General features: G+C 34.5%; 2 protein-coding genes and 1 long non-coding RNA gene across 7 annotated transcripts; 2 read left to right on the top strand and 1 right to left on the bottom strand.

The window, feature by feature from the left end:
* The first annotated feature begins 4,699 nt into the window (after positions 1-4,699).
* Positions 4,700-9,060, top strand: LOC139893231 (putative F-box/LRR-repeat protein At3g59170). Of its 3 annotated transcripts, none has more exons than XM_071876385.1 (4): positions 4,700-4,800; positions 5,607-6,645; positions 7,501-7,701; positions 8,104-9,060. In XM_071876385.1, the coding sequence occupies exons 2-4, from the start codon at positions 5,731-5,733 to the stop codon at positions 8,851-8,853; spliced, it is 1,866 nt and encodes a 621-aa protein (XP_071732486.1). In that variant the 5' UTR covers positions 4,700-4,800; positions 5,607-5,730; the 3' UTR covers positions 8,854-9,060. The 3 variants fall into 3 exon arrangements, with proteins under 3 accessions (XP_071732486.1, XP_071732488.1, XP_071732487.1); XM_071876387.1 differs by having other exon boundaries at positions 4,733-4,757; XM_071876386.1 differs by lacking the exon at positions 4,700-4,800 and adding an exon at positions 4,849-5,105.
* Positions 9,061-71,021: 61,961 nt separating this feature from the next.
* On the bottom strand, positions 71,022-73,132 carry LOC139893230 (uncharacterized). Of its 2 annotated transcripts, none has more exons than XR_011774412.1 (4): positions 72,863-73,132; positions 71,842-72,309; positions 71,455-71,569; positions 71,022-71,368 (listed from the first exon to the last, which is right to left on the bottom strand). It is a non-coding gene; the product is annotated as an uncharacterized lncRNA (long non-coding RNA). The 2 variants fall into 2 exon arrangements; XR_011774413.1 differs by having other exon boundaries at positions 71,842-72,264.
* Positions 73,133-73,961: 829 nt separating this feature from the next.
* Positions 73,962-120,959, top strand: LOC139893229 (uncharacterized). 2 transcript variants are annotated; one of them, XM_071876383.1, is made up of 5 exons: positions 73,962-74,079; positions 119,076-119,146; positions 119,404-119,568; positions 119,940-120,098; positions 120,287-120,959. In XM_071876383.1, the coding sequence occupies exons 3-5, from the start codon at positions 119,434-119,436 to the stop codon at positions 120,848-120,850; spliced, it is 858 nt and encodes a 285-aa protein (XP_071732484.1). In that variant the 5' UTR covers positions 73,962-74,079; positions 119,076-119,146; positions 119,404-119,433; the 3' UTR covers positions 120,851-120,959. The 2 variants fall into 2 exon arrangements, with proteins under 2 accessions (XP_071732484.1, XP_071732485.1); XM_071876384.1 differs by lacking the exon at positions 73,962-74,079 and adding an exon at positions 118,653-118,998.
* The last annotated feature ends 23,220 nt before the right edge of the window (positions 120,960-144,179 follow it).

Below are 144,179 nucleotides of genomic sequence, written 5' to 3'. Positions count from 1 at the left end.
GTCCCACCACAAGTGCGTATATTTTTATTTTGAGATGTCCTATTTCAAGTATCCATTTTGTATTTCAACCAATCATAAGAAGTTACATTCTAAAGAAAGAATTTTTGATTTGTAGAGAATGAAGTTGGTGGGATTTTCTAAAATTGTGTAAAAAAGTATATGATACTAAGAACACTGGGTGTCCGTAGTCCTTCGACCAAGGTCCATTTCGGTGTCTAAAATGGACCTCGAAATTGACTGATGGGGACATGGGTGGAGGTGTCCTCAGTGTCCATTTCAGTGTCCATTTATTATGTCTTTAATTTATTTTTAATACTTATATATTACATAAACAATTATTTATAAATAAAAATAACAAAATATATAAAATAAACAAATTTCATTAACTTAAAACACAATACAATTAAAAAAAAAAAAACCTTAAAAAACTAGCACTTGATTAAAATGAATAGATAGATTAGCCCATATTTTTTTTTATTGTTTTAGCCCTTAATAAAAATTTTAGCCCAAATATAAAATAAAAATCTACCCATTTATCAAAATCTAGACTTCATCTTCTACATTTAGCAGACCATCGTAGCTCCAATTTACACCTTTAAAAAACAAAAAAAAGGAAAAAAAGTTAAATGTTCCAAAACAGTGGCTATAAATTCAAAAATCAAGAGGGCAACGGCTGGATTCCCCCACCGTTAGTGGCTCGACGTTGTAGACCGACGACGGTGGCGACGGCGAGCCGGTGTCGACCGACGGTCGATCCCGGCGTCGCTTGGTGATTGACGGCTAGAATGGATGTCGGGCATCGAGAATACGTACCAAACCATTGAGAAACATAACCAAATCATTGAAGCATATAAAATGCATATAACAAATAATTACAACGAAAGCGTACCACAAATATTTGCTCGTAGCATACGTATCCGATATAATTAAAGATAAACTACAAACATATTTAACAGAATAAATGAACTACATTCATTCTCCCAACATCCTCTTCTAATTTTTATCACAATTACTATTTTACTTGTCATAAAAGTCTAATTTTATTGAGACATATATTTCGCATACATATGTAACGTACTTAATCTCGTAAAGAGAAATTATAGTTGAATAATAATAAAGTTTGCTAAAGAAATAAATATTTATATTTTTAATAATAATTATTAGTAATAACAAATAACTCTAGAATTTTTTTTAAAAATTAAAATACTATTATTATATGAATATTGTACAATATGCTTCAAAGTTTGTACATGTGTTCATGAAGTGTTTTATAAAATATTGTACAATTTGTTTTAAATATATAGTGATTGGAGTGTTTTATCATAAAATAGTGCCCGATGCTTTAAATATTGTACATATAATAATAGGGGTGTTTTTCCATTAGGTTGTACATAATGTATCAAATATTGTACATATGACTATGATGTGTTTTATCATTATGTTGTACATAATGCTTCAAATGTTGTACATATGATTATATGAGTTTTTTACCATAATGTTGTACATAATGTTTTCAATATTGTACAATTAACATGTTAATATTTTCATTAAATAAATAATTAATTATTTTAATGACATCATCATGGGTAGCTTATAATTTAGCTTATAATTTTTTTTTTATTTTTTTAAATTTTTTAAACTTGTGTATTCATCATTTATAACATTATCAGAGATTTATTAGATAGTATAGATATATAAATATTGGGTGAAGATCATGTGAGAACTTTTTTTTTTTGGGTGAGAACAATGAGAACCTCGAAGTCAAGTAAAAAACATGCATGGTCGAGCATTTTTGGCCATAGTCGAATAAAAAAATTTAGATGTATAGAAATCAATATTTTTTCTACATTCATTTTCTACAAACCATTTTTGTTCGAATTCTACTGTTCTACAAACATTTATTGTTCGAATTTGGCTATTTTTGTTAGAATTCAATTTTTTTTATTTCAAATTTAGCCCGATTTATGGTTTAGGTTTTAGACGTTAGTGTTCGGGTTTAATCCCTAAACCCAAAAACCAAAACTCTAAACTGCCCATATAAAAAACTCAATTTAAACCCTAAAATCTAAACTCTAAACCCTAAACTTAATTTGAAAAAAATTCATGTAGAACAACTTATTGTACAGTCTTGCTTTACAAAAACTTATAGAACAAAAAATGTTCGACTATATCCAATTTTACTCGATCGTGCCCAGAAATGCTCGACGATTGACTTCTAATTGTTATCTCCCGAAAAAGTTCTTTTTTTACGGCGAAAAAGTTGAATCGTATTAAATGAAAAGTTCTTCATCAAAACAATGAAGATGCAATACAAGTTACATTGACGAAGTCAAGCTCGATCGAAAAGAAAGTACAAATTGAAAAGAAGCATAGCTTAAAAACATAGTAAATGTGGATTGTGATCCCATACATACGAGTGGACACCGTTGCAAAGTTTAAGATTTGTAGTCTAAAGGAAGGTCTTTAACTTGATACTAGTGAAATGACCCGTGGAATCACGGGTTTGTTTAAACGAAATATTTTAATGATAGGTATTAAGTGAACGTAAATGCTAAAATTATTTAGTTTTATGACCTGTGGAACCACATAGTCTGACTAAGAAAATCTTCAGCTGGACATTTCATCAAACACCTAAAATGCATATTTAACAATTTACATCAAATCATAAGAGGTAATATTGGTTGTCATTTTATTTTAAAAGTGTAACTCAAAATATAATTGTAGAATTGGTTTCCTTCTGCTCAACTTTTATACCCTCTCGTACTAAATTCAAAATAATTAATTAAAATTATTTAATTTTAATAATTAAAATAATTATTAATAAGATTTAATAGTAACAATTAATTAATAAGATTTAATTCTAATTCAAAATTATTTAGATTAATGACATTACCCACCATGTTTAGATTTTTTTCTTTTTCTTTTTAGTTTTTTCCTAACAAATGAATTAGCCTAATAATGACATCATCATTTTAGCAATATAATAGAAACTATAGATTACGGATTAAGACTGAACGGCGCGTGAATTTTTCATTGAATATAAAATTATTTTTTGCTAATCAAATTGTCCAAATGGTTGCGGTCAGATCAATTTTCAAAATTTAGATGCTCCCGAAAAAGTTCTCTTGCACTATAAGACCACATATATTGGTGATTGTGACGTGGAGTGGGTAAGGTGCACTTTTTGGAAAAAAAACTGTGACTAGGCCATGACATTTTGTGGGGGAGTTGTAATTTGTCATGGTAAAGATGTGACATGGCATTTCTAATTTTTTTTTTTTTTTTTTTTTTGTATTTTATTATTTAGTTTAGTAAATTTTAATATATAAAAACAAGTTAATTAAAATAAAAAACAACATAAATTTAAAAAAAAAAAACATACATTAAAAAAGCGTCTAAGAATAAATAAAAAAAACGTACAAAAAAAAAAAACGTCCATCATTCGTTATTCAAACATAAAAATACATAAAAAAAAAACTACTCGTCCTTGTCGGTGTTGTTGTTGTCATCTTCCTCGTTCTCTTCGTCGGAAGAAATCTGCACGATTTCTTTAAATTTAGTACGAACCCAGTTTTGTAGCTTTTTAACGGTCTTTTTATCATTCTTTTTCAACCCGTGCATATCCGTTTTAAGAATTGCAATCCCTTGCACAGCTTGTTGTAAGTAAGCCGCATTTCGAAAAGCCTCGAGTGATGTACTTTATTCCTCCTCTTTTTTTCCGAAAATTTGGAGGACTTGGAAGAATTTGTTGAACGTGATGCCGTGCCCGCATCGGATGAAACGGATCGTCTCGCGGCCTTTTTTGCCTTTTCTCTACCTTGAGGCCTTTTCAAATGATCGGAACCAAACAACTCTTTTTCAATCGGCCGCGAGTCGGAAAGATCAACATTAAAACTATCATCAAAACCTTCTTCATCATCGTTATCATCATCATCATCATCATCATCATCATCGTTGAAGTTGATGGTAACCATATTGGTGTTGATATTGATTTTAAAGACCTTGCAAAGATTGTTGATGCAACTTGTGTTGTATGTTATGATGTTGAAGTTGTAATTGTTGTTGTTGCATAAGTTGTTGTTGTTGCAACTCGTTCAATCGTTGACCCGGAAAGTAATTACCAAAGTTAGTATACGATTGAGCATTAGGGTTTGTTGAAGATGCACCAAATTGGTTAGGGATAGAAGGTCCACCATATGTGTTGGGAATGGAGGAAGAACCACCATAGGTGTTGGGAATGGAGGATGAACCACCATAAGTGTTAGAGGTTGTAGTAGTAGAAGAACCCCCGTAATTGAGTAAATTCGTAAACGAATTGGGCAAATCGTTGTCGTTTTCGTTAGGGTTTGGGTTTGAGTTTGAGTTGTTGTTGTTGTTTGCCATTTGAAGAAGATTTTAGGATTAGGGTTTGTGTTTAATTTGGAAGAAAAGGGGAAGAAAATTGGAAGAGATGAAGATAAAGTGTGAATAATGAGATGAATATGGTTATAAAATAAAAAAAAATAAAAAATATACCAGCTGATTTCTACGGTCCAACGTTCGGATTTGACCAGCGAATCACACACCGCCACATCACCCAAACGCTCGTCTTCTACAACGTTTTTTCCAGACAAACCTTTACCGGCGGATTTCGGTCAGAAACGCTGTGTTCTAAATGTAAATAAATATATATCCCGAGTGAAAAACGATATCTCTTCCCCCATTTTGTACAGTTATAGCTAGCCCTAATTAGCCATTTCTTCCGACCCCTAAAAAAGGTGAACTGCTGTCGCTTTGTTCTGCACTACTGAATTGTAAACAGTGAGCTCCTTTTTCATCATCTCTTTCTCCCGATAAACCTCAAACTTATTAAACTTTAGTATCGTTAGGTTTTACAGCAATTTTATTCACATACAAATTTGTAATTATCATATTATCGATCGATATCATCTAAAAGAATCACAATTTAGATAAATTTCTCGGTTAAAGTGAGTATGTGCTCTTTACTCTCTCCGTAATGATCCTCATAATCGGTATGTGGAGAAAAGAGGAAACACGCTGTGAACGAATGAATCACTTGTACTATGACTATAAATTTGAAATTGATTAGCCTTTGATCTTTTTTTGTAAGATTATTGTTTCCTTTCTATAATATGATTTTTCTTTGTACATTTAGAATATGAGGAGTTGAAAATATGCTACTAGAACTGAGTAATGGAATTTTAGGGCTAACAATGTCTGCTCCATGAATATTTGGATGGCCTATATTGACTCTAATGACATGTACTTACTTATTAAGGAATGCGTGATTTTATATGTGAATTTTACACAAATAATCACACATGCTTAGAGCCTTAGAGACAATCTATATCATCCTAAGGGTGCATTTTGGTTAGTTTAATGAGTATCAAGTATTGAAGGGTATAAAATGAACTCACCCTATGTATAAATATACCTTAAAAACTTATTAGGGGTGAAAGTCCGACTTAGGAAAGTTGTATGTAGGGTGTGTATGAGTCTTTCTTTCTCTTTTTCCTATATATCTTTATCCTGCAACAATACTTGATGAGATTAAGTATATTATTTCATTTTTATCAGTTCACTGATGTACATCAATATAACTTCAGGCACCTTGGATTGAAGTATACTCAACAAGGTTAGAGTAAATTACAAGTTTTCTGAAAACAAAATTGAAGGGTTTTATCTACCATACGGGTTACCTTTCTGATATTATGAATTGAGAGAACAAGTATGATGGCAGAAGAAGATAGAATAAGCAACTTGCCAGATGATATTATTCATCACATTCTCTCTTTTCTTGACTTGAAATATGCTATGCAAACTAGTGCATTGTCCAAAAAATGGAAGCTTGTTTGGACTTTATTACCCCAACTTAACTTTAATAGTTATAACTTTTCTAATCCGTCTCATTTTAATGAATTTGTTAAGCATGCTCTATTACATCGCAACAATCTTCGAGAAGTTTCTGTATTGGAGCTAAGATGCCGGGGAGTAGTTACGCAATTTAGTGGCAAAAGTATTGTGAACTATGCTTGCTTGCATAATGTTAAGCGACTGACGATAGTATGGGCTGCTACAGGACTTCATGAATTCCCAGAGTTTCTTTTCAGTTGTCGGGCTCTCGAGGATCTCACCCTTAAAGTCCAGGATCGTACCTCTTGTCTTGCAAGATGCTACATATCAGAATTAGGTTGGGACTTTCCAGCTTTGGAGAAGTTGAATTTGAGAAATTTTAAATTAGATGGTGGTAAAAATAAGTGCATCAACCTTTTTTCCAAGTGCGTGAACCTAAAAGATCTCACCTTACATGAGATCGACACATGTGGTTTGGAGGAATTAAATCTTTGTGTCCTACAACTTTCTAATCTTTCAATCACATTTTGTTACCGTTACAGTTATCCAAAGGTTCCCAACCCAAAGGTTCTTAACGTGGTTGGTCATCAGCTTCAAAATCTGACTGCATCTGTTGACTCTATTCATGTACTGCATCTGACTGCAGAGGGCTTTGATTCTATTAAGAAAGTGAATCTTTCATGGCCCGAGATTAACTATGTACCGGAGAAGACACGTTTTTCCCAATTAGTCGGTGTATTCCAGAAACTTTGCAGTGCCAAAGTTCTCATCTTAGATCCGTACATCATTAAGGTATACAAATGTCTTAAGTAATTTCTTATACATGATCCTAAGAGCAACTCCAATGTAAAAAGCTTTTCTACAATGCCATTTATTTAGTTTTTATAAGAAAAGCTTTTCGGAAAAGGCTTTAAATCCAATGACAAAAAACTATTCTTTACTCTAAAAGTTTAGAAATCTCAAGCTTTAAGAAATAAAAAATTTCTGAAGCTTTTTTTAAGTTTTTCTTTTATTTATATATATATATAGAAAAGTGCTGGAGATGCTCTAAATTATCAGTTTCATTATTTGTTAACAATTATAAAAATAATAAAAAGTTAAAACCATATTCAATATTGTACATTATGTAAACGTCTTTGTTAGTTTGTTTCAATTATATGTTTTTCATAAACTGGTTTCTAAGTTTATGTTGGATATATAACACAAGCGAATTGCAAAGTTTGGTGTGGTGTAACATGGGGTTTTTATCTATCGTTACACCAAATTGTTTCACCATTTGTTGTGTCTTTGTTGGAGAAGGCCTGCACCAAATATTACACCATTTTGGTATTTTGGTGCATACAATGGTGATGCCTTTAAAGTTTAGTAGTTTAATTATGTTGGGAATAAAGATGAGGAAACCTATTTTACTTTAAATTGGTCTATTACACGATATAAATGTTTTGCAACATACTCAGATCTACCCAACCGAGTCAGTCAGCTTAACCAAGAGAACTATCTAATAGATTAGGTTGTTCCTTGATCCCAATGGGGATTGAAATAAAAATGTTTTGTTGTAGTAGTTATATTGCAAAATTATCCTTTTGTGCATCTATGAACACAGTGCTGAAAGTTTATGTTTCTTTGTAAATTATATGTACCCACAAGGTTCTTTCATCATGTGTGGATCAATTGTTGGTTGAACCTGGTCCATTCAATAACTTAAAATGTTTGAAGATGAATACGATGCTGGAAACAAGATATGTCTGCGGAGCAACAAAATGGGAAAATGTAGTTGTACCTGTTCAATTGAAAAACTACTTTCTTGACAAGTCTCCAACTGCCACTTTCATTATTGGTTATCCTCAGGTGAAATACAGTAGTTTCACTTCAACTTTTTAAAATGATGTATTTATATCTAGATCTAGATTTAGCATGAAACCTTTCTTTCCATGGACAAGAATATTATGATTTTGTTAAGCAAAGTTTTAAGGTCCATTTGCAAGTTTCTGTACACATTTACAAGTGTGAACAACTCAATAACTTACACACATTTAGCAGTCTGAACTTTTTATTATTATTATTTTAACCCACTTATAAATGTAACGTTAATGTTTTTGTACATAATTGAATATTTTGAATGAACATTGGACAATTATAAGTTGTGTTGATTTTTTTCATCGTAGCAATCTATCTATTTTGGTGATTTTAATTTACACAAACATCTATATGTCTCAGTGATTTTGTAATAGAATTTCTTTCCTATTGTAGGTGCCTCGGAAGAGGCCTAGTCAGCAGGTACATGATGATAATGATGCATTGGCTAAAAAGAAGGCCAGGTTGGATTTAGAAAAACAACAACTAGCTCATACTACTATAATAACCCAAGACAAGGAAATTTTTGATGCATATATACACATGCAAGATGAAGTTATTAGTGAGCAAGAAGCTATGTTGAAGGCGAAAATACAGATGCAAGATGAAGCTATTTCAAAACAAAAGGCAATGTTTGAGGCTCATATACATATGCTAGATCAACTTATTATAAAGCAGAAGGCAATGTTTGAGGCTCATATAAATATGCTAGATCAAGCTATTTTAAAGCAGAAGGCGCTGTTTGAGGGTAATATACAGATGGAAGGTCAGGTTATAAACGAAGCGAATGCTATGTTGGAGGCGAAAATACAGATGCTAGATGAAGGTATTAGAAAGCTAAAGACAGTGTTTGAGGCTTATATACAGATGGTAGATCAAGTTATCATGAAACAGAAGGAAATTGTTGTTACAGGGCACAAGGCGATGTTTGATGATGAAAGACAGATGCAAGATCAAGTTATCACGAAACAGGAGATGATTTTTGATGCTGAAACACAGATGCTTTTTCAGGTAATTACAAGTCAGAAGGCGATGTTAGATGCCATAATACAAATGCAACATAATGTTATTGTAGAGCAGAAGACAAAAATTCAAATGCTACATAATGCAATTGTTGAGCAGAAGGCAAGAATACGAAATACCTGAATTGCAAGTCCAAGTTGAGAGTGGGACTCCAGGTTTTGAAGTGATATCAAATCAGTTATGGATTATGAGATTACTTTTTCGTTAACATTTACGGTCAGTCAGATGTTAGTGTTTCTAAAGATATTCAGGCACCGAAACTTTCTTTCATCTTATGTAAGCTTCCTGTTGACATTGAATGCATGACTTAAGTTATGTTTATTTTAAGCTTGTGACAAAAACAGGGTATAAAGTTATCAGTAGAACAAACACGTAATGGGATAGTAGGGAGACGGTGCTTCGGATTAGCACTCTCTCTTTCCGTCGGTAAATGAGAGTGGGACCTAAAATGGGCACACTTCGACATTGAACCTTAGAGCAACATTTTGTAGTTATATTTGTCCGGTAAATGTCTTGAAACTAGGATGAGCATTTAGCAACCGGTTAGGTAAATGCCTTCACTAGTCGGTTTTATGGAAACAACCAAAAAGAGTCGAAGCAAAATGCAAAAGAAATTGCAAAGTTGAGTTGCCTTGATGCATAGTAGTAGTCGTATTCTCAAATCTTTTCTTCGTTTATAAATGTTGTACGTGTTCTTTCTAATTGGTATAGTCAAAGTGTCACATCATAAACCTGTAGCCTAGTCACAGAGGTAGTGGGTTCAAAGATCTCTTGCATGTAGTTTCAACATTAGTATACTTTGGAGAAGAGGCAGGAATATTGATACAATTTGCCTACTTTGGACATTGGCACATTGCTAGTTAGAGTTCTCATCTTTTGCTTAAGGTAAGCCCTAAAACCGGATTTTTGGCTTGCAAGTATAGTTAGTGATGAACTTAAGTTCTTGGAAATGAATAATTATGATGATAGTAAATAAATGGATGAACCTGCATGTTCCATTAAATTGGCTAAAAATGAATGCAATACTAGAAAATTCATGGCAAGTAATGAATGACTCGTAGGAAATGTCACGAATTACTTAACGTGCGTTTGGTTTTCTTGAAAACTAGACTAGGTTGGGTTGTGAGGGGGATGAGAGGGAAAATCTCCATGAAATTTGGTAAGCTTGAAAGGTACAGAAATGAAGTGGAAAAGTGATGAATGTATAAACGTACAAGGCATCTACGTCAAAAAAAAAAAAAGTGTAGTCCCGCACTTGCAATTTTTCACAAAGTTCAGGAACCAATTGATTAATTTTATCTTAATTATAATTAATAACTTTATTAAATTAAATTTGCTTATTATATTTAATGTAAATGAAATATTATGTACTCCATATATCCTATAAAAACAGTCTTGTTTGACTTTTTCTTAAATTCAAGATATGTTAACCATCTTATACATTTCTCATCACTCTCTAACACCATGGATCCGACTAAGGTTTCGATTAACGGGGGTAAAGTAGCGTATGGCTGGAAGTCATACGCTGGCGAGGAAAAAAATCATTTGATGATTTCGACGTTATTGACTTTGATTTATCAAAGTTGTACAATTTTTTCGAAGAAGAAATACCGACCATATTTTTGAATATTGTGTATTTCGACAAAGACATGAAAGAATTTATGTTACTGTTTTCGGATAACGCATGAGATGCTAAAAAATAACGAACCAAGATACGCCCATGTCGAATTTAGTTCTATCTTATACAATTAGGCCAATCAAGTCATAAGTGGGTCCCTTCCGATTCGAGTATTCTTGAATCAAGATACGTGAGTCAGAACTCGATTGGAAAAGATATTAAATTTGTTTATGTAATCGTATTAATAACTTTTATAACTTTAAATTATTGTAATTTTCTATTTATAGGTCATTTTAATTTTTTATTCGTAGGATTTTAAATTAATTGTAATCGCTTTATTGTGTAAATCGTTTTAAATGTTAAGACATTTTAATATTTTATATATTGTGTAATCGTTTTATAATTTTAGGACGTTTTACTATTTTATATGTCTTATGTTTAGTTATATAAAAAATGAAACTAATAATCCATAACTCAAAACTCAAAAGAAAAATGAAAAAGAAAATAAAAATGGTGAGACATACTCTCTACCACACTCCGTCACCTCATCATCATAGAGCACCCGGTATCGTTTATTATTTCTTCCATTTCCAGTGTGCAACGACGGGGACGGAACCAAACTCGACACCATGTTGACGTTGCAATCCTCCGTCGCAATCCCAGTGTCACATACTCGACAGTGAACTTCCAGCGTTGGAGAGGAATTAAATAAAGAAAGAAAATTAATACCTTAATGACTTTTAATTTCTTTGATCAGCTTTTTAGGATTTTTGATGCACCATTTTGGGGAAGATGATGGCGATGTTAAAGTAAATACTCACTAATTGGACTTCAGTGTCATTAAATTAAATAATTGGGCTTCAGGTATTAAAATAGTTATGGGCCATACGTATTCTTTATAGAAAAAATTACGTTGTTGGTACCTGTGGTTTGTTTCTATTATCATGACAACACCTAAACTTTGTTTTTTGCGTAGTTGTTACCTAGGTTTTATGTAAATTTCGTGGTTGGTACCTATAACTAACTGCAGTTAAATTTTAATGATTAACCCCTCACATGTGCCACGCATGTGAGGGTATATTCGTTCTTTTATACCAACCTTCCCAGCATAACCAAACCCATACTCTGTTACATTCATTTAAGCATCGTTTGGGCTAACAAGCCCAGAATCTTTATGTGGATAGGATTGCAAAAGGCAACAAATAAATAGGGCAGTTTCCCCTAAATTGAAAAGCACACCAGTCTAATTATCGGTTTTCTCGATTAACCTGAGGCTAAAATACACGTATAATACACAAATAGCAATCAAATCAGATTGATTTCTTCTAATCAAACATGTCTAAGAGGCATAAGGTACATAATTTCTGATCAGATGCTTAATAATGATCAGATACATGATCTATTTAGTATTTTTTTTTTCTTTTAATTTCCTTTAACCGATAATTATGCTTAATTAATTAATTAATTAATTAATTAATTTTTCTTTATATTATTTGGTGGGTATTGTTAGAATACAAGACAAAAAGAGAGGTTGCCTGTTTGAGTAAGTTGACTTAGGATCAGAAGGGGATTGACCTTCATCATTTCCAGAATTGTAAAAGTCACATGACAACATAGGCAACCTCAAAATGTGAAGACAAACGGCTCTCAACATAGCATATTTCCTCAAATGTACAAGGGGTTCCAAAAGTTATGTTGGATCCAACCTTTTATAGAAATAGCTGTTAGGATTTTTTGTATAAAGAGACATGTAACCAGTGTTCATAAATACAACTAAGCTAGTAAAAATGTAACCCATTAAGCTTTTGCTCTCTTTTATCTTTTTATCAACTAGATCAGTTTATTTTCAGTCCAAGATCAATAAACAATCAAACATATTCCGCTTATGAATTCTTAACATGGTATCAGAGCTTATGGTGTCGATCTTGGATCAAGACACTCGTTTTTAGCTTCAATCATATACCTCAAATCTGAGCTGACATGTCAATAGACGGTCTCAGTTAATAGTCTCAAAACCCAACCAAATTCAGGCATCAGGAAGAGCCGAAAGGGTTGCTGAATCAAAGCAATCACCTTTCAAGGCTTACTTCACTTGCCATGATCTGTGTCGACATGTCCAAAGACGGTAGCACAAATCAAACCGCCATTGTGGGAGAAGGGTTGGAATGAAATATGTAAACCCTAATTTATTCAGTGCCTGATTTTAGGGGAGAAAAGGATGGGGTGAGTGATAAAGTCATAAAACCCATGCTTTCTGGATAAAAATTAGTCAAATAGACTTTCAGGACATCGAGGTGTTAAAAAGTGGACTAGTTTCTCTGTTTCTATTAAAATAATATTGGCCATCAAATTTTTTGTGTGTCTACCTTTCCAAATCCTTTTTTGTCAGTATGTTTATCAAGGGAAAACCCAATTTAATGTCTTTGTGGGAGAATTATAACTTGGTAACCGTGAAAAGGTTAAAGAACTCATGGGATTGTTGAAGGTCCATGTGACTTAAAGTAAATTCCCAAAATAACCATAATTGATTGATACATTGGGGATATCAAGACCTTTTTTTAAAAAAATAGTGATATCAAAAAAAAAAAAAAAAAAAAAAAAAAAATACAATACAACCGAAAAAAACCCTTTTAAATACATCTAAAAGTGTAAAACTTTTTAAAAATGAGATTTGGAAGTTTTTTTTCGGTTTATAATGAAGTGAAAAATTCTCTACAAAATACAACATTTTTTTTTTTTTGGAAACTAAGTGTTTTGATTTTAACGACTTAAAAAATGGGAGACATTTAATATGCTTGTAAACCTTATAAAGCAAAACAATATTTTTTTTATTCTTTTTTATCGAATGACCCGTTTAATAAAGGAGAGTCAAAAATAGTCAAATTATTTTTCAACAAACAACGGGTCAATGGGATGTTTTTTGTTACAATTTTTCAACAATTTAATTAAAAGGCCTTTTAGGTCAAATCGATTAAATGTTCTTTTAAATAATGAAGAGTCAAATGATGTCTTAAAGGGAACTTTGGTTTGTTCAATGTTAAAATCCTTTTATCAAAAAAAAAAAAAAAGATTTCAAGTTTTTATCCGTATGGCTATAAAAATGTCCAAAAAATGCTACTAATAATAAAATGACAACAAACAGGTCAATTTTAAAAGGTAGCAAATGAATGATCAATTTATCTTTCAAGAAATAAGGAGTCAGATTCATCAAAAAGACAATTTTTTCGTCAAGATTAAAATATTTTCTTAAAAAAGATTTCAACTTTTTTTTTTTTTTTAAATTTTGAGTCAAAACCCGGATCAATACAACTTATTAAACATTGTAACTATATTGGTTTTTAAACCCCAACACACAAGTGAGGGGGAGTTTGATCATAATATCACTGTGAGTTGGTGGAAAAGAAATGTGATTACGAGTAGATTTTGTGATTATAATGTAACTAGTCCTTATTTTTATGATTGTTTCCGGTACATATCCAACACACGGGTGATGGGGAGATTGTTCTAGCGTTACCGTGTGTAACGACCCGACTTTTTTGACATATATTTATACTTTATACTTTCACGAATCTGCGTATATGTGCGCACTGAGCTAGATAATAATTCTAGGATCATTAACCATGTTAATTACTCTTGTTAATACCTAATAACTTGTTATTAAGTGCTTAATCACTTAACTTGATCCTCGAATGCTTTTGTGACCGTTAGTGTCACTAGTCGTTTAGAACGAGATATGTACTTGGTACACGTTAAGCTTTGGTCATAATTGGAGTATTATGACTACGTAAACCTAATTGTTATTTCTTAATGACAATTACTTAGTTCGTCGGTTGCTTAATTACGTTTCGTAAATTACTAATGTGCACTAGTTAATCACTTGGGCTTAACACTTTAATAGACTAGGATTACCAAGGCCCACCCTACTCAACTTAATGGGCTCATTTTCATGGGCTAGTTAATGGGTTGATTAGCCCATCTAGCTAAAGACAAACCCATTAGCATATGGTACAACTAGTACATGTACCATAGCCAACGTTCTTGTCTCCCACACCACACCACACCACTTGAAGCCAAAATGGTCCCCTCCCCACTCCCTTAAACCGTCGGCACCCAACACCCTCACCACCATCCTTATATTTCAAGCTTCATTCTCATTTTCAAACTTCATTTCACACATTTTCTCTCTAGTTGCTTCTCTCTCTAATTTCTCTCTAAAAACCTTGAAGAACTTGTAAGTTTCTTGGTTTCTCTTTGATTTCATTTCTTCTTCATCCTCACGAAATCATCATCATCATCAAGGGATCAAGCTTTTTAGCTTTTTGATTTTGTTATATCTTGTAGATTCAAACCTTGGTTGAAAATCTTCAAGAACATGGAGGATTCAAGCTCTCTAGCTTTGAATCTTCATTACTTTTGTTAGATCTAAGCTCATAGCTTAAGATCTCTTTATTTTTGTTAAAGGATCAAAACTTATGTTTATGATCTTCATGTAACTTGTAGATCTAGCTTTTTTGCTTTAAGGATCTTCAAGAACATTAGAGATCCAAGCTTTCTAGCTTAGGGTTTCATTATTTTGTTTAGATCTAAGCTTTTTAGCTTATGATCTCATTACTTTTACTAGATCTTAGCTTTCTAGCTTATGGTCTCATTAATCTTGTAAAAATCCAAGCTTTCTAGCTTAGGGTTTCTTAATACTTGAGATCTAAGTTTTTATTTGCAGACCTCACTTACTTGGAACCTTTCTATGATTTTTATGGTGATAAAAATCAAGTCTTCATCATCAAGATGCATAAACTTGTATCAAAAGGACAAAGGCTGAAGCTTTATTATGTTTATACAATAAAGAGACAACTTTGATGTTCAAAACTTATAGAAAGTTAGCTTTTACTTTTAGTTGTGTGTTGATGATTAAAACTTGGTCAAAATGATGCTAAAACATCAAGACTTGTACACTTGAGGGTTATACGCATCAAGGACGAGAACCGTGATAAGAATCAAACACCAAGAAATCCACTGGAGCACTTGAATCTGTTTTCTGGGTCTGATCTGACTCCTGGTGTAGTGACCCGAACTTTTCCATGTTTATATATTTTAAATGAAACTGTTATTTACATGATTAAGTGTTTCCAACATGTTAAGCAATCAAACTTGTTAAGACTTGATTAATTGAAATATGTTTCATATAGACAATTGACCACCCAAGTTGACCGGTGATTCACGAACGTTAAAACTTGTAAAAACTATATGATGACATATATATGATTATATATATAGTTAACATGATATTATGATAAGTAAGTATCTCATTAGGTATTTTAACAATGAGTTATATACATAAAATTGAGTTTATTGAATTAAAAAACTCGAAACGATATATATAACGATTATCATTATAACAACGTCTTACTACATACATATGAATCATATTAAGATATTGATACACTATGTTTAATCATGATAAATGATAAGTAAACATGTCATTTAAGTGTATTAACAATGAACTACATATGTAAAAACAATACTACTAACTTAATGATTTCGAAACGAGACATATATGTAACGATTATCGTTGTAACAACATTTAACTGTATTTATATCATACTAAGATATATTAATATATCATAATATCATGATAATGTAATAATTTAACATCTCATTAGATATAATAAACATTGGGTTAACAACATTTAACATGATCGTTAACTTAAAGGTTTCAAATCAACATTTACATGTAACGACTAACGATGACTTAACGACTCAGTTAAAATGTATATACATATAGTGTTTTAATATGTATTCATACACTTTTTAAAGACTTCAAGATACTTATCAAAATACTTCTACTTAACAAAAATGCTTACAATTACATCCTCGTTCAGTTTCATCAACAATTCTACTCGTATGCACCCGTATTCGTACTCATACAATACACAGCTTTTAGATGTATGTACTATTGGTATATACACTCCAATGATCAGCTCTTAGCAGCCCATGTGAGTCACCTAACACATGTGGGAACCATCATTTGGCAACTAGCATGAAATATCTCATAAAATTACAAAAATATTAGTAATCATTCATGACTTATTTACATGTAAACAAATTACACATCCTTTATATCTAATCCATATACCAACGACCAAAAACACCTACAAACACTTTCAATCTTCAATTTTCTTCATCTAATTGATCTCTCTCAAGTTCTATCTTCAAGTTCTAAGTATTCTTCATAAATTCTATAAGTTCTAGTTTCATAAAATCAAGAATACTTCCAAGTTTGCTAGCTTACTTCCAATCTTGTAAAGTGATCATTCAACCTCAAGAAATCTTTCTTATTTACAGTAAGATATCTTTCTAATACAAGTTAATACTCATATTCAAACTTTGATTCAATTTCTATAACTATAGCAATCTTATTTCGAGTAGAAATCTTACTTGAATTTGTTTTCGTGTCATGATTCCGCTTCAAGAACTTTCAAGCCATCCAAGGATCCTTTGAAGCTAGATCCATTTGTCTCTTTTGCAGTAGGTTTATCCACAAAACTTGAGGTAGTAATGATGTTCATAACATCATTCGATTCATACATATAAAGCTATCTTATTCGAAGGTTTAAACTTGAAATCACTAGAACATAGTTTAGTTAATTCTAAACTTGTTCGCAAACAAAAGTTAATCCTTCTAACTTGACTTTTAAAATCAACTAAACACATGTTCTATATCTATATTATATGCTAACTTAATGATTTAAAACCTGAAAACACGAAAAACACCGTAAAACCGGACATACGCCGTCGTAGTAACACCGCGGGCTGTTTTGGGTTTGATAATTAAAAACTATGATAAACTTTGATTTAAAAGTTATTCTTCTGGGAAAATAATTTTTCTTATGAACATAAAACTATATCCAAAAATCATGGTTAAACTCAAAGTGGAAGTGTGTTTTTCAAAATGGTCATCAAGACGTCGTTCTTTCGACTGAAATGACTACCTCTTACAAAAATGACTTGTAACTTATATTTCCGACTTTAAACCTATACTTTTTCTGTTTAGATTCATAAAATAGAGTTCAATATGAAACCATAGCAATTTGATTCACTCAAAACGGATTTAAAACGAAGAAGTTATGGGTAAAACAAGATTGGATGTTTTTTGATTGTTGTAGCTACGGGAAATATTATAACAATTCTATACAAATCATATCCTAGCTAACTTATATTGTATTATACATGTATTCTAATATATTATGTAATCTTGGGATACCATAGACACGTATGCAAATGTTTTGACATATCATATCGACCCATGTATATATATTATTTGGAACAACCATTGACACTCTATATGCAGTAATGTTGGAGTTAGCTATACAGGGTTGAGGTTGATTCCAAAATATATATATACTTTGAGTTGTGATCTAGCCTGAGACGTGTATACACTGGGTCGTGGATTGATTCAAGATAATATATATCAATTTATTTCTGTACATCTAATTGTGGACAACTAGTTGTAGGTTACTAACGAAGACAGCTGACTTAATAAACTTAAAACATTAAAATGTATTAAAAATGTTGTAAATATATTTTGAACATACTTTGATATATATGTACATATTTATTATAGGTTCGTGAATCGACCAGTGGCCAAGTCTTACTTCCCGACGAAGTAAAAATCTGTGAAAGTGAGTTATAGTCCCACTTTTAAAATCTAATATTTTGGGATGAGAATACATGCAGTTTTATAAATGTTTTACGAAATAGACACAAGTAAATGAAACTACATTATATGGGTGAATGATCGAAGCCGAATATGCCCCTTTTGCTTGGTAGCCTAAGAATTAGTAAACCGATCTACTAATTGACGCGAATCCTAAAGATAAATCTATTGGGCCTAACGAACCCCATCCAAAGTACCGGATGCTTTAGTACTTCGAATTTGTTTTTATCATGTCCGAAGGATTTTCCGGAATGATAGGGGATATTCTTATATGCATCTTGTTAATGTCGGTTACCAGGTGTTCACCGTATGAATGATTTTTATCTCTATGTATGGGATGTATATTGAAATATGAAATCTTGTGGTCTATTATTGATAATATATAGGTTAAACCTATAACTCACCAACATTTTTGTTGACGTTTTAAGCATGTTTATTCTCAGGTGATTATTAAGAGCTTCCGCTGTTGCATACTAAAATAAGGACAAGATTTGGAGTCCATGCTTGTATGATATTATGTAAAAACTGCATTCAAGAAACTTGTTTTTGATGTAATATATTCTTATTGTAAACCATTATGTAATGGTCGTGTGTAAATGGTATATTTTAAATTATCATTATTTGATAATCTACGTAATGTTTTTTTAAACCTTTATAGATAAAATAAAGGTTATGTTATTTTAAAAATGAATGCAGTCTTTGAAAAACGTCTCATATAGAGGTCAAAACCTCGCGACGAAATCAATTAATATGGAACGTTTATAATCAATAAGAACGGGACTTTTCAGTTGGTATCAGAGCGTTGGTCTTAGAGAACCAGAAATTTGCATTAGTGTGTCTTACCGAGTTTGTTAGGATGCATTAATAAGTCTGGACTTTGACCGTGTTTTTCTTCAAAAACGATTGCTTAACATTTTTGTTGGAAACTATATATTATTAACATGTAAATATTATGTGATATATTAATCTCTTAACGTGTTTGATATTGTGTGATAGATGTCTACCTCTAGTACAAATTCCATTGATTCACCTAATAATAATGAAGAGTCGAATATATTTTGGGAAGATTCACAAATTCCCAAAGAGGAACCGGAAGATGAGGAACCGGAAGAAGAGGAACCGGAAGAAGAGGAAACAGAATAGGAGGAATCGAAAGAGGAGGAACCAGAAGAAGAGGTTCTGGGGGAAGAAATATTGATACCTATAGTAAATCGATTAAATAAAAGAAAATCCTCAACCAACAGACCAAAGTTAATAATGGTCAATGGTGTTTCCGCCGAGGAAGCAAAATATTGGGAAGATTACCAATTTTCCGATGAATCGGATCCCGATGAGGATTCCGATGATGTTATAGAAATTACCTCAACCCAATTTAATAAATCGAAATAAAATAATAAGGGAAAAGGTATAAAAATAGAGAAACCCGATTCCAACCCCGATGAACTTTATATGTATCGGCAACATCCGTATTTCCTAAAATGTAACAATGACCCGGGAACCTCTAAACCACCAGGTTTTTCTAAACCATTGTGGAAAACGACGGCTCGTATTAAAGGAACACCATATATTCATAGAAAATTAGGAAAACGAACCAAGTCCGAAGAAGAAGAAACTAGTGATTCAGATTAGAGGGTTGTAATCATGTTGTGTATTATATGTATTGTAGTGTGCTTGTACTTTTATGTTCTATGTAAAAATTGCTTGTATTGTTTGTTAATTATCTTTTTACGAATCTAATCCTTGTCTATTTTACAGTATAAAAACAAAATGGACGTTAAGGGTAGACAACCGAATATTTTAGAAGACATACCAGAGGATATGATTGAGGAAATCTTGTCTAGAGTCGGTCAGAATTCATCAGCACATTTAGTTATGGCGAAATTAACTTGTCAAACATTTGAAAGACTTTCCAAAAATGCCTTAGTTTATAAAAGGCTTTCCTTTGATAGGTAGGCTATATCACATTGGGGAGACCGTAAGTTACGCCGTGTTTTCTTTAAAGCATTAAATGCGGGGAACCTAAATGCAATTTTACGCTACGGGTTAAGAACCTATTTTGACTCAACATATCCCAACATAGGATTTCGTGAATTAGAAAGAGCTTCTAACATGCAACATAAAGAAGCATGTTATGCTTACGGGTTAGTGATGTTCGCTTCTTACCAAAGTGAGAAAAAGAACATCGGATTGTAGCTTTTAAATAAGACCTTCCCACAAGTGATGGATTCAGTAGTTGGGGTGAGAAACAAGGTTTTTAGATTATTACGGGGCTGTTGGACATTACGAAACCCTCGTCCTTTTGACGACATTACAACATGCTGCCTAGCCAATGGTCATAACGGTTATTTTCCACAAGACCAAGGATGGGAAGTCGTCTTAGTAAAACCAGAATGCATGACTTGTTTCTGGACTTATGAATTACGTGTCTTTATTTCCTTAACGGGTAGGTAGTACCCGAATTTAAACTTATAAAACGCTAATATGAAGAATAAGCTTTTATAAATGAGTTCATATTATGCTACGAAATACTATTGACTACTCTTAATATTCTGTATGATTAACTCGATTCAGTTGGTTATTTTGAAGGAAATGGCATTGACTACTCAACACACCAAGAATATGAGCGAAGAGGAATTTCGTACCTTTCTTGCTGCAAACATAGCCGCAGTACAGGCTGCGCTACATACCAACAATAATTTTGAATCTAGCAATGCAGCTAACGGTGCAAGAAATTGTGTAGGATGCTCCTACAAAGAATTCACTGCCTACAAACCTTTGGAATTTGATGGAACCGAAGGACCAATTGGATTGAAATAGTGGACCGAGAAAGTCGAATCGGTGTTTGCCATAAGTAAGTGTACTGAAGAAGACAAAGTTAAGTACGCTACGCATACCTTCACAGGTACTGCGTTAACGTGGTGGAACACCTATCTTGAACAGGTAGGACAAAATGCTACTTACGCACTACCGTGGTCGGCATTCAAGCAATTGATGAACGAGCAGTACCGTCCTAGAAACGAAGTCAATAAACTCAAGGCAGAACTTAGAGAGTTACGAACACAAGGGTTCGACATTACCACATATGAACGATGATTCACAGAGTTGTACCTATTGTGTTCGGGAGCATTCTAAGATGAAGAAGAGAAGATCGACGCGTTTGTAAAAGGGTTACCAGTAAGGATTCAAGAAGATGTGAGTTCACACGAGCCCGCTTCTATACAGAAGGCAAGTCAAATGGCTCATAAACTCATAAATCAGATTGAGGGAAGAATTAAAGAGCAGGCGGCCGAAGAAGCCAACACGAAACAACTCAAGAGGAAGTGGGAGGAAAACGGTGACAAGAGTCACCAGTACAACAACAACAATTACAACCACAATCGCAACAACTATCCCAACAACCGCAACAACAATCGCAACAATAACCGCAATCCTAACAATAACTACAACAAACATCCCAACAACAACAACAACAACTACAACAACCGTTTCAACAACAATAACAATCCCAACAACAACCTCAATAACAACAACGGCAACAAAACTAAAAACAGCCATGTCATAGGTGTGAAGAAAATCAACAGGGGTTTTGCACGACATTTTGCAACAGGTGTAAAATAAATGGTCATAGCGCGACAAAGTGTGAGATCTACGAACCAAAATTTAACAGAACTAAAGGAACAAATAATGTCGAAACAAGTAATGCCGAAACAAATAGTGTCGGAGCAAGTAATACCAACACTGTTTGTTATAAATGTGGAAAACCTGGCCACATTATTAGATATTGCCCGAATCAGGGGAATACTAATGGGCAGGGCCGTGGAAGAGTTTTCAATATTAATGCGGCAGAAGCACAGGAAGACCCGGAGCTTGTTACGGGTACGTTTCTTATTGATGATAAATCTGCTAATGTTTTATTTGATTCGGGTGCGGATAGAAGCTATATGAGTAGAGAATTTTGTGCTAAATTAAGTTGCCCATTGACACCTTTGGATAGTAAATTTTTACTCGAATTAGCAAACGGTAAATTAATTTCAGCAGATAATATATGTCGGGAGAGAGAAATTAAACTGGGGGATGAAACGTTTAAAATTGATTTAATACCAGTCGAGTTAGGGAGTTTTGATGTAATAATTGGCATGGACTGGTTGAAAAAGGTGAGAGCAGAGGTCGTTTGTTACAAAAATGCGATTCGCATTATGCGTGAAAAAGGAAAACCTTTAATGGTGTACAGAGAAAAGAACAACGCGAAATTAAATCTTATTAGTAGTTTGAAGGTGCAAAAACTAATAAGAAAAGGTTGTTACGTCATTCTAGCACACATCGAGGAAGTTAAACCTGAAGAAAAGAACATCAGTGATGTTCCCGTCGCAAAAGAATTTCTCGATGTATTTTCGAAAGAATTATCGGGATTACCCCCACATCGATCCGTTGAATTTCAAATAGACCTTGTACCAGGAGCTGCACCAATAGCTCGTGCTCCATACAGACTCGCACCCAGCGAAATGAAAGAATTACAAAGTCAGTTACAGGAACTTTTAGAGCGTGGTTTCATTCGACCAAGCACATCACCATGGGGAGCTCCTGTTTTGTTTGTCAAGAAGAAAGATGGTACATTCAGGTTGTGTATCAACTACCGAGAGTTGAAAAAACTTACCATCAAGAACCGCTACCCACTACCGAGAATCGATGACTTATTTGATCAACTACAAGGCTCGTCTATTTATTCGAAGATCGATTTACGTTCTGGATATCATCAAATGCGGGTGAAGGAGGATGATATTCCAAAGACTGCTTTTAGGATGCGTTATGGTCATTACGAGTTTATGGTTATGCCGTTTGGATTGACTAACGCACCAGCTGTGTTCATGGACCTCATGAACCGAGTGTGTAAGCCATATCTTGACAAGTTTGTCATTGTTTTCATCGATGACATACTTATTTACTCGAAGAATGATCAAGAGCACGAAGAACATTTGAGAAAAGTGCTAGAGTTGCTGAGAAAAGAAAAACTATACGCTAAGTTTTCAAAGTGTGCATTTTGGTTGGAAGAAGTTTAATTCCTAGGTCACATAGTGAACAAAGAAGGTATTCAGGTGGATCCAGCAAAGATTGAAACCGTTGAAAAGTGAGAAACCCCAAAAACTCCGAAACACATACGCCAGTTTTTAGGACTAGCTGGTTACTACAGAAGATTCATCCAAGACTTTTCCAGAATAGCAAAACCCTTGACTGCATTAACGCATAAAGGGAAGAAATTTGAATGGAAGGATGAACAAGAGAAAGCATTTCAGTTATTGAAGAAAAAGTTAACTACGGCACCTATATTGTCATTACCTGAAGGGAATGATGATTTTGTGATATATTGTGACGCCTCAAAGCAAGGTCTCTGTTGTGTATTAATGCAACGAACGAAAGTAATTGCTTATGCGTCTAGACAATTGAAGATTCACGAACAGAATTATATGACGCATGATTTGGAATTAGGCGCGGTTGTTTTTGCATTAGAAACTTGGAGGCACTACTTATATGGGGTCAAAAGTATTATATATACCGACCACAAAAGTCTTCAACACATATTTAATCAGAAACAACTGAATATGAGGCAGCGTAGGTGGATTGAATTGTTGAATGATTACGACTTTGAGATTCGTTACCACCCGGGGAAGGCAAATGTGGTAGCCGACGCCTTGAGCAGAAAGGACAGAGAACCCATTCGTGTAAAATCTATAAATATAATGATTCACACTAACCTTACTACTCAAATAAAGGAGGAGCAATAAGGAGTTTTAAAAGAGGGAAACTTAAAGGATGAAATACCCAAAGGATCGGAGAAGCATCTTAATATTCGGGAAGACGGAACCCGGTATAGGGCTGAAAGAATTTGGGTACCAAAATTTGGAGATATGAGAGAAATGGTACTTAGAGAAGCTCATAAAACCAGATACTCAATACATCCTGGAATGGGGAAGATGTACAAGGATCTCAAGAAATATTTTTGGTTGCCAGGTATGAAAGATGATGTTGCTAAATATGTAGGGGAATGTTTGACGTGTTCTAAGGTCAAAGCGGAGCATCAAAAACCATCAGGTCTACTTCAACAACCCGAAATCCCGGAATGGAAATGGGAAAACATTACAATGGATTTCATCACTAAATTGCCAAGGACTGCAAGTGGTTTTGATACTATTTGGGTAATAGTCGATCGTCTCACCAAATCAGCACACTTCCTGCCAATAAGAGAAGATGACAAAATGGAGAAGTTAGCACGACTGTATTTGAAGGAAGTCGTCTCCAGACATGGAATACCAATCTCTATTATCTCTGATAGGGATGGCAGATTTATTTCAAGATTATCGCAGACATTACGGCAAGCATTAGGAACTCGTCTAGACATGAGTACTGCCTATCATCCACAAACTTATGGACAGAGCGAAAGGACGATACAAACGCTTGAAGACATGTTAGGAGTTTGTGTTATTGATTTCGTAAACAGTTGGGATCGACATCTACCGTTAGCAGAATTTTCCTACAACAACAGCTACCATTCAAGCATTGAGATGGCGCCGTTTGAAGCACTTTATGGTAAAAAGTGTAGGTCTCAGATTTGTTGAAGTGGGGGGATAGACAGATTACGGGTCCGGAGATAATACAAGAAACTACCGAGAAGATCATCCAAATTCAACAACGATTAAAAACCGTCCAAAGTTGACAAAAGAGCTACACTGACATTAAAAGAAAAGATATAGAATTTGAAATTGGCGAGATGGTCATGCTTAAAGTTTCACCTTGGAAAGGCGTTGTTTGATTTGGTAAACGAGGGAAACTAAATCCAAGGTATACTGGACCATTCAAGATTATTGAACGTGTCGGACCAGTAGCTTACCAAATTGAGTTACCCCAACAACTCGCAGCTGTACATAACACTTTTCACGTCTCGAATTTGAAGAAATATTTTGCTAAAGAAGATCTCACTATTCCGTTAGACGAAATTCAAATCAACGAAAAACTTCAATTCATTGAAGAACCCGTCGAAATAATGGATCGTGAGGTTAAAAGACTTAAGCAAAACAAGATACCAATTGTTAAGGTTCGATGGAATGCTCGTAAAGGACCCGAGTTCACCTGGGAACGAAAAGATCAGATGAAGAAGAAATACCCGCACTTATTTCAAGAAGATACGTCAACACCTCCAACTGCTTAAAATTTCGGGACGAAATTTATTTAACGGGTAGGTACTGTAGTGACCCGAACTTTTCCATGTTTATATATTTTAAATAAAATTGTTATTTACATGATTAAGTGTTTCCAACATGTTAAGCAATCAAACTTGTTAAGACTTGATTAATTGAAATATGTTTCATATAGACAATTGACCACCCAAGTTGACCGGTGATTCACGAACGTTAAAACTTGTAAAAACTATATGATGACATATATATGATTATATATATAGTTAACATGATTTTTTGATAAGTAAGTATCTCATTAGGTATTTTAACAATGAGTTATATACATAAAATTGAGTTTATTGAATTAAGAAACTCGAAACGATATATATAACGATTATCGTTATAACAACGTCTTACTAAATACATATGAATCGTATTAAGATATTGATACACTATGTTTAATCATGATAAATGATAAGTAAACATGTCATTAAGTGTATTAACAATGAACTACATATGTAAAAACAAGACTACTAACTTAATGATTTCGAAACGAGACATATTAACAACATTTAACTGTATTTATATCATACTAAGATATATTAATATATCATAATATCATGATAATGTAATAATTTAACATCTCATTAGATATAATAAACATTGGGTTAACAACATTTAACATTATCGTTAACTTAAAGGTTTCAAATCAACATTTACATGTAACGACTAACGATGACTTAACGACTCAGTTAAAATGTATATACATGTAGTGTTTTAATATGTATTCATACACTTTTGAAATACTTAAAGACACTTATCAAAATACTTCTACTTAACAAAAATTCTTACAATTACATCCTCATTCAGTTTCATCAACAATTCTACTCGTATGCACCCGTATTCGTACTCATACAATACACAGCATTTAGATGTATGTACTATTGGTATATACACTCCAATGATCAGCTCTTAGCAGCCCATGTGAGTCACCTAACACATGTGAGAACAATCATTTGGCAACTAGCATGAAATATCTCATAAAATTACAAAAATATTAGTAATCATTCATGACTTATTTACATGTAAACAAATTACACATCCTTTATATCTAATCCATATACCAACGAACAAAAACACCTACAAACACTTTCAATCTTCAATTTTCTTCATCTAATTGATCTCACTCAAGTTCTATCTTCAAGTTCTAAGTGTTCTTCATAAATTCTATAAGTTCTAGTTTCATAAAACCAAGAATACTTCCAAGTTTGCTAGCTTACTTTCAATCTTGTAAAGTGATCATCCAACCTCAAGAAATCTTTCTTATTTACAGTAAGATATCTTTCTAATACAAGGTAATACTCATATTCAAACTTTGATTCAATTTCTATAACTATAACAATCTTATTTCGAGTGGAAATCTTACTTGAATTTGTTTTCGTGTCATGATTCTGCTTCAAGAACTTTCAAGCCATCCAAGGATCCTTTGAAGCTAGATCCATTTATCTCTTTTCTAGTAGGTTTATCCACAAAACTTGAGGTAGTAATGATGTTCATAACATCATTCGATTCATACATATAAAGCTATCTTATTCGAAGGTTTAAACTTGAAATCACTAGAACATAGTTTAGTTAATTCTAAACTTGTTCGCAAACAAAAGTTAATCCTTCTAACTTGACTTTTAAAATCAACTAAACACATGTTCTATATCTATATTATATGCTAACTTAATGATTTAAAACCTGGAAACATGAAAAACACCGTAAAACCGGACATACGCCGTCGTAGTAACACCGCGGGCTGTTTTGGGTTTGATAATTAAAAACTATGATAAACTTTGATTTAAAAGTTGTTGTTCTGGAAAAATGATTTTTCTTATGAACATGAAACTATATCAAAAAATTATGGTTAAACTCAAAGTGGAAGTATGTTTTTCAAAATGGTCATCAAGACGTCGTTCTTTCGACTGAAATGACTACCTCTTACAAAAACGACTTGTAACTTATATTTCTGACTATAAACCTATACTTTTTCTGTTTAGATTCATAAAATAGAGTTCAATATAAAACTATAGCAATTTGATTCACTCAAAACGGATTTAAAACGAAGAAGTTATGGGTAAAACAAGATTAGATATTTTTTTATTGTTGTAGCTACGGGAAATATTGTAACAATTCTATACAAATCATATCCTAGCTAACTTATATTGTATTATACATGTATTCTAATATATTATGTAATCTTGGGATACTATAGACACGTATGCAAATGTTTTGACATATCATATTGACCCATGTATATATATTATTTGGAACAACCATTGACACTCTATATGCAGTAATGTTGGAGTTAGCTATACAGGGTTGAGGTTGATTCCAAAAATATATATACTTTGAGTTGTGATCTAGCCTGAGACGTGTATACACTGGTCGTGGATGGATTCACGATAATATATATCAATTTATTTATGTACATCTAATTGTAGATAACTAGTTGTAGGTTACTAACGAGGACAGATGACTTAATAAACTTAAAACATTAAAACGTATTAAAAATGTTGTAAATATATTTTGAACATACTTTGATATATATGTACATATTTATTATAGGTTCGTGAATCGACCAGTGGCGAAGTCTTACTTTCCGACGAAGTAAAAATCTGTGAAAGTGAGTTATAGTCACACTTTTAAAATCTAATATTTTGGGATGAGAATACATGCAGTTTTATAAATGTTTTACGAAATAGACACAAGTAAATGAAACTACATTATATGGGTGAATGATCGAAGCCGAATATGCCCCTTTTGCTTGGTAGCCTAAGAATTAGTAAACCGATCTACTAATTGACGCGAATCCTAAAGATAAATCTATTGGGCCTAACGAACCCCATCCAAAGTACCGGATGCTTTAGTACTTCGAATTCGTTTTTATCATGTCCGAAGGATTTCCCGGAATGATAGGGGATATTCTTATATGCATCTTGTTAATGTCGGTTACCAGGTGTTCACCGTATGAATGATTTTTATCTCTATGTATGGGATGTATATTGAAATATGAAATCTTGTGGTCTATTATTGATAATATATAGGTTAAACCTATAACTCACCAACATTTTTGTTGACATTTTAAGCATGTTTATTCTCAGGTGATTATTAAGAGCGTCCGCTGTTGCATACTAAAATAAGGACAAGATTTGGAGTCCATGCTTGTATGATATTATGTAAAAACTGCATTCAAGAAACTTATTTTTGATGTAATATATTCTTATTGTAAACCATTATGTAATGGTCGTGTGTAAAGGGTATATTTTAGATTATCATTATTTGATAATTTACGTAATGTTTTTTTAAAGCTTTATAGATAAAATAAAGATTATGGTTATTTTAAAAATGAATGCAGTCTTTGAAAAACGTCTCATATAGAGGTCAAAACCTCGTGACGAAATCAATTAATATGGAACGTTTATAATCAATATGAATGGGACATTTCACATGGAGCTTCTGGGAAATTGATTTCCAGCAAGTTCGGGATGTGTAGATGACTTTTTGTTTAAGACTCGCCTAAATACGATATACGGTTTAGGATTTATAGTCTTTCGAAGTTCACTACGCCTTCGTAACGACGTGCTGAAATTTCTGACCTACTCGCACTTTGACCGTCGCCACGGTCAAACGACATTGAGTTAGGATCTGAGCTTCGGATAGCGATAAGAGGACTCACAAACGGAGCCTTGACCACTGGTCGTGTGTCATTTCAGTTTGTGTAGAGGTCGTAGCGGCTGTTCGAATTCAGCTTTTCGTTTTGACCTCTATTATTATTGAAAACTTACTTTATCTTTTACATATGATGATAATGATGATACTTAAGACTTAACTTACTTACTTTTAAACTTTTTGGAATGATTTACTGACTTAGTAACCATTGACTTAGGTTGAGGACCTTTAAACCAACTTACTACTTGCTTACATTTTCGTATCGACTTAACCGTACATTCACGGTGAGTTATAGCTCCTTTTTTACTTTAACTATTTTTGGGACTGAGAATACATGCGCTTTTTATGTTTTACATACTAGACACTAGTACTTTAAGTTTATATATGTGTGGGTGATATAACGGCACAAATTTTCCCCTTAGCTCGGTAACGTTTAACTATTGGTTTATGAACCGGTAGACGCGAATATTAGATATGTCAACCTGAACCAAATCAGGTGTCAACCGTAAGAACGGTGGTTGCATAGCATGGTCAAAGACAGGACCTTGTGCCAAACCGAAAAATCATAAGGGTGAGCTTTACTATTGCTCCTACAAAGGATAGTAATTGCGTCCGACACGTTATAGACCATAATTAAAAGCATGTCAGGGGACATTGCCTTAACAGTTGCTTGTTCAACGCTTTCCTTTACAACAAGACGGTAGTTTATCGAAAGGTAATATACGGAGCAAGTAAACTGGACGTGTTGCTTTCCCAATACAAGGTTAGCAAGTGGGTGACACAAAACCACAAGTTTTGAGCTAAAATTTTCAAATCTGAAACCCACCAAACCCACAAAAATATTTTACAAACACCGGTGAAGGGTTATTCCGGAAAACTTATCTAGGGTAAAAGCTAGATTGAATTTTCAAAAGATCAAATATTTTCATAAAGATCCAATTTCCTTAATGGTTCTAAATTTTTATAGTCATGTGGGACTGTAAACCACATCGTTACTACCATTGTTTATACCGCCGTATAAAAATCACTGATGTACAAAGTGTGAAGAATAAAGAAGTGATTCTAGTATATTTCAAGACTATATTGCTTGAGGACAAGCAACGCTCAAGTGTGGGAATATTTGATAATGCTAAAAACGAACATATATTTCATAGCATTATTCCTCAAGAAAGACAAGCTTTTAGTTGCAATTGTTCTATTTACAAGTGATTTTTGTTTAAATAATAAAAGGTGAAGACAAAAGACAGATTCGACGAATTGAAGACGCAAACGACCAAAAAAGCTAAAAAGTACAAAATACAATCAAAGAGGTTCCAATTATTGATGAGAAACGTCTCAAAATTACAAGAGTACAAGATTCAAAACGCAAAGTACAAGATATTAAATTATACGCAAGGACGTTCAAAAATCCGGAACCGGGACCAAAGTCAACTCTCAACGCTCGACGCAACGGACTAAAAATTACAAGTCAACTATGCACATAAATATAATATAATATTTAAATAATTACTAAAATTATTTATATATTATATTTATTTACATAATCCGTCGGTAAACAAGAAAACAAAGACCTGTGAGCTGGAAAAAGGGGCCATGCGATCGCATGGCCTGGAAAGCAAAATGCCATGCGATCGCATGGTGGTAGGTGACATGCCACATCCCTATAAATTCGCGTGTTTTGATCTAATGTATCCATCCTTTTATCTATCTATCTAAACGTATATATATATATATATATATATATATATATATATATATATATATATATATATATATATATATATATATATATTTAATTTTAATTTTAATTTTAATTTTAATTTTAATTTTAATTTTAATTTTAATTTCTAATAATAAGGGTATGTTAGCGAATGTTGTAAGGGTGTAAGTCGAAATTCTGTCCGTGTAATGCTACGCTATTTTTAATCATTGTAAGTTATGTTCAACCTTTTAAATTTAATGTCTCGTAGCTAAGTTATTATTATGCTTTTTTAATCCGAAGTAATCATGATGTTGGGCTAAAAATATTTAAATTTGGGTAATTGGGCTTTGTACCATAATTGGGGTTTGAACAAAAGAACGACACTTGTGGAAATTAGACTATGGGCTATTAATGGGCTTTATATTTGTTTAACTAAATGATAGTTTGTTAATTTTAATATAAAGATTTACAATTGAACGTCCCTATAAATAACCACATACACTCGATCGGACACGATGGGCGGGATATTTATATGTACGAATAATCGTTCATTTAACCGGACACGGGAATGGATTAATAATCTATGGAATTATTAAAACAGGGGTGAAATTATGTACAAGGACACTTGGCATAATTGATAACAAAGTATTAAAACCTTGGGTTACACGCAGTCGATAACCTGGTGTAATTATTAAACAAAGTATTAAAATCTTGTTACAGTTTAAGTCCCCAATTAGTTGGAATATTTGACTTCGGGTATAAGGATAATTTGACAAGGATACTCGCACTTTATATTTATGACTGATGGACTGTTATGGACAAAAACCAGACGGACATATTGAATAATCCAGGACAAAGGACAATTAACCCATGGGCATAAAACTAAAATCAACACGTCAAACATCATGATTATGGAAGTTTAAATAAGCATAATTATTTTATTTCATATTTAATTTCCTTTATTTTATATTTAATTGCACTTTTAATTATCTTACTTTTTAATTATCGCAAGTTTATTTTATCGCACTTTTATTTATCGCAATTTCATTATCGTTATTTACTTTACGCTTTAAATTAAGTTATATTTATTTTTAATATTTTACATTAGGTTTTAACTGCGACTAAGTTTTAAAATCGACAAACCGGTCATTAAACGGTAAAAACCCCTCTTTTTAATAATAATATTACTTATATATATTTGTATTTTTTATAAATTAAAACTAATATAGCGTTAAGCTTTGTTTAAAAGATTCCCTGTGGAACGAACCGGACTTACTAAAAACTACACTGCTATACGATTAGGTACACTGCCTATAAGTGTTGTAGCAAGGTTTAAGTATATCCATTCTATAAATAAATAAATATCTTGTGTAAAATTGTATCGTATTTAATAGTATTTAGTTGTAAAAATAAAGCTATTTCATATACACCTCGCATAACATCAAGTATTTTTGGCGCCGCTGCCGGAGAACTCATATTTGCTTAAACACCGGAAGCGCAACGCTATATAAAAAAAGAAAAAGAAAAAAAAAGATTTTTATTTTTAGTTTACTTTTATAAAAAAAAATACGCTTTTGTAACAATACGTTTTAAAAATTCAAAAATATAAAAAGAAAAAGAAAAATATAAATATTTTTAAGAATTTGTTAAATATATAAGTTTTATAAAGTTTCTTTATTTTAATTTTTAAGTTTGTAAAAATATAAATTTTATTTAAATATTTTATATTTATTTAAAAAAGAAAAATCAAAACAGAAACTGAAAAAAAAAGTATTAAAAACTCTCAGGCCTGCTACGGTAGCAGCCCGTAGCCTGGCCCAAAATCCAATCTCAGGCAATCGCATGAGCCCGAAGGCAGAAACTCATGCGATCGCATGAGCTTCTCTGACACGCCACAGTTGCCCTAAAACAGCATTAAATACGGAGTAATTATTATAATTATTATTTAATTTAAAACCCTAAATAGGTTTTAATTATTTATTATTTAGTGTAGTTATTTATTTAATTTATATATTTAGTTTATATAAATTATAAAATTAATAGTTTCATAAAATAAATAATATAAACATAATATTTTTATAAAAATTGTACTTTTTACAACTTTTAGTATATTTTTATATTTTGTCTCTTTTCATTCGTTTTAGCGTAATATTTGTGTTTTTCGCTCGTACTTAGTTTTAATCCATAGTTTTTGCCATAGTTATTTTTTTATTTCTAGATTTTTAGGCTTTGCCGTAAAATCCCTTAAGTGCTTTTTCTTTAGACTAAGATTTAGGTGCTTTAGAATTTTGCGACGCCTTTTTAAGTTTTAATACCTTTTTAAGTTATTGTCATTTGTAATATAGTTTTATTTTTAAGCTTTAATATTTTTAGACGCAACTTTTAGTTTTTAGTTTTTAGTTCCTTTTTAAGTTTTGACGCGCTACTTTCTTATTTTTATTTTTCGACGCCTTTTACCTATGTATCAATTATCACTCCAATTAGTAATCACAATTTGTAATTTTAATTTTAAGTTAGTGATAATAATAAGGTTGGGTTATTCGAGTGTTTTAAAGTTTTATAAGTCGTTCTTTTTCTTTCTTATTTCTCCAATTTTAATACCGACGCGCTCTTTTTCTTTCTTATTTCTCGCCATTCTAGTTTTTAGGACTTAGAATTTTCTCTACTTCTTATCTAATATTTCTTTAAATTACGAAAATTTATTTTAAGTGGTTAAATTGATAGACATCAAAATTTTCTGGTTCGTAGTAATAGTTGGATTTGTACGTGGACCGGGTTATTGGAGCCAAACAGTACTCAATTATATTGAGATCAAACTAATCCTGCTCCTCTGCTGCATCTTTTGGCGATTCGAAACGTGGGCAAAATCAGAAAAGTCTATTAATTGGATAACTTATATAATTTTTCTTTCCTTTTAAAAACTAATAGGATATTCAGTGAATGCACCGAGCAAGACGTTCACCACATTTTGTACGTTCAACACCTGTAACTCGATCAAGACATCTAGCTAATATTGTCGCCGTTGATTTTTCTTTAGAATCGTCATCCAGTCGACCAAGTACTCCAATTCAAATTTCCGATAATCCATTTTTTGAACCCGACCTCACAATTGAGAATCCGGAGAATATTCAGGGACGATTCATAGATCCTGAACCATTAATTTTTCCTCCGGAACCACCAATCATTCAAACAGAGATTGCTGAGGAACGAACCATTAAATCAGAATCCTCTAGTGATTCAGATTCAACAAATTCAATTATGGAGAATCTGGAACCTTTAAGTATGGAAGACCGAATGAGAGCTAAACGCACTGGCCAAGGTCACGCAATTACTCATCCAGACATTAATGCGCCAGATTATGAAATCAAAGGACAAATTCTACACATGGTGACTAATCAATGCCAATTTAGTGGTGCGCCGAAGGAAGATCCAAATGAACATCTTCGTACCTTTAATAGGATATGCACTCTATTTAAAATAAGAGAAGTGGAGGATGAACAGATATATCTCATGTTATTTCCCTGGACTTTAAAGGGAGAAGCTAAAGATTGGTTGGAATCGTTACCTGAAGGGGCGATTGATACATGGGACGTTTTAGTTGAAAATTTTCTTAAACAATTCTTTCCGGCATCTAAAGCCGTAAGACTTCAAGGAGAAATTGTTACGTTCACACAGAAACCAAATGAAACTCTATATGAGGTGTGGACCAGATTTGGAAAGTTATTGAGAGGATGTCCGCAACATGGTTTAGACACCTGTCAAATAGTACAAATATTCTACCAAGGATGCGACATCACTACAAGAAAAGACATAGATATAGCAGCTGGTGGTTCCATTATGAAGAAAACAGAAAATGATGCTTACAAAATTATTGATAACACTGCTTCCCACTCACATGAGTGGCACCAAGAAAAAGATATCGTTAGATCATCTAAAGCAGCTAGAGCCGATTCTAGCCATGACTTAGATTCCATTTCTGCAAAGATAGATGCTGTCGAGAGACGAATGGAAAAGATGACTAAAGATTTTCACTCAATACGAATTAGTTGTGAGCAGTGTGGAGGACCACATTTGACAAAAGATTGTCTCAGTATTGAACTAACAATGGAACAAAGAGAGAATATTTCATATATAAACCAAAGACCTGGAAATAATTATCAGAATAATTATCAACCGCCAAGACCGATTTACAATCAAAACCAGAATTATAATCGAAATGTTCCATACAACAACCAACAAGGTCCTAGCAATCAACAAGTATCCAATAATACTTACAATCAGCAAAGACCTAATTTTCAAAACAAACCACCACAAACCGATGATAAAAAGTCGAATTTAGAAGATATGATGACGAAGCTAGTTGAATCTCAAACACAGTTTTTCACATCTCATAAACAAACTAATGAACAAAATGCTCAAGCATTTAGAAATCAACAAGCTTCTATTCAAAATTTGGAACAAGAAGTAAGTAACCTAGCAAGGTGAATAGGTGAAAGAAAACCGGGAAGTTTACCTAGTGATACAAATGCTAACCCCGAAATAAAACAGCTAAAGCCATTACCACGAGAAGTGGTATTACACTTAAACCACCTGAAATACCTGTATTTTCTAATGAAGCTATTCCTACTCCACAAGAACCACAATCCGATCAAGATAAGGAAAAAGAACCGGTAGTTGAAAAGGTTAATGAAGATAACACAGTTAAGGCTAAACCTTAAGTTAAACCATACCAACCACCACTTCTTTACCCGAGTAAAATGAAAAAAGAGAGACTCGAAGCCGAGCAATCCAAATTCTTGGATATGTTTAAACAGATAAATGTAAATCTTCCTTTTATTGATGTAATTTCAGGAATGCCTAGATATGCTAAATTCCTGAAAGATCTAATCTCGAATAGAAAAAAAATGGAAGAACTCTCGGCTGTTACTATGAATGCTAATTGTTCAGTAGTACTGTTGAATAAGATACCAGAAAAATTATCAGATCCAGGAAGTTTCAGAATTCCATGTTTTCTGGGTAGTCTTAGTTCAATATAAGCATTGGCAGACTTAGGTACTAGTATAAATCTAATGCCGTATTCACTATACACTAAACTAGACCTTGGAGAATTGAAACCAACAAGAATAAGTATACAACTAGCTGATAGATCAATAAAATATCCTAGAGGGATAATGGAAAACATGCTAGTTAAAGTTGGTACTTTAGTATTTCCAGTAGATTTTGTTGTTCTGGACATGGAAGAAGATTCTCAAGTTCCTCTCATATTAGGAAGACCATTCTTAAACACGGCTAAAGCAATGATAGACGTGTTTGGTAAGAAATTGACCCTAAGTATAGAGGACGAGAGTGTTACTTTTTCAGTTGATAGAGCAATGCAACAACCGCAATCTGCAGATGATACATGTTATTATATTCAAACTATAGAATCACATGCAGAATTGTTAGAAGAATTTCCAGAATTACAAGAAACAGGAGAATGTTCTTTAGGAGAAGGTACTGAACCAATTGATGAAATTGAAATGTTAGCTACACTTATGGCTAATGGATATGAACCAACAACAGAAGAAATTCAAATGCTAAAAGAAGAAGACAGATATCGATACAAATCATCGATAGAAGAACCTCCGAAATTAGAGTTAAAGCCACTTCCAAACCATTTGGAATACACTTATTTACATGGTGAATCTGAATTACCTGTAATAATATCGTCTTCACTTACTGAAAATGAAAATCACAACTCATTTCTGTATTAAAAGCTCATAAACCAGCCATTGCATGGAAAATTCATGATATTAAAGGAATAAGTCCTTCGTATTGCACACATAAAATCCTTATAGAAGAAGGTCATAAAACGTATGTGCAACGCCAACGAAGACTAAATCCTAATATGCAAGATGTTGTTAAGAAAGAAATTATTAAACTGCTAGATGCAGGTTTAATTTATCCAATTTCTGATAGTCCATGGGTAAGCCCAGTTCAATGCGTGCCTAAGAAGGGTGGCATGACTGTCATTACAAATGAGAAAAATGAGCTTATTCCTACTAGGACTGTAACAGGATGGCGTGTATGTATTGATTATAGAAAATGAAATGACGCCACCAGAAAGGATCACTTTCCCTTACCTTTCATTGATCAAATGTTGGAAAGATTAGCCGGAAATAGTTACTATTGTTTTCTTGATGGTTTTTCCGGATATTTTCAAATTCCAATAGCACCCGAGGACCAAGAAAAAACCACGTTTACGTGCCCTTATGGTACTTTTGCTTACAAACGCATGCCATTTGGACTTTGCAACGCCCCTGCAACCTTTCAAAGGTGATGGCGATTTTTCACGACATGATAGAAGAATGCATGGAAGTTTTCATGGATGACTTTTCAGTCTTCGGTGATACATTTGAATCATGTTTAGTTAATCTTGAACGGATGCTTATTAGATGCAAACAATCAAATCTAGTACTTAATTGGGAGAAATGCCATTTCATGGTTAAAGAAGGCATCGTTCTTGGACATAAAATCTCAAAGGAAGGAATTGAAGTGGATAGAGCTAAAGTAGATGTAATTGCTAAACTTTCACATCCCACCAATGTTAGAGGAGTTAGGAGTTTTCTAGGGCATGCCGGTTTTTACCGACGTTTTATAAAAGATTTTTCTAAAATTGCCACTCCTTTGAATAAACTCCTAGAAAAGGATGTTCCATTCATCTTTTCAGATGAATGCATCAAATCTTTTAATATTCTTAAAGAGAAACTCACTAATGCGCCGATCATGATAACACCAAATTGGAATTTTCCGTTTGAACTTATGTGCGATGCAAGTGATTTTGCAATGGGAGCCGTTTTAGGACAAAGGATTGAAAAATGATTTCAACCTATATATTATACTAGTAAGACGTTACAAGGAGCACAAACAAATTACACAACTACTGAAAAAGAACTCCTTGCTATTGTCTTTGCTTTTGACAAATTTCGATCATATCTCGTTCTAGCTAAAACGGTGGTCTATACCGACCATTCTGCTCTTAGATACCTATTTTCAAAACAAGATGCTAAACCAAGATTAATCCGTTGGATCTTACTCTTACAAGAGTTTGATATTGAAATCCGAGATAAAAGAGGAGCAGAAAATCTCGCCGCTGATCATCTTTCTCGTCTTGAAAATCCCGAATTAGAAGTTCTAAATGAATCGGCCATACAAGACAACTTTCATGATGAATATCTATTGAAGATAGATTATAATGAAATTCCATGGTTTGCAGACTATGCAAACTACTTAGTTTGTGGATTCCTTGAAAAAGGATTATCATACCAAAAACGAAAGAAATTCTTTAGTGATATAAAACACTATTTCTGGGAAGATCCACATTTGTTTAAAAGTTGTCCCGATGGAATAATACGCCGATGTGTATTCGGAGATGAAGCTAGTAAAATTTTAAACCATTGTCACACAGGACCAACAGGAGGGCATTATGGGCCTCAACTAACAGCAAGAAAAATTTACGATGTTGGATTCTATTGGCCTACAATTTACAAAGACGCACACCTTCTTTGCAAATCCTGTGATGCTTGTCAAAGGGCCGAAAAAATAAGTCAACGTGATGAAATGCCACAAAATGTCATTCAAGTATGTGAAGTATTTGACATTTGGGGTATTGACTTTATGGGTCCATTTCCAAAATCTCATAATAATCTCTACATTCTCGTAGCCATTGATTATGTATCTAAATGGGCGGAAGCACAAGCTCTCCCAACTAACGATTCACGAGTTGTAGTCAACTTTTTAAAACGTCTGTTTGCAAGGTTTGGAACACCGAAATCTTTAATAAGTGATCGGGGAACTCATTTCTGTAATAATCAACTTGAGAAAGTTCTTAAAAGATATGGAGTAACTCATAAAATCTCCACTACATATCATCTACAAACAAGTGAACAAGTTGAAAATACTAACCGAGCTTTAAAACATATTCTAGAGAAAACCGTTGGATCAAATCCGAAGGAATGGTCCATAAAATTGGAGGATGCACTCTGGGCTTTTAGAACAGCCTACAAAACTCCAATTGGAACCACACCTTTTTGACTCGTTTATGGAAAAGCATGTCATCTTTCAGTAGAAATTGAACACAAAGCATTTTGGGCTTTGAAGACATGTAATCTAGATGTACATGAAGCTGGACGTCTACGGTTAAGTCAATTAAACGAATTAGAAGAATTAAGACATGTAGCATACGAAAATTCGTTAATCTATAAAGAAAGAACGAAGAAATGGCATGATAAAAGAATCAGACGTTCAAAAGAATTTAAAGAAGGAGACAGAGTTCTTCTTTTCAATTCACGATTCAAGCTATTTCCTGGAAAATTGAAATCAAGATGGTCTGGACCATTCATAGTCAAAAGAGTTTTCCCATATGGAACAGTAGAATTGATAAATTCAAATGGAATTGAATTTAAGGTTAATGGTCACAGAGTTAAACATTACATAGATAGTCCGATGGAAGTTGACAACGAAGTTAATCACAATTTCAAAACCACAGCTAATTAAGTGTGGGGAGAATCAAGTCTTTTAAGGATAATATGTATTTCTGTTAGAGTTAGATTTTCTGTTTTCGTGTAGTTCTCAAAAATGGAACCCGAATGGTCTTTCCCTAGCAGACCCTAAAGAACTAGTCTTCTCCCCCCGTTCTGAATTTTTATTTTTTTAGGTTTTACGAAATGAAGACTTCCTGTGAACTAAACCATGGTCTAATGCTACACGCTTTGATCACTAAACGTAATAATGACACACTTCTGAGTGAACTGGTATCAGTAATCAGAGAAAAATTGGACGGAGTAAGAAAAGAATCCAGATGCGAAGATAATAAGTTACAATTTGGTAAAGGAAAATCAAAATCCGCAGCGAAAAGAAGAGCACGACACCTTGAAAAATGTCACAAATGCGGAAAATGGTCACACGAAGGTAAATGTTCAAATAATCAAACCTATTCAAACACCGAATTTGTTACTTTATGCAGAGATGGACCGTTCATATGTTTAGAAGAAAAAACATTAAATGCTCGAGGTTACGCCTGTAGTGACCCGAACTTTTCTATGTTTATATATATTAATTGAGATTGATATTTACATGATTAAATGTTTCCAACATGTTAAGCAATCAAACTTGTTAAGACTTGATTAATTGAAATATGTTTCATATAGACAATTGACCACCCAAGTTGACCGGTGATTCACGAACGTTAAAACTTGTAAAAACTATATGATGACATATATATGGATATATATATAGTTAACATGATACTATGATAAGTAAACATATCATTAAGTATATTAACAATGAACTACATATGTAAAAACAAGACTACTAACTTAATGATTTTTAAACGAGACATATATGTAACGATTATCGTTGTAAAGACATTTAATGTATATATATCATATTAAGGGATATTCATACATGATAATATCATGATAATATAATAATTTAAAATCTCATTTGATATTATAAACATTGGGTTAACAACATTTAACAAGATCGTTAACCTAAAGGTTTCAAAACAACACTTACATGTAACGACTAACGATGACTTAACGACTCAGTTAAAATGTATATACATGTAGTGTTTTAATATGTATTTATACACTTTTGAAAGACTTTAATACACTTATCAAAATACTTCTAATTAACAAAAATGCTTACAATTACATCCTCGTTCAGTTTCATCAACAATTCTACTCGTATGCACTCGTATTCGTACTCGTACAATACACAGCTTTTAGATGTATGTACTATTGGTATATACACTCCAATGATCAGCTCTTAGCAGCCCATGTGAGTCACCTAAAATATGTGGGAACCATCATTTGGCAACTAGCATGAAATATCTCATAAAATTACAAAAATATGAGTAATCATTCATGACTTATTTACATGAAAACAAAATTACATATCATTTATATCTAATCCATACACCAACGACCAAAAACACCTACAAACACTTTCATTCTTCAATTTTCTTCATCTAATTAATCTCTCTCAAGTTCTATCTTCAAGTTCTAAGTGTTCTTCATATATTCTACAAGTTCTAGTTACATAAAATCAAGAATACTTTCAAGTTTGCTAGCTCACTTCCAATCTTGGAAGGTGATCATCCAACCTCAAGAAATCTTTGTTTCTTACAGTAGGTTATCATTCTAATACAAGGTAATAATCATATTCAAACTTTGGTTCAATTTCTATAACTATAACAATCTTATTTCAAGTGATGATCTTACTTGAACTTGTTTTCGTGTCATGATTCTGCTTCAAGAACTTCGAGCCATCCAAGGATCCGTTGAAGCTAGATCTATTTTTCTCTTTTCCAGTAGGTTTATCCAAGGAACTTAAGGTAGTAATGATGTTCATAACATCATTCGATTCATACATATAAAGCTATCTTATTCGAAGGTTTAAACTTGTAATCACTAGAACATAGTTTAGTTAATTCTAAACTTGTTCGCAAACAAAAGTTAATTCTTCTAACTTGACTTTTAAAATCAACTAAACACATGTTCTATATCTATATGATATGCTAACTTTTAGATTTAAAACCTGGAAACACGAAAAACACCGTAAAACCGGATTTACGCCGTCGTAGTAACACCACGGGCTGTTTTGGGTTAGTTAATTAAAAACTATGATAAACATTGATTTAAAAGTTGTTATTCTGGGAAAATTATTTTTATTATGAACATGAAACTATATCCAAAAATTATGGTTAAACTCAAAGTGGAAGTATGTTTTCTAAAATGGTCATCTAGACGTCGTTCTTTCGACTGAAATGACTACCTTTACAAAAACGACTTGTAACTTATTTTTCCGACTATAAACCTATACTTTTTTTGTATAGATTCATAAAATAGAGTTCAATATGAAACCATAGCAATTTGATTCACTAAAAACGGATTTAAAATGAAGAAGTTATGGGTAAAACAAGATTGGATAATTTTTCTCATTTTAGCTACGTGAAAATTGGTAACAAATCTATTCCAACCATAACTTAATCAACTTGTATTGTATATTATGTAATCTTGAGATACCATAGACACGTATACAATGTTTCGACCTATCATGTCGACACATCTATATATATTTCGGAACAACCATAGACACTCTATATGTGAATGTTGGAGTTAGCTATACAGGGTTGAGGTTGATTCCAAAATATATATAGTTTGAGTTGTAATCAATACTGAGATACGTATACACTGGGTCGTGGATTGATTCAAGATAATATTTATCGATTTATTTCTGTACATCTAACTGTGGACAACTAGTTGTAGGTTACTAACGAGGACAGCTGACTTAATAAACTTAAAACATCAAAATATATTAAAAGTGTTGTAAATATATTTTGAACATACTTTGATATATATGTATATATTGTTATAGGTTCGTGAATCAACCAGTGGCCAAGTCTTACTTCCCGACGAAGTAAAAATCTGTGAAAGTGAGTTATCCACTTTTAAAATCTAATATTTTTGGGATGAGAATACATGCAGGTTTTATAAATGATTTACAAAATAGACACAAGTACGTGAAACTACATTCTATGGTTGAATTATCGAAATCGAATATGCCCCTTTTTATTAAGTCTGGTAATCTAAGAATTAGGGAACAGACACCCTAATTGACGCGAATCCTAAAGATAGATCTATTGGGCCTAACAAACCCCATCCAAAGTACCGGATGCTTTAGTACTTCGAAATTTATATCATATCCGAAGGGTGTCCCGGAATGATGGGGATATTCTTATATATGCATCTTGTTAATGTCGGTTACCAGGTGTTCACCATATGAATGATTTTTATCTCTATGTATGGGATGTGTATTGAAATATGAAATCTTGTGGTCTATTATTATGATTTGATATATATAGGTTAAACCTATAACTCACCAACATTTTTGTTGACGTTTTAAGCATGTTTATTCTCAGGTGATTATTAAGAGCTTCCGCTGTCGCATACTTAAATAAGGACGAGATTTGGAGTCCATGCTTGTATGATATTGTGTAAAAACTGCATTCAAGAAACTTATTTTGTTGTAACATATTTGTATTGTAAACCATTATGTAATGGTCGTGTGTAAACAGGATATTTTAGATTATCATTATTTGATAATCTACGTAAAGCTTTTTAAACCTTTATTGATGAAATAAAGGTTATGGTTTGTTTTAAAATGAATGCAGTCTTTGAAAAACGTCTCATATAGAGGTCAAAACCTCGCAACGAAATCAATTAATATGGAACGTTTTTAATCAATAAGAACGGGACATTTCAGTTGGTATCCGAGCGTTGGTCTTAGAGAACCAGAATTTTGCATTAGTGTGTCTTATCGAGTTTGTTAGGATGCATTAGTGAGTCTGGACTTCGACCGTTTTTACTTGAAAAATGATTGCTTAACAAATTTTGTTGGAAACTATATATTTTTAACATGTGAATATTATGTGATATATTAATCTCTTAACGCGTTTGATATTATGTGATAGATGTCTACCTCTAGAACAAGTCCCATTGACTCACCTAATAATAATGAAGAGTCAAATGTAAATTGGAATGATTCGTGGACTGATTCACAAGTTCCCGAAGAGGAACCGGAAGAAGAGTCGGAACCGGAAGAAGAATCGGAACCGGAAGAAGAATCGGAACCGGATGAAGAAATAGAACCGGTGGGGGAAATAATAAAACGGTTAAGTAAAAGAAAATCCTCAACCAACCGACCAAGGTTAATTATGGTCAATGGTGTTTCCGCCAAGGAAGCAAAATATTGGGAGGATTACCAATTCTCCGATGAATCGGATTCCGACGAGAATTCCGATGATGTTATAGAAATTACCCCAACTGAATTTAAAAAGGCAAAAGAAAATAATAAGGGAAAGGGCATAAAAATAGAGAAATCTAATTCCAACCCCGATGAACTTTATATGTATCGTCAACCCCCGAAGTCCTTAAGTTGTAACAATGACCCGGGAACCTCTAAACCACCAGGTTTTTCTAAACCAATGTGGATAACGACGGCTCGTATTAGGGGAACATCATATATCCCTAGAAACTTGGCAAAACGAACCAAAACCGAAGAAGAAGAAACAAGCGAGTCGGAATAAGATAGTTGTATTCGTGTGGTGTAATATAAGTAATATAGTGTGCTTATGCTTTATGATATATGTAAAAATTGCTTGTATTAATAAGTATTTTTTTTTATGAATCTAACTCTTGTCTATTTTACAGTATAAAAACACAAAATGGATAGACAACCCAATATTTTAAGAGACCTACCCGGAGACATGATTGATGAAATCTTGTCTAGAGTCGGTCAGAATTCTTCGGCACAACTATTTAAGGCGAGATCAGTTTGTAAGACATTCGAAGAACGTTCCAAGAATGCCTTGGTTTATAAAAGGCTTTCGTTCGAAAGATGGGGGATATCACATTGGGAAATCCATAAGTTACGATGTGTTTACTTTGACGCATATATTGCGGGGAACCCAAATGCTATTTTACGCAATGGGTTAAGAAATTATTTTGACTCAATATATCCGAATATTGGACTTCGTGATTTAGAAAAAGCGGCTAACATGCAACATAAAGAAGCATGTTATGCTTACGGATTAGTAATGTTCGCTTCTCACCAAAGTGAGAACAAGAACATCGGGCTACAACTATTAAACAAAACGTTCCCACAAGTGACGGAGTCGGTAATTGGGGTAAGAAATGAGGTTTTTAGATTATTACGGGACTGTTGGACATTACGTAACCCTCGTCCCTTTGACGACGTTACAACACGCTGTCTTATCAACGGCCATAACGGTTATGTTCCACAAGACCAAGGATGGGAAGTAATCCTAGTAAAACCAGAATGCATGACTTGTTTCTGGACGTATGAATTACGTGTCTTTATTGCCTTTGCTGAGCGACTTGTGTACTAGCTAGAATTATCTTCACAACCATCTTGTATCAAATTTACTGTGTGCTATATTTCATGCTATATGTAAAATAAGCGGTATTGTAATTTGTAAAATATTGTGTAAAAGTTTGAACGCGAAATATTATTATAGTCAGTTTTTCATATAGAATTGTAGTAGTTGAATTGTATATTAGCTACTAAGTATGAACTTAACGGGTAGGTACTACCCGAATTTAAACTTATAAAACGCTAATATGAAGAAAAAGCTTTTATAAATGAGTTCATATTATGCTACGAAATACTATTAACTACTCTTAATATTCTGTATGATTAACTTGTTCCATTTGACTATTTTGAAGGAAATGGCACCAACTACTCGACACACCGTGAATATGAATGAAGAGGAATTCCGTACTTTTCTAGCTTCAAACATAGCCGCAGTACAGGCTGCGCTACATACCAACAATAACCTTGGATCTAGCAGTACAGGAAATCGTGTAGGATGCACCTACAAAGAATTCACTGCCTGCAAACCTTTGGAATTTGATGGAACCAAAGGACCGATCGGATTGAAACGGTGGACCGAGAAGGTCGAATCGGTGTTTGCCATAAGTAAGTGTACTGAAGAGGACAAAGTGAAGTACGCTACGCATACCTTCACAGGTTCTGCGTTAACATGGTGGAATACCTATCTAGAGCAAGTGGGACAAGACGATGCGTACGCACTACCGTGGTCATCATTCAAGCACTTGATGAACGAGAAGTACCGTCCCAGAACCGAGGTCAATAAGCTCAAGACAGAACTTAGAGGGTTACGAACCCAAGGATTTGATATTACCACGTACGAAAGACGATTCACAGAATTGTGCCTATTGTGTCCGGGAGCATTCGAAGATGAGGAAGAGAAGATCGACGCGTTTGTGAAAGGATTACCGGAAAGAATCCAAGAAGATATAAGTTCACACGAGCCCTGTAGAATGGCTCACAAACTAGTGAACCAGATTGAAGAAAGAATTAAAGAACAGACTGCTGAAGAGGTCAATGTGAAGCAAGTCAAAAGAAAGTGGGAGGAAAACGGTGATAAGAATCACCAATACAACAACAGCAGCAATTACAACAATAATCGCAACAATTATCCCAACAATCGCAACATCAATCGCAACTACAACAAACGGCCCAACAACAACAACAACAACAACAGCAACTACAACAATCATCCCAACAACAATAATAACCGCAACAACAACAACAATCAGAAGCAGCTATGCCAAAGGTGTGAAAAGTATCACTCGGGGTTCTGCACCGAATTTTGCAACAAGTGTAAAAGAAATGGTCATAGCGTGGCAAAGTGTGAGGTCTACGGACCAGGGGTTAATAGAACGAAAGGAACAAATGGTGTCGGAATGAGTAATGGCGGAGCAAGTAGTGTCGGAGCAAGTTATGCCAATGTAGTTTGTTATAAATGTGGAAAACCGGGCCACATTATTAGAAATTGCCCGAACCAGGAGAACACGAATGGACAAGGCCGCGGAAGAGTTTTCAATATTAATGCGGCAGAGGCACAGGAAGACCCGGAGCTTGTTACGGGTACGTTTCTTATTGACAATAAATCTGCTTACGTTTTATTTGATTCGGGTGCGGATAGAAGCTATATGAGTAGAGATTTTTGTGCTAAATTAAGTTGCCCATTGACGCCTTTGGATAGTAAATTTTTACTCGAATTAGCAAATGGTAAATTAATTTCAGCAGATAATATATGTCGGAATCGAGAAATTAAACTGGTTAGCGAAACATTTAAGATTGATTTGATACCAGTAGAGTTAGGGAGTTTTGATGTGATAATCGGTATGGACTGGTTGAAAGAAGTGAAAGCAGAGATCGTTTGTTTCAAAAATGCAATTCGCATTATACGAGAAAAAGGAAAACCCTTAATGGTGTACGGAGAAAAGGGCAACACGAAGCTACATCTTATTAGTAATTTGAAGGCACAAAAACTAATAAGAAAAGGTTGCTATGCTGTTCTAGCACACGTCGAGAAAGTACAAACTGAAGAAAAGAGCATCAATGATGTTCCCATTGCAAAAGAATTTCCCGATGTATTTCCGAAAGAATTACCGGGATTACCCCCACATCGATCCGTTGAATTTCAAATAGATCTTGTACCGGGAGCTGCACCAATAGCTCGTGCTCCTTACAGACTCGCACCCAGCGAGATGAAAGAACTGCAAAGCCAATTACAAGAACTTTTAGAGCGTGGTTTCATTCGACCAAGCACATCACCGTGGGGAGCTCCTGTTTTGTTTGTCAAGAAGAAAGATGGTACATTCAGGTTGTGTATCGACTACCGAGAGTTGAACAAACTTACCATCAAGAACCGCTACCCACTACCGAGAATCGACGACTTATTTGATCAACTACAAGGCTCGTCTGTTTATTCAAAGATTGACTTACGTTCCGGGTATCATCAAATGCGGGTGAAAGAAGATGATATTCCAAAGACTGCTTTCAGAACACGTTACGGTCATTACGAGTTTATGGTCATGCCGTTTGGTTTAACTAATGCACCAGCTGTGTTCATGGACCTTATGAACCGAGTGTGTGGACCATACCTTGACAAGTTTGTCATTGTTTTCATTGATGACATACTTATTTACTCAAAGAATGACCAAGAACACGGTGAACATTTGAGAAAGGTGTTAGAAGTATTGAGGAAGGAAGAATTGTACGCTAAGTTTTCAAAGTGTGCATTTTGGTTGGAAGAAGTTCAATTCCTCGGTCACATAGTGAACAAAGAAGGTATTAAGGTGGATCCGACAAAGATAGAAACTGTTGAAAAGTGGGAAACCCCGAAAACTCCGAAACACATACGCCAGTTTTTAGGACTAGCTGGTTACTACAGAAGGTTCATCCAAGACTTTTCCAGAATAGCAAAACCCTTGACTGCATTAACACATAAAGGGAAGAAATTTGAATGGAATGATGAACAAGAGAAAGCGTTTCAGTTATTGAAGAAAAAGCTAACTACGGCACCTATATTGTCATTGCCTGAAGGGAATGATGATTTTGTGATTTATTGTGACGCATCAAAGCAAGGTCTCGGTTGTGTATTAATGCAACGAACGAAGGTGATTGCTTATGCGTCTAGACAATTGAAGATTCACGAACAAAATTATACGACGCATGATTTGGAATTAGGCGCGGTTGTTTTTGCATTAAAGACTTGGAGGCACTACTTATATGGGGTCAAAAGTATTATATATACCGACCACAAAAGTCTTCAACACATATTTAATCAGAAACAACTGAATATGAGGCAGCGTAGGTGGATTGAATTATTGAATGATTACGACTTTGAGATTCGTTACCACCCGGGGAAGGCAAATGTGGTAGCCGATGCCTTGAGCAGGAAGGACAGAGAACCCATTCGAGTAAAATCTATGAATATAATGATTCATAATAACCTTACTACTCAAATAAAGGAGGCGCAACAAGGAGTTTTAAAAGAGGGAAATTTAAAGGATGAAATACCCAAAGGATCGGAGAAGCATCTTAATATTCGGGAAGATGGAACTCGGTATAGGGCTGAAAGGATTTGGGTACCAAAATTTAGAGATATGAGAGAAATGGTACTTAGAGAAGCTCATAAAACCAGATACTCAATACATCCTGGAACGGGGAAGATGTACAAGGATCTCAAGAAACATTTTTGGTGGCCGGGTATGAAAGCCGATGTTGCTAAATACGTAGGAGAATGTTTGACGTGTTCTAAGGTCAAAGCTGAGCATCAGAAACCATCAGGTCTACTTCAACAACCCGAAATCCCGGAATGGAAATGGGAAAACATTACCATGGATTTCATCACTAAATTGCCAAGGACTGCAAGTGGTTTTGATACTATTTGGGTAATAGTTGATCGTCTCACCAAATCAGCACACTTCCTACCAATAAGAGAAGATGACAAGATGGAGAAGTTAGCACGACTGTATTTGAAGGAAGTCATCTCTAGACATGGAATACCAATCTCTATTATCTCTGATAGGGATGGCAGATTTATTTCAAGATTCTGGCAGACATTACAGCAAGCATTAGGAACTCGTCTAGACATGAGTACTGCCTATCATCCACAAACTGATGGGCAGAGCGAAAGGACGATACAAACGCTTGAAGACATGCTATGAGCATGTGTTATTGATTTCGGAAACAGTTGGGATCGACATCTACCTTTAGCAGAATTTTCCTACAACAACAGCTACCATTCAAGCATTGAGATGGCGCCGTTTGAAGCACTTTATGGTAGAAAGTGCAGGTCTCCGATTTGTTGGAGTGAAGTGGGGGATAGACAGATTACGGGTCCGGAGATTATACAAGAAACTACCGAGAAGATCATCCAAATTCAACAACGGTTGAAAACCTCCCAAAGTCGACAAAAGAGCTACGCTGACATTAAAAGAAAAGATATAGAATTTGAAATTGGAGAGATGGTCATGCTTAAAGTTGCACCTTGGAAAGGCGTTGTTCGATTTGGTAAACGAGGGAAATTAAATCCAAGGTATATTGGACCATTCAAGATTATTGATCGTGTCGGACCAGTAGCTTACCGACTTGAGTTACCTCAACAACTCGCGGCTGTACATAACACTTTCCACGTCTCGAATTTGAAGAAATGTTTTGCTAAAGAAGATCTCACTATTCCGTTAGATGAAATCCAAATCAACGAAAAACTTCAATTCATCGAAGAACCCGTCGAAATAATGGATCGTGAGGTTAAAAGACTTAAGCAAAACAAGATACCAATTGTTAAGGTTCGATGGAATGCTCGTAGAGGACCCGAGTTCACCTGGGAGCGTGAAGATCAGATGAAGAAGAAATACCCGCATCTATTTCCAGAAGATTCGTCAACACCTTTAACAGCTTAAAATTTCGGGACGAAATTTATTTAACGGGTAGGTACTGTAGTGACCCGAACTTTTCTATGTTTATATATATTAATTGAGATTGATATTTACATGATTAAATGTTTCCAACATGTTAAGCAATCAAACTTGTTAAGACTTGATTAATTGAAATATGTTTCATATAGACAATTGACCACCCAAGTTGACCGGTGATTCACGAACGTTAAAACTTGTAAAAACTATATGATGACATATATATGGATATATATATAGTTAACATGATACTATGATAAGTAAACATATCATTAAGTATATTAACAATGAACTACATATGTAAAAACAAGACTACTAACTTAATGATTTTTAAACGAGACATATATGTAACGATTATCGTTGTAAAGACATTTAATGTATATATATCATATTAAGGGATATTCATACATGATAATATCATGATAATATAATAATTTAAAATCTCATTTGATATTATAAACATTGGGTTAACAACATTTAACAAGATCGTTAACCTAAAGGTTTCAAAACAACACTTACATGTAACGACTAGCGATGACTTAACGACTCAGTTAAAATGTATATACATGTAGTGTTTTAATATGTATTTATACACTTTTGAAAGACTTTAATACACTTATAAAAATACTTCTAATTAACAAAAATGCTTACAATTACATCCTCGTTCAGTTTCATCAACAATTCTACTCGTATGCACTCGTATTCGTACTCGTACAATACACAGCTTTTAGATGTATATACTATTGGTATATACACTCCAATGATCAGCTCTTAGCAGCCCATGTGAGTCACCTAACACATGTGGGAACCATCATTTGGCAACTAGCATGAAATATCTCATAAAATTACAAAAATATGAGCAATCATTCATGACTTATTTACATGAAAACAAAATTACATATCCTTTATATGTAATCCATACACCAACGACCAAAAACACCTACAAACACTTTCATTCTTCAATTTTCTTCATCTAATTAATCTCTCTCAAGTTCTATCTTCAAGTTCTAAGTGTTCTTCATATATTCTACAAGTTCTAGTTACATAAAATCAAGAATACTTTCAAGTTTGCTAGCTCACTTCCAATCTTGGAAGGTGATCATCCAACCTCAAGAAATCTTTGTTTCTTACAGTAGGTTATCATTCTAATACAAGGTAATAATCATATTCAAACTTTGGTTCAATTTCTATAACTATAACAATCTTATTTCAAGTGATGATCTTACTTGAACTTGTTTTCGTGTCATGATTCTGCTTCAAGAACTTCGAGCCATCCAAGGATCCGTTGAAGCTAGATCTATTTTTCTCTTTTCCAGTAGGTTTATCTAAGGAACTTAAGGTAGTAATGATGTTCATAACATCATTCAATTCATACATATAAAGCTATCTTATTCGAAGGTTTAAACTTGTAATCACTAGAACATAGTTTAGTTAATTCTAAACTTGTTCGCAAACAAAAGTTAATCCTTCTAACTTGACTTTTAAAATCAACTAAACACATGTTCTATATCTATATGATATGCTAACTTAATGATTTAAAACCTGGAAACACGAAAAACACCGTAAAACCGGATTTACGCCGTCGTAGTAACACCACGGGCTGTTTTGGGTTAGTTAATTAAAAACTATGATAAACATTGATTTAAAAGTTGTTATTCTGGGAAAATTATTTTTATTATGAACATGAAACTATATCCAAAAATTATGGTTAAACTCAAAGTGGAAGTATGTTTTCTAAAATGGTCATCTAGACGTCGTTCTTTCGACTGAAATGACTACCTTTACAAAAACGACTTGTAACTTATTTTTCCGACTATAAACCTATACTTTTTCTGTATAGATTCATAAAATAGAGTTCAATATGAAACCATAGCAATTTGATTCACTAAAAACGGATTTAAAATGAAGAAGTTATGGGTAAAACAAGATTGGATAATTTTTCTCATTTTAGCTACGTGAAAATTGGTAACAAATCTATTCCAACCATAACTTAATCAACTTGTATTGTATATTATGTAATCTTGAGATACCATAGACACGTATACAATGTTTCGACCTATCATGTCGACACATCTATATATATTTCGGAACAACCATAGACACTCTATATGTGAATGTTGGAGTTAGCTATACAGGGTTGAGGTTGATTCCAAAATATATATAGTTTGAGTTGTGATCAATACTGAGATACGTATACACTGGGTCGTGGATTGATTCAAGATAATATTTATCGATTTATTTCTGTACATCTAACTGTGGACAACTAGTTGTAGGTTACTAACGAGGACAGCTGACTTAATAAACTTAAAACATCAAAATATATTAAAAGTGTTGTAAATATATTTTGAACATACTTTGATATATATGTATATATTGTTATAGGTTCGTGAATCAACCAGTGGCCAAGTCTTACTTCCCGACGAAGTAAAAATCTGTGAAAGTGAGTTATAGTCCCACTTTTAAAATCTAATATTTTTGGGATGAGAATACATGCAGGTTTTATAAATGATTTACAAAATAGACACAAGTACGTGAAACTACATTCTATGGTTGAATTATCGAAATCGAATATGCCCCTTTTTATTAAGTCTGGTAATCTAAGAATTAGGGAACAGACACCCTAATTGACGCGAATCCTAAAGATAGATCTATTGGGCCTAACAAACCCCATCCAAAGTACCGGATGCTTTAGTACTTCGAAATTTATATCATATCCGAAGGGTGTCCCGGAATGATGGGGATATTCTTATATATGCATCTTGTTAATGTCGGTTACCAGGTGTTCACCATATGAATGATTTTTATCTCTATGTATGGGATGTGTATTGAAATATGAAATCTTGTGGTCTATTATTATGATTTGATATATATAGGTTAAACCTATAACTCACCAACATTTTTGTTGACGTTTTAAGCATGTTTATTCTCAGGTGATTATTAAGAGCTTCCGCTGTCGCATACTTAAATAAGGACGAGATTTGGAGTCCATGCTTGTATGATATTGTGTAAAAACTGCATTCAAGAAACTTATTTTGTTGTAACATATTTGTATTGTAAACCATTATGTAATGGTCGTGTGTAAACAGGATATTTTAGATTATCATTATTTGATAATCTACGTAAAGCTTTTTAAACCTTTATTGATGAAATAAAGGTTATGGTTTGTTTAAAAATGAATGCAGTCTTTGAAAAACGTCTCATATAGAGGTCAAAACCTCGCAACGAAATCAATTAATATGGAACGTTTTTAATCAATAAGAACGGGACATTTCAACGCCTATGTAGCTATGGAAAATCAATTAGTCCGACTATCTTATGAGTGAGCTAGAGCATATCACTAAGAAATCTATTTCACAGGTAAGTTTGTACAGTTTTTATTTTTATTTTTATTTTTAACCTTTTGATAATAAACGCTAATTTGTTCGCTATAAAGTATTAAATTGGTATTCGATGAAATTAGGTCTTGCGACCGAAATTATTGATATCAAACAAAAATTTATTACATCACTGCGAAATTTAACGTTTATTCTTAAGGTATAAATATCTTTAATCAATCAACTCAAAATATTTCAAAAATTCTTCATGAGTTAAATTAGGTTATGGAACCGAAATTACTTTACCGAAAAGAGGGGCGTATATTTTTGATAATATTTGATTGATTAAAGTGGGATAAAAGCCAAAAAGATTTTTAATATTATTTTTACCATGTTTTTAAAATTAATATTTAAATATTAAATTAATATTGTAAAGTTCTTTAAAATTGTAAATATTTGAAAAATTAATATTTTTAATATAAGTTTGTATGTATAAAAATATATATAATATAAGTTTGGTGTGAATTTTTAATTTTTAAAATATGAATTTTATTTTAATTTTATGCATCTTAAATTTAAGTTTGGTATGAATTTAAAAACAAAAATTTACTTTATTTCACTTAAGTTAAAAATATGATTTTTAAAGTTCGTCGTGAGTTGAAGACTAGGTCGTTGAACCGAAATTACTTTACCTGAGGGAGGGACGAGAACTTTTATTATCATTATTTTTAATCTTATTGAATTAAAGTATGCCAAAAACATTAAAAAAACTCAAAAATCTTTACTTTTAAAAACCGCGCTTTAAATTGACAAATTTTAAAATTTTGTCGAGGGACGGACTAGGACAACGATCCGAAACACCCTCGCTCCTAAAGAAAAACAAAATTTTTAGAATTTAATTAATTATATGTTTTATAAAGTATAAGGTTTTATATATAAAAAAAAAACAGCCAAATCACTGTAGCCGGACCCCCATGCGATCGCATGGGTATTGCCCTCCAACTTCATGCGATCGCATGGAGCTGGATTCCAGGCCACAAACATAAGGCAGTCTGTTCTGTTCTTTCTCCACAACACACACACATACCCGAAAATACACTCAAATCCTCTCTAAAATTCACAATTTTTCACCGTAATTCGTCATTTTTCTTGCTCTAATCATGCCTAGATTCTCATTCTTCAGCAAAAAGGTAAAAATTACACCTCTAAACTCTATAAATTCCTAGTTTTTGTGATAATTACCAATATTTTACCTAATGCAATTTTGTTAATTTCTAGTGTAATTAGTGTTAAATTGTTAGTATTTTAGGCATGTATAACGTAGATTGATGCTATTTAACATGATTTGAAGCCAAAAACTTCAAAATTTTTAGAAATCTAGGGTTTGTGTTCTTGAGCAATTTGGGGCTTTTTGATATAAACAGGTTATGGCCGATTTTTGTCATGAATTATTGCTAAATTGAGTAGTGTAACATGTTTAGGTAGTTAAATGATCCAAACATTGATCCTAAACATGATTTTTAAAGATTAAAGTGGACTTTTTAGGCAAAAATTCATGAACTTGATTAATTTGATATAATTGTCATTTGAGACTTGTTTAATTGTTAATAATTACTATTTTGACATGTTATTTGAGTTAAATGCTTATGAACTTTGTATGCATTTTCATATGTGCTCATTTGAAAAAGTGTAGAATTGTGAAAAATTGTGAAAATGTGTATAAGTTTAATTTTGATTTAACATGTTATTTTGATTGTTTTAAATTGTTATTTTGCTAACACTAATGCATATTTGGATGCACAAACTTTGTGTTTAATGTGTTTTGCAGAAAGTCGATACTGGAGGTTCAGGAGCATCATCATCTAGACAGCCTGCTCCAGCTCCAGAACCAGAACCAGAACCAGAACCATAAATGCAATATGAACCTGAACAACAACCACAACAGGAACCACAACATCAGCCTGAACAGCATGTACCCTATTATGATCCGCTACAGTTACCTAATGAATTCACAGTATTTCCCCCGCATCCTCCTGTAGAATACCCAACGATACCGGAACACACATTGCATCCTAATTTGAGATTCGACAGACGATGGAGAGATTACCCGGCATATCAAAGTAATAAATTTAGATTGGTAACAAAAGAGGTAGAGGTGCCGAGGGTAATTGATTGGAATCCTTTGGAAACGGTCCATCTAGCTGACCGTGTTAGACAGCATTTGGTACAAAGGTATGGCAGTTCTTCTTTTACATATTGGGAACGTCTTTTCACCATTCGTAGACCTGTATATAAGGAATGGTGTGTTGAGTTGATGAGTACTATAGCGTTAAATGTAGATGTAGATAGGTTATATGATAGAAGTTTTCTTAGATTTATCCTTGGCGGTAGGATGTACAGATTGTCCATGATGGACATGGCCAGGGCATTACAGATTTACACTCCTAGTGAATTGCAACTACCCGATTGTATGAGTTTGATTTATCGTGGTGAAAGGGTAGATAGGAACTTTGACGCTGACGCCGTTTGGAGGCGTATGTCAAACTATAATGTTTTTACACTAGGAGGAAAACACTCCTACTTACATATTAACAAATCCGAGCTTCGTGTGATTCATAGATTTTTGGCTAACTCGATTACACATAGAGGTCACAATAAGGAGAAAATGACCTTACATGATTTATTTTACCTAAAGTGTATTCGGGTTCTTAGAAGCTTTGTTAATATCCCTTACTGGGTTGGTTTTTATTTAGCTAAAATGGTAGAGGGAATGCAGGACAGGAGTATAATAGGAGGAGGTATTTTTGTTACTCTCATTGGAGAGTATTTAGGTGTTGATAGGAACCAAGGGGGTCCATTACAGCTTTGTAGAGAACAGGATGAGACCATAGGATTGCGGATTTATGTGGGTGCTAAGGTATTGAAGAGTAGATGCAACCAGGCATTGCCCTATGAAGGTAATCATCTACAGGTAGAAAGGGGTTCAGACGAAGAAATGGAGGAGGCGGAAGACATTAGGGATGTCATTCGAGATGCTATTCTGGAGGTCCACGTTCGTATAGATGAGGAAGCAATGACGAGCGTGGCCAGACATAGTATGTATGAGTAGTGGAACTCCGAGAGAGTATACGAGGATTATAGGCAACGCCAACACGATAGCTGGTTAGTTCATCAGCACCAAATCATGAGCCAGCTATCATATCAGGTACCAAATAATTACGTGCCTACTAGACCTGCTCATTTTCCGCCACACAGCCCCGACATCCGACCACCCTTTAACCGATATGACTATAACCAAGCCTATCGGAACACCTATAACCAACAATGGAACCCACCTGACGAGATGAACTGGAACCCCTATCCAGACTGATTTAGTTCCATTGGTTATTTTTATGATTTTTATGTTTTTATCTTTTTTACTTTTTCATGTTTAAACTTATGTTATTGGATATTTTTATGTAATTTTTATTATTATTGTGTACTAATATTTCACATTTAGGATTTAAAAGTGGGATATTAAGTCCCATTTCAAATTGCCATTCATGTTTATATTTGTATGTATGTATATTGTCGATTGTACAAAACAGGGTAAAACAGCGCATTTTCAAAGACTGGCATTAAGTTCAGCAAAAACTAGTACTTTAGACGAGAAAACGAAAAAACAAATGTGATGTAACAACAAGATGGAATGAACAAATGATGTGAACCATTTATCATTCAGCAAACAAACGCCAATATGTTTGGAAACTTTGGTAACATTTAATCATTTTTCTACGCTAATCACCCTCAATAATTTAAATTGTTACTGATTTCTTGCAAATGAGGGCATTGCAAGATCTTAAGTGTGGGAAGGGGTTAAATTCTTTCGGATTTTTAAAATTTTTGATTTATACACTTGGTTACCATTAGAAATACTAGTAAAGCAGTAGTTGTATTTGAATCTAGTGCTCTCTGATAATAAAGAACAGCCCTAGTCTTATATACTGACTACCCAATTCTAGTAAAAATTTTCAAAATTTTCAATTAAATGAACTCAAAATCATGTTTATACATATTTATGAACGATAAAACTAGGTGTTAACACCGAAATTATTGTTACCTCGGAAAGGACATAAATTGAGAAACAAACCGAAATGTTAGAATTCATTTAAAATGGAATAGAGGACAATAAAAAGGCAAATAAAAGAAAATAAAAGCAAAGTGTGGGAAAATTTACCAAGTTATTTTAAACATATGTCACATATTTCTGTAACAAATAATTGAAGATACTTTTGCTTTGAACTAAACTAAACAGTTTTACCCGATTTACTGTAAGAAAGATGGATCTACACGATGAATCAATTCCATCATTAAAAGGAAGTAATGTCTTCCGAAAAAGAAACGCGCTTCTTGATTTAGGTCATGAAGTTGTCGTCCAGACCAGCTGTAGGTTGACGAAAAAACTAGAAAAGTCATCTCTAAAATCAGCAGGAAATCCACGGACCTCAGCATCAAACAGGGTCGCCAAGTGGTCAGACTTATCCTAACCATGAGAGGATCTATCTTGTAAAATGGGGAGGACGCCGTGCAAATTAGCTGGATAAGACTAATGAATCAGATCCCCAGAAAGGATAATCTCCTTAAAGATCAAAAATCAGCTTTTAAGACTGATATTACTCAATCCTAGAGATTGACCTTAAAGATTGAGAATTAAAAACTCACGGAATTCGATGATATCTAAACTCGAGCTTGAACGAGAAAATATTTTGATCAAAATTACTAACCGATTTGTTTTCTGAAAACCCATTTTTCAATACGTTCATTACCATTGAACGTAAAATCCTAGGAATTCACCTGGAATTCATTAGGTCACCTGAACCAAATCGGGTGTCAACCGTAAGAACGGTGGTTGCATAGCATGGTCAAAGACAGGACCTTGTGCCAAACCGAAAAATCATAAGGGTGAGCTTTACTATTGCTCCTACAAAGGATAGTAATTGCGTCCGACACGTTATAGACCATAATTAAAAGCATGTCAGGGGACATTGCCTTAACAGTTGCTTGTTCAACGCTTTCCTTTACAACCGGACGGTAGTTTATCGAAAGGTAATATACGGAGCAAGTAAACTGGACGTGTTGCTTTCCCAATACAAGGTTAGCAAGTGGGTGACACAAAACCACAAGTTTTGAGCTAAAATTTTCAAATCTGAAACCCACCAAACCCACAAAAATATTTTGCAAACACCGGTGAAGGGTTATTCCGGAAAACTTATCTAGTAATTGGTAATTGGGAAGTTGATCCCGCGAAAATCGAAGCAATTAGTAATTGGGAAACCCCCACTACTCCTACTCATATTCGTCAATTTTTAGGCCTCGCCGGTTATTATCATAGATTCATCGAAAATTTCTCTTTGATTGCACGTCCTTTAACCGCGTTAACTCACAAAGGAAAGAAATTCGTTTGAGCGGTCGAACAATAGACGATGTTCCAAACCTTAAAGAAAAAGTTAACCACCGCTCCTATCTTATCCCTTCCCGAAGGAAATGATGATTTTATTGTATATTACAATACCTCGAAACATGGTTTTGGGTGTGTAATGATGCAACGAAAGAAAGTTATTGCTTATGCCTCTCGACAATTGAAAATTCACGAACGAAACTACACGACACACGATCTCGAACTTGGAGCCGTTGTCTTTGCACTCAAATTGTGGAGACACTATCTTTACGGAACCAAAAGTACCATCTTCACCAACCACAAAAGCCTCCAACACATTTTCGATCAAAAACGACTAAATATGAGACAACGACGGTGGATCGAAACGTTGAACGATTACGATTGTGAACTTTGTTACCATCCCAGAAAGGCAAATGTAGTAGCCGATGCCTTGAGCCGAAAGGAAAAAATGGTACCCCTTCGTGTCCGAGCCTTAAATATCACCATCCACACAAATCTCAATAGCCAAATTCGTGTAGCCCAAGATGAGGCTCTCAAAGATGAAAATATTTCTCACAAACGCTTGAACATTCTTATCTCTCGATTCGAGGTTAAAGATACCGGGTTCCGATATTTCGCCAGAAAAATTTGGGTGCGTAGTTATGGGGATTTACGAAGTCTTATTCCAGACGAAGCCCATAAGTCAAGGTATTCGATTCATCCCGGAGCCGGTAAGATGTACCATGATCTCAAAGAACAATATTGGTGGCCAAACATTTAAAAGGACATTGCTACTTATGTTAGAAAGTGTTTAACTTGTTCTAAGGTCAAAGCCGAACATCAAAGGCCATCAGGGTTACTTCAACAACCCGAAATTCCGCAATGGAAGTGGGAAAGAATAACGATGGAATTTATCACGAAACTACCAAAACGGTAGGCGGATATGATACCATTTGGGTTGTTGTTGACCGTCTCACCAAATCTGCTCACTTTTTAGCTATGAAGGAAACTGACAAGATGGAAAAGGTTGCCCAGTTGTACATAAAGTAAATTGTATCTCGACACGGTGTACCCTTATCAATCATTTCTGATTGAGATGCCCATTTCGCTTCTAATTTTGGGGTTCCTTACAAGAAGCCTTGGGAACACGTTTAGACATGAGTACCGCATATCACCCATAAACCGACAGACAAAACAAACACACGATTCAAACCTTGGAAGACATGTTACGAGCTTGTGTTATTGACTTCAGAAAAGCTTGGAAAAAGCATTTGCCTCTAGCCGAATTCTCTTACAATAATAGTTACCACTCAAGTATTAATGTCGCACCTTTCGAAGCTTTATATGACTACAAATGTTGTTCTCCTATTTTTTGGGCCGAAGTGGGTGATAAGCAAATCACCGGACCCGAACTCATCCATGAAACAACCGAGAAGATCGTTCAAATCCAAGAAAGGCTCAAGATGGCCCGTAATCGCCAAAAGAGCTATACCGACATTAGACGTAAAGATCTCGAATTCTAAGTAGGTGACCGCGTAATGTTAAAAGTCGCCCCTTGGAAAGGTGTAATCCGTTTCGGATAGCGTGGAAAGCTAAATCTGCGATATATTGGTCCTTTTGAAATCTTGGAGCGTGTTGGACCCGTTGCTTACCGTTTAGATATTCCGACTCAATTAATTTCTGTTCACCCCACTTTCCACGTGTCGAACCTGAAGAAGTGTCTTCCCGAACATGAACTAGTCATACCCCTCGATGAGCTTACGATTGATGACAAACTCCACTTCGTAGAATAACCTGTTGAGGTCATGGACCGCGAGGTCAAGACCTTGAAGCAAAGCAAGATTTCAATCATCCGAGTCCGTTGGAATACTAAACGAGGACCTGAGTTTACTTGGGAATGAGAGGATCAGATGAAGCAGAAATATCCTCACCTATTTACAACCCTGCCGTCTACCTCAGCGTAAAATTTTGGGACGAAATTTTCTTTAATAGGTGGGTAATGTAACAACCCGACTTTTTTGACTTATATTTATACTTTATACTTTTACGAATCCGCGTATATTTGCGTACTGAGCTAGATAATAAATCTGGGATCATTAGCCATGTTAATTACTCTTGTTAATACCTTACAACGTATTATTAAGTGCTTAATCACTTAACTTGATCCTCGAATGCTTTTGTGACCGTTCGTGTACTAGTCGTTTAGAACGAGATATGTACTTAGTACACGTTAATCTTTGGTCATAATTGGAGTATTATGACTACGTAAACCTAATTGTTATTTCTTAATGACAATTACTTAGTTCGTCGGTTGCTTAATTACGTTTAGTAAATTACTAATGTGCACTAGTTAATCACTTGGGCTTAACACTTTAATGGACTAGGATTACCAAGGCCCACCCTACTCAACTTAATGGGCTCATTTTCATAAGGCTAGTTAATGGGTTGATTAGCCCATCTAGCTAAAGACAAACCCATTAGCATATGGGACAAATGGTATAACTAGTTTATGTATAATAGCCAACATTCTTGTCTCCCACACCACACCACACCACTTGAAGCCAAAATGGTCCCCTCCCCACTCCCTTAAACTATCGGCACCCAACACCCTCACCACCATCCTTATATTTCAAGCTTCATTCTCATTTTCAAACTTCATTTCACACATTTTCTCTCTACTTGCTTCTCTCTCTAACTTCTCTCTAAAAACCTTGAAGAACTTGTAAGTTTCTTGGTTTCTCTTTGATTTCCTTTCTTCTTCATCCTCACGAAATCATCATCATCATCATCATCAAGGGATCAAGCTTTTTAGCTTTTTGATTTTGTTATATCTTATAGATTCAAACCTTGGTTGAAATTTTCAAGAACATGGAGGATTCAAGATCTCTAGCTTTGAATCTTCATTACTTTTATTAGATCTAAGCTCATAGCTTAAGATCTTTGTATTTTTATTAAAGGATCAAAACTTATGTTTATGATCTTCATGTAACTTGTAGATCTAGCTTTTTTGCTTTAAGGATCTTCAAGAACATTAGAGATCCAAGCTTTCTAGCTTAGGGTTTTATTATTTTGTTTAGATCTAAGCTTTTTAGATTATGATCTCATTACTTTTACTAGATCTTAGCTTTCTAGCTTATGATCTCATTAATCTTGTAAAAATCCAAGCTTTCTAGCTTAGGGTTTCTTAATACTTGATTGTAGACCTCACTTACTTGGAACCTTTCCATAATTTTTATGGTGATAAAAATCAAGTCTTCATCATCTCATATGATGAAGATGCATAAACTTGTATCAAAAGGACAAAGGTTGAAGCTTTATTATGTTTATACAATAAAGAGACAACTCTGATGTTCAAAACTTATAGAAAGTTAGCTTTTACTTTTAGTTGTGTGTTGATGGTTAAAATTTGGTCAAAATGATGCTAAAACGAGAACCGTGATAAGCATCAAACACCAAGAAACCCACCGGAGTACTTGAATCTGTTTTCTGGGTCTGATCTGACTCCTGGAGCTTCTAGAAAATTGATTTCTAGCAAGTTCGGGATGTGTAGATGATTTTTCGTTTAAGACTCGTCTAAATTCGATATACGGTTTAGGATTTATAGTCTTCCGAAGTTCACTACGCCTTCGTAACGACGTGCTGAAATTTCTGACCTACTCGCGCTTTGACCGTCGCCACGGTCAAACGACATCGAGTTAGGATCTGAGCTACGTACAGCGGTATGAGGACTCACAAACGGAGCCTTGGCCACTGGCCGCGCATCATTTCAGTTTGTGTAGAGGTCGTAGCGGCTGTTCGAATTCAGCTTTTCGTTTGGACCTCTATTCTTGTTAAAAACTTACTTTATCTTTTACATATAATGATAATGATGATACTTAAGACTTAACTTACTTACTTTTAAACTTTTTGGGACGATTTACTGACTTAGTAACCATTGACTTAGGTTGAGGACCTTTGGACCGACTTACTCTTTGCTTACATTTTTGTATCGACTTTACCGTACATTCACGGTGAGTTATAGCTCCCTTTTTTACTTTAACTATTTCTAGGACTGAGAATATATGCGCTTTTTATGTTTTACATACTAGACACGAGTACTTTAACTTTATATATGTGTGGGTGACATAACAGCACAAATTTTCTCCTTAGCTCGTTAACGTTTAACTATTGGTTTATGAACCGGTTGACGCGAATCTTAGATATGGATCTATAGGGTTTGACATCCCCACTCGGGCTAGTCGCGCTAGCATTTAACGGGTGTTTAATACTTCGTCTATTTTAACGCACTCGCCAAATGTACTTTTAGGGGGTGATATTTATATTACTTTGTTAAGTTAGTTACCAAGTGCCCACGGATAAGCATATACTTTTCATACTGTTTTGAATACAAAATCTTGTGGTCTACATTACATTATTGTTTACAATAAAACTATAGCTCTCAAACATTCGTGTTGACTTTTTAAAGCATGTTATTTCTCAGGTGCTTAGGTGAAATTGCTTTCGCTATAATAGACTTGCTGTGTTAGACTTCCGTTGTACTCTCCATTGTTAGAGATGTCTCCTAGTCATGGACTTTTTATTTTGCATTCACAACTTATGTTATATTCGAACCATGGTTTTGTAATGACCTAAGTGTCACGTACTATTGTTAATGCTTGCTATTCGTAGAAGCACGTTACTTTTGTAAAACATTTGTAGTTGGAAAAACGTTATCTTTTTATGAATGCAAAACCCTGTTATAAAATAGCATATAGTGTTATACCGTGTAGTGGACCTGTTGTTGATGATCCGTACCATAGAGGTTTTGGACGGGGCATTACACCATGAGTTGATTACTGAAGCATCTAAGGAATAGAGCAAGACACTCCAGGCAAATCAAACAAGGCTTGTGTTTAACCGGGTTCATGTCAGGTGAACTAAACAAGATTCAAGATTGAACTAGGTTCATGTCGGGCAAGCCAAACAAGGTTCAAGTGGAGTCGGGTTCATGTCGGGAAACTTAAATACTTCTGGCGAACCAAATAAGGTTCACGTTGAACTAGGTTCATGTCAGGAAAAGAAACTTAAATATTCCAAGCGAACCAAACAAGGTTCAAGAATGAACTGGGTTCATGTTTGGAATCTGAATAATCCTAGGCGGACCAGTAAAGGTCCAAATTATACTCGGTTCATGTCTAGAAATTTGATACTTCACGGTGAACCAATAAAGGTTCAAGATTGAACTAGGTTCATATCGGGAGCTTGATGATCGAGGAAAAACAAAGAGGTTCAAGTCGGGAATCTACTAAACAAACTTGAAGACTAGCTCGTGATTTTTGACTAGTCAACGGAAGACTCCTCAATGATGTATTGGGCAAGTTGAATTGTGAAAACCCCACTATTCAACTTGAGGGGGATTGTTAGAATACAAGATGTGACGACCCAAAAAATTTCGACTAATTTTAAAGCAAACTCTCGATACGATGTAATATTTTTGACACGATTAGCAAAGTCTGTAATGTTGAGTCTCAAAAATTTTGAACTATATATTCATAAAACCATATGACCATTGACTGTTCCGACGATTCACGAACCACTATTTGTAAATAGATACATATATATTTAAATATATATATATATATATATATATATATATATATATATATATATATATATATATATATATATATATATATATATATATATATATATATATATATATATTCTGAAATACTAAATGATTTAGTTGTTAGAATTAATTATGTAAAATAAAATAAAAATATGATATTACAATAATTATCATTTACAACATATTTATATAACTAAAGTATATTAAAATAAATATTAACTGATTGTAATACTTATTTGATGTTCCGATTGATATTAAGCAAGTTAAATTCGAACTTATATGATTCTAAAATAAACGGTGATCCGAAACTGAGTTCTATGCATTATAGACTTATTAAAAATGTATTTAGGAACTATTTGATAAGTTTTAAGACGGTTTATATTTTACCTGGGATCGGGAGTGGACAGTGAGTAAAATTTTGTTTAATAATTAATGATCGAATTTGATACCATAATGACCAAAATAAATAAATGGACTTAATTTAAAATTTTGGGATTCTTAGAAACACTTTTATATATTAACTGTTTAGCAATGTACCACGATATAATACCCGTACAATTTAAATGTCGACTAAATAAATCCAAAAGCCTGATGGCTTTACTATTACGCACTGTATAAGTGAGATATTTATTTGATTACTGTTTTCAATCATCTCTTAATATGAATTGCATATGTATATATATATATATATATATATATATATATATATATATATATATATATATATACACTTATACATATGCACGATGAACCATCACCACTCCCATGTAATCCCATTCGGTGGTGAACAACACCACCTCTCACCACTGCTGAGAACCACCACCATCACCAAACCGTCGCCACCACCACAGCCCACTTCACCACCCTAAATCACCACACCACCATTAACAACTTCTAGATTTTCTGTTTTGTTTCCAACCGCTATCCGCCACTCATTAACCACCACAACATCATCATCAACCATCTTCTTCGTTGTTCATTCGAACCATCAAAAGTTCGAAACCACCATCATCATGATCATAAAATAGCTACTCGGAGATTTCTGTGCAGGATCGTTTATTAACACAAAAAGCAAGGGTTCGTGAACACCATTCTCACCACCTTGAAAACCGATCACCACCATGATACTTAAAACCCACCACATTAAACCACCAATTTAACCATCGCATACCCATTACTTTTATGTTTTCTGTCCGGATACAACCATCGTCTTTTTTTTCTTTCTCTTTCAACCTCTCTCTCTCCTCTTATTGATCGTAAACCACCACCTCTTTGTTCGATCACCCATCGTAGTTGCTACTGCAGCATCTGTTTTCTGTTTCCAACGAAGAGCATGATGGTGATGAATGATCATGCATAATACGTTAATGATGATCAACGAAAACGAGAAGTGATGATGATGATGAATAGTACTCGTGAATGAAGAAGAAGATGAAAAGAGATGATGGTGAAGATATACAACGAATGCGATACATGAAATAAAGATGTTTATGATGGTTACGGTTATGTATGATGATGATGATGATGAAAGTGATGAATATTGATGAATTTAAATACGGGTTATAAATAACTCAGATGGTTATAAATCAGATTAACAAGGTTGGTCGAGTGGTTTGCGAGTGTGGTGTTATACAGGAGGTCACGGGTTCAATCCCTGGTCATGACATTTTTTTTAATTAACAACAGAATCTGTTTGGGCCCTTCAATTGGGCTTGTTAATTAACTTGGACTTAATAATTTTATTGGACTTCCAATTTGATTAAGGTATTATTATTTTTGGTAGATTAATATTATTATTATTATTATTATTATTATTATTATTATTATTATTATTATTATTATTATTATTATTATTATTATTATTATTATTATTATTATTATTATTATTATTATTATTAACTTAAGTACTAAGTATTATTATCAAAATTATTATTTTCATTATTATTATTATTAAACTTATCATTTTATTAAAAACTACAATTATTATTAAAAGTATTATTTTTGTTAAAATTATCATTTTATTATTATAGTACTACTATTATCATTATCATGATGTATATATATATATACACATATATATAAACTTGTTTAAATGTTATCATGTGTTAATATTATTTGATATATATATATATACTTGATATAGGTTCATGAATCCGAGGCTAACCCTGCATTGTTCAGATCCGTCGTATGCATATTTTTACTACAAAATATCGTATCGTGAGTTTCATTGCTCCCTTTTTGCTTTTACAATATATTTTTGGGCTGAGAATACATGCAATTTATTTTAAACTTAATGGACACAAGTACATAATTAATTCTACACTGAGTTAGAACCGAAAATCCCTTAGCTTTGGTAACTAGTAATTGTCGATTATAAGAACTGGTGGGCGATAGTAGTTATATATGGATCCATAGGGCTTGACATCCCCGTCTGTTCCAGGTATAGAAACCCTAGCCTGAACTATAAAACAGACGTATGCTATTTGAGTTTAGTACATGTTGGATTGCGTGTATTGTACATGTTGGTTGCATGTATGTTAAAACAGGGTACTTATTATATAGACGTTAAAGTTTAGTTATCAGGGTGCTAAATCTTGTAGAATATTTTGATAAACGTTTCGGATGAAACAACTGAAATCTTGTGGTCCACCTTTATATACAGATTATGCGAAATATTAAAACTATGAACTCACCAACCTTTTAGTTGACACTTTTAAGCATGTTTATTCTCAGGTATGAAAGAAATCTTTCGCTGTGCATTTGCTCATATTAAAGATATTACATGGAGTCGTTCATGGCATATTTATGTCAGTACCTCGCAATGGGACCAAATGTTGAAGACTTCGTCCAAGTGGATTAGGACGGGTCGCTTCACAAGACAAAAAGGGAGGTTGCCTGTTTGAGTAAGTTGACTTAGGATCAGAAGGGATTGACCTTCATCATTTCCAGAATTGTAAAAGTCACATGACAACATAGGCAACCTCAAAATGTGAAGACAAACGGCTCTCAACATAGCAGATTTCCTCAAACGTACAAGGGGTTCTAAAAGTAATGTTGGATCCAAACCTTTTATAGAAATAGCTGTTAGGATTTTTTGTATAAAGAAACATGTAACCAGCGTTCATAAATACAACTAAGCTAGTAAAAATGTAACCCATTAAACTAAATAAGTCAACTAAATGTCAACTGAACTTTTTTTGCTATCTAATATTGACCTTTTTCTTTTATTTGACTTTTACTTGGGATTTTTACAGGGAGAAAGTGAAGTGTTGGAAAACTATTGTTCCCCTGAAATAGTCGAGCGGTGTAAAGTCGAGCACATGGTTTGTGAGATGCAAGACATGTTTATGATAACAAGGTTAGATGACTAATTTAACTAATTTGGATAGTACTCCAGTTCTTTAATAGCTTTAAATGACAATACAGTTTAAAAACCAAACTAATAGTGTCTTACTAATTGTTGTGCTTGAAGCCCATAAATTACACATATCGAAAGTCGGTGTAAGGGAGACCAAAATGATGGGTGACAGAATATTGTTGGGGTATACGCTTATTTTCAATTTAAATCTTAACCACCCTTAAAGCCAATAAAAGATGTACTAACTCTGGTTACTATTCATGGTACAGTTTCAAACGCAACATGTATATTGCATACGAGATAGATTTGGTGAAATAACAAAAGGTAGCAAGGTAATATACTTCAAGTTGCTCTTTTTCAACTTTTTTTATGTATAGTTAGTGCATGGAACTTTATTACCAAGAAGTATTATATTAGTGACAGTCTAATTGAAACGGGTCGAACGAGTGTTAACATTGAAACGGGTCGAATGCGACGGGTTCTAATGACTTGGGTCAGGTTGGGTCGGGTTGTGACCCATTTTTTTTTAAACTCTATTTTTTTTAAAAGTTATATTCTAAAAAAAATTTAAAAAATTATAAAAATCAAAGTTTTTTCGCCAGTCAATGGATTGTGGGTTGATATGGCTACTTCAGCTTTTTCGCCAGTCAATGGATTGAGTTCAATCATGCCAGTTCAAAAGATGCTTTGTTTCATCGTAAAGCTGCAACATTAAATCCATCTGACTATAGTGAAGGATGTATACATTTACATTATTATGCAAATAATCTCCAAAGTCTCTGGTTAGCATATCCACTTTTTGAAAACAAAGGTATATTAAAACAAACAAATGATTAATATAGACGTTTTAAGTTGAAATTAGTTTATAATTTCATAATTTTGTTGTATATGTTAGAAAATTCTTAACAAATTTTAATAATTATACTGAAATATGAAAGGAACTTGTCTATTACTTTGTCCCTTATATAAACTATTAGTATATAACCATAAAAATACAATGTTCATATTCAATCTAATTGATGCTTCATTTCTACTACATTAATGACATTCTCCAATTCTTTTTGTTGTTGCAGTGTGTGATACTTACAGCTATACGCAAGTTAGTTAGATGAAATGACTATGGAAACAAGCCACGTTTCGGATTAATGGGGCTCAAGAAAAAGCGCACAAATTTATTTTAAACGCAATGGACACAAGTACATACTTAATTCTACACTGAGTTAGAACCGAAAATCCCTTAGCTTTGGTAACTAGTAATTGCCGGTTATAAGAACTGGTGGGCGCGAGTAGTTATATATGGATCCATAGGGCTTGACATCCCCGTCTGTTCCAGGCATAGAAACCCTAGCATGAACTATAAAACAGACGTATGCTATTTGAGTTTAGTACATGTTGGATTGCGTGTATTGTACATGTTGGTTGCATGTATGTTAAAACAGGGGTACTTATTATATAGACGTTAAAGTTTAGTTATCATGTTGCTCAATCTTGTAGAATATTTTGATAAACGTTTCGGATGAAACAACTGAAATCTTGTGGTCCACCTTTATATACAGATTATGCGAAATATTAAAACTATGAACTCACCAACCTTTTGGTTGACACTTTTAAGCATGTTTATTCTCAGGTATGAAAGAAATTTTCCGCTGTGCATTTGCTCATATTAAAGATATTACATGGAGTCGTTCATGGCATATTTAGGTCAGTACCTCGCAATGGGACCAAATGTTGAAGACTTCGTCCAAGTGGATTAGGACGGGTCGCTTCACAAGACAATAAGGGAGGTTGCCTGTTTGAGTAAGTTGACTTAGGATCAGAAGGGATTGACCTTCATCATTTCCAGAATTGTAAAAGTCACATGACAACATAGGCAACCTCAAAATGTGAAGACAAACGGCTCTCAACATAGCAGATTTCCTCAAATGTACAAGGGGTTCCAAAAGTAATGTTGGATCCAAACCTTTTATAGAAATAGCTGTTAGGATTTTTTGTATAAAGAAACATGTAACCAGTGTTCATAAATACAACTAAGCTAGTAAAAATGTAACCCATTAAACTTTTGCTCTCTTTTATCTTTTTATCAACTAGATCAGTTTATTTTGAGTCCAAGATCAATAAACAATCAAACATATTCCGCTTATGAATTCTTAACGGGTATACTTGGCTTTATTGTTGATGTGTTTTGGTGCTGCAGAATCCGAGAAGCAAAAGTGCATGGTGCAACTTTTGGTTTATTAAGTTTTGATATTTATTGTTGATTTGTTGGTTATGTTATATAAATCAATAGTGTGAATTAATTGTATTTAGAATCGTTGTTGTTACATGGATTTGGTAGACCGATTCTAATATGTCGTAGGTGGACTGATATATATGAAAAACGTGGGTAAATGGTACACCGTTTAATTAGGAGTAAGTGATTAGTGGCTAGTTATTTGTTTTGTAGTATTTGTAGGAAGACTATAAACGTTTTCAGTTTGAGCAATAATACAGAATATTGTTCAACATCCGAATGTTAGTTCCTTTACTCAATTCCTTTCTTTAATTTATATATTGTGTGCAAGTGAATTGAGGGCTTGTAACTAACAATCTGCACTGGCTTGTGAGCTGGTTTCCTTTGGAAAGAGTTGGGTTGAACGAAACTATAGATGGCATGTTTAGACAAGAATACTACTTGTCACGAAAAGGAAAAGTAAAACAATTTATGATGATTGGGGATTATGTGTTTTGTGATGACCTTAATTGTGTTTCAGACCCAATTTTGAGCTTGTTTAGATTTGAAGATGTTGAGTTTTGTTTGAAGATTTTGTTAAAGAAGATGAAGATATTGTTTAATTTGGGAAGATTGATATAAACGGGCGAATATACCCTCACATGTGTGGCACATGTGAGGGTTAACCATTAAAATTTTAGTGTGGTTAGTCATAGGTACCAATCACGCAAGTTACACAAAACCTAGGTACCAACTACGCAAAAAAAAAGTTATAGGTGTTTTCATAATAATGTAAACAAACCACAGGTACTAACGGCGTAATTTGTTCTTTATATTTAATTTCTATAGATCATTTAATTTAATTAAATTAAATAAGTTAAGAAAAAAAAATATAACAATACAATAATATTTAATGTAATGTAATATTTAAATTTAATACACTAATATTAAAGAAAAATAAAAGTATTAAAATAAATAAAATAACTAAAATGAACACTGAAAATGAACACTAAATGACACATCTTGCTTCTCTCTCCTTAGTTACTTTTAGTGTCTTTAAAGGACACAGAAATGGACGTTGAACTACATCATGTGCTCTTACAAACTCCATCACGTCAACACAATTATCACATCAACACTATACCGCACAAAACCCCCCATCACACCCTATCACCCTATCACCCTATCACGTCAATTAAAAATGGTGTAAGTGACAATTTTAGAACAAAAAAAAAATCGCAAAGTGGACAGTTTTTATGAGACCGAAGGAGTATGTATTTCATTGAAGCAATTTTTCACATCACTACTATACCTCACAAAACTCCCCAATCACACCCTATCATGCCATCACCATTAAAAATTGTCCAAGTGACAAATTTTTAGAATAAACTAAAATATTAAAGTTGACAGTTTTTATGAGAGTATGTATTTTATTGAAGCAATTTTCCACATCAATTTTTATTTGGATAGATTTAAACCTAGCTCTTAGAAGTTATGTTTAATGAATTTAAATACATACCCTTTTGAATTTTTAATTGAGGTGAATAGTAAAATTATATGCTCTAATGATATATACAAGCTTTGGTGTTAACCGCGCGTTGCGGCGGCATACCCCTTATTTTTATGCTACAATTTTTTTTTTAGTATCCAACTATATATTTTAAAAACATTAATTCATATCACATTACATTTTATACTTTAAATGCAAACGAATATAAAGTTTTAAGAAGTAGTAATTGCCTTCCACAACAAAGTAGGCATGTCAAGTGTAGTTTGTGCAATTGTAAATTCAAAGATGGCTTTGGCTCATTCAGTTTCACTTACAGACCTCTCCAACTCACCATATTTGCTTCAGGTGTAGCAATTTTTAGAAAATCATTCCATATACTTTCATATAGCTTCCGATAACGATCTATGTCACCAAGTTGTGGCTCGATCTCAATATACCGTTTAAAGATCCTGTAAAATCAATACAATGGAATAATAAGCCAAAAACATATTAAAAAGGTGAACAAAATGCTCATACTCATAGCCTTGAACTATACCTTATATTTAGGAGCGACTGTAATAGGTTTTCCCAAGAGATGCCCATGAACCCGAGAAATACAATAAAGATATGAACAATTACAGCAACAACTCTACTTAATGGATATTTTTTTCCTAAAAAATAATAGACATATAAGAGGTTGACACAAACGAAACTAAGAATATAGCTAACATACATATACTATAACAATTACACACATAAACAGCATGTCTATAAAAAAAGATAAGTAGCAGCAAAATCATAACAATTTTTCTTAAACCTCTTTCTACACAGGGATCGAGTTTTCAATTTAAAAGCAACCTACATCATATGTACCACCATTAATAGTAGCTAACAAAGGTAACACTAATTTCAAAAATAATCAGAAAGAAAAAGTCGGGCTCACATTTTGTGTACAAAATCAGGAAATGGAACGCGAATCGCCATGGCTGCAATCGATAAGTTGCCCCGACAAGATACGAACACCTTTCCATCTCATTGCCCAACCCAGCTCCCATATATTCATCATCACAACCTCTTTTCAAAACCTTTGCAATTGAGAGTTATAGATAGGATAAAGTATACTCACTAATACAAAACCACTCTCACTCAACTACGTCTTGATCAAATTCAATTATATTCGTATATCGTATCAATCATTTAGCAACCTACGCATTAGCAGAAAATCATTAGACAAATCAAATTACTTATAAAGATCAGAAATACTAACCACCCGTGTTCATTTAAAACTGCACAATCCGCCAGCTTTTTTCGCGTTCGAAAGCTTCTATATACTTTTTGCAACTTTGTGGTTGCCTCATATTTGGAGCTGCTCAAATCAGAAGTAAAGCATTCCAATGATTCATCCATGAAACTATCAAATATCGAAGATTCTTGATTAATTTAGTAAGTTTCATGAATAAATATTGAAGCCTCATTTTTTAAGGGGCCATATAACTCATAAGAGCTTAAGAATCTTTACAAAAACAAAATTGATTAACTTGAATATAGAAGTAAAAAAGTTAAAAACTTTATTAGTATGAAAGAAAACATTTGTAAGCAAATTCATAAAGCAACAGAAATATAGACTACCCGATGAAGCTATATGTAACTAACATTGTTAGAGCATTTCATAAAACACCTTTTAGGCATAAACAGAAAAGTGCAAATACTAATAGTAGTAATCTCAAGAAAAAATACAAATATATATATATATATAAAAAAATACAGTTCAGTATAAACATTACAGTACCTGAAAACAGATGCCAATTACGTACACGAAGATTAAAACCAATATGATAATCACGGAATATGTGTGTTTGTATACATATTACGAAAACAACGTGGAGGTTCATCAATAACAAAATCACAGATATTCACATACGATGACAAATCAGAAAGAAACCAAAACGAAAAAAAAATCGAACCTTGGAAAGCAACTGGATTCGCAACATATTATCGGCAGCTTCAGAAACCCTAACTTTTCAAACCTTCGCAAACCGATAACTTCGTAAGTCTCCTCAAACTGATGAAATCCTAGCTTTTCAAACTGATTAGTTTTAAATGGGAGAGCGTTTGAAGAAGACGACAGCAAGGAGCTGAAGCAATTTTACTGAGATCAAATGGAACCAAGGCAGATGTAATTATTAGGGTTTATAGTGGTGAAAGTGAGACATGGTGCTAGAACTCGCCAGAAACATCTGGGGAGCACTGGTGGGAAACAAGTGGGTAAAGAATGGGAAGTGGTAATAAATCTAAGGTGTAAAATTACTATATTGCCCTTCTTAAATAAAATAATGGTATAAATAGTAAAATTGTATGTTCTGTTGAATATATATATATAATATAATATAATATAATATAATATAATATAATATAATTAAATAAATATTCTTTTGAATTTTTAATTGAGGTGAACAGTAAAATTATATGCTTTAATGATATACTCCATGTTTTTTTTATTATAAGCACTCTCTCCTATCACTTTTGTACCATCATTTCATATATTTTAGTGTAATTATTAAGGCTTTGTTCTAGAATTTATATAAAAAAGAAAAAAAAAAGTGAAATAAAGAGGAATGAAAGGGACTGAAATGAGTTCCTTTCAATTTGGAAGGAAAAATTGAGAGGAAAATTAGGAAAACTCATCAATACATTCACTTTCCTTTCTTTTCTACAAAAAATTAGGAACACCATAGTTTTTTTACTTTCTTCATGAATAATTTCTTTTCCGTCCATTACTAAACTCTGGAACAGAGCCTAAAGGGGATACAGTTTCATTATTAGTAATGTACAATGAAAGTTTTACCCCTAATTAACCCTTGTAACTCAAAAGTAAAAATTAAATCAGGTATAATACAGTAAATTTGAGGAACTTATTTTCAATACGGAGTACAATTTTTGTGACAATTAATTAATTTTTTTTGTTTTAAAACAACATTAATTAATTAATTTAAAAAATGGAATAGTTACTTACTAAGAGATTGGGACTAAATTGGGACTCACTGAAATATACCGAGTGAAAAAATCAGAACCTTTTACTCGTATTTTGTACGCTAAACAGGTAGCCTTAATTCACCAATTCCTCCAACCCCTAAAGTGATGAATTGCAGTCGTTTCGTTGTGTACTACTGAGTTGTAAACAGTAAGCTCCTTCTTTATCTTCTGTTTCTCCGGATTAAAATATCAAACTTTGATATAGTTAGGTTTTACAGCATTTTTTATTTAATACAAATATGAAATTATCATATTATCGATATCATCTACCAATAAAGTTACAATTTAGATAACAATTTTCGGTAAAAATAATGAAACTATCATATTATCGATATCATCTACCAATAAAGTTACAATTTATTTAGATAACAATTTTCGGTAAAAATAATGAAACTATCATATTATCGATATCTGTTATGACCATCACGTGCCTTGCACGTGATACATTTTAAGTCTGCACACACGTGCAAAACACGTGACATCCTTTAGCTCAAGATTGAAGACGAAGCAAATGGAAGTGTTAGTTGTTTGTTCACTGTAACTGAATTCTGTTAGCTGTTAGTGTAATTCGTTGTATATAGGAGGCGATAACAGATTGTAGAGGTTATGTTCTCAATTGTAATTTTCCCCAATTTGTTCTCTGTTCATAATCAATAAACGTTCCCAATTTCAATCTCGATACTCATTCTTATGTAAAAGTTTCCAGATTGTTATTGAGTGATTCTTCGATTCATTAGTTGAATTCAAGAATTACATATCAAATTGGTATCAGAGCGATTTCCTGGCTTCGATATCAAGATTTTCATCTAGTCAACAATGGCGGTCTCAACTAGGGCACATTCAAGTGACGACAGCAACTCGCTTGAATCTTTAAGGTCTACGGTGGCTACTTTGAGTCAGACGGTGGCAGCAATGGCTACCAAATTAGATGACGTGATCCTGCAGCAAAGATACTTATCTACTAACAGAAATGGCGAAGGAACTCATCACAGAAACACACAATTTGCAAGATTTACTAAATTGGAGTTTCCAAAGTTTGAAGGAGGAGGGAACACCCAAGTTTATAACCACTAATTAAGTTTGTTCACCCACCGATGTGGGATCCCAAACCTTAACTAATGTGGATCGTAACAATACCCCACCCTTAAAGGGCCAACGTCCTCGTTGGACACCTCGAAAGATGAGGCTAGCTCTGATACCAATTGATATGATCTTACTGGGACGAACCGGATAAGATCCAAAGCCAACCCTGGGTCTCCTAAGTAAGAAGGGAAGAAAGGAATCCGGAGGAGAGCCCGACCAAGTTATAAACCCAAGTGTAGAACTCACTCCCAAAAGCTAGCTTGAAGGAGGAGGGAACACCCAAGTTTATAACCACTAATTAAGTTTGTTCACCCACCGATGTGGGATCCCAAACCTTAACTAATGTGGATAGAATTGAAGAGGATGAAAAAGTACGCTTAGCATCAATCCATATGTACAAGAAAGCCTTAGTATGGCATCAACAATTTGTCAAAACTCATGGAGAAGATGTTGAGTGGACAGTGTATGCTGAGGCTGTGCAAAGAAGGTTTGGATCCACCATTGAAGATCCATTAGCAGAACTCAAGAACTTGAGGCAGACAGGTTCCCTGAAGGATTATAATGATGAATTCGAGCAATTAGTGAACAAGACAGAAGTGACTGATAAACAATCTATTAGTTTCTACTTGGCTGGGTTACAAAAAGATATAGAGTTACCTGTGAGAATGTTCAAGCCATTAACTTTAGAAGATGCAATGGGATTAGCCAGGATGCAGGAAGAAACTATTGCTGCAACAAAGAGAAGGTATAACACTCCAATACTTCCTACTCCTAAAACAAACTCTGCAACTAGTAATTCAAGGTATAATTCTCAGTGGAATGGGGGTTTCAAAGGGGGTAACAACCACTTGGCTATAGCAAGTACACCATATGCTCCTGCACAAAGAAACAACCCAGCTTTACTTGGTACTAGAAAACAACTGACTCAAAAAGAAATGGATGAAAAACGTGCTAAGCACTTATGCTTTTATTGTGATCAAAGATATGCACCAGGGCATAAATGTAGTGGTCAGATGTATGCTTTGGAAGTACTGGGTAGTGATGAGGTGGAAGAACAATTGTATAGTGGGTCAGAAGTGGTAGAGGAAGATGATGGTCCACAATTGCTAGATCCACCAGGAAATGAGGGTCCCCTGATATCTTTAAATGCTTTAACTGGTATGGATACCTATCAGACCATGAGGGTAGTGGGTTATGTGCAGAAGCAAGTGGTCAACATCTTAATAGATTCAGGAAGCACTCATAATTTTCTTGATGTGCACATGGCTAAAAGGTTGGGATGTCAGTTGAGGAATACAGTCCCAATGATGGTGTTTGTGCCAGGAGGTAATAAAATAATGAGTACTAATATGTGCACCAAATTTAGTTGGGTTATCTGTGGTCAAGTGTTTGTAAGTGATATGGTGCTTATTCCCTTGGGTGGAAGTGAGATGGTACTTGGCATTCAGTGGCTTAGAACACTAGGAGATATCAAGTGGAACTTTGATGAGTTGAAAATGTCATTTACATATGAAGGAAAGAAGCTGGAATTGAGGGGTAAACAAAAAATGCCAGTTCACCTGCAGGAAGGGAAAAGCATGAGTAGGTTCTTACCACAAAATAAGATACAGTGCAATTCTATGTGCTTATGTGTGTATCCCACTTCATTATGGAGCATGGAATTGGATGGGCAACAAAAAAAGGGTAGTGACAACCATCCTGAAGTTCAGAAGGTGTTGGATATTTTCACTGAAGTCTTTGATGTTCCCAAAGGTTTACCACCTCAAAGACCCTTTGATCACAGGATTCCTCTCAAAGATGGAACTCAACCCATCAACATCAGACCCTATAGACATCCACCTAGTCAAAAGGATGCTATAGAGAAAATGGTGCAAGAGTTGATGGAGTCTGGGGTGATAAGAACAAGTAATAGCCCATATGCAGCTCCTATTGTTATGGTTAAGAAAAAGGATGGCACATGGAGAATGTGCATTGACTATAGGGAGCTTAACAAACACACTGTTAAGGATAAGTTCCCTATTCCCATCATTGAAGAGCTGATTGATGAGTTAAGTGGGTCACAGTTCTTTTCTAAATTGGACCTCAGATCAGGCTATCATCAAATACGTATGTATGAAGATGATATTGCCAAGACTGCATTCAAGACTCATGAGGGGCATTATGAATTCCTTGTCATGCCTTTTGGGTTGACAAATGCCCCTTCTACATTTCAAGCCTTAATGAATTTTGTGTTTAAACCCTATTTGAGGAAGTTTACCTTGGTATTCTTTGATGACATTCTAGTATACAGTCCCAGCTTGGAGGCTCATGTCTATCATTTGAGGTTGGTATTGCAAACAATGAAGAAACATCAACTATATGCTAAACTGTCCAAGTGTGTTTTTGCTACTAAGGAGGTGGAGTATCTTGGACATGTGATCTCTGGTGCAGGGGTAGCAACTGACCCATCTAAAATAACAGCCATGGTTAAATGGCCAATACCAACCAATCTTAAGCAACTAAGGGGGTTCTTGGGCTTAACAGGCTATTATAGGAGATTCATCAAAAATTATTCTATTATTAGCTTGCCCTTAACCAAGTTATTAAGGAAAGATGCCTTCAGTTGGACAAATGAAGCAATACTAGCTTTTGAGAAGTTGAAGTTAGCTATGCAACAAGCTCCAGTATTAAAGCTACCAGATTTTGATCAACCATTCATACTAGAAACTGATGCTTCAGGGGTGGGAATTGGAGCAGTTCTACAACAAAATGGGCACCCTGTGGCATACTTGAGTAAAACTTTGTCTCTTAGGCATCAAGGTATGTCCACATATGAGAAGGAGTTTATGGCAGTGGTTATGGCACTTGAAAAATGGAGGGGTTACCTATTAGATAGGCATTTTGTGATAAAAACTGACCATATAAGCTTGAAGTATCTGTTGGACCAGAGAATTAGCACTCCTACACAAATGAAATGGTTGCCCAAATTAATGGGATTTGATTATGAAATTGTTTATAAAAAGGGGTGTGACAATGTTGCAGCAGATGCTTTATCCAGGGTGCAGGGAATAGGTTAGCTATTTCAGGTGCAGGTTACAACCATTAGTCATGATTTGCAGGAAAGAGTGATTGCTAGTGTGGCTGCAGATATTGACCTCCACCAGATAATTGCTAGAATGAGAGAGGACCCTGACCAGGTTAAGCATTACAAGTGGCACAATGGCATTTTATACAGGAAAAATAAGGTGGTGATAGGTGCAGACCAAGACTTAAGGTTGACCTTACTTAAGCACTTCCACAATGACTCAATGGGGGGTCATTCAGGAAGCCAAGCTACAGTGAAAAGATTGGCTACTTGTTTCTATTGGAAACATATGAGGAGGGATGTTAAGGAATATGTGAGGGCTTGTGATGTATGCCAGAGATGTAAACCTGACCTTACTCAAAGTCCAGGCTTACTGCAACCACTACCTATACCTACCAGAATATGGTCAGAAATTTCTATGGATTTTATTGAAGGGTTGCCAAGGTCTGGGGGAAAAGATGTCATCTTTGTAGTGGTGGATCGATTAAGCAAGTATGCACACTTCATTCCATTATCTCATCCCTTCACAGCTGCACAAGTAGCAAATGCTTTTGTAGACAATGTTTACAAGTTGCACGGGCTACCTTCTATTATTGTGAGTGATATGGATAAAGTGTTCACAAGTTTGTTTTGGAAGGAATTCTTCAAGGCACTTAATGTCAGTTTACATCTGTCAACAGCCTATCACCCTCAAACAGATGGGCAGACTGAAGTAGTGAACAGAAGTATTGAGTGTTACTTAAGGTGTATGTGTAGTGATGCTCCAAAGAAATGGATTCAGTGGTTGTCATTAGCTGAATTTTGGTATAATACCAATTTTCATACTGCTATACAAACTACTCCATTTGAAGTGGTATATGGTCAGTCACCACTTACCTCATCTACTTACCTACCAGGACAGAGTAGAGTGGAAGCAGTTGACAGGAGTTTGGAGGCTAGGGAAGCTGCCATTACACTGCTCAAATATCATATCAAACGTGCCCAAGATAGAATGAAACACTATGCAGATCAATCGAGAACTGAAAGGGCTTTTGTGGTGGGAGATTGGGTATATCTCAAGTTACAACCTCATAGACAGATTACACTGAGAGGACATGTGCATCACAAATTCTCACCTAAGTTCTATGGTCCATTTCAAGTGATCCAGAAGGTGGGTGAAGTTGCATACAAACTGCAGTTGCCACATGACTCACTTGTTCATCCAGTGTTTCATGTTTCCCAATTGAAATTGTGCAAAGGAATTACTCCAAGTCAAATGGGGACAATGCCACATATGGATAATACAGGGTTGATTGCAATTGAACCTTACAAGGTGCTAGCTCGAAGGATGGTGAAACGAGATAATCGGGCAGACATCTTATTGTTGATTCAGTGGCAAAATGCTTCCGTTGATGATGCTACATGGGAACGAGCAGAAGAGCTCATTGCCCGTTACCCTAATTTCAATTTTGAAATTCATTCTTGAGGGCAAGAATGTGTTTAAGAGGGGAAGATTGTTATGACCATCACGTGCCTTGCACGTGATACATTTTAAGTCTGCACACACGTGCAAAACACGTGACATCCTTTAGCTCAAGATTGAAGACGAAGCAAATGGAAGTGTTAGTTGTTTGTTCACTGTAACTGAATTCTGTTAGCTGTTAGTGTAATTCTTTGTATATAGGAGGCGATAACAGATTGTAGAGGTTATGTTCTCAATTGTAATTTTCCCCAATTTGTTCTCTGTTCATAATCAATAAACGTTCCCAATTTCAATCTCGATACTCATTCTTATGTAAAAGTTTCCAGATTGTTATTGAGTGATTCTTCGATTCATTAGTTGAATTCAAGAATTACATATCAATATCATCTACCAATAAAGTTACAATTTAGATAACAATTTCCGGTAAAAATAATGAAATTATCATATTATCGATATCATCTACCAATAAAGTTACAATTTAGATAACAATTTCCAGTAAAAATGAGTCTATGCTCTTTAGTTCTGTTTGTCATGAACCTTATATTCTTCACGTCGACATTCACTTTTATTAAGAATAGTAATATGAAATTGACTAACTTTTGATCTTTTGTTGTGTGATTAGTGTTTCATTTTGTATAAAATGATTTTTATTTATACATTTATATTTAGTATATAAGCAGTTGAAAATATGCTAATAGAATTGAGTATTGGATTTTTAGAGCTAACAATGTCTGTTCCCTATAATTTCAAATTAAAACTTCTTAAAGGATCAGTACTTTTCTCTACATATGTAATAGGAAGTTTATTTGAGACCCTTGGATCAATAATTGGATGGCCTATATTGACTAGTGACTTGTAATTTGTGATTACTTATTAAGGAATGTGTGATTATATATAAGAGAAATTTACACAAATAAGCGCACATGCTTAGAGCCTTGTATAACATCAATTTTTTTTTAACTAAGGGTCCATTTGGGTTAGTTTAATGAGTCTCAAGTTTGTAAGGGTATAAAATGAACTCACCATATGTATAAATATACATTAAAAACTTATTAGGGATGCAAGTCCCACTTAGGAAAGTTGTACGCAAGGTGTGTATGAGTGCTCTAAAAAAACTGCGAGTGAGAAGTTTATAGCAACACTTTGTTTTTCTCTTTTTCTTATATATCTTTATCATGCAACAATATTTGATTTGATGAAGTATATTATTTGAATTTTATCAGTTCACTTATGTACATAAATATAACTTCAGGCACCTTGGATCGAAGCGTACACTGTTGAGGTGTAGGCTTCAGTATTTAAGCCCAATAAAAACATGCCAGGAGTTTACTTGGTGACCAAGTCAGGGTCTGGCCAACCCTAATTTGTTGAGCTGTTTTTTATTGGTGGTACTAGTCTATATATAGTCTCTCATTGTACATGTTTTGTAACACCTCCAAAATTAATAATAATACTCTCTAGTTCCAAAGTGGATGTAGGTTTCACCTAGAAACCGAACCACTATAATTCTCGTGTTCTTTTATTCTGTGTTTATATTTTCGGTTATTGCTTGTTTGTGATTGCTAGTCGATTAGGGTTCTACTCTGATAGAAGGCAGATTATAGCTTAACAACTGGTATCTAGAGCCCAGGTTCTAACCCTAGCCGTCAGTCATAGCTGTTGCTGTTACAGATCCAGTCGCTGCTGCTGTTGTTGCTGTTTTTACAGATCAGATTGCAGGTGGTAAACCCTAGCCGCCACCAGACTCGGCTGATCAACCCTAGCCGCCACCAGACTCTGCTGATCAACACTAGCCGCCACCAGACTCTGCAGATCAACCCTAGCCGCCACCAAACTCTGCTGTTACAGATCTATTGCAATTGTTACAGATCAGATTGCTGTTGTCCTCAGATCCAATAAATTTTTTTTTAATGGCAGAAGAATGAAGGATCAAAATCGACAAGTTTGATGGGCAAGATTTTGGGTGGTGGAAGATGCATGTTAAAGATTTGTTATGTCAGAAGGATCTGATCGATGCCTTGAATGAGAATAAACCAGAAGGAATGAAAGACGACAAGTGGAAAACACTTGACAGGAAAGCCCTAGCAGTTGTCAGACTCACGTTGACAAAAAGTATTGCCTTCAACATTGTGAACGAAACCACGACACATGGTTTGATGAAGACCTTAGTAAATATGTATGAGAAGCCGTCTGCTTCTAACAAGGTGTTTTTGATCAGACAGTTGGTAAACACCAGATTGAAAGAAGGTGCTTCAGTAACAAATCATGTTAATAACTTCAACAATATTATCTCTCAGTTACTGTCAGTTGATATCAAGTTCGATGACGAAGTCAAAGCTCTTCTATTATTATCTTCGTTACCTGAAAGCTGGTCAGGTTCAGTCACAGCTATCAGTGGATCCACATAGTCCTCAAAGCTCAAGTTTGAGAGCATTCGTGATTTTATTCTTGGGGAAGATATAAGAAGAAAGAGCTCAGGAGAACCATCAGGAAACTTGCTGAGCACAGAAGATAGGGGTAGGAGAAAATGCAGAAGTAACACCACCAGGGGCAACACCACCAGGGGCAGGTCAAAGTCAAGAAGGAGGAGTGTGTCGAGAATGAGGAATGATATTAAATGTTGGAATTGTCAGGAGACTGGGCACTTCAGAAACCAGTGCACTAAGCCAGTAACATCATCAAAGCCAAAGGAAGTTAATGTTGCAGTTGCAACAGATGATTATGATAACGTCCTTGTTTGCTGCATTGAGAATACAATTGATGCGTGGGTTATGGATTCAGGAGCATCGTTTCATGCTACTCCAAGTCCACATTTGATGAAGAATCTACGGACAGGTAATCTTGGTAAAGTTCGTTTGGCTAATGATCATTGTCTTGACATTACAGGGATTGGAGACTTAGAGCTGAAGACCTCTTTGGGCACTAATTAGACCTTGAAAAATGTCCGAGTTATTCCTGGCCTAAAGAAGAAACTAATCTCTGTTGGACAGCTTGATGATCAAAGATATAGTGTGCTATTTGGTGAAGGTCAGTGGAAAGTAATAAAGGGGAACTTAGTAATAGCCAGGGGTAAGAAGAGATTCACTCTTTATATGGTAGAAGTTCCAGCTAATGAAGTAAATGCAGTTTCCAATGATCGTAGCTTAACCAGTCAGTGGCACCAACGTTTAGGTCACATGAGTGACAAAGGGATGAAAATGCTAGTGTCAAATAGTAAAATTCCTGGTTTGAAGAGAGTTGAATCGGACTTTTGCGAGTCATGTGTTCTAGGAAAGAAGAAGAATGTCACCTTTGCAAAAGCAGACAGAACATTAAAGGCTCAGAAGTTGGAGCTAGTACACACGGATGTGTTCGGGCCTACTCCTGTTTCTTCATTGGGAGGAGCACGCTATTATGTTACTTTCATTGACGATTCAACACGCAAGGTATGGGTTTACTTTCTTAAAAATAAATCTGATGTATTTGAAGCTTTTAAGAAATGGAAATCTGCTGTTGAATTATCTTGTGATTTGAAGGTAAAATGCTTGAAGTCGGATAACGGAGGAGAATACATCAGCACCGAATTCGTTAACTATTGTGCTGATCATGGCATTCGGATGATCAAGACGGTTCCAGGTACTCCACAACAAAACGGAGTTGCAGAAAGGATGAATCGTACTTTAAATGAGAGAGCACGTAGCATGAGACTTAATTGTAGGCTAGTAAAGACTCTATGGGCTGATGCAGTAAACACTGCCGCTTATTTGATCAACCGTTCTCCATCAGCTCCGCTTGATTTCAAAATACCTGAAGAAGAATGGAGAGGTAAAGCAATCAGTTATGAGCATCTAAAAATCGTTGGGTGCAATGCATATGATATTAATAAAGATGGTGACAAACTCGATGCAAAAGCAAAGAACTACGTGTTCATTGGTTATGGGGGATATGACATGGGTTACAGGTTATGGGATAACAAGGGAAAACATGTTATCAGAAGTAAACATGCCACCTTCAATGAAGCAGAATTGTACAAGGATTTCAACTCAACACCAAAAGAAAAAGAATCAGTTGAATTTGAGGTTGACACGGAGACAACTAGAGAAGACGAAAGGGAAACTCCAGAGTATGAAACTGAAGTTCCAGTGGGAGTTCCTAACAGTGAAAGCTCGGAGTCTGATCACGAGCAGACTTCAGATAGTGGGAGCTCAGATTCTGATGATGAGCAGACCCCACAGCCCCCACCACAATCTGACCAGTCCAATTGGGTCAGGAGATCTACACGAGTTACAAGACAGCCAGAGAGGTTTAGTCCAACAGTTAACTATCTTCTTTTGACAAAAATGGGGAACCAGAAAGTTATTCTGAGGCAATGAAGGTGAAAGATTCGTTCCAGTGGGAGCAGGCTATGAAAAGCGAGATGGAATCTTTATTGAAAAATCAAACTTGGAAGTTGACCAAGTTACCACCAGGAAAAAGGGTCTTACAGAATAAATCGATTTTCAGAGTCAAAGATGAAGCGGATGGTTCTAAACGATACAAAGCAAGATTAGTTGTCAAAGGATTTCAACAAAAGAAAGGAGTCGACTATGCTGAAATCTTTTCTCCAGTAGTGAAGATGATGACTATCAGATTGGTTCTAAGTATGGTGGCAACCGAGAAGTTACACTTAGAACAGTTGGATGTTAAAACAGTCTTCCTGCATGGCAACATTGAAGAAGACATTTATATGTCTCAACCAGAGGGGTTTTGTGTCAAAGGAAAGGAGAATCTTGTGTGTAATCTAAAGAGAAGCTTGTATGGTTTGAAACAAGCTCCCAGACAGTGGTACTTGAAATTTGATAATTTCATGGAGAAGACAGGATTCGTGAGAAGTTCTACAGATCATTGCTGTTATTTGAAGAAGTTCAAGAGCTCCTATATTATATTGCTTCTTTATGTCGATGATATGTTAATTGCAGGTTCTTATATGGTTGAAATACGCAATTTGAAGAAGCAATTATCTAGAGAATTTGAAATGAAGGATCTCGGGCCAGCTAAGCAGATTCTCGGTATGAGTATATGCAGGAATAAAGATGGGTCAGTTTCTTTATCTCAAGAAAAGTATATTCGCAAGGTTCTTGAAAAGTTCAGAATGAATGGTGAGTCTACAAAGCCAAGAAACACACCGTTAGGAAGTCATCTAAAGCTTTCTAAACATCAGTCTCCTAAAACTGAAGTAGAAAAAGCAGAAATGGCTAAGGTTCCTTATGCATCCGCCGTGGGTAGTCTAATGTACGCTATGGTGTGTACAAGACCTGATATAGCACATGCAGTTGAGATGGTAGCTCCGGGGAAAGAACATTGGGAAGCAGTTAAGTGGATACCGCGGTATTTAAAGGGTACTCTCAAAGCTGGGTTATGTTTCAAGGGCAGGGATACTACTCTCAGGGGTTATTCTGATGCAGATTTGGGTAGATGCAATAATACCTTCAAGAGCACCACCGGGTATGTATTCACTATAGGAGGGACAGCAAGGAGTTGGATGTCTAGGCTTCAAAAGAGCGTGACTCTATCTACTACTGAAGCAGAATGCATGGCCTTGACTGAAGCCAGTAAAGAACTAGTATGGTTGAAGACATTCATGAAAGAACTGGGCAGCAAACAGACAGAATTTGTCTTATATTGTGATAATGAGAACGCAATCAAGTTAGCAAAGAATCCAGTCTATCATGCTAAGACGAAGCACATTGGCATGAAGTATCACTTTATCAGAGAACGGATAAGCAATGGAACATTTAATCTGAAGAGCATTCCAGGTTCCAAGAATCCAGCAGATATGTTCACCAAACCAGTAATGCTGGATAAGTTGAAGTTGTGCATAGCTTCAACTGGCCTTCAGGAACATTGAAGAGAAGGCAGAAACTAGAGAGAGAAGAGATGAGCTGAGTCTTGCATTGCAGAAGTACAAGAGTGCAGATCGATGTTATTCGAAGCCTCCAAGTGAGAGATTGTTGAGGTGTAGGCTTCGGTATTTAAGCCCAATAAAAACAGGCCAGGAGTTTACTTGGTGACCAAGTCAGGGTCTGGCCAACCCTAATTTGTTGAGCCGTTTTTTATTGGTGGTACTTGTAGTGACCCGAACTTTTCCATGTTTATATATATTAAATGAAATTGTTATTTACATGATTAAATGTTTCCAACATGTTAAGCAATCAAACTTATTAAGACTTGATCAAATGAAATAAGTTTCATATAGACAATTGATCACCCAAGTTGACCGGCGATTCACGAACGTTACAAAATTGTAAAAACTACATGTTGTGGTATATATATAGACATATATATATGGTTGACATAAGAGTATGATGAGTAAGTATCTCACTAAGTATATTAACAATGTGTGATATACATAAGAAATGAGATTACTAAGTTAAGAAACTCGAAATGATATATATAACGATTATCGTTATGATAATGTCTACTAAATACATATGTATCATATTAAGATATTGATACACTATATTTAACATGATAAAATGATATTTAAATATATCATTAAGTGTGTTAACAATGAACTACATATGTAAAAAAACAAGACTACTAACTTAATGATTTCGAAACGAGACATTTAAATGTATATATATATATCATATTAAGATATATTAATATATCATAATATCATGATAATATAATAATTTAACATCTCATTAGATATAATAAACATTGGGTTAACAACATTTAACAAGATCGTTAACCTAAAGGTTTCAAAACAACATTTACATGTAACGACTAACGATGACTTAACGACCCAGTTAAAATGTATATACATGTAGTGTTTTAATATGTATTCATACACTTTTGAAAGACTTCAAGACACTTATCAAAATACTTCTACTTAACAAAAATGCTTACAATTACATCCTCGTTCAGTTTCATCAACAATTCTACTCGTATGCACCCGTATTCGTACTCGTACAATACACAGCTTTTAGATGTATGTACTATTGGTATATACACTCCAATGATCAGCTCTTAGCAGCCCATGTGAGTCACCTAACACATGCGGGAACCATCATTTGGCAACTAGCATGAAATATCTCATAAAATTACAAAAATATGAGTAATCATTCATGACTTATTTACATGAAAACAAAATTACATATCCTTTATATCTAATCCATATACGAACGACCAAAAACACCTACAAACACTTTCATTCTTAAATTTTCTTCATCTAATTGATCTCTCTCAAGTTCCTTCTTCAAGTTCTAAGTGTTCTTCATAAATTCCATAAGTATAGTTTCATAAAAATCAAGAATACTTTCAAGTTTGCAAGTCTACTTTCAAGCTTTCTAATACATTCCAAGTAATCATCTAAGATCAAGGAACCTTTGTTATTTATAGTAGGTTATCTTTCTAATTCAAGGTAATATTCATATTCAAACTTTGATTCAATTTCTACAACTATAACAATCTTATTTCGAGTGAAAATCTTACTTGAACTTGTTTTCGTGTCATGATTCTGCTTCAAGAACTTTCAAGCCATCCAAGGATCCTTTGAAGCTAGATCCATTTTTCTCATTTGTGGTAGCTTTATCCAGAAAACTTGAGGTAGTAATGATGTTCGTAACATCATTCGATTCATACATATAAAGCTATCTTATTCGAAGGTTTAAACTTATAATCACTAGAACATAGTTTAGTTAATTCTAAACTTGTTTGCAAACAAAAGTTAATCCTTCTAACTTGACTTTTAAAATCAACTAAACACATGTTCTATATCTATATGATATGCTAACTTAATGATTTAAAACCTGGAAACACGATGAACACCATAAAATCGGATATACGCCGTCGTAGTGAAACCGGGGGCTGTTTTGGTTTGGATAATTAAAAACTATGATAAACTTTGATTTAAAAGTTGTTCTTCTGGGAAAATGATTTTTCATATGAACATGAAACCATATCCAAAAATCAAGGTTAAACTCAAAGTGGAAGTATGTTTTCTAAAATGGTCATCTAGACGTCGTTCTTTCGACTGAAATGACTACCTTTACAAAAACGACTTGTAACCTGTAATTCCGACTTTAAACTTATACTTTTTCTGTATAGATTCATAAACTTAAGTTCAATATGAAACCATAGCAATTGGATTCACTCAAAACGGATTTAAAATGAAGAAGTTATGGGTAAAACAAGATTGGATATTTTTTGATTATTTTAGCTACGGGAAATGTTTAACAAATCTATACAAATCATATCCTAGCTAACTTATATTGTATTATACATGTATTCTAATATATTATGTAATCTTGGGATACCATAGACACGTATGCAAATGTTTTGACATATCATATCGATCCATGTATATATATTATTTGGAACAACCATAGACACTCTATATGCAGTAATGTTGGAGTTAGCTATACATGGTTGAGGTTGATTCCAAAAATATATATACTTTGAGTTGTGATCTAGCCTGAGACGTGTATACACTGGGTCGTGGATTGATTCAAGATAATATATATCGATTTATTTCTGTACATCTAACTGTGGACCACTTGTTGTAGGTTACTAACGAGGACAGCTGACTTAATACACTCAAATCTTTAAAACATAATAAAAATGAGGTAATTATATTTTGATCATACTTTGATATATATGTACATATTTGTATAGGTTCGTGAATCGATCCGTGACCAAGTCTTATTTCCGAGGAAGGAAATATCTGTGAAAGTGAGTTATAGTCCCACTTTTAAAATCTAATATTTTTGGGATGAGAATACATGCAGGTTTTATAAATGATTTACAAAATAGACACAAGTACGTGAAACTACATTCTATGGTTGAATTATCGAAATCGAATATGCCCCTTTTTATTAAGTCTGGTAATCTAAGAATTAGGGAACAGACACCCTAATTGACGCGAATCCTAAAGATAGATCTATTGGGCCTAACAAACCTCATCCAAAGTACCGGATGCTTTAGTACTTCGAAATTTATATCATATCCGAAAGGTGTCCCGGAATGATGGGGATATTCTTATATATGCATCTTGTTAATGTCGGTTACCAGGTGTTCACCATATGAATGATTTTTATCTCTATCTATGGGATGTGTATTGAAATATGAAATCTTGTGGTCTATTGTTACGATTTGATATATATAGGTTAAACCTATAACTCACCAACATTTTTGTTGACGTTTAAAGCATGTTTATTCTCAGGTGAATACTAAGAGCTTCCGCTGTTGCATACTAAAATAAGGACAAGATTTGGAGTCCATGTTTGTATGATATTGTGTAAAAACTGCATTCAAGAAACATATGTCGATGTAATATATTTCTATTGTAAACCATTATGTAATGGTCGTGTGTAAACAGTATATTTTAGATTATCATTATTTGATAATCTACGTAATGTTTTTAAAACCTTTATTGATAAAATAAAGGTTATGGTTGTTTTAAAAATGAATGCAGTCTTTGAAAAACGTCTCATATAGAGGTCAAAACCTCGCAACGAAATCAATTAATATGGAACGTTTATAATCAATATGAACGGGACATTTCAGTTGGTATCCGAGCGTTGGTCTTAGAGAACCAGAAAATTTGCATTAGTGTGTCTTATCGAGTTTGTTAGGATGCATTAGCGAGTCTGGACTTCGACCGTGTTTTCTTGAAAAATGATTGCTTAACATTTTTGTTGGAAACTATATATTATTAACATGTAAATATTATGTGATATATTAATCTCTTAACATGTTTGATATTGTGTGATAGATGTCTACCTCTAGTACAAATCTCATTTACTCACCTAATAATAACGAAGAGTCGAATATATATTGGCAAGATTCACATGTTCTCGAAGAACTGGAAGAAGAAACGGAACCGAAAGAAGAGGAACCAGAAGAAGAGGAACTGGAAGAAGAAGAGGTTCCGGAGGGGGGAATAGTAGGAACCACATAAAACCGGTCAAATAAAAGAAAATCCTCAACCAATGGACCAAAGTTAATAATAGTCAATGGTGTTTTGGCTAAGGAAGCAAAATATTGGGAAAATTACCAATTTTCCGATGAATCGGATCCTGATGAGGATTCCGATGATGTTATAGAAATTACTCCGACCCAATTTAATGAGGCAAAAGAAAATAATAAGGGAAAAGGCATCAAAATAGAGAAATCTGATTCCGACCCCGATGAACTTTATATGTACCGTCAACACCCGTATTTTCAATATCGTGACAATAACCCGGGAACCTCTAAACCACCGGGTTTTTCTAAACCAATGTGGAAAACGACGACTCGTATTAGAGGAACATCATATATCCCTAAAAGATTAGGAAAAAGAACCAAGTCCGAAGAAGAAGAAACCAGTGATTCAGATTAGAGGAGTGTGAGCATGTTGTGTAATAAATGTATTGTAGTGTGCTTGTACTTTTATGTTCTATGTAAAAATTGCTTGTATTGTTTGTTATTACGAATCTAATCCTTGTCTATTTTACAGTATAAAAACAAAATGGACGTTAAGGGTAGACAACCGAATATTTTAGAAGACCTACCAGAGGATATAATTGAGGAAATCTTGTCTAGAGTCGGTCAGAATTCATCAGCACATTTAGTTATGGCGAAATTAACTTGTCAAACATTTGAAAGACTTTCCAGAAATGCCTTAGTTTATAAAAGGCTTTCCTTTGATAGGTGGGGTATATCACATTGGGGAGACTTTAAGTTACGCCGTGTTTTCTTTAAAGCGTTAAATGCGGGGAACCCAAATGCAATTTTACGCTACGGGTTAAGAACCTATTTTGACTCAACATATCCCAACATAGGATTTTGTGAATTAGAAAGAGCTTCTAACATGCAACATAAAGAAGCATGTTATGCTTACGGGTTAGTGATGTTCGCTTCTTACCAAAGTGAGAAAAAGAACATCGGATTGCAGCTTTTAAATAAAACTTTCTCACAAGTGACGGATTCAGTAGTTGGGGTGAAAAACAAGGTTTTTAGATTGTTATGGGGCTGTTGGATATTACGAAACCCTCGTCCTTTTGACGACATTACAACATGCTGCCTAGCCAATGGTCATAACGGTTATTTTCCACAATACCAAGGATGGGAAGTCGTCTTAGTAAAATCAGAATGCATGACTTGTTTATGGACTTATGAATTACGTGTCTTTATTTCCTTTGCTGAACAACTTGCGTATTAACTAGATTTATCTTCAAAACTGTCATGTATCATAGTGTACTATATTTCATGTTATATGTAATATAGCGAAGTTGTAAGTTTGAAGAATATTTGTATGTGATATATTATTATAATCAAGTTTTTCATATGGAACTGTAGTAGTTGAATTGTATATTAGCTACTAAGTATGAACTTAACGGGTAGGTAGTACCCGAATTTAAACTTATAAAATGCTAATATGAAGAAAAAGCTTTTATAAATGAGTTCATATTATGCTACGAGATACTATTGACTACTCTTAATATTCTGTATGATTAACTTGTTTCATTTGACTATTTTGAAGGAAATAGCACCGACTACTCGACACACATTGAATATGAGCGAAGAGGAATTTCGTGCCTTTCTTGCTTCAAACATAGCCGTAGTACAGGCCGCGCTACATACCAACAATAACTCTAAATCTAGCAATACAGCTAACGGCACAAGAAATCGTGTATGCTCCTACAAAGAATTCACTGCCTGCAAACCTTTGGAATTTGATGGAACCGAAGGACCAATTGGATTGAAACGGTGGACCGAGAAAGTCGAATCGGTGTTTGCCATAAGTAAGTGTACTGAAGAGGACAAAGTTAAGTACGCTACGCATACCTTCACAGGTATTGCGTTAACATGGTGGAATACCTATCTAGAGCAAGTGGGACAAGATGCTGCTTACGCGCTACCATGGTCAGCATTCAAGCACTTGATGAACGAGAAGTACCGTCCCAGAACCGAGGTCAATAAACTCAAGTCAGAAGTTAGAGGGTTACGAACACAGGGATTTGATGTTACTTCGTACGAAAGACGATTCACAGAATTATGCCTATTGTGTCCGAGAGCGTTCGAAGATGAGGAAGAGAAGATCGACGCGTTTGTGAAAGGGTTATCGGAGAGAATCCAAGAAGATATAAGTTCACACGAGCCTGCCTCCATACAAAAGGCATGTAGAATGGCTCACAAACTAGTGAACCAGATTGAGGGAAGAATTAAAGAACAGGCGGCCGAAGAGGCCAACGTGAAGTTAGTCAAAAGAAAGTGGAGGAAAACGGTGATAAGAGTCACCAAAACAACAACAACTATCCCAACAATCGTAACATCAATCGCAACTACAACAAATGGCACAACAACAACAACTACAACAATCATCCCAACAATAATAACAACCGCAACAACAACAACAACAACAACAACAACAACAATCAGAAGCAGTTATGCCAAAGGTGTGAAAAGTATCATTCGGGGTTCTGCACCAAATTTTGCAACAAGTGTAAAAGAAATGGTCATAGCGCGGCAAAGTGTGAGGTCTACGGACCAGGGGTTAACAGAACGAAAGGAACAAATGGTGTCGGAACGAGTAATGGCGGAGCAAGTAGTGTCGGAGCAAGTTATGCCAATGTAGTTTGTTATAAATGTGGAAAACCGGGCCACATTATTAGAAATTTCCCGAACCAGGAGAACACGAATGGACAAGGTCGCGGAAGAGTTTTCAATATTAATGTGGCAGAGGCACAGGAAGACCCGGAGCTTGTTACGGGTACGTTTCTTATTGACAATAAATCTGCTTATGTTTTATTTGATTCTGGTGCGGATAGAAGCTATATGAGTAGAAATTTTTGTGCTAAATTAAGTTGTCCATTGACGCCGTTGGATAGTAAATTTTTACTCGAATTAGCAAACGGTAAATTAATTTCAGCAGATAATATATGTCGGAATCGAGAAATTAAACTGGTTAGCGAAACATTTAAGATTGACTTGATACCAGTAGAGTTAGGGAGTTTTGATGTGATAATCTGTATAGACTGGTTGAAAGAAGTGAAAGCAGAGATCGTTTGTTACAAAAATGCAATTCGCATTATACGAGAAAAAGGAAAACCCTTAATGGTGTGCGGAGAAAAGGGCAACACAAAGCTACATCTTATTAGTAATTTGAAGGCACAAAAACTAATAAGAAAAGGTTGCTATGCTGTTCTAGCACACGTCGAGAAAGTACAAACTGAAGAAAAGAGCATCAATGATGTTCCCGTCGCAAAAGAATTTCCTGATGTATTTCCGAAAGAATTACCGGGACTACCTCCACATCGATCTGTTGAATTTCAAATAGATCTTGTACCAGGAGCTGCACCAATAGCTCGTGCTCCTTACAGACTCGCACCCAGCGAGATGAAAGAACTGCAAAGCCAACTGCAAGAACTATTAGAACGTGGTTTCATTCGACCAAGCACATCACCATGGGGAGCTCCTGTTTTGTTTGTTAAGAAGAAGGATGGTACATTTAGGTTGTGTATTGAATACAGAGAGTTGAACAAACTTACCATCAAAAACCGTTATCCACTGCCGAGAATTGACGACTTATTTGATCAACTACAAGGCTCGTCGGTTTATTCGAAAATCGATTTACGTTTTGGATATCATCAAATGCGAGTAAAGGAGGATGATATTCCAAAACTGCTTTTAGGACGCGTTATGGTCATTACGAGTTTATGGTTATGTCGTTTGGATTGACTAACGTACCAGCTGTGTTCATGGACCTTATGAACTGAGTGTGTGGGCCATATCTTGACAAGTTTGTCATTGTTTTCATCGATGACATACTTATTTACTCAAAGAATGATCAAGAGCACGAAGAACATTTGAGAAAAGTGCTAGAAGTATTGAGGAAAGAAAAACTGTACGCTAAGTTTTCAAAGTGTGCATTTTGGTTGGAAGAAGTTCAATTCCTCGGTCACATAGTGAACAAAGAAGGTATCCAGGTGGACCCGGTAAAGATCGAAACCGTTGAAAAGTGGGAAACCCCGAAAAATCCGAAACACATATGCCAGTTTTTAGGATTGGCTGGTTACTACAGAAGATTCATCCAAGATTTCTCCAAAATAGCAAAACCCTTGACTACATTAACGCATAAAGGGAAAAAATTTGAATGGAAGGATGAACAAGAGAAGGCGTTTCAGTTATTGAAGGAAAAGCTAACTACGGCACCTATATTGTCATTACCTGAAGGGAATGATGATTTTGTGATATATTATGACGCCTCAAAGCAAGGTCTCGGTTGTGTATTAATGCAACGAACGAAAGTAATTGCTTATGCGTCTAGACAATTGAAGATTCACGAACAGAATTATACGACGCATGATTTGGAATTAGGCGCGGTTGTTTTTGCATTAAAGACTTGGAGACACTACTTATATGGGGTCAAAAGTATTATATATACTGACCACAAAAGTCTTCAACACATATTTAATTAGAAACAACTGAATATGAGGCAGCGTAGGTGGATTGAATTGTTGAATGATTACGACTTTGAGATTCGTTACCACCCGAGGAAGGCAAATGTGGTAGCCGACGCCTTGAGCAGAAAGGACAGAGAACCCATTCGAGTAAAATCTATGAATATAATGATTCACAATAACCTTACTACTCAAATAAAGGAGGCGCAACAAGGAGTTTTAAAAGAAGAAAATTTAAAGGATGAAATACCTAAAGGATCGGAGAAGCATCTTAATATTCTGGAAGACGGAATCCGGTATAGGGCTGAAAGAATTTGGGTACCAAAATTTGGAGATATGAGAGAAATGTTACTTAGAGAAGCTCATAAAACCAGATACTCAATACATCCTGGAACGGGGAAGATGTACAAGGATCTCAAGAAACATTTTTGGTGGCCAGGTATGAAAGCCGATGTTGCTAAATACGTAGAGGAATGTTTGACGTGTTTTAAGGTCAAAACGGAGCATTAGAAACCATCAGGTCTACTTCAACAACCCGAAATCCCGGAATGGAAATGGGAAAACATTACCATGGATTTCATCACTAAATTGCCAAGGACTGCAAGTGGTTTTGATACTATTTGGGGTAATAGTTGATCGTCTCACCAAATCAGCACACTTCCTGCCAATAAGAGAAGATGACAAAATGGAGAAGTTGACGCGATTGTATTTGACAGAGGTTGTCTCCAGACATGAAATACCCGTCTCTATTATCTCTGATAGGGATGGTAGATTTGTTTCAAGGTTCTGACAGACATTGCAACAAGCATTGGGGACTCGACTAGACATGAGTACTGCCTATCATCCACAAACTGATGGGCAGAGCGAAAGGACGATACAAACGCTTGAAGACATGCTACGAGCATGTGTTATTTATTTCGGAAACAGTTGGGATCGACATCTACCGTTAGCAGAATTTTCCTACAACAACAGCTACCATTCAAGGATTGAGATGGCGCCGTTTGAAGAACTTTATGGTAGAAAGTGCAGGTCTCCGATTTGTTGGAGTGAAGTGGGGGATAGACAGATTACGGGTCCAGAGATAATACAAGAAACTACCGAGAAGATCATCCAAATTCAACAACGATTGAAAACCGCCCAAAGTCAACAAAAGAGCTACGCTGACATTAAAAGAAAAGATATAGAATTTGAAATTGGAGAGATGGTCATGCTTAAAGTTGCACCTTGGAAAGGCGTTGTTCGATTTGGCAAACGAGGGAAATTAAATCCAAGGTATATTGGACCATTCAAGATTATTGATCGTGTCGGACCAGTAGCTTACCGACTTGAGTTACCTTAACAACTCGTGGCTGTACATAACACTTTCTACGTCTTGAATTTGAAGAAATGTTTTGCTAAAGAAGATCTCACTATTCCGTTAGATGAAATCCAAATCAACGAAAAACTTCAATTCATCGAAGAACCCGTCGAAATAATGGATCGTGAGGTTAAAAGACTTAAGCAAAACAAGATACCAATTGTTAAGGTTAGATGGAATGCTCGTAGAGGACCCGAGTTCACCTGGGAACGAGAAGATCAGATGAAGAAGAAATACCCGCATCTATTTCCAGAAGATTCGTCAACACCTCCAACTGCTTAAAATTTCAGGACGAAATTTATTTAACGGGTAGGTACTGTAGTGACCTGAACTTTTCCATGTTTATATATATTAAATGAAATTGTTATTTACATGATTAAATGTTTCCAACATGTTAAGTAATCAAACTTATTAAGACTTGATTAAATGAAATAAGTTTCATATAGACAATTGATCACCCAAGTTGACCGGCGATTCACGAACGTTACAAAATTGTAAAAACTACATGTTGTGGTATATATATAGACATATATATATGGTTGACATAAGAGTATGATGAGTAAGTATCTCACTAAGTATATTAACAATGTGTGATATACATAAGAAATGAGATTACTAAGTTAAGAAACTCGAAATGATATATATAACGATTATCGCTATGATAACGTCTACTAAATACATATGTATCATATTAAGATATTGATACACTATATTTAACATGATAAAATGATATTTAAATATATCATTAAGTGTATTAACAATAAACTACATATGTAAAAAAACAAGACTACTAACTTAATGATTTCGAAACGAGACATATATGTAACGATTATCGTTGTAACTGAAATGTCCCGTTCTTATTGATTAAAAACGTTCCATATTAATTGATTTCGTTGCGAGGTTTTGACCTCTATATGAGACGTTTTTCAAAGACTGCATTCATTTTTAAAACAAACCATAACCTTTATTTCATAGATAAAGGTTTTAAAAAGCTTTACGTAGATTATCAAATAATGATAATCTAAAATATCCTGTTTACACACGACCATTACATAATGGTTTACAATACAAATATGTTACAACAAAATAAGTTTCTTGAATGCAGTTTTTACACAATATCATACAAGCATGGACTCTAAATCTTGTCCTTATTTAAATATGCGACAGCGGAAGCTCTTAATAATCACCTGAGAATAAACATGCTTAAAACGTCAACAAAAATGTTGGTGAGTTATAGGTTTAACCTATATATATAAAATCGTAACAATAGACCACAAGATTTCATATTTCAATACACATCCCATACATAGAGATAAAAATCATTCATATGGTGAACACCTGGTAACCGACATTAACAAGATGCATATATAAGAATATCCCCATCATTCCGGGACACCCTTCGGATATGATATAAATTTCGAAGTACTAAAGCATCCGGTACTTTGGATGGGGTTTGTTAAGCCCAATAGATCTATCTTTAGGATTCGCGTCAATTAGGGTGTCTGTTCCCTAATTCTTAGATTACCAGACTTAATAAAAAGGGACATATTCGATTTCGATAATTCAACCATAGAATGTAGTTTCACGTACTTGTGTCTATTTTGTAAATCATTTATAAAACCTGCATGTATTCTCATCCCAAAAATATTAGATTTTAAAAGTGGGACTATAACTCACTTTCACAGATTTTTACTTCGTCGGGAAGTAAGACTTGGCCACTGGTTGATTCACGAACCTATAACAATATATACATATATATCAAAGTATGTTCAAAATATATTTACAACACTTTTAATATATTTTGATGTTTTAAGTTTATTAAGTCAGCTGTCCTCGTTAGTAACCTACAACTAGTTGTCCACAGTTAGATGTACGGAAATAAATCGATAAATATTATCTTGAATCAATCCACGACCCAGTGTATACGTATCTCAGTATTGATCACAACTCAAACTATATATATTTTGGAATCAACCTCAACCCTGTATAGCTAACTCCAACATTCACATATAGAGTGTCTATGGTTGTTCCGAAATATATATAGATGTGTCGACATGATAGGTCGAAACATTGTATACGTGTCTATGGTATCTCAAGATTACATAATATACAATACAAGTTGATTAAGTTATGGTTGGAATAGATTTGTTACCAATTTTCACGTAGCTAAAATGAGAAAAATTATCCAATCTTGTTTTACCCATAACTTCTTCATTTTAAATCCGTTTTGAGTGAATCAAATTGCTATGGTTTCATATTGAACTCTATTTTATGAATCTAAACAGAAAAAGTATAGGTTTATAGTCGGAAAAATAAGTTACAAGTCGTTTTTGTAAAGGTAGTCATTTCAGTCGAAAGAACGACGTCTAGATGACCATTTTAGAAAACATACTTCCACTTTGAGTTTAACCATAATTTTTGGATATAGTTTCATGTTCATAATAAAAATCATTTTCTCAGAATAACAACTTTTAAATCAAAGTTTATCATAGTTTTTAATTAACTAACCCAAAACAGCCCGCGGTGTTACTACGACGGCGTAAATCCGGTTTTACGGTGTTTTTCGTGTTTCCAGGTTTTAAATCATTAAGTTAGCATATCATATAGATATAGAACATGTGTTTAGTTGATTTTAAAAGTCAAGTTAGAAGGATTAACTTTTGTTTGCGAACAAGTTTAGAATTAACTAAACTATGTTCTAGTGATTACAAGTTTAAACCTTCGAATAAGATAGCTTTATATGTATGAATCGAATGATGTTATGAAAATCATTACTACCTTAAGTTCCTTGGATAAACCTACTGGAAAAAGATAAAAATGGATCTAGCTTCAATGGATCCTTGGATGGCTCGAAGTTCTTGAAGTAGAATCATGACACGAAAACAAGTTCAAGTAAGATCATCACTTGAAATAAGATTGTTATAGTTATAGAAATTGAACCAAAGTTTGAATATGATTATTACCTTGTATTAGAATGATAACCTACTGTAAGAAACAAAGATTTCTTGAGGTTGGATGATCACCTTACAAGATTGGAAGTGAGCTAGCAAACTTGAAAGTATTCTTGATTTTATGAAACTAGAACTTTTGGAATTTATGAAGAACACTTAGAACTTGAAGATAGAACTTGAGAGAGATCAATTAGATGAAGAAAATTGAAGAATGAAAGTGTTTGTAGGTGTTTTTGGTCGTTTTTGTATGGATTAGATATAAAGGATATGTAATTTTGTTTTCATGTAAATAAGTCATGAATGATTACTCATATTTTTGTAATTTTATGAGATATTTCATGCTAGTTGCCAAATGATGGTTCCCACATGTGTTAGGTGACTCACATGGGCTGCTAAGAGCTGATCATTGGAGTGTATATACCAATAGTACATACATCTAAAAGCTGTGTATTGTACGAGTACGAATACGGGTGCATACGAGTAGAATTGTTGATGAAACTGAATGAGGATGTAATTGTAAGCACTTTTGTTAAGTAGAAGTATTTTGATAAGTGTATTGAAGTCTTTCAAAAGTGTATAAATACATATTAAAACACTACATGTATATACATTTTAACTGAGTCGTTAAGTCATCGTTAGTCGTTACATGTAAGTGTTGTTTTGAAATCTTTAGGTTAACGATCTTGTTAAATGTTGTTAACCCAATGTTTATAATATCAAATGAGATTTTAAATTATTATATTATCATGATATTATCATGTATGAATATCTCTTAATATGATATATATACATTAAATGTCTTTACAATGATAATCGTTACATATATGTCTCGTTTAAAAATCATTAAGTTAGTAGTCTTGTTTTTACATATGTAGTTCATTGTTAATATACTTAATGATATGTTTACTTATCATAGTATCATGTTAACTATATATATATATCCATATATATATGTCATCATATAGTTTTTACAAGTTTTAACGTTCGTGAATCAACGGTCAACTTGGGTGGTCAATTGTCTATATGAAACATATTTCAATTAATCAAGTCTTAACAAGTTTGATTGCTTAACATGTTGGAAACATTTAATCATGTAAATATCAATCTCAATTAATATATATAAACATGGAAAAGTTCGGGTCACTACAGTACCTACCCGTTAAATAAATTTCGTCCCGAAATTTTAAGCTGTTGAAGGTGTTGATGAATCTTCTGGAAATAGATGCGGGTATTTCTTCTTCATCTGATCTTCACGCTCCCATGTGAACTCGGGTCCTCTACGAGCATTCCATCGAACCTTAACAATTGGTATCTTGTTTTGCTTAAGTCTTTTAACCTCACGATCCATTATTTCGACGGGTTCTTCGATGAATTGAAGTTTTTCGTTGATTTGGATTTCATCTAACGGAATAGTGAGATCTTCTTTAGCAAAACATTTCTTTAAATTCGAGACGTGGAAAGTGTTATGTACAGCCGCGAGTTGTTGAGGTAACTCTAGTCGGTAAGCTACTGGTCCGACACGATCAATAATCTTGAATGGTCCAATATACCTTGGATTTAATTTCCCTCGTTTACCAAATCGAACAACGCCTTTCCAAGGTGCAACTTTAAGCATGACCATCTCTCCAATTTCAAATTCTATATCTTTTCTTTTAATGTCAGCGTAGCTCTTTTGTCGACTTTGGGCGGTTTTCAACCGTTGTTGAATTTGGATGATCTTCTCGGTAGTTTCTTGTATAATCTCCGGACCCGTAATCTGTCTATCCCCCACTTCACTCCAACAAATCGGAGACCTGCACTTTCTACCATAAAGTGCTTCAAACGGCGCCATCTCAATGCTTGAATGGTAGCTGTTGTTGTAGGAAAATTCTGCTAACGGTAGATGTCGATCCCAACTGTTTCCGAAATCAATAACACATGCTCGTAGCATGTCTTCAAGCGTTTGTATCGTCCTTTCGCTCTGCCCATCAGTTTGTGGATGATAGGCAGTACTCATGTCTAGACGAGTTCCTAATGCTTGCTGTAATGTCTGCCAGAATCTTGAAATAAATCTGCCATCCCTATCAGAGATAATAGAGATTGGTATTCCATGTCTGGAGACGACTTCCTTCAAATACAGTCGTGCTAACTTCTCCATCTTGTCATCTTCTCTTATTGGTAGGAAGTGTGCTGATTTGGTGAGACGATCAACTATTACCCAAATAGTATCAAAACCACTTGCAGTCCTTGGCAATTTAGTGATGAAATCCATGGTAATGTTTTCCCATTTCCATTCCGGGATTTCGGGTTGTTGAAGTAGACCTGATGGTTTCTGGTGCTCAGCTTTGACCTTAGAACACGTCAAACATTCTCCTACGTATTTAGCAACATCGGCTTTCATACCCGGCCACCAAAAATGTTTCTTGAGATCCTTGTACATCTTCCCCGTTCCAGGATGTATTGAGTATCTGGTTTTATGAGCTTCTCTAAGTACCATTTCTCTCATATCTCCAAATTTTGGTACCCAAATCCTTTCAGCCCTATACCGGGTTCCGTCTTCCCGAATATTAAGATGCTTCTCCGATCCTTTGGGTATTTCATCCTTTAAATTTCCCTCTTTTAAAACTCCTTGTTGCGCCTCCTTTATTTGAGTAGTAATGTTATTATGAATCATTATATTCATAGATTTTACTCGAATGGGTTCTCTGTCCTTCCTGCTCAAGGCATCGGCTACCACATTTGCCTTCCCCGGGTGGTAACGAATCTCAAAGTCGTAATCATTCAATAATTCAATCCACCTACGCTGCCTCATATTCAGTTGTTTCTGATTAAATATGTGTTGAAGACTTTTGTGGTCGGTATATATAATACTTTTGACCCCATATAAGTAGTGCCTCCAAGTCTTTAATGCAAAAACAACCGCGCCTAATTCCAAATCATGCGTCGTATAATTTTGTTCGTGAATCTTCAATTGTCTAGACGCATAAGCAATCACCTTCGTTCGTTGCATTAATACACAACCGAGACCTTGCTTTGATGCATCACAATAAATCACAAAATCATCATTCCCTTCAGGCAATGACAATATAGGTGCCGTAGTTAGCTTTTTCTTCAATAACTGAAACGCTTTCTCTTGTTCATCATTCCATTCAAATTTCTTCCCTTTATGCGTTAATGCAGTCAAGGGTTTTGCTATTCTGGAAAAGTCTTGGATGAACCTTCTGTAGTAACCAGCTAGTCCTAAAAACTGGCGTATGTGTTTCGGAGTTTTCGGGGTTTCCCACTTTTCAACAGTTTCTATCTTTGCCGGATCCACCTTAATACCTTCTTTGTTCACTATGTGACCGAGGAATTGAACTTCTTCCAACCAAAATGCACACTTTGAAAACTTAGCGTACAATTCTTCCTTCCTCAATACTTCTAACACCTTTCTCAAATGTTCACCGTGTTCTTGGTCATTCTTTGAGTAAATAAGTATGTCATCAATGAAAACAATGACAAACTTGTCAAGGTATGGTCCACACACTCGGTTCATAAGGTCCATGAACACAGCTGGTGCATTAGTTAAACCAAACGGCATGACCATAAACTCGTAATGACCGTAACGTGTTCTGAAAGCAGTCTTTGGAATATCATCTTCTTTCACCCGCATTTGATGATACCCGGAACGTAAGTCAATCTTTGAATAAACAGACGAGCCTTGTAGTTGATCAAATAAGTCGTCGATTCTCGGTAGTGGGTAGCGGTTCTTGATGGTAAGTTTGTTCAACTCTCGGTAGTCGATACACAACCTGAATGTACCATCTTTCTTCTTGACAAACAAAACAGGAGCTCCCCACGGTGATGTGCTTGGTCGAATGAAACCACGCTCTAAAAGTTCTTGTAATTGGCTTTGCAGTTCCTTCATCTCGCTGGGTGCGAGTCTGTAAGGAGAACGAGCTATTGGTGCAGCTCCTGGTACAAGATCTATTTGAAATTCAACGGATCGATGTGGGGGTAATCCCGGTAATTCTTTCGGAAATACATCGGGAAATTCTTTTGCAATGGGAACATCATTGATGCTCTTTTCTTCAGTTTGTACTTTCTCGACGTGTGCTAGAATAGCATAGCATCCTTTTCTTATTAGTTTTTGTGCCTTCAAATTACTAATAAGATGTAGCTTCGTGTTGCCCTTTTCTCCGTACACCATTAAGGGTTTTCCTTTTTCTCGTATAATGCGAATTGCATTTTTGTAACAAACGATCTCCGCTTTCACTTCTTTCAACCAGTCCATACCGATTATCACATCAAAACTCCCTAACTCTACTGGTATCAAATCAATCTTAAATGTTTCGCTAACCAGTTTAATTTCTCGATTCCGACATATATTATCTGCTGAAATTAATTTACCATTTGCTAATTCGAGTAAAAATTTACTATCCAAAGGCGTCAATGGACAACTTAATTTAGCACAAAAATCTCTACTCATATAGCTTCTATCCGCACCAGAATCAAATAAAACGTAAGCAGATTTATTATCAATAAGAAACGTACCCGTAACAAGCTCCGGGTCTTCCTGTGCCTCTGCCGCATTAATATTGAAAACTCTTCCACGGCCTTGTCCATTCGTGTTCTCCTGGTTCGGGCAATTTCTAATAATGTGGCCCGGTTTTCCACATTTATAACAAACTACATTGGCATAACTTGCTCCGACACTACTTGCTCCGCCATTACTCGTTCCGACACCATTTGTTCCTTTCGTTCTATTAACCCCTGGTCCGTAGACCTCACACTTCGCCGCGCTATGACCATTTCTTTTACACTTGTTGCAAAATTTGGTGCAGAACCCCGAGTGATTCTTTTCACACCTTTGGCATAGCTGCTTCTGATTGTTGTTGTTGTTACGGTTATTATTGTTGTTGGGATGATTGTTGTAGTTGCTGTTGCTGTTGTTGTTGTTGTTGTTGTTGTTGGGCCGTTTGTTGTAGTTGCGATTGATGTTGCGATTGTTGGGATAATTGTTGCGATTATTGTTGTAATTGCTGTTGTTGTTGTATTGGTGATTCTTATCACCGTTTTCCTCCCACTTTCTTTTGACTTGCTTCACATTGGCCTCTTCAGCAGTCTGTTCTTTAATTCTTTCTTCAATCTGGTTCACTAGTTTGTGAGCCATTCTACATGCCTGTTGTATGGAGGCGGGCTCGTGTGAACTTATATCTTCTTGGATTCTTTCCGGTAATCCTTTCACAAACGCGTCGATCTTCTCTTCCTCATCTTCGAATGCTCCCGGACACAATAGGCACAATTCTGTGAATCGTCTTTCGTACGTGGTAATATCAAATCCTTGGGTTCGTAACCCTCTAAGTTCTGTCTTGAGCTTATTGACCTCGGTTCTGGGACGGTACTTCTCGTTCATCAAGTGCTTGAATGCTGACCACGGTAGTGCGTACGCATCATCTTGTCCCACTTGCTCTAGATAGGTATTCCACCATGTTAACGCAGAACCTGTGAAGGTATGCGTAGCGTACTTTACTTTGTCCTCTTCAGTACACTTACTTATGGCAAACACCGATTCGACCTTCTCGGTCCACCGTTTCAATCCGATCGGTCCTTCGGTTCCATCAAATTCCAAAGGTTTGCAGGCAGTGAATTCTTTGTAGGTGCATCCTACACGATTTCCTGTACTGCTAGATCCAAGGTTATTGTTGGTATGTAGCGCAGCCTGTACTGCGGCTATGTTTGAAGCTAGAAAAGTACGGAATTCCTCTTCATTCATATTCACGGTGTGTCGAGTAGTCGGTGCCATTTCCTTCAAAATAGTTAAATGGAACAAGTTAATCATACAGAATATTAAGAGTAGTTAATAGTATTTCGTAGCATAATATGAACTCATTTATAAAAGCTTTTTCTTCATATTAGCGTTTTATAAGTTTAAATTCGGGTAGTACCTACCCGTTAAGTTCATACTTAGTAGCTAATATACAATTCAACTACTACAATTCTATATGAAAAACTGATTATAATAATATTTCGCGTTCAAACTTTTATACAATATTTTACAAACTTACAATACCGCTTATTTTACATAAAGCATGAAATATAGCATACAATAACTTTGATACAAGATAGTTGTGAAGATAATTCTAGCTAGTACACAAGTCGTTCAGCAAAGGCAATAAAGACACGTAATTCATACGTCCAGAAACAAGTCATGCATTCTGGTTTTACTAGGACTACTTCCCATCCTTGGTCTTGTGCAACATAACCGTTATGGCCGTTGATAAGACAGCGTGTTGTAACGTCGTCAAAGGGACGAGGGTTACGTAATGTCCAACAGTCCCGTAATAATCTAAAAACCTCATTTCTTACCCCAATTACCGACTCCGTCACTTGTGGAAATGTTTTGTTTAATAGTTGTAGCCCGATGTTCTTGTTCTCACTTTGGTGAGAAGCGAACATTACTAATCCATAAGCATAACATGCTTCTTTATGTTGCATGTTAGCCGCTTTTTCTAAATCACGAAGTCCAATATTCGGATATATTGAGTCAAAATAATTTCTTAACCCGTTGCGTAAAATAGCATTTAGGTTCCCCGCAATATATGCGTCAAAGTAAACACATCGTAACTTATGGGTTTCCCAATGTGATATCCCCCATCTTTCAAACGAAAGTCTCTTATAAACCAAGACATTCTTGGAACGTTCTTCGAATGTCTTACAAACTGATCTCGCCTTAAATAGTTGTGCCGAGGAATTCTGACCGACTCTAGACAAGATTTCATCAATCATGTCTCCGGGTAGGTCTCTTAAAATATTGGGTTGTCTATCCATTTTGTGTTTTTAAACTGTAAAATAGACAAGAGTTAGATTCATAAAAAAAAACTTATTAATACAAGCAATTTTTACATATATCATAAAGCATAAGCACACTATATTACATATATTACACCACACGAATACAACTATCTTATTCCGACTCGCTTGTTTCTTCTTCTTCGGTTTTGGTTCGTTTTGCCAAGTTTCTAGGGATATATGATGTTCCCCTAATACGAGCCGTAATTTTCCACATTGGTTTAGAAAAACCTGGTGGTTTAGAGGTTCCCGGGTCATTGTTACAACTTAAGGACTTCGGGGGTTGACGATACATATAAAGTTCATCGGGGTTGGAATTAGATTTCTCTATTTTTATGCCCTTTCCCTTATTATTTTCGTTTGCTTTTTTAAATTCAGTTGGGGTAATTTCTATAACATCATCGGAATTCTCGTCGGAATCCGATTCATCGGAGAATTGGTAATCCTCCCAATATTTTGCTTCCTTGGCGGAAACACCATTGGTCATAATTAACCTTGGTCGGTTGGTTGAGGATTTTCTTTTACTTAACCGTTTTATTATTTCCCCCACTGGTTCTATTTCTTCATCCGGTTCCGATTCTTCTTCCGGTTCCGATTCTTCTTCCGGTTCCGACTCTTCTTCCGGTTCCTCTTCGGGAACTTGTGAATCAGTCCACGAATCATTCCAATTTACATTTGACTCTTCATTATTATTAGGTGAGTCAATGGGACTTGTTCTAGAGGTAGACATCTATCACATAATATCAAACACGTTAAGAGATTAATATATCACATAATATTCACATGTTAAAAATATATAGTTTCCAACAAAATTTGTTAAGCAATCATTTTTCAACTAAACACGGTCGAAGTCCAGACTCACTAATGCATCCTAACAAACTCGATAAGACACACTAATGCAAAATTCTGGTTCTCTAAGACCAACGCTCTGATACCAACTGAAATGTCCCGTTCTTATTGATTAAAAACGTTCCATATTAATTGATTTCGTTGCGAGGTTTTGACCTCTATATGAGACGTTTTTCAAAGACTGCATTCATTTTTAAAACAAACCATAACCTTTATTTCATAGATAAAGGTTTTAAAAAGCTTTACGTAGATTATCAAATAATGATAATCTAAAATATCCTGTTTACACACGACCATTACATAATGGTTTACAATACAAATATGTTACAACAAAATAAGTTTCTTGAATGCAGTTTTTACACAATATCATACAAGCATGGACTCCAAATCTTGTCCTTATTTAAATATGCGACAGCGGAAGCTCTTAATAATCACCTGAGAATAAACATGCTTAAAACGTCAACAAAAATGTTGGTGAGTTATAGGTTTAACCTATATATATAAAATCGTAACAATAGACCACAAGATTTCATATTTCAATACACATCCCATACATAGAGATAAAAATCATTCATATGGTGAACACCTGGTAACCGACATTAACAAGATGCATATATAAGAATATCCCCATCATTCCGGGACACCCTTCGGATATGATATAAATTTCGAAGTACTAAAGCATCCGGTACTTTGGATGGGGTTTGTTAAGCCCAATAGATCTATCTTTAGGATTCGCGTCAATTAGGGTGTCTGTTCCCTAATTCTTAGATTACCAGACTTAATAAAAAGGGACATATTCGATTTCGATAATTCAACCATAGAATGTAGTTTCACGTACTTGTGTCTATTTTGTAAATCATTTATAAAACCTGCATGTATTCTCATCCCAAAAATATTAGATTTTAAAAGTGGGACTATAACTCACTTTCACAGATTTTTACTTCGTCGGGAAGTAAGACTTGGCCACTGGTTGATTCACGAACCTATAACAATATATACATATATATCAAAGTATGTTCAAAATATATTTACAACACTTTTAATATATTTTGATGTTTTAAGTTTATTAAGTCAGCTGTCCTCGTTAGTAACCTACAACTAGTTGTCCACAGTTAGATGTACGGAAATAAATCGATAAATATTATCTTGAATCAATCCACGACCCAGTGTATACGTATCTCAGTATTGATCACAACTCAAACTATATATATTTTGGAATCAACCTCAACCCTGTATAGCTAACTCCAACATTCACATATAGAGTGTCTATGGTTGTTCCGAAATATATATAGATGTGTCGACATGATAGGTCGAAACATTGTATACGTGTCTATGGTATCTCAAGATTACATAATATACAATACAAGTTGATTAAGTTATGGTTGGAATAGATTTGTTACCAATTTTCACGTAGCTAAAATGAGAAAAATTATCCAATCTTGTTTTACCCATAACTTCTTCATTTTAAATCCGTTTTGAGTGAATCAAATTGCTATGGTTTCATATTGAACTCTATTTTATGAATCTAAACAGAAAAAGTATAGGTTTATAGTCGGAAAAATAAGTTACAAGTCGTTTTTGTAAAGGTAGTCATTTCAGTCGAAAGAACGACGTCTAGATGACCATTTTAGAAAACATACTTCCACTTTGAGTTTAACCATAATTTTTGGATATAGTTTCATGTTCATAATAAAAATCATTTTCTCAGAATAACAACTTTTAAATCAAAGTTTATCATAGTTTTTAATTAACTAACCCAAAACAGCCCGCGGTGTTACTACGACGGCGTAAATCCGGTTTTACGGTGTTTTTCGTGTTTCCAGGTTTTAAATCATTAAGTTAGCATATCATATAGATATAGAACATGTGTTTAGTTGATTTTAAAAGTCAAGTTAGAAGGATTAACTTTTGTTTGCGAACAAGTTTAGAATTAACTAAACTATGTTCTAGTGATTACAAGTTTAAACCTTCGAATAAGATAGCTTTATATGTATGAATCGAATGATGTTATGAAAATCATTACTACCTTAAGTTCCTTGGATAAACCTACTGGAAAAGATAAAAATGGATCTAGCTTCAATGGATCCTTGGATGGCTCGAAGTTCTTGAAGTAGAATCATGACACGAAAACAAGTTCAAGTAAGATCATCACTTGAAATAAGATTGTTATAGTTATAGAAATTGAACCAAAGTTTGAATATGATTATTACCTTGTATTAGAATGATAACCTACTGTAAGAAACAAAGATTTCTTGAGGTTGGATGATCACCTTACAAGATTGGAAGTGAGCTAGCAAACTTGAAAGTATTCTTGATTTTATGAAACTAGAACTTTTAGAATTTATGAAGAACACTTAGAACTTGAAGATAGAACTTGAGAGAGATCAATTAGATGAAGAAAATTGAAGAATGAAAGTGTTTGTAGGTGTTTTTGGTCGTTGTTGTATGGATTAGATATAAAGGATATGTAATTTTGTTTTCATGTAAATAAGTCATGAATGATTACTCATATTTTTGTAATTTTATGAGATATTTCATGCTAGTTGCCAAATGATGGTTCCCACATGTGTTAGGTGACTCACATGGGCTGCTAAGAGCTGATCATTGGAGTGTATATACCAATAGTACATACATCTAAAAGCTGTGTATTGTACGAGTACGAATACGGGTGCATACGAGTAGAATTGTTGATGAAACTGAATGAGGATGTAATTGTAAGCACTTTTGTTAAGTAGAAGTATTTTGATAAGTGTATTGAAGTCTTTCAAAAGTGTATAAATACATATTAAAACACTACATGTATATACATTTTAACTGAGTCGTTAAGTCATCGTTAGTCGTTACATGTAAGTGTTGTTTTGAAATCTTTAGGTTAACGATCTTGTTAAATGTTGTTAACCCAATGTTTATAATATCAAATGAGATTTTAAATTATTATATTATCATGATATTATCATGTATGAATATCTCTTAATATGATATATATACATTAAATGTCTTTACAATGATAATCGTTACATATATGTCTCGTTTAAAAATCATTAAGTTAGTAGTCTTGTTTTTACATATGTAGTTCATTGTTAATATACTTAATGATATGTTTACTTATCATAGTATCATGTTAACTATATATATATATCCATATATATATGTCATCATATAGTTTTTACAAGTTTTAACGTTCGTGAATCAACGGTCAACTTGGGTGGTCAATTGTCTATATGAAACATATTTCAATTAATCAAGTCTTAACAAGTTTGATTGCTTAACATGTTGGAAACATTTAATCATGTAAATATCAATCTCAATTAATATATATAAACATGGAAAAGTTCGGGTCACTACAGTAACGACATTTAAATGTATATATATCGTATTAAGATATATTAATATATCATAATATCATGATAATATAATAATTTAACATCTCATTAGATATAATAAACATTGGGTTAACAACATTTAACAAGATCGTTAACCTAAAGGTTTCAAAACAACATTTACATGTAACGACTAACGATGACTTAACGACTCAGTTAAAATGTATATACATGTAGTGTTTTAATATGTATTCATACACTTTTGAAAGACTTCAAGACACTTATCAAAATACTTCTACTTAACAAAAATGCTTACAATTACATCCTCGTTCAGTTTCATCAACAATTCTACTCGTATGCACCCGTATTCGTACTCGTACAATACACAGCTTTTAGATGTATGTACTATTGGTATATAAACTCCAATGATCAGCTCTTAGCAGCCAATGTGAGTCACCTAACACATGTGGGAACCATCATTTGGCAACTAGCATGAAATATCTCATAAAATTACAAAAATATGAGTAATCATTAATGACTTATTTACATGAAAATAAAATTACATATCCTTTATATCTAATCCATATACCAACGACCAAAAACACCTACAAACACTTTCATTCTTCAAATTTCTTCATTTAATTGATCTCTCTCAAGTTCCATCTTCAAGTTCTAAGTGTTCTTCATAAATTCCATAAGTATAGTTTCATAAAAATCAAGAATACTTCCAAGTTTGCAAGTCTACTTCCAAGCTTTCTAATCCATTCCAAGTAATCATCTAAGATCAAAGAACCTTTGTTATTTACAGTAGGTTATCTTTCTAATTCAAGGTAATATTCATATTCAAACTTTGATTCAATTTCTACAACTATAACAATCTTATTTCGAGTGAAAATCTTACTTGAACTTGTTTTCGTGTCATGATTCTGCTTCAAGAACTTTCAAGCCATCCAAGGATCCTTTGAAGCTAGATCCATTTTTCTCATTTCCAGTAGCTTTATCCAGAAAACTTGAGGTAGTAATGATGTTCATAACATCATTCGATTCATACATATAAAGCTATCTTATTCGAAGGTTTAAACTTATAATCACTAGAACATAGTTTAGTTAATTCTAAACTTGTTCGCAAACAAAAGTTAATCCTTCTAACTTGACTTTTAAAATCAACTAAACACACGTTCTATATCTATATGATATGCTAACTTAATGATTTAAAACCTGGAAACACGATGAACACCATAAAATCGGATATACGCCGTCGTAGTGAAACCGGGGGCTGTTTTGGTTTGGATAATTAAAAACTATGATAAACTTTGATTTAAAAGTTGTTCTTCTGGGAAAATGATTTTTCATATGAACATGAAACCATATCCAAAAATCAGGGTTAAACTCAAAGTGGAAGTATGTTTTCTAAAATGGTCATCTAGACGTCGTTCTTTCGACTGAAATGACTACCTTTACAAAAACGACTTGTAACATGTAATTTCGACTATAAACTTATACTTTTTCTGTATATATTCATAAACTTAAGTTCAATATGAAACCATAGCAATTGGATTCACTCAAAACGGATTTAAAATGAAGAAGTTATGGGTAAAACAAGATTGGATAGTTTTTGATTATTTTAGCTACGGGAAATGTTTAACAAATCTATACAAATCATATCCTAGCTAACTTATATTGTATTATATATGTATTCTAATATATTATGTAATCTTGTGATACCATAGACACGTATGCAAATGTTTTGACATATCATATCGACCCCATGTATATATATTATTTGGAACAACCATAGACACTCTATATGCAGTAATGTTGGAGTTAGCTATACAGGGTTGAGGTTGATTCCAAAAATATATATACTTTGAGTTGTGATCTAGACTGAGACGTGTATACACTGGGTCGTGGATTGATTTAAGATAATATATATATCGATTTATTTCTGTACATCTAACTGTGGATAACTAGTTGTAGGTTACTAACGAGGACAGCTGACTTAATACACTCAAATCTTTAAAACATAATAAAAATGGTTGTAATTATATTTTGATCATACTGTGATATATATGTACATATTTGTATAGGTTCGTGAATCGATCCGTGGCCAAGTCTTATTTTCGAGGAAGGAAATATACGTGAAAGTGAGTTATAGTCCCACTTTTAAAATCTAATATTTTTGGGATGAGAATACATGCAGGTTTTATAAATGATTTACAAAATAGACACAAGTACGTGAAACTACATTCTATGGTTGAATTATCGAAATCGAATATGCCCCTTTTTATTAAGTCTGGTAATCTAAGAATTAGGGAACAGACACCCTAATTGACGCGAATCCTAAAGATAGATCTATTGGGCCTAACAAACCCCATCCAAAGTACCGGATGCTTTAGTACTTCGAAATTTATATCATATCCGAAGGGTGTCCCGGAATGATGGGGATATTCTTATATATGCATCTTGTTAATGTCGGTTACCAGGTGTTCACCATATGAATGATTTTTATCTCTATGTATGGGATGTGTATTGAAATATGAAATCTTGTGGTCTATTGTTACGATTTGATATATATAGGTTAAACCTATAACTCACCAACATTTTTGTTGACGTTTAAAGCATGTTTATTCTCAGGTGAATACTAAGAGCATCTGCTGTTGCATACTAAAATAAGGACAAGATTTGGAGTCCATGTTTGTATGATATTGTGTAAAAACTGCATTCAAGAAACATATGTCGATGTAATATATTTCTCTTGTAAACCATTATGTAATGGTCGTGTGTAAACAGTATATTTTATATTATCATTATTTGATAATCTACGTAATGTTTTTAAAACCTTTATTGATAAAATAAAGGTTATGGTTGTTTTAAAAATGAATGCAGTCTTTGAAAAACGTCTCATATAGAGGTCAAAACCTCGCAATGAAATCAATTAATATGGAACGTTTATAATCAATATGAACGGGACATTTCAGTACTAGTCTATATACTAGTCAAAGACCCGCAACTTTGCGGGTTTTATTTAAGAAAATTTTAAAATATTAGAAAAATCCTAAGAAATGTTTGAGGATTTTGATTCTAATAATGCAAGAATTTGGAAATGAAGTACGTTCAAAGTATGTTGACATAAATACATAATATTGATGAAACACTAATATGTGATAATGATAAAAGTTACTTCAACATAGAAATAAACATTATTTAGATAGGTATGGATTCCCACTGGTGGTTAAAGAAAATTATTCTTTTGTGATAGTTGTGAAGTGCAAGCAATGACAACGATGTTTGTCTTATAGTTAGTATATCTTGTAACTTCTACAAAGTAGTACTCCGTAATACATAATTGATCAGCCTGATATTCACCATAAATTGTAAGGTATAAGTTATGTGTACATTTATTGCAAGGTATTTAATGTCAAATAGTTGAGATGTTAGCTAATCACAATAGTTGTTGACAAAGGAAAATTTTCCTAGATTTACTGACATTTGATTTGTGCGAATTCGCGAGATTTTTTAAGGAATTTTTTTATATCAAAGTAGAAATAACATGAAATAATAATGATATTCAAATATAATATGGTTAGAACATAAAAATCCAAACTGGAATATTATCTGCTAAAAAATTAAATAGATATTATAGCACATGAAAAGTTGAAAACCCACTAAAAGGCAATGTCTCATCCATAAATAACAATGGCAAGGCTACTAAATGAGTAATTGTTGAATATAACGTACATTTAATTTGACTTTCCTCTAATTGATAAACTTTGTGAAGCAAAAAGTGAATCAGTAAAAGAAGGTCAATGAGGGATTATTCCCATAGGAGGATAAACCTTGCATTAATTTTAATCCCCACCTGCTATATTGTCAAGACTCACTACAACTAATATAAATTATAAATTATAAATAAATTATAATCATAAGTTATAATTATAAACTAGAAAAAATCCGACCGCGCGTTGCTGCGGTTGTATTCGACGCGCGGTCCAATTTGGATATACGATGTTCGTTTCGCGTATAGTTAGTCGTGTTGTATATGTATATATATGTATGTAATATAGCCCTAAATATTTATTTTTTTTAACGATGTCCGTTTCGCGTATAGTTAGTCGCGTTGTGTTCGTAAAATTATTTCGAGTTGAACGGTGGTCTCGGAAAAATTTAACTCGCACCGAGCGTGAATATAGGGCCCGTTATTTAGTGTTTTTTTAACGATGTCCGTTTTGCATATAGTTAGTCCCGTTGGGTTCGTGAGATTTTTTCGAGTTGAACGGTGGCCTCGGAAAAATTTAACTCGCACCGAGCGAGAAGATAGGGCCCGTTATAAATTCGGGTGGAGTAAGGTTTTTTTATTTTAATTAAATTATAAATTTACGTTTTTTACCCCTGAAAAAGTGTAAAGCTGAGGGGTTGTTGTGTAATTTGTGCGAAAGTTGGAGGACCATTTGTAGTGTGAACGCAAACTCAAAACGACAATCCGGTGAAACTGAAACGGCAAAAAATGGGAGGAGGTTTAGTATGTAAGTATAATATAATATAATATAATGTAATAATATAATAATATAATATAATATAATATAATATAATATAATATAATATAATTACTCTGTATAAATTATAAATAAGTCATAATATAACAACAAAAAATTTACATGACAACATAAAATAAAATGTAAGAGGTTGTGGACCAAGATCATAATTAGAAAGCAAAAGTTGTTATAACAATACTTCGTTACTCTATAAAACTTATGATTACCCCAATTTTCATGTTCATGATTATGCTTTCAGGTCTTGAAAGCCAACTAAATAGTGTTTATGTTAATACCTTTCAAAGTAAGATTGGGATATGAATAAATTACAAAAAATAACATTAACTTAACATATACTATGAAAGCCCACTAATTATAGTTTATGTTATGAACCTACACCAATTTTTAAAAGACATTATTATAATTTATAAGCCTCTGGCTCAAAAATTAAAAACGGTGAAAGAAATAAGTATAGGATATTCGTGTACACTTACCCACGTAAGCACAGAAAAGGCAATACAGAGTAGCAGCTGTGATGACCCGGAAATTTCTGACCAAATTTAAACTTAATCTTTGTATGATTAACATTTCCGACACGATAAGCAAAGTCTGTAAAACTGAATCTCAAAATTTTTGAACTACTTTTATATATTTAAATACCCTTCGGTTATTTTCGACGATTCGCGAACAATTATATGTAAATAGATACATATATACTATAACTTGAAAAGGTAACAATGTATTAATTATTTGATACCGTACATTAAACTTATTGGTTTAAATATCTATTTGAATATATATGATAAGTTGAAATATTTATTATTAAAATTTATTTATAAATAACTTCCAATGTGTATTTAAAAACTGATTTATGTATATTAAAAAGATATATACATATATATAATTTCAAGTTATTTAGTAAACGATAGTAACATTTTCAAATTGCTACAGCACCCAAAATGCTACAGTGTTTTCGAAAATCACTATTTGCTACAGTGAAATTGACTTTGCTACAGTAAAAATTGACTTTGCTACAGTACTTGCTACAGTGATATAGTTTATGGATTGCTACAGTAACTTGCTACAGTGGTATAGTTTATGGATGATTTAAGACTATATTTTGACAAAGGTACGATTTACGAAACGTAAAGTACAAGTTTTCTCAGTATACGATAGGACGTTCGAAAAATCGAAACCGGGACATAAGTCGAGTGACGACGTACGACTTATCGGAACGAAAATTACAAGTCAACTATGCACGTGAATATAATATATTATATATATAATTAATATAAATTATATATAATATATATTATTTTTAAAATATGTCGACAAGCTTGATGACAAACAATATGTGAGCTGGAAGGGGAGGCCATGCGATCGCATGGCCACATGCCTTCAAACCCATGCGATCGCATGGCAGTGTTTGTCAGGCCACATCTATAAATTTCAATGTTTTCGCTCGATTAAAATCACACACATACACAAATATATATACTCCGTAATATTATTATTATTATTATTATTATTATTATTATTATTATTATTATTATTATTATTATTATTATTATTATTATTATTATTAATAAGATTATTATTAATAGTATTATTATTTTATTATTAGTGTTATTATTTTTGCGATACAAAAATAATAATGTACATAAAATATTACGACGGAGTGCTGTCCAAATAATTTTCAAAACGACTTTCCGAGCGAGCTAGAGTTAAGGAAAATATGGGTTATTGCCAAGGAAATTATGGGTAATGTTCGGGGATATTTTTGTGAATCAAACCTCGTGTTTATCATCTCCGATGCGTCTACGTGCTTTCCTGCAATATTGTATATCAATATTAAACTGTGAGTTTCATTTGCTCCCTTTTTAATTGCTTTTGCAATATACATTTTTGGGCTGAGAATACATGCAATTTATTTTAAACGCAATGGATACAAGTACATACTTAATTCTACACTGAGTTTAAACCGAAAATCCCTTAGCTTTGGTAACTAGTAACTGCCAGTACATAGGATGTGGACTGGTGGGCGCGAATAATAGTATATGGATCCATAGGGCTTGACATCCCCGTCCGAGCTAGAGCGCTAGCCTTTTAACGGACGTGTGTTATTTGAGTTTAGGACACATTGGTTTGCGTGTATTAAAACGAATGGGGTATTTATCATTATAACGTTAAAGTTTAGTTACCAGGGTGCTCTGTTATGTAGAATCTATTGATAAACGTTTCTGGATGAAACAACTGAAATCTTGTGATCCATTTTTATATAATCTATTGATAAACGTTTCTGGATGAAACAACTGAAATCTTGTGATCCACTTTTATAAACAGATTATGCGAAACACTAAAACTATGAACTCACCAACCTTTGTGTTGACACTTGTTAGCATGTTTATTCTCAGGTTTCCTAGAAGTCTTCCGCTGTTTGCTTATATGTTAGACAAGCTATGTGCATGGAGTCATACATGACATATTTTTCAAGGAAACGTTGCATTCACCAAATCATCACCATGTATCTTATTTTGACTGCATTGTCAATGGAAGTACTATTGTAAACTATTATTTACAGTGATTGTCTATATGTAGAAATCATCAGATGTCGAAAACCTTTGATTTAAATATTCATTTATGGTGTTCCTTTTCAAAAGAATGCAATGTTTACAAAACGTATCATATAGAGGTCAAATACCTCGCAATGAAATCAATGAATGACGTATTGTCCATATGGATTTGGAGCGATCGTCACAGCAGCAATGGGTGCAAATGGATCGAAAGTTTCCCAAGCACCGAAGTACGTAACATGCCAACCTCTTAAAGTTGTTTTGAGAACTGAAATTGTTATTGTAATTTTATACTTTAATAATCACTTAAAACACTAAAGATTTACAAAAAGATGTTAAAAAATAAAATAAAAAATCAACCTACCCATATTGTCATATCCATTTAAAATAATTGCCTAATATAAAAAATCTATTTTCAAGCCTTAAGAAGATAAAACCTATTAAATGATCGAAAAAATGAGTAAAAGAAAAAATATACTTAAACATTACCCGTGACGATACAACTATGATAATGAGCTGAGGCAATCCTGTTTCAACGCATCTTTAAACCTACATAATATACTTAACGGATTTCATGGTTCTTCTGGTCGGAGGTCCTTAGGAAGCACCCTCTCTGCCCTCTAGTATAGGGAGGGATGACTTCTTCTACCCGCGGACCGATAGGTATCCGTGGGTGGAGGAATGACTTCCCTTTTACTCTAAGGTAGAGGAAAGACTGTCTACATATAACCTTCCCCATACTCCACTTTAGTGGAATTGGGTATTGTTGTTGTTGTATACGATTAATCGTAAGATTTCATTGATTCAAAATATGCTTCTAATAAACTCTAATAAAATCATTTATAACCATAATTTTCAACTTACCACCTACAACTCATAAAGAAATATGTAAACAATAATCACTATCAACTGCAAACACAAAAATAAAGTTTTAGTTAATCACATGTGCATTTTTAAATTAAATAGAATACAAAGTTTGAGTTTGAACTTGAGTCATGTAGTTATGCATTAATTATTGCTTGCACTTCAACATCTCTGAAGTGATAAATAAAAGTTCTGAAGTGATAAATAAAAGTCAAACCAGTGAGTCCAACAGGAACATGAGCCTTCAGCATTTCTGGAATGTCATTTTCCCATCCGCTGGAGGTCCCAAAAGTAATGAAATTCTGCAAACATGTTTGGTAGGTTAGATTTAAATGAAATGCACGATCCACCTAAAAATGTTAAGGATTGTTATTTTTAGAAATTGGAAGAAGTCATAATAAGTTAATGAACATCTTTTGTCAAGCATTGTTATTTCATTAAAAAGTTTTCAAAACCTCGATGTATATGAAACTTGTATACCTTAAATGTATCAATATGAAAGTTGACAAAAAAGGGGAACACTCTGCTTCCAGTGTTGATATTGAAACAATACCCAGGTTTCATTTATTTCAATCTTCAACAACAATGATAATTTCAACACACTACAAATTACAAACATGTTACCAAAAAAAAAAAAAAAAAAAAAAAAAAAAAAAAAACAAAACCCGAATTTGTATACTGTAATAATCAACGATCTCGGTAAAAACCCTAATAGAAAAAGAAGATGGCAAAATTACGTACCCTACACTTCGAAATCGTAAACCTCCTGTTCATGGTTCTTCTACTGCAGAAAACCCTAATTTCAATAAACTATATCAAAGGACTGCTAATTTGGGATGAGATTTTGGGCGATAATTAAGGGTTCCGGTTGAAGTAGCGATTGACTGATTTGTGAATACTTTTAAACGAATAAGTTACAAATTTTCACCTTAGAACACGTTGGAGTATTAATGGATGGAATTAACATATTTGACTAAATTAAACATTTTGTTATTGTGGAATTATATACAGATTTTAAAACATGGTAAATACGATTTTATAGAAATTGATATTAAATAAATGTTGATGTTAGATTTAAAGTTTCCATATTAACCTCCACACATCTACATCTAGCTTTCACCCCACAATTTAAGGAAATGGAATATTTCAAATATTAAGAACACGTATAAATGGGATTAAATGTAAATGTCGTAAATGTTAGTTAATTTATGGGTAATGTTGTAAAAGTATTTTAATTCGAAATTTGTATTATGTAATAATTTTTTTGCGATTTGATCCAAGGGCTTTAATGATGTGATTAGTTTGAATGGATGATTAAGATCAAATTTTTGAAAACAATATTACTTATTTAAGCTTCTACTTTAATAAGAAGAGGGATAGTCTCTCATTGTACATGTTTTGTAACACCTCCAAAATTAATAATAATACTCTCTAGTTCTAAAGTGGATGTAGGTTTCACCTAGAAACCGAACCACTATAATTCTCGTGTTCTTTTATTCTGTGTTTATATTTTCGGTTATTGCTTATTTGTGATTGCTAGTCGATTAGGGTTCTACTCTGATAGAATGCATATTATAGCTTAACATACACAACAACGTTAGAGTAAATTAGGAGCTTTCCGAAACCAACATATAAGGGTTTTATGGACTATACACGTCACGTTTTCCGATACGTCTCGTTTTAGTTCATTTAAATAGGTTCTATCTTTTTTATTTTTGGATTTTTAAGGAGATGGATTCTGATCAAAAATCATCAACAAAGTTAGCTAAAGGGAAGTGTTGGACTAGCAAAGATGAAGTAAATGCTTTTTTTAATAATAAAATAAAATACTGTGCGGATCAACTACTCAATGTTGTCGCGTGAAATGTTCACAGGTATCTGATATAAAATATGATAAAAGACTGGTTGGTGTGAAGGTCAAAATTTTGTGGCCTGAAGATAAAATGTAAGTGCCTTTTTTTTTTTTTTTTTCTGTATTTATAACTTGTCAGTTTTATTTGCCATTTGTATTAAAACTTTGTTGAAAGAATTTTTCGTTGATTAGGAGATATATTTTTGTCATTCCGTATAGGTATTATAAAGGTGTGATTAGCCATTTTGATGCTGCTAAAAAGAAGCATACGGTCTGAAACATCTTGTGATATTGGAGTTCACTTTTTTCTGATTTCAACTGGTTTGTTCTAAACGTCCGATGTTAAACAGGTTGTATATGTGGATGGAGATATTGAAATTATGAATCTTCAGACACAAAAATGGAAATTTTTGCAAGAATTTTCTGTGCGGGATGAGGTAAAACATGATGTTCAACTTAAAAATTACTTTCTTGACAAGTCTCCAAGTGCCGCCTTCGTTACAGATTATCCTCAGGTGAATACAACTGTTTAGATTTAATTCCTCGTGAAAATTTGGACGTTGGAAAACATGTTGAACTATGTACTGTGGAAGTTAAACTTTTTAAAATGATGTATTTATTTCCAGATTTAGCATTGAACCCGCAAGAATATTAAGAGTCTGTTAAGAAATGTGTCAAGGTCCATTTGCTAGTTAATGTTCACATTACAAGTATGAACAATTTAATAACTTAAAACACTTTTAACAGTGTGAACTTATTAATTCAAACAATTTCCACACACTTATAAGTGTACCGTTAATATTCAACTTACATAATTGAATGAACCTTGGACAATTATAATTACTGTGTTGATTTTTATGTCAGAGCAATCCATTTTTGTTTGCAGAACGTACATGATGATGATGTAATGTCAGAAGCAGAAACAAAACCACCAGATACTATAAAAGAGAAGAGAATGATGGAGGCAAAAATACAGATGCAAGATCAAGTTACTACAAACCAGAAGGAGATTATGTTTGATGCCGAAATAGAAATGCAAGACAAAGTAATTGCTAATCGGTTACTTTTACACACATCTCCATTTTTTACTTGTATACACATCTACTACTAGTGGGAACAAATCTATTACTTGTACACATTTAGAATATCTATATGCACTTACAAGTGTAACATTATTTTTAAAGTTAAAACTATGTTGTAGTGATTTTGTAATAGAATTTTTTTCTATTGTAGGTGCCACAGAAGAGGTGTAGCCAGCAGGTACATGATGATGATGATAATGATGATGCAGGGGCTAAAAAGATGGCCAAGTTGGATGCAGAAAGACAACAACCTGCTGATACTACTATAATAACCACCCAAGACAAGGAAATGTTGGATGCGAATATACAGATTACTGTGCAAGATGCGAAAATACATATGCAAGATGAAGCTATTACAAAGCAAAAGGCAATGTTTGAGGCTCATATACAGATGCAAGATGAAGCTATTGCAAAGCAAAAGGCGCTGTTTGAGGCTAAATTACATATGCAAGATCAAGTTAATACCAAACACGGGGCGATGTTTGAGGATGAAAGACAGATGCAAGATCACGTTATTACAAAGCAGAAGGTAATGTTTGAGGCTAAAATACAGATGCTAGATAGTGTAATTGCAGAGCAGAAGGCCAAAATACAAATTCAAGATAATGTAATTGCAGAGCAGAAGGAAAGAATACAAATGATAGAGGTAGCAAAGTTGAATCACGAGAAATTAATTACATATGTCATCAACCCGTCAGGTAAATGCCTTCAATAGTTGCTTTTGTAGTAACAACATCAACGCTAAATGCAACGGAAATTGCAAACTTGAGTTTCCTTGATGCATCGTAGTAGTCGTATTCTCAAACCTTTTCATCTATTGTAAATGTTGTACGCTTTCTATCTTACTGTTCTAACTCCTACATCGTCACATCACAACCTGAAGCTATTGCCCAGTCAGAGCTAGCGGATACTGGTAGTTCAACTTTCAAAGAACTCTTGCATGTAGTTTAAGACTAATTGGTATCCTGCATAAATGTTGGTTGGTTACTTAGTTTCTAACCAATCTAAATATGCAACAAATATCCAACATAAATGTTGGTTGGTTACTTAGTTTCTAACCATATCTAAATATGCAACAAACATCAAGTTATAACATTAGCACCTGAAGTACTAAACGATATAGATATTAGTTTGGTAATGGTTGGAACAGCATAGGCGCTCGCGGGCAACGGGCACGGATCCTATATATCCGTGACCCGCCCGTCGGGTTTTTTATGGCACATTGAGACCCGTTACCCGCCCGCGGTTAATAAAATTTTGCCCATACCCATGACTCGCGGGTACCCGTGATTCGTGGGTAAACCCGCTGGTAAAAAAGCAAAACCTGATTAGAACAAGCTAAATTAACAACACAAGCTCTAAAATATATGTAGAGGGTTCAAAACACAAATACCATTAGCACTATTACATAATTATAATTTAAAGTAACAACAATAACACAAATATCACATTCTCATGTTCATGATACAGTAACATAAGAAAACATTGATTAAGAACAAATCATCAACCATATGCTCATGTTGGTGTACTTTATAATCATCTTTTGGCAAGCTACTAAGTGAGATAAACGAAAAACTATATCCTTTAAAAAGTGTTGGTTGCACATTTTAAGATGATGTCTAAGATGGAATTAATTGTGTCATTTTTTGGAGCGCCATTCAACATTAACATTTTCTGACAATACACACCGCCTTCCATTCGCCATTAATTTCCTTCCTTGTGAAATAATTCCATACTTGGAGACCTTAGTGGCCGTGCATTCGCCTGAACAATTAACCCTTACATGTCCGGTCTTCCCACACCTCCAACATACCAGATTTTTCCCGGACTATTTCTTCCTTCTATCTATACACACCAGTACCAAACCTTCAAATGAAGGGATGTCGTTATCTTCCGATCTTTTCTCCTCATATAAGAGCTTGCTAGTAACGTCTACAAACTTCAAAGTTTCCTTCCCATACATCATAATAGGTTTCATATGTTCATAGGATGATGATAAAGATAATATCAGCCTTAAAGCTTTATCTTCATCATCCACATCAACTCCAATAGCCTCCAGTTCCGAAACAATATTATTAAGAAGGCTTAGATGATCAGAAATTTGTGTACCTCCATCCATGAGTAAAGTATGGAATAGATCTTTGAGATACACACGATTTGAGATGCCTTTGCCCTGGTACGACAGTTTCAACTTATCACAAAGCTCCTTAGCCGTTGATAACACATGTACATTTTCAAGAACGTTCTTTGAAAAACACACACGAATCGCACTTGCTTCTCTTTGATACATATCTTCCTATTCTTGTTCATCAAACTTACTGGTTCCGCAAGAATCATCGCTAGAAACATGAGTTTACCCTTCAAAGCCTCGTGTAACCCAGAATGAATCAACACATCCTTGACTTGAACTTGCCACAAGTCAAAATTGATTCGTCCATCAATTTTCTCTACATCAAACCTCATTGGACTAAACTTCGACATCGTATAACCGAGACCTACCTCACACCTGACACGCTTTGATTAACTGAATAAATGGCCATGCAGATCTAGCGGAGATGCATGATCCTTTTGGTACTTGACCATTTGGAAAATCCAACAACCAAGTCCAACTAGACATCTAGACACCACTTAATTTTGTCAAATCAGATAACCTAAGCTCTCATACTAGTTTGTTGGGAAAAACCGCCTCAACTAATTTCCAACACCCAGTCCAATAACATACTGTGAAGAAATTAACACAAGAATTAACGTGAAAACTTCAAAACCGAAAAAAAAAATCACGGGACTCCGAAAAAAAATTCACTATATGAAAAATTAAAGCTCGCACTCTATTGGTCTATAAACTTCTTTCCCTCCTCACTTTACTCTCATTTTTTACTTCATTAGTGGTGTATTATTTTGATGCATGGCTTAGCATCCTTTTATAGCAAACTTTAACTTAACTACCAAGTTTACCAAGCACAAGTTGACCGTCAAGTATATCTTGCTCTCTAAGTTCGTTCACAATTTATAACCTTATTAATAATAATAATATCCGACATAATATTACACCATTCCCTCCGAACCCTAAAAAATACAGTATTGAATTGCAGTCGCTTAGTTCTATACAATACTGAATTGTAAACAGTAAGCTCCCTCGATCTTCACCTTCTCTTTCTCCTGATTCGAATCTCAATCTTTTAAAACTTTAAAATCGTTAGGTTTCACAGCACTTTTTTACACATACGAATATGTAAACAGTAAGCTCCCTTCTTCATCTTCTATTTTCCGGATTAAAATATCAAACTTTTTAAACTTTGATATCGTTAGGTTTTACAGCACTTTTATACACATACGAATATGTAATTATCTGATTTAAATCTCAATCTTTTAAAATCTGTTTGTCATTGTCATGAACCTTATAATCTTTGTTTCGACATTGATTATCAGTTAGAGTATATAACTATATATGAGGAAACAAGCTGTTCTACGAATGAATCACTTGTATGAAGAAAAGAAATATGAAAGAATAGAAATATGAAATTGACTAGCCTTTGATCCTCTTTGTAAGATTATTGTTTTTTATTTATTTAGCAGTTGAAAATTAATATGCTACTAGAATTAAGTAGCGATTCTTAGGGCTAACGATAAGTTAAAACTTTTTAAAGGCTCGATCACTGCTTTTCTCTACATTAAAAACTTATTAGGGGTGCAAGTCCCACTTAGGAAACTTGTATGCTGGGTGTGTGTGTGTGTCTGTGTTTGTGAAGTTCATAGCAATACTTTATTATTCTCTTTTTCTTAATTTTTCTTTATCATGCAGCAATATTTGATGAGATTAAGTATGTTATTTTTTTTTATCAGTTCAACTGATGTACATGAATATAACTTCAGGCACCCTGGATTGAAGTGTACACAACAACGTTAGAGTAAATTATTAGATTTTCGAAACCAACATTGAAGGGTTTTATGGTCTATATATGTTACGTCTGTAACATTTGGGATTAAGAGAACAAGTATGATGTCAGAAGAAGATAGATTAAGCAATTTACCAGATGATATTATTCATTACATTCTATCTTTTCTTGACTTAAAGTATGCTATGCAAACTAGTGCATTGTCCAAAAAATGGAAGCTTGTTTGGACTTTATTACCCCAACTAAACTTAAATAGTTACAAGTTTTCTGATACGTTTAATTTTAATAGATTTGTGAACCATGTTCTATTACATCGCAACCATCATAGAGAAGTTTCTATATTGGAGCTAAGATACAAGGGAGCAGCTACAGAATCTACTGTTAAAAGTATTGTGAACTATGCTTGCTTTCATAACGTTAGGCGACTGACTTTAGTATGGTCTGTTGCAAATCATAATAAATTTCCAAAGTATCTTTTCGGTTGTCGGGCTCTCAAGGATCTCTATCTTGAAATCGACTTTTGGTACAATTGCTACCTACCAGAATCAGGTTGGGACTTTCCAGATTTGGAAAAGTTGAGTTTGAGTAATTTTGACTTAGATGGTGGTAAAAATAAGCGCGTTAACCTTTTTTCCAAGTGTGTGAACCTAAAGGACCTCACCTTACATGATATCGAAATGAGTGGCTTGGAGGAATTAAATCTATGTGTCCCACAACTTCTTAATCTTTCAATCACATCTAGTCACTGTAAGGTTCTCAACGTGGTTGCTCCTCAACTTCAGAATCTGACTGCGTCTTTTGACTCTATTTCTGGACTTAATTGTCGTGATCTTTTGCAGAGGCCTGTCAAAGGCTTTAGTTCTCTTGAGAAAGTGAATCTCTCATCACTTAATTGGTGTTCCGATAGGAAAATCGAGACACATTCCGAACTACTCAGCGTATTTCCTAAACTTTACAGTGCCAAATTTCTTACCCTAGATCCGTACATCATTAAGGTATATTAGTAATTACTTATACATGTTACTAAGACAATCTCTTATGTAAAAAGCTTTCTAAAGCTTCTTTACAATGCAAAAGTTTTTATAAAAGATTTTCAAAAACCTTTAACGCCAATGAGAGAAAGCTTTTGAAAAGCCTTTATTCATACAAATTACACTCACAAACCTACAAATAAGCTTCACTCTATTATGGGATAAAGATGAAGTCAACAAATTTTACTTCAAACCCTTGTATTACCTAATGGGAATTATCTAATAAATTAGGTTGCTCCTTGTTCCCCGATGGGAATTAGAATAAAAATGTTTTATTGTACTTATATTGTATTTTATTTCTTTTCATATATGAACACACTGCTGAGAGTATTTTGTGTGTGTAATATAATATGTACCAAGGCTCTTTCATCATGCGTGGATCAGTTGTTGCTTGAACCTTGTCCATTCAATAGCTTAAAGTGTTTGAAGATGAATACGATGCTTGGTGGCAATACAATAACACGGGAGCATGTAGTTGTACCCGTTAAACTGAAAAATTACTTTCTTGACAAGTCTCCAAGTGCCACTTTCATGACAGATTATCCTCAGGTCAGATTTTATTCCCCGTGAAAATTAAACGTTGAAAAACTTTTCTAACTATGTATTGTGTGTGTTTAACTTATTAAAAGATGTATTCATATCCAGAAGAATAGCAAAGTTTTAAGGTCCATTTGCTAGTTTCTGTGCACATTTACAAGTATGAACAATTTAGTAACTTCATATATTTTGCAGTGTGAAATTTTTATTAAATTATTTTACTTATTAGTTCAAACAATTTCCACACTTAATGTTTGAGGCTCATATACAGTTGCTGCATGATCAAGCTATTACAAAGCAAAAGGTAATGTTTGAGGCTAAAATACGGATGCAAGATGAATTAGCTACAAATCAGAAGACGATGTTGGAGTCCAAAATACAAATGCAAGAAAATGTGATTGCAGAGCAGAAGGCAAAGATACGAATGCTAGAGGAAGCAAAGTTGGATCACGAGAAATTGATTTCATATCTCATTAACTCCAAAATAGCAGAACTGAAAGTACAAGTTGAAAGTGGGAATCCGGATTTTGAAGTGATTCGCTCAATTGGGTCTGATATTAAATCAGTTATGGAATTAATACCTGAGAGCTTAAGGGCACTCATGGATGCGCAGTTTTCTTTTGAGTATGTACAGTGGAAGAGTTTATTTCTTACCAGAATTGATGCTAGCCAATGGACAAATATTGAAACCGAGCTGGGGATTATTAATAATAATAGATTATGAGATTTTTGGATTGTGGTAAGAAGGGTCAAATATGGGTGTTATTCATTGGTATATACCATAAAATTGGTAAAATAATTAGCTTACAAGAAAACATGTGAAAGTGTTTAAATTTGTTTAGAACTTAATGAAGGGTTTACAACCCTTCTAAATGATTTCAGTTAACAAAATTGCTTCATTGATTTTCATCAAATTAGGAAGTGTTGATGTTTTTGCAACCAGTCAGGTAAATGCCTTTACTAGTCGATTTTGTGGTAACAACGTCAACAAAATGCGATGGAACTTGAAAACTTGAGTTGCATTGAGGCAACGTAGTAGTCGTATTGTTACATTATTTTATTCCTTTGTAAATGTTGTACGTGTTCTTTCTAATTGCTATGAAGTCACATGTTGAAGCTGTTGCCTACTCAGAGCTAGAGCCTAGAGGGTAGTTCAATTTTATAAGAACCCTTGCATGCAATTTAATAATTGGTATGCAACAAACGTTAAGTTATAACATTAGCACAGTGGGAACATCTGATGAAATGAATTGTGGTAAGAAAACGTTGATATTAGAATTTAACAACCTTAAAGGCTCAAAATCAGCTAAAGTCGGTCAAAGTTGAAACTTTGCTGTAAAAATCGGACTTATTTAATTATATCGGTCAATACAACCACAAATGGTCAAAGTCAAAATTGATCAATGTTGTCTCTCTCTAGACCAACTAGTCAGGTCCCAATAGAGTTGTTCTTAACAAATGAATAATGACTTTTACAACCTTTTTCTTCTACATGTCTATTCGAGTCGAGCCAAAGCTCCATCTCTCAATTTCGTAATTCGTATCCATATCAATAAACAAAAACTTGATACTAGAATTTACATATAGTTGACATTGATAATGAAGTTGAAAGATGATTAACTTATATTTCAGTTATTTTATATTACATTTATTATCAAATCATCGATTAGGAAAAATGAAATTCGTTATAATTCAGTAGGCTTATAACTACCTTTAGTGGTTTGATTCTTTGTTATAATTCAGTAGGCTTATAACTACCTTTAGTGGTTTGATTCTTGATTAAGAATACTAATAATGAAGTGTAAGAACAAAGATGATAATGAAGAGAAAGAAAGAAACACTTTGTAAGTGTGAGAAATGATGCAAGTTTAATGCTTGCATTCATGAGTATTTATAGCCTAAAATCTCAATATAAAAATACATACTTTACATACCAAAATTGACTATATGTATACACCAAAATTGACTATCCACATCTATATTATTATTATTATTATTATTATTATTATTATTATTATTATTATTATAACACTCCCCCTTGGATAGCAATTTTATTTTGTTGAAGATCAACTATAAATTACTGCCTCGTTAAAAACCTTGCTAAAGAAAATCCAGTGGGAAAAAACTTTAACTAAGGGAAAAAGAGTGCAGCATGGAGTTGACTCCCCCTCAAGTAGACATCGCTTCAGCTGTTACATCTTTTGAACATGTCTCATGCCAATGTTATGAACGTGTGTTCTGAAAATAGCAGTTGGAAGTGCTTTCGTGAAAAGATCAGCAGAGTTTTTGCTGGATTGAACATATCTCATTTCAATCTGGTTGTCCTTAATGAGATTTTGGGTGTATGAGAAGAATCTAGGAGGTATGTGTTTTGTTCGGTCATTTTGATGTACCCTTCTTTCATCTGTGCTATACAAGCTGTATTATCTTCATAGATAGTTGTTAGATTTTTATCGCGTTCTATTCCACAAGAATCAGTAATGAGTTGTGTCATTGATCTCAACCAAAAATATTCTCGAGTAGCTTCATGTAATGCAATCACTTCGGCATGATTTGATGATGTAGCAACTAGTGTTTGTTTTTGAGAACGCCATGATATTGCAGTACCTCCATTTAGGAATACATATCCAGTTTGAGATTTAGCTTTATGTGGATCAGATAAATAACATGCATCTGCATAACCAACCAAATCTTGTTTTGATTCATTAGAATAAAATAATCCTAAATCAGTAGTTCCTCGAAGGTATCGAAATATGTGTTTGATCCCATTCCAGTGTCTTTTGGTAGGAGCAGAGCTGAACCTTGCCAACAAATTAGCTGCAAAAGAAATGTCAGGTCTTGTACAATTTGTAAGATACATAAGAGCTCCAATTGCACTAAGATATGGTACTTCTGGTCCAAGAATATCTTCATGATCTTCACATGGATGAAATGGATCAGCTTCAACATTGAGTGATCTAATAACCAATGGTTTTGTCTTTAAAAATGTTTTAAAATCTTTTCGGTATAAGTTGTTTAATGTACAAGTAAATCATTAGGCATAGGCTCAATTTGCAATCCAAGGCAATACTGATCTCTTTATTTGTTCATATGATGTTATGATCATTGACATAAACAACTTACAATCACATATCCGGACATTGTTTTCTTAATAAGAACACATGTGCAAATAAGATTATTTGTCCCCTTTTCTTATCAAGTAATCACTTAATCGGGTATACCATATGCGATCCGATTGTTTCAACCCATATAAAGACCTTCGTAATTTAATTGAGTACATTTCTTTGTGTTTTGCATTTGATGCTTCTGATACCTTAAATCTTTCAGGTATCTTCATATATATATCACTATCAAGTGATCCATAAAGAATAGCAGTAATAACATCCATGAGATGTATTTCAAGATTTTTAGAATCTGACAGACTGATTAAATATCTAAAAGTAATTGCATCCATAACAGGGGAATAAGTTTCATCATAATCAATTCCCGGTCTTTGAGAAAAATCTTGAGTTACAAGTCTAGCTTTATACCTTGTAACTTCATTTTTTTCATTTCATTTCCGCATAAAAATCCATCTATACTCCACATGTTTCACATCTTTAGGTGTGAAAACAATAGATCCGAAAACTTTTCTTTTATTGAGCGATTCAAATTCAGCTCGTATTGCTCTTTTCCAATGATCCCAATCGTGTCTATTTTTCCATGACAGATTTTGGTTCTGGATCATCATCATCATTCATGATGTCATATGCAACATTATTGTGACGACCCGGATATTTCCGACCAAATTTAAACTTAATCTTTATATGATTCCGACACGACAAGCAAAGTCTGTAATGTTGAAGTCTCAAAAAAAAAAAAAAATCTTTGAACTGTTCAAATTCTATCCTCATACAACAACACCCTCGACCACTGCTAGCCGTCTTCTACTCCACTCCGATCAACAACCGTCCTTCACCATGTACAACCACAACTACCGTCACTCGTTTTTTTTATGTTACGGTTTCTTTCTGTTTTTATGGCTAAACCGAAACCCACACCACCTTTAATCTTTCTATCTCTTCCACCACCCTAGCTTCATCATGGCAACACCATCACCATACTTCTTCACTACAAGAACCCTACAACCAAACTATCACCAATAGATCACCATAACTCAATAATAAAACACCACTAATTAACCACTTCAAATCACCACCTTCACCTTAAACATTACCAATTCCATTGCCACCCTTTAACCGTCACCCTCCCCATCGATTTCTTGTGATCACAACACAAACCCAACATCCATATCACCATCATTGATCACCTCCATCATCATATTTGACCCACTTCTTGTTGCTAGCTGAGTTAACAGTTGAACTCCATCGATCACCAACCAAAACCCCATGAAAAACCGGCTACAATAATCACCTCACTCAATCTCTCTCTCCTCTCCCTCTCCTCCTTCTGTTTCCTGTTTAAATCGAACAACTACTGCAGTTTAGTTACTTCTGTTCTGTTCGAAAAACTCAACCGAAATCATCGAACAAACTGCAGTGGTATATGTACATGTGCCTGTTTACAATTAAAAGAATGCTAGGTGTTGATAAAGACAATGAGCAAGGGTTAAAGAAGCGGGACAACTTAAGACCTTATTGTCAAGATAATGGGTAATGATTTGGACTTATTCCTTTGTTTCTTTTTCTGCTGCAACGAATGAAAATAAGTGGGGGCTACTATGATCGAGCAAAATCAAATTATATATATATATATATATATATATATATATATATATATATAAAAGATAAAGTGATAGCAATGGATGGCTGCTACCTTTACACGTTTGGTATGTTAAAAAAAATAAAAGGGACCGTAAACATTATTAAATGTTAAATGGGCTGCTTCTTGAATTCAAACAAACACACTAATGGGTTGTAACTATTTTCTGTGGGTTGCTACTCGAGGAATCTGTTTCTACGGTTACTATGAATCCAAAGCTTAAATCACACACTTTTCATTATACATGATGATAAAATGATATATATAATAATATATGATGGTGAGGTTGATATAATTGATGATTATGATCGACAACATGTAGAATGATGATCACGATTATGACAATGATCATATGTAATGCTAATGATGAGGTCAATGCACAAAGGTGACGATGATGATAATGAAACGATTAGGATAGAGAACGAATGATGATCGATTAAGATGATTAGGTAATAAGATTAATATTGATTATGGGTATGATACGTGATTAAGGAAAATGGATCAAGGATAATAGTAATGGAAAGTCTTGATGATTAAAAAGAAAGCCTGAAAATCCGAGTAAATATATTTACTGTACTAATAATTTCAGAAGTACACGAACAGAGGGATGGTTAAGGATGTTTACGGGTTAGCGGGACGTCGTGGGTTCAAACCTGGACTTGGGTATTTTAAGGGCTACTTCTGTGAGGTAGTTATTTATTTATTTATTTACTTATTATTATTATTCTCTTATTATTATTATTATTATTATTATTATTATTATTATTATTATTATTATTATTATTATTATTATTATTATTATTATTATTATTATTATTATTATCACTATCATTATCATTATTATTATTATTATTAATATTATTATTATTATTATCATCTAAGAAATATTAGATACATAAAAATATATTAGATACATAATATATTAATATTACATAAAATTATAAAATAAATGTATTAACACTAATTATATAAATATTTACATATAACAAATTATTGATTTTCAACATAATACTAATCATATATATATATATATATATATATATATATATATATATATAAAACTATCTAAATATTAATTATTTTAAATGAATATACAAACTAAAAATATAAGATATATAATTTAAGATATGATATATGAATTTGTTCGACTACAATTATGTGTGTTAATATATACATAAATGATATAGGTTCGTGAATCTGAGGCCAACCTGTAACAACCCAACCCAATATACAATCGAACACGCATTTGAATTTTTTTTATTTATAGGGGAGTGCGCCACGCGCACCACCTCAGGGTGCGCGGCGCGCACAGGTCTGTTTTCAGTTCTGTCCGATTTTTCAATTTTTCAAATAAAGATCTCCCACTTCCCGACATATTTAGACGAAACGCTTTTCACAACATGTTATAATGGTTAAAACTCACCAGATTCAATAATAAAATGAGTTTTACAAAACGGGGCCCACATCGGCCGTTTTACAAGTTCCATACAAAAGTTTGAGTTTCGACCACACTAGTTTAACTTCCAAACGACACTATGAGCATGGTGTTTGGGGTTAAACTACCCAAGTCTCGGTCAAACTCCAAGAGCTATCACATCCCAAAATCGTCCCTTAAACAACAAGCGGGATCTCTAATCCAATCGAATGCCCTTACCCTTGTCACCGCCGGAGCCTATAAAAAGATAAACAACGAGAGTGTAAGCAAAGCTTAGTGAATGCAATAATTATACCCATATATATAATATACCTACTTGCAATCACTTACACATTTACCGCATACACGCTAGCAATACAATTAGCATACCATCTCAAGTACAACGCTAAATAATCTCCAACGAACCGCTACTAGCGTAATCAATAACATATAATCAACATAATATAATATGCTACAAAACAATACACAACCATGGTTAACCATTCTCGCATCATGGTGCTACCGGCTCTTTGGTTCACACCATACGCATTTGTCATGATGCTACCGGCTCTTTGGTTCACATCACAACTCGAGTCATACTCATGCTAGAGTGCTACCGGCTCTTTGGTTCACACTCTAACAACGCTAAGGTGCTACCGGCTCTTTGGTTCACACCCTAACAAATCGTGCTATAGCTCTACCGGCTCTTTGGTTCACACTATAACACACGTACTATGACGCTACCGGCTCTTTGGTTCACATCATAGCACGCTCGCACATACTATGGCACTACCGGCTCTTTGGTTCATACCATATCATACAAATAAATACATTACATACATATGCATATAATCATTCCACTCACCTTAACGATTTAGTGACGATTTATACTTCCTCAAGCTTCAAAGCAAAGTACCTAATATAATAAGTACTTCAATCAACACACAAAACTAGTTGGACTAAATACCAACAATTTCACTTATGTGCATTTAATGACTTAAATGCATTAAATGCCCCATTTTCACCAAAACCGCCCTTTAAGGGTCAAAACCATCATTAATCACTCAAAAGCTAGTGATCAAGGTCCAACAACACTAACTATTACACAATTAGGGCATTTCATACCCATTTTTCCCAATTAGGTCAATCATTAGCCCTTTGACTAATTTAAAGTCAACACACCCATTTCGGGTTATCCACTAACCCATCTAACACCCATTTACTAATTACTAGATGTGCTAGTGATTAACTAACCAATTAGGACTCATAAACATTAATTAACACTTCGACACCCTAAGTTAGTTACCATTGAGTCTTCATGACTCCGTCTTACTCAAGAACACCCAAAATCACCAAATATGGGTTTTATGTTCTTCATTTACCCAAACCCTAACCCTTACACAAAATCAAGGTAAGGAAATTAAAGTTAGAACATACCACTACAACCACAACGGAGCTAGAGAGGAGATGAACAACTTTAATACCCGCACTTTGGTTCGAGAACAACTTCTTCCTCTTGGATTTAAGATTTCTCACTCAAGAATCACACTCTCTCTCTAAAATTAAAGTGATATGGATATGGTAGTTGAAAATGGAGTTATGACTCCTCACAATCTGATCTGGTAGCCTTTATCACGTCCACAAGTGAAATTACCAAAAAGCCCATCAAAATATCTGAATAAAAGAGCTGGATCCGGCTACAGTGAACAGTACGCGGCGCGCACCATTTGGTGTGCGCTGAGCGCACCTAGCCTAGCTCAGCTTCTGATTGCTGTTTGATTACACAACTTCACCTACACGCTATGTACCATATATACCCTGCTGTACAATGAAGATTAGGGTCTTACAACTCTCCCCCACTTGAATCGGAGCGCGTCCTCGCGATCCAAGCCACGTGACAAGAGGGAAGATAAACCAACACGAATTCTTCGGGCTCCCAAGTAAAATTGGAACCTTTACTACGACGCCATTGAACTTTAAAAGTCCTAACCTCTTTATGTCTCAACCTTTTGATCTTCTCATCGAGTATGGCAATCGGCTCCTCAATATACTCTAACTTATTGCTTAGCTCAATCTCGTCTAATGGTACCCACGATGAATCATCCGCAAGACACTTACGGAGATGGGAAACATGAAATGTATTATGGATCCCCGCAAGCTCTTCGGGTAATTCCAAACGATACGCGACTTCACCGACACGAGCTAAAACCTTATATGGTCTAATAAACCGAGGAGCTAACTTTCCCCGCTTTCAAAACTGAATAATACCCTTCTATGGCGAAACCTTAAGCATCACCATGTCACCTTCTTGAAATTCGATCATTCGTCTACGCTTGTCGGCATACGACTTTTGTCTATCCTGAGCCTTTTTCAAATGATCCCGAATCATATCAATCTTGCTATTCGTTTCTAAGACTAAATCGGTACTCCCGATTTCTTTTTGACCAATCTCACCCTAACAAATCAGAGTTCGACATCTACGCCCATAAAGCATCTCATAAGGTGGCATCCCGATACTAGTATGATAACTATTATTGTACGAGAATTCCACCAAAGGTAAGTGCTCATCCCAACTACCACCGAAATCAATAATACACGCCCGTAACATATCCTCCAGAGTTTGATTCGTACGTTCGGTTTGACCGTCCGTCTGAGGATGATACGCCGTGCTCAATTTCAATTGTGTACCCATATCTTCATGAAACTTTTCCCAAAATCGAGATGTAAAACGGGTCCGAAATAATAGATATAGGAACCCCATGTCGAGCGACTACCTCCTTGATAAACAATTTAGCCAAGGTCTCCGACGATATCGCTTCCCTAATGGGAAGAAACAAGGCACTCTTCGTCAACCGATCCACTATTACCCAAATCGAGTCAAATTGGGTTCTCGCCGTCTTTGGTAACTTTGTAACAAAATCCATGGTAATGTGCTCCCATTTCCACTTCGGGATTTCTAACGGTTGTAATTTACCATACGGCTTTTGGTGTTCGGATTTAACTTGCAAATACGTGACACATTGCTCAACATACTTAACAACGTCACGTTTCATGCCCGGCCACCAATACTCTTTCCTCAAATCAAGATACATATTCGTTGCGCCCGGATGAATAGAATACCTTGACTTATGTGCTTCATCAAGTAGCACTCGTCGATAATCCCCCATCTTAGGCACCCACACTCTTCCTTGAAAAGACAACAAACCACGTGAAGCCATAGTAATGAATTCCGATTGCCCCACAATTCGTTCCGCATGCTTGTTGTGAACGTAAGCTTCAATTTGAATCACACCAAGTTTTTCAAGAAAATCGTTAGTAATAATCATACGTAACAATCCCAATCGTAACGCCGGGTGATGACTCTTTCGACTTAATGCATCCGCGACCACATTCGTCTTGCCCGGATGATAAAGTATTTCACAATCATAATCTTTCACTACATCCATCCATCTACGTTGTCGATAATTCAAATCTCTTTGGTCTAAAAGATGTTTCAAACTCTTGTGATCCGAATAAATCGTACACTTGACACCATATAAGTAATGGCGCCAAATTTTCAACGCATGAACAACCGCCGCCAACTCAAGATCATGAGTCGGATATCTCGTTTCGTGTTCCTTTAATTGTCGAGAGGCATAAGCGATGACTTTACCCCGTTGCATTAGAACACAACCGAGCCCATTTAAAGAAGCATTACAATAGACCGTCATGTCTTCCACCCCTTCCGGCAACACTAACACCGGAGCTTGACATAACTTCTCTTTTAACAATTGAAAAGCAATTTCTTGTTCGTTCTCCCAATTAAATCTTGCGTTCTTTCTTGTCAATTTCGTCAATGGAGAAGCGATCTTAGAAAAGTCTTGGATAAACCGACGATAATAACCGGCCAATCCGAGAAAACTTCGAATTTCCGTAGGCGTAGTCGGTCGTCCCCAACTCTTTACCGTCTCTATCTTCCCCGGATCTACTTGAATACCATTTTCGTTCACAATGTGGCCAAGGAATTGAACTTCCCTTAGCCAAATTCACATATGGAGAATTTAGCATACAACTTCTCCTTCCACAATGTCTTTAAAACACTCCGCAAATGATGTTCATGTTCCTTCATATTCTTCGAATAGACAAGTATGTCGTCGATGAACACAATTACCGACTTGTCCAATATAGGTTGGCACACTCGGTTCATAAGATCCATGAATGCCGCCGGGGCATTCGTAAGACCAAAAGGCATAACTACGAATTCAAAATGCCCATAACGCGTTTAAAAATCCGTTTTCTCGATTTCTTCCTCACGGACCCGCATTTGGTGATAGCCGGACCGTAGGTCGATTTTAGAGAAATACGTTGCACCTTGGAGTTGGTCAAACAAATCGTCAATCCTAGGCAATGGATAATGATTCTTGATCGTCACTTTGTGCAACTCCCGATAATCGATGCACATCCGCATACTACCATCTTTCTTCTTCACGAATAAAACCGGAGCGCCCCATGGCGAAGCACTCGGTCGGATAAAACCCTTTTCAAGCAACTCTTGGGTTTGATTTAATAACTCTTGCATTTCCGTTGGCGCTAAACGATAAGGAGTCTTAGCAATGTGGGTAGCCCCCGGAACCAACTCAATGCGAAATTCAACTTGTCTTTCCGCCGGAACACCCGGTAACTCATCCGGAAAAACGTCTTCAAATTCACTTACCACCGGAATTTCACGAATGGATGGTGGCCCATCTCGAGTATCAAAAACATGGGCAAGAAAAGCTGTGCCACCACCAACAAGAAAACGACGTGCCTGTGCAAAAGTGCATATCAGCACAAGTCTTCTTCGTTTATCGCCATGAATAATTAACTCTCCCCCACTTGGGGTCTTCACTCTAATAGATTTTTCATGGCATGCAATATCGGCTCTATTATGATCGAGCCAATCCATACCAACAACGATATCAAAATCACCCAAAGTCATCGGGATGAGATCGATTTTAAAGTTTTCGTCACCAAACACAACATTACAATTTTTACACACATCAACCACTAGCACCGTCTTGCCATCCGCTATTTCAACTTCTACCGGACGACTTAACTTAGCTAATGGTTTATTAAGTTTAGGAACAAATTTTGGTGACATAAACGACAAGTTTGCACCACTATCAAAGAGTATCCTTGCCGGATTGGAATTAACCATGAAAGTACCTGAGACAACTTCACTAGATTGCTTGGCCTCCTCATTGGTCATCAAATAATTTCGACCCCTAGCCGTACCCGCCGCCTTCTCTAGCCGCTTAACATTATCGTTGCGCAATTCGGGACACTCCGGCCTCTTGTGCCCCTCTTTGTTACAATTAAAACAAATGATTTTGTTGGAAGATGAGTTCGTACAATCACGGGCCAAGTGCCCTTGTCGACCACAATTGTAGCACGTGGGCCCAAAACTCTTAGAAGCCCCCTTTTTCGCACTACCGACGCTCTCGGTCACACTCTTGTTCTTCTTGTTCGAGTGGCTAGTAGCTTCAAATTTTCGTTTGCCAAAGGTGAAGTCACTCTTTCTTGGAGCAAGCGACTCAAAACCCTTAGCGATATCAAATAGCTCATCAAAAGTCTTTGCCGAATTCCTACTAATCCTTTCTTGATAGTTATCATTCAAGGTTCGGTAGAAATCTTCTTTCAACATGTGATCGTTCCCGTCATACTCCGGGCAAAATTGGGTCTTTGATAAGAAAGTGGACTTGAGAGTGTTCAAATCCATTGACCCTTGCCTTAAAGTACGTAACTCGTCCTTAAGCTTTGAAAGATCGACTGAAGTTCGGTACTCCTTGAAAAATTCTTCTTTAAACTCGTCCCACGTCAAACTCATACTTTGTTATTCGCCATAAAGGAGGATTTTCGCGTCCCACCATAACTTGGCATCACCCCTCATCATGCTACTACCAAACCTCGTCTTTTTATCGAGAGGGCACTCACTAGTACGGAAAGCCTCCTCCATATCGGAGATCCACCGAGCACTTTTGAGTGGGTCTCGTTCACCTTCAAAGGTGGGAGGTTGAGCATCCTTGAAGTTTTTATAGTGGAAGTCTCGTCTTCCCGCATTATCCTCTTTAAGAACAATCTTAACTTGTTCCTTGACTAGATTGACTACTTGTTCGTCAATTGAATCCAAGAACATCTTCTTAACATCCTCTAAGAAGGCCTCATGATGCCTTTGCATAATGGCCTCAACTTTGGCCGTAAACTCGACATCCTCGCTCGAACCCCCTTCATTGGTCTCGGGTCCGTTTCTCGTCTTCATACTATAAAATAGAAAAGGTTAAGCAACGAACGAGAAAGCTTGACACATATGTACATACATATATACCACACTACCCCATCTTGCTCAACAATCGTCGTACATCGCTTGTTTGACACGATTTGAACCCGTAACAATGGTAGCTAATCATTGTTACGCGTGCACGTCGCATTAACTTGCTAGTACAACGTCTATCTCGCTTGATGATTGCTAACACAACACAAAACAATTAGCGCAAGGTTAGTTCAGATAAACCTAAGCACTAATCAACTCCCGGTCCGACCCGTCTCCTACAAGTCCCGCATAAAGCGCATACACAAATAAATCTAAGTCTAGGCACCTATCTCAAGTCGCCTAAATCCCTTAGACCATGCTCTGACACCACTTGTAACAACCCAACCCAATATACAATCGAACACGCATTTGAATTTTTTTTTTATTTACAGGGGAGTGCGCCACGCGCACCACCTCAGGGTGCGCGGCGCGCACAGGTCTGTTTTCAGTTCTATCCGATTTTTCAATTTTTCAAATAAAGATCTCCCACTTCCCAAAATATTTAGATGAAACGCTTTTCACAACATGTTATAATGGTTAAAACTCACACAATTCAATAATAAAATGAGTTTTACAAAACGGGGCCCACATCGGCCGTTTTACGAGTTTCATACAAAAGTTCGAGTTTCGACCACACTAGTTTAACTTCCAAACGACACTATGAGCATGGTGTTTGGGGTTAAACTACCCAAGTCTCGGTCAAACTCCAAGAGCTATCACATCCCAAAATCGTCCCTTAAACAACAAGCGGGATCTCTAATCCAATCGAATGCCCTTACCCTTGTCACCGCCAGAGCCTATAAAAAGATAAACAACGAGAGGGTAAGCAAAGCTTAGTGAATGCAATAATTATACCCATATATATATATATATATATATATATATATATATATATATATATATATATATATATATATATATATATATATATATATATATATATATATATATATATATATATATATATATAATATACCTACTTGCAATCACTTACACATTTACCGCATACACGCTAGCAATACAATTAGCATACCATCTCAAGTACAACGCTAAATAATCTCCAACGAACTGCTACTAGCGTAATCAATAACATATAATCGACATAATATAATATGCTACAAAATAATACACAACCATGGTTAACCATTCTCGCGTCATGGTGCTACCGGCTCTTTGGTTCACACCATACGCATTTGTCATGATGCTACCGGCTCTTTGGTTCACATCACAACTCGAGTCATACTCACGCTAGAGTGCTACCGGCTCTTTGGTTCACACTCTTACAACGCTAAGGTGCTACCGGCTCTTTGGTTCACACCCTAACAAATCGTTCTATAGCGCTACCGGCTCTTTGGTTCACACTATAACACACGTACTATGATGCTACCGACTCTTTGGTTCACATCATAGCACGCTCGCACATACTATGGCACTACCGGCTCTTTGGTTCATACCATAGCATACAAATAAATACATTACATACATATGCATATAATCATTCCACTCACCTTAACGATTTGGTGACGATTTATACTTCCGCAAGCTTCAAAGCAAAGTACCTAATATAATAAGTACTTCAATCAACACACAAAACTAGTTGGACTAAATACCAACAATTTCACTTATGTGCATTTAATGACTTAAATGCATTAAATGCCCCATTTTCACCAAAACCGCCCTTTAAGGGTCAAAACCATCATTAATCACTCAAAAGCTAGTGATCAAGGTCCAACAACACTAACTATTACACAATTAGGGCATTTCATACCCATTTTTCCCAATTAGGTCAATCATTAGCCCTTTGACTAATTTAAAGTCAACACACCCATTTCGGGTTATCCACTAACCCATCTAACACCCATTTACTAATTACTAGATGTGCTAGTGATTAACTAACCAATTAGGACTCATAAACATTAATTAACACTTCGACACCCTAAGTTAGTTACCATTGAGTCTTCATGACTCCGTCTTACTCAAGAACACCCAAAATCACCAAATATGGGTTTTATGTTCTTCATTTACCCAAACCCTAACCCTTACACAAAATCAAGGTAAGGAAATTAAAGTTAGAACATACCACTACAACCACAACGGAGTTAGAGAGGAGATGAACAACTTTAATACCCGCACTTTGGTTCGAGAACAACTTCTTCCTCTTGGATTTAAGATTTCTCACTCAAGAATCACACACTCTCTCTAAAATTAAAGTGATATGGATATGGTAGTTGAAAATGGAGTTATGACTCCTCACAATCTGATCTGGTAGCCTTTATCATGTCCACAAGTGAAATTACCAAAAAGCCCATCAAAATATCTGAATAAAAGAGCTGGATCCGGCTACAGTGAACAGTGCGCGGCGCGCACCATTTGGTGTGCGCTGAGCGCACCTAGCCTAGCTCAGCTTCTGACTGCTGTTTGATTACACAGCTTCACCCGCATGCTATGTACCATATATACCCTACTGTACAATGAAGATTAGGGTCTTACACAACCCTATAATTGTTCAATGTCGTCATATGTATTTTTACTACAAAATACATTATGGTGAGTTTCATTTGCTCCCTTTTTAAATGCTTTTGCAATATATATTTTTGGGACTGAGAATACATGCACTGTTTTTATAAATGCTTGACGAAATAGACACAAGTAATCAAAAACTACATTCTATGGTTGGATTATCGAAATCAAATATGCCCCTTTTTAGCTTGGTAGCCTAAGAATTAGGGAAATGGCCCCTAATTGACGCGAATCCTAAAGATAGATCTATAGACCTTGACATGTCCCATTCGGGTTACGAATGCTTTAGTACTTCGATTATCATGTCCAATGAGAGTCCCGGAATAATGGGGATATTCTATATGCATCCTGTTAGTTCGGTTATCAAGCGTTCACCATATGAATGATTTTTATCTCTATGCAGTTTGCGAAATGCCTGATATGAGATAATCTTGTGGTCTATTAAATTAATGGAAATGTTTGCTTATGATAAACCTATGAACTCACCAACCTTTTGGTTGACACTTTAAAGCATGTTTATTCTCAGGTATGAAAGAAATCTTTCGCTGTGCATTTACTCATATTAGAGATATTACTTGGAGTCATTCATGACATATTTCAAAAGACGTTGCATTCGAGTCGTCGAGTTCATCAAGATTATTACTAAGTAAATTATAGTTGTATATATTATGAAATAGCATGCATTCCATCAACTGTCATTGTAATGAAAGTTTGTCTTTTAAAAACCAATGCAATGTTTGTAAAATGTATCATATAGAGGTCAAGTACCTCGCGATTTAACCAAATGTAATGTATTCGTCCAGATGGATTAGGACGGGTCCTTTTAGTTGGTATCAGATCGGTGGTCTTAGCGAACCAGGTCTTGCATTAGTGTGTCTAACTGATAGTTGTTTAGATGCATTAGTGGGTCTGGACTTCGACCGTGTCTGCATGTTAAAAGTTTTGCTTATCATTTCGTGTTGAAAATTATTTGCTTATCATCCTTAAAGTCTAGACACGTCTTGCTGACTCTATTGCATAGACATTGTATAGATAAATTCATATCTTAGCATATCTGTTATTGTTACCTTTTCCTGACAGCTTTCGTAGATTCCTCCGTAACTTATGGGATTTTAGTATTATATATGCATATGTAAATTATGCATTGCAGGGTACTAATCTACATCCTATAATCTATTTATTATTTAAAATCCTTCATTTGATCGTACGAGATGGATCCCTCAACCAGTTCGAGTCCCTCAGATTCCGATAGCTATTCTAATAGTTATTCCGACAGCTATTCCGACATGGATATTCTCCTAAGCTCCGAAAGCAGTGTAAACGAAATGGATCAACCAACTAGTCATCTTCAATTCTGGATGAATTGGGGATAGGTTCGTAGTCTACTTAATCATTGGAGACAAGAAGAAGCGATCCCTTTCATCCACCATATTTTCCTCTGGGCGAAGAACCTGAAGCATTCACCGGCGAACCAATCCGAAACACCATTTTCACTCTCATTTTCTAAATATCTCGCGACGATTATATTCTATCTAAAATTCTAAATCTTACTCATCCGCTCGTTCCGACCGACAATCATCCCGGAATAATGGAAGAAGTCAACGAGTCCCGCGCTCGAGTAATCAATTTGAAAAACGTGGTGCAAAACCTACCAGCTTCAGCAACAGCACCGACAACACCAGTAGCACCAACAACCCAAGTTTCAACACCACACGCCTCAACATCTCATTTTGTACCGCGAGGATAATCATCGATCTACGAATCATTTTATATCAATTACCTTCGTTCTTCATGGCGATCATGTAATCTCTAAAGTTTTAGAGATTATTCATTCTAGTTTCAACCTTAAATCAAATGAGTCTAATATCATATTGACTCATTAAATCCATGATTACATCTGAAGAAAATATATATGTATATATGTTTTCATAAAGGTTGTAATTAAAAATTCTTTTGTACAAACTGTTAATGGTGAAAATATTTTAACGGGTAGGTAATACCCGAGGAATATTTAGATTTCACATTAATAAGTTACACTGTACATTCTTCGAATCTGATTCAACTATCATTTACTATCCTACTTACATCCACAGATATACGAATCCGTTCACCACAGAATAACCATTTTCATTCAATTTCATATTTGGATTTTGACCTATCAGAATCCAACAAGTGGCATAATGAAGAAAACATTGGACAAAATAAAATTTGTTAGAAACAAACAAATTATTTATGAGAAATTTTGTTAAGAATCCACGCTAACAAAATCCTAGCTAACTGTTCCTAGCTAACTGTTAATTCCCTATTACATTATCGCAATTTTAATTATCGCAATTTAATTATCTCACTTTATTTATCGTAATTTAATTCTCGCAATTTTATTTATCATCATTTAATTTCTGTTATTTATTTTACGCACTTTAAATATCGGGAAACGCATACAAGGTTTTGACATATCATATCGACGCATCTATATATATTATTTGGAATAACCATAGACACTCTATATGCAGTAATGATAGAGTTAGCTATACAGGGTTGAGGTTGATTCTTAAATAATATATATATACTTTGAGTTGTGATCGGGTCTGAGACATGTACACGGGTCACGATACGTATTAACTAATTCGAATATTATATATTAATCTATATATGAATTATTGGTCTGTTAACTGTGGACTATTGACTATGGACTAATAACATTGGACAATTAAAATGAATTAAAATATTGATTATAATATATGAAACTAAACATTTCTTCAAGTTTGCCACTTGATTTCATCTTAAACCTCATTTGTATCTTGACGATTATAATCTACGTTCAAACCTTTCGTAATTCTTGAAAACATCTCAATTGAGAGGATGAACCAACCGCACTTCATCTACGTAAGAAGAGATTGATGCATATAGTTATGCACTTGAAAACTCTAGGAACCTGAGTAAATGTTTAACATGTATCTGTGCTAATTCCTTTAGTGTTATTATTACCCAAAATAACTTGGTAATTCCTTTCAAAGTAGCAAATTTTGTCACAGCTCCAGCAAGTCAACTTCGACTTTTTCGTCGGACTGACCTTATTATAACCTTGATACATACGTTGTCTTTTCGCCTTCGATACTGGGAAACTTTTTATATTCCACCATATTACCATCAGCCTTTAATCATCTAAAAACATAATTCTCCTGAAACTACCTCGGATTGATAACCGATGATTCAGATATCGTAGCATTAAATGCAGAGGAAGCAAAAAAATTGTAGATGGTCTAAACGACCAAAAGTTTGATGATAAAGAAGGGAGTGTTAGGAACGCTCGATAAAAAAAATTTGGTACTGAAAAACAGATTGAGCAAACCATGAAGGAGGCCAAGGCCAAATACGAGGACCATACCATATATTCAAAGAAACCATGTAATTCTGGATCCGATGAAACCTTCAACGAATATCTTGCGCCGTACACATGTTAAAATCTTGCGAAAAATCTTTCTTCATCAACCATCGAACTTAGAAATTCCAAAATATCATCATAAATATCTTCGATATTTCTGAAGATATCTTCA

Source organism: Rutidosis leptorrhynchoides, chromosome 2, assembly GCF_046630445.1.
Source record: "Rutidosis leptorrhynchoides isolate AG116_Rl617_1_P2 chromosome 2, CSIRO_AGI_Rlap_v1, whole genome shotgun sequence".
Lineage (NCBI taxonomy): Eukaryota > Viridiplantae > Streptophyta > Magnoliopsida > Asterales > Asteraceae > Rutidosis > Rutidosis leptorrhynchoides.
The sequence above is the reverse complement of the archived record's forward strand: the minus strand, read 5'-3'. Positions and strand labels throughout refer to the sequence as shown.

Excerpts from the sequence above, each read along its gene's own strand:
- LOC139893231 (XM_071876385.1), top strand. The coding sequence starts at position 5,731 with ATGATGGCAGAAGAAGATAGAATAAGCAACTTGCCAGATGATATTATT. Across the intron at positions 6,646-7,500 it reads TAGATCCGTACATCATTAAG|GTTCTTTCATCATGTGTGGA; the intron begins GTATACAAATGT and ends TGTACCCACAAG. Across the intron at positions 7,702-8,103 it reads TCATTATTGGTTATCCTCAG|GTGCCTCGGAAGAGGCCTAG; the intron begins GTGAAATACAGT and ends TTCCTATTGTAG.
- LOC139893229 (XM_071876383.1), top strand. The coding sequence starts at position 119,434 with ATGAATCTTCAGACACAAAAATGGAAATTTTTGCAAGAATTTTCTGTG. Across the intron at positions 119,569-119,939 it reads TCGTTACAGATTATCCTCAG|AACGTACATGATGATGATGT; the intron begins GTGAATACAACT and ends TTTTGTTTGCAG. Across the intron at positions 120,099-120,286 it reads AAATAGAAATGCAAGACAAA|GTGCCACAGAAGAGGTGTAG; the intron begins GTAATTGCTAAT and ends TTTCTATTGTAG.